Source organism: Tympanuchus pallidicinctus, unplaced genomic scaffold (assembly GCF_026119805.1).
Source record: "Tympanuchus pallidicinctus isolate F22 unplaced genomic scaffold, pur_lepc_1.0 scaffold15, whole genome shotgun sequence".
Taxonomy (NCBI): domain Eukaryota; kingdom Metazoa; phylum Chordata; class Aves; order Galliformes; family Phasianidae; genus Tympanuchus; species Tympanuchus pallidicinctus.
The window spans coordinates 19,002,837-19,147,015 of record NW_026294669.1 but is presented as its reverse complement, the minus strand read 5'-3'; the positions used below and the strand labels follow the sequence as shown (position 1 = coordinate 19,147,015).

Sequence of the window (144,179 nt, the reverse complement as noted above, 5' to 3'; positions counted from 1 at the left end):
TTATTATAAAGACATTCTGAAAACAATTACTTGGATGGGCAAAAGTTTACCTAGCATGTCTTGAACGTGTAGAATTAGTGTCACTATGACCCTGTTCTCAGTTTTATTGATATAACCAGGGCAAATGTTTGAGTGTATGTGAATTACCTGCGAGTGCATTTTAGTGTATGTGCCCTCCACCACTTTGAATACTGCACGATTACCATCTGCCCTTTTCTGTTCTTGTGTCTCTCATTCTTTATCTTGATCCAGGAGTACAATGTTTGCTTTTCAAAACTGATATCTGGTATTTTCATTATTTTTGTATAAAGAGTTGAAAAAGAGATGATTAAAAAGTAAACTATGTAACCATGTAACTCATGGAATCTTTCATTCTTAACCTACTATCATTTAGAACTTAGTTTGGGCTGGTGAGAAATGAAATAATCAGGCGTTTGTCAAGAAATAAAAGAATCCAAGAACATTTTCCATGAATGCCTCTCTGTTTAGAATTTGAATAGGTGAGCGTTTCTGATACAGTTCCTTCAGAAAGCTTCAGCTTCATTCTGTAAATGGAAGTACCTTTTTGCCTATTTGTGCTAACAATGAACTAGATGGAAGCTAATGAGCAGATTATTTTGGAGCCTTGGAAACTGCAGTAAGGGGAAAAAAAGATAGACTTCAACTATCTTGAAATCACTAAAATAGAATAGTTCTGGTGAGCCTTAGTAAAACAAGAGATGTTAAAATGAATGAACCCATGATCCTACTTTCAGGAATGTGATTGATGTATTAGCATGTTCTATTTCTTCTTAGATCTGATTGTCAGTGTACGAAAAATATGTCAGAATAGATTCTGTTTTGGAGAAATATCAAATGGGTTAAGAAAGAGACTTTTTGGATGTTGCTGTCTCAAAAGGTTATAACTTAATTCGTTCATAGATTTTACGTGCCTTGGAAAAAGTAGCAGTCAGGCTTCTTAAATATTCAAAAGGAGATAATGTGGAGGGAGCAACAACAAAAATAAGCCAGTGTGGTGACTGCCCTCTCTGCTTAATCTCTGAGATTAACAAAGCAAAGTAAATATTTCTCATCAATTTCATCAAGTCTATGATTTTAAATATTATCTTCTGTTGAATTCAGGAAAAAAAATAATTACTGGAGTTGAAATAATGGCAGATTCTGCAACATCTTTAAATGTTTCCTGAACATGTCCAGGGATGGTGACTCCATCACCTCTCTGGGCACCCCATTCCAGTGCCTGACCCCTCTCTTGGAGAAAAAGTATTTCTTAATGTCCAACCTGAATCTCCCCTGGTGCAAGTTGAAGCCATTCCCTCTAGTTGTATCACTAGTTATGTGGGAGGAGAGGCCAACCCCCCTGTATGGGAACTGCTGAGTCACAGCCTGAACCTCTGATTGATCACCTGAGGCGAGCCATGAGTCAGCCAGAGGAGCACAGGTGAAGGCAATTCAGCTGTGCTCCTAGACCTATTTAAGAGCTGGCTACCAGTGGGGAAGGATCTCTTTTGGAGATCCCCTCTTCTGGTGTTTTTTTGTAGGTGAGCCTAGCATACGGGTAAGCCTTCCATTTATTTTCTCTTATTATCTTAGTCTGCTTTGCCTAACTCTCTTGTTCTTTTTGTGATTATAACATCTTAATATCCATTGATTATACACCACCACCCCCCTCCCCCCCTTGCCACAACCTCCCTTCAGGTAATTGTAGAGGGCAATTAGGTCACTCCTGAGCCTTCTCTGCTCTAGACTAAACAATCCCAATTCCCTCAGCTGCTCCTCATAGGGCCTGTGGTCCAGACCCCACACCAGCTTCGTTACCCTTCTCTGAACATGCTCCAGGGTCTCCACATCTTTTTTTGTAGTGAGGGGCCCAAAACTGAACAGTGCAGCCTCACTAAGGCTGAATGCAGAGGGATAATCACTTTTCTGCTCCTGCTGGCAACACAATTTCCGATACAAGCCAGGATGCCATCAGCCCTCTTGGCCACCTGGGCACACTGCTGGCTCATGTTCATCCCAGTGTTGACCAACACCCCCAGGTCTGTTTCCTCTACACAGTCTTCTAGCTACTCTGCTGCAACCCTGTGATGTTGTGTAGAGTTGTTGTGGCCAAAGCACAGGACCCTGCACTTGCTGAACCTCATCCCTTTGGCCTCAGCACACCAATCCAGCCTGTCCAACTCACCTTGCTACCCCCTGACAGGGTGCACTCAGTGTTCTCATCCAGGTTATCAGTAGGGATATTGAACAGGTCCCAGTACCGACCCTTGGGGAACACCAGTCATGACCAATTGCCAGCTGGATTTAACCACCACTCTCTGGGCCCAGCCATACAGCCAGTTCTTTACCCAGAAAGGAGTGTATCTGTCCAAGCCACGGGCTGCCAGCTTCTTCAGGAGAATACTGTGGGAGACAGTATTGAAGGCTTTGCTGAAGTCTAGGCAGACTACACCAACAGCCCTTCCTTCATTCATCGGGCAGGTCACTTAATCAGAGAAGATCAGGTTGGTTAAGCAAGACCTCCTTTCATGAACCCATGCTCGCTAGGCTTGATCCCCCAGTAGTCCCTGGAGGTATTCAAGAAATGTTTAAATCATTTACTGAGGGAAGTTATTTAGTGGGAAATACTGGTGATAGGTAGATGGTTGGACTTAGGTTGATCCTAGAGGTCTTTTCCAACTTTGGTGATTTTGTGATTCTATGTCAGAAAAATTTATTAGTAGTAATACTATGTGTGGCTATTACTCAGTGGTGCAGGAGTGACCAGTGAAAGAATGGGAAGAGTTCTTGTACTTGAATCCATGTGGTATCAAACTAATACAGTTTGAAAGGCAAACTTTAGAAAGTACTTTCCTTCCATTTTGAAATCTGGAGCATTTCATGGGCATTTGAGTCCAAGGGTTCTGAAGAAACTTGCAGAATGATAATAAATATTAAAGAGTGGTAATGAGTTAAGAATCTTTGTAGTAGATGATTTGTTTTTATATCGGAGCTGAGCAATCTTCATGAATGTGTAACGTACATTATTGAAATCTGGTATATATGACCTCAATCAACTCGGCACTTGAGATTATAAAACACATCTGTATGGTTGCTGTACCCTTTAATAATACATTTAGATGTATTAAATGTTAAATTCTAAAAATTATTCCTATTTCTAGGACAAGGCATTCTGCCACCTCCTTGCCACTTCCCACTGCCTGTCTGTGCCTCTAGTGATAATTCTCAGCCTTGTTTATTTCTGAAAAGCTGTAGTGATCCAGGAAGTGGTACGTTAGGATTTAAATGAGAGTGGAAGAAATGCATCATCTATTTACTGTATGCATTTATATTAAAAGAATCAAGTGGTTGCTGTCAGTGAATGAGGAAGAAGTCAAAAAGGTAACATAATTCAACACATGCTTCATAAGAGGTATCAAGGGTAACAAGAAACAATTCAGTAAATGCTTTGGGAATAAGGGGAGAAACAGGATAAAGATTTGGTTTGGCATTTAGCAGGAAGGAAAAATCATCAACCAAAGAGGCATTGAAAGAGCTCCAATTGTTATCTTTTTATCAGCCTTCCTGTAGGGCTAGCTGCAGTTCAGTTGCTAGTACAGTTAGTGCTAGCCAGAAGATCGTGTTCTACCTCTGAGAAAGAACAGGTTACAAAGTATATCCATAGCCCACAAGGCAGACCAGAAAAGCAGAAAATAGAGTTGATTGGGGTTTTGTTTGCTTATTTACTTGTTTTATTAAGTGGAGGTAGAAAGAAAGACATGTCAGGAACTACTGTCTCAGTTTCTGGAAATAAAACTGGAAGAGATAATCTAGAGGTAGCATGCACAAGATTTGAAAGAACCAAGGAGATAACTGGCCAACAATATTTTTTTAAGACTAAAACATTTTAAAATCAAGCTAATTTCATTCTTGGAGAAGGTTATGAGTCCTGGAGATAAGGAAAAAACAGCAGATGTCGTATAATTTATCCTTAGTCAGGCTTTGGACTACACTGTGCTTGACATTTTCACCTGCCTAACTTGTTTGTGAAAGCTGATGAAACTTCTTTTGGGTGAATGAATGCTTAGAGTTCTTTTCAGATTGTAAGGCTGTGCTGGGCGCAGTATCATTTTGTTCTTTGTCTAGTACTGCTCAGTGATTTCATTAGTGACTTCAAGAATGGGGGACTTGAAGATGGTATTTAATGAAGAGGTCTTTCAAGTATGGTAAAGAATGGGATTAGGATTTAGAAATATCTTGACAAATTATAATTAAAAAAAGGATCTGGAAGATACAGTCACATTTTATAAAAATAAGTACAGAATATTTTGCTTAGGAGCAATCAGGGAGAGGGGGCAGATAAGTTCTGGAACAATTGGCAAGGTAGTCATTTTGCAGATCTGAGGGTTGTGGTGAGTCACCTGCTGAATCAGCAGTGTCGTGCTGTTGCAAAATGGCAAGCTGGGATTTATAAACAGGGTTACAGCTTGTAAGACTCATAAAATATTCCTTTTGCTTTGTGTTGTTAATGTCTTTAGCAGAATACAGCATCAAAAAGTAGATTAGTTGGAGAAGAAAAATCAAAATGATCAGAAGTTTAAAAATCTTTACTTCTATAGAGAAAAAAGGAGAGGTTTAAATAATCTAGGGAAGAGATTACTATGTATTATGTTTTTTAAAAAAAAAAAAAAGAAAAAAAGAAATCACATGAATGAAAGAGATGTTGAAGGAGTAGTGAGTAATCTTTTCTCTGTCTGCTTGAAGAGATTCAGAAAGCCTCTGTGTCCTTTACTAAGTGAGGTGAAATCTAATTAAAATGTCATGGAATATTTTTCAGCACAAATCAAGTTGAGACCCCAAATTCATGTATTTTTATTTAGATATATGCAATATGGGAAAGTACCCTTTTAACGGTAAATTGGAGATCCAGATTTCATGTTGCTTGATAGCATCTTGCAGCTAAGCTGATGGTCACCAAGTTCTTACTTTGTTTTAATTTCAGATAAATATGAGAGAGAAGCCAGTAAATACTGGAATGAATTTTACAAGACTCACAAAAATAACTTCTTCAAAGATCGCAATTGGTTGTTCTTGGAATTTCCAGAAATCCTTCCAGAAAAAATGAGAGAACAGTTGAAAATAGAGGAAAGACCTTCAGAACACACAAAAATAAATATTACCAACAGTTTTTCACATGAGAAAGAAATGTTTGAGGAAAGAGAAAAGTATTGGAAGAAAAATACTGCAGATGAATCCACTTCTGAAAAAGGATATGTGTGTAATAAAAAACAATCAAAATCGATTGCTGACAGCCCTCAGGGTAAAAACAACGAGGAAGAAGTTAATATGCAGGAATCCTTCCCTGGTGGCTGTGCCACTTACAGAATATTAGAGGTAATGCACTGCAAATGCTCTGTCCGTTGCATTCAGCTCCACCTACTTACTCAGAAGCCTGATAAAGATGCTTATCAACTATCAAGAAAGTAAACAGTTAGAATTGAACTACTATGTTCACTTAAGGCAGAAACTTTCAGAGCAACCCAGGACCTGAGCATTGCTTCCCGTTTAAAACTTCTTCCAAATCAGAATTGGGTGGTCAGATTCCATTTTCACTGGAAGTTGTTTCTTTTTCCTACTGAAAATTCTGTCTCAAAGTGCTTTGTTCTCCATACTTGGCAAATTCTTGCCAAATGGTAATGTTGGATAAAGCTATTGCATTTTCCTACGCAGTTTGGGTGCTGGAGTCTTTACTAACTTTGGAAAGAAATTGAGGAGAAATGTGATCATAGCAGAAGTGATTTGAGAACTGTGGTATGAGCTATTTATACCTTTTCTGCCTTCAAGTCTAATGAGTCCTACCTACTAACTAATTTATGACAAAAAGGAATATGTTTTATTTGCTCATTTAACTTTTTTTGTGTGTGTCTTCTGATCTTAGGTTGGTTGTGGTGCTGGCAATAGCGTATTTCCTATTTTGAAAGTTCTATGGTATGTAGTGCTGTATTTTCAAATATTAAAGTTCTGTTTTTCTCCATTTTCTTCAAGTGTTGGTGCTAGGCTAGAGTAGCAGGAAGTGCTGACTGCATTGCTTTACAGCCCTGAAATTCTTAATGCATGGAGATGACGGACAATGTTGCTAACATCAGTACAAGATACCCCGTGCACTGCTCAGCCCCCAGTGTCGAAGGTGTCATGTCTGTTGACAAGTTTTTCTCTTCAGGAGCATTCAGGCTGACTTACTGTAGTTAATCACAGACAAATTAAATACCTTCCTGTACTTTATCTTATATGTTACTTTAAAGCTGTCTGATATTGCTTTAAAGAGCCAAAACCAGACAGTAAATAATAATTTGGTCTTCTGGTGATAAGTTCTGTTATCTGTTTTTCATTTGGTTGACATACTTAATCAAATTGCTTCAGGTTTTAGTGGCAAGGAAGGCACAAGTCCTGTATTGGACTTAATTCTCTGAAATGTTTAAAGTGCTTAGCTTCTGGTTTTAGAAAGCACTATTATGACAGCATGTCCTCCCTTCCAGGTATGCAGGAAGGTTTTATTGAAAAGACTGGATATATATCATGGATTGAAATAGATTTCTTTTTATTCATACCTCCAGGAGGTCATGTACAGCATAGTTCATTATTCTGTAAATGATTTCTGATTGCTAGCATCACAACAGTGAAAAAATCCTGCATTTTGCAGATATGAAAACAGAGAGCAGGAGGAATCAAGTGATACACTGGGGTCATAAATGAAACCTATTAGTGTCAGCAATGCATTTTCATCCCAAAACAAACACTTTGCTTTAGAGAGCATAGTCTGAAAGGGAAGCCCTGTATCATATGAGTATCTGTATTAAAAAAGATGAGACAAACTTTTGTGTTTTTCTTGTGGGAGGCATTAGTCATAGGTTGGCATTTCTGATTGTTAATTAATCCTGAAGACCTCTATTTCATGCAAATCCTTCAGTCAGCCATATTGGTAAGCACATTGGACAACATACACATTTATCTTGTGCATTACCTGATGGAATCATCTTTTGCTTCTTATCAAGTTTGGCTTTAAAGCATAGTTGAATTTTTTTTAATTTAATAATATAAAAATTGTCTTTTGTATAAATTAAAAAAAGCTGGAGTATGTACCTTAGCTACAAAAATATTCCACTTAAGTTTGTAAAATAACTCTTATGCAGGTTTTTCATGCTCCCATAAAATTTAAGCTGCTTTTTAATACAAAGCAACATGAAATAGACATCCACGTTGACCTATGTCTTTGTTTTAAGTTGACTTTTCACAGAGCTACTATTCTGCTTTCTGAAAATATATGAAAGTAATATGAAAGTAATAACATTTTAGCAAGTCAATAAGTCAATTAGGTAATTAACTTGACCTTTGTCAAGGGACTGTCTGGGTCCAAAGCCTGGCTGCTTGTCCTCATCCATGATAAATACTTTAACTTACCAAATGTCATTGTGATTGCAGAGCTCATAAAAGTTCTGTTCTGCAACAGAGAATATATTTGGTCTGTAAGGTTTCTCCTGAAGGGGCTTCAAACAGAGATCACTAATTCCCTTTCTAAAGAAAGAGTCTGTTCAGAATCTCAAATAACTTTTAGGAGAGGTGAACTGGTTGTGAGTTGATGATGAAATAATCCTTCAATGCGTTTGGTGGGGAGGCTTTGCTGAGTTACTTCTAAATGAGTTTTTTGGAAGTGAAAGAAAAATCTCCCTCAAGTTACTAGTTGAATGTTGTCTATTGAATGGTACAAGGAAATTTGCAGCTGCCTTTGTTGTGTATGGGAAAGGAAGGCAAGACAATTCTACAGGAAATTCTTATTCATCTTTGCTTACAAAACAAATTGAATAATGGAAGGAAACAATCAATACAATTTAATTAAATCTGAACCACAGCAAGGTGGCATATGGGAACCCAAACATCTACAGAACTGTGGATGACTTTTGCAAACCTATCCCCCTCAACATCATATTACCAATTAGACTGCATATATGAGTTAATGATAAAGATTTAGTCCAATGCTTTTTGGAAGAAAATGTGACCTATGATGTGCCTTTTATGTAATATAACACCAGGATGTTGTCTTCACTCCTGGCAGCCCTCTGTGACCTTCTTTCTTTTCCTTTTCACTTCCTAGCCCTGACAAGGCTGTAATCCTCCTTTTTATACTTACTCTGTTGGTATTCTTATGAATTTATCTGCCCTATTGGCTCATTACAACCTGTACAGCTTTCTGTGTCCATCAAGGTGTGCTTAATTAAACCAATGGAAAGTCCCAAAGGGCCCTCTGTAGTTCCAAGAGCACTGATGTAGACTTTCATCTTTTACAATAATAATTTTTCAACTGATGGTGGTTTGTTTTTCTAGCAGTGCACCTGGAACCTTTCTGTACTGTTGTGATTTTGCTTCAGGAGCAGTGGAGCTTGTAAAGGTAATTCATGTGCTTGCTTTAGAGTACTTTTTAAGCCTGTAATTCAGGAGGATGCCAGGAAGCCGTCTTCATGAAAAAGAATGTGATAGCTTTGACAACTTTTAACTGAAGTTTTCAATATTCCAAAGAACAAAGTCTTACTCTGTACAAGAGGAATGAATACCATCAGTGAGCTTGCTTCTCAGCTTGAGTAAGATACCGGGCAGAATAGGCTTTTATGAGACATGTTTTACAATGCTGAATAATTGAAGAAAAAAGTTTCTTGAGTCATAGTAAACGTATTAACTACTACTGTTCTCTCTGTGCCTCTTTTCATCTTTTTCCCGACAGTCACATTCGTCCTACAATTCAGCCTGGTGTTCTGCCTTTGTTCATGATGTGTGTGATGATGCTTTACCCTATCCTTTTCCAGATGAGATCCTGGATGTCATTCTCCTTGTCTTTGTGCTCTCAACTATTCATCCTGACAGGTAAATGAGGATTAAAGGGCAAAGCAAATAGGTTAAATCTCTTTTATCCCTAGAGGTTTTCAAGAATATCAAAGGAGGATGATGAATCTTTAATTTATTATTCAGCAAGCTACAGTATTTACAAAAAAAACAAGGTATTTTAAATGATGTTTTCCAGAGAGAAAAGCTGGTCAGACTAATTCATTAGTGAACCTCCTGTCTCCATCAAATAAAAGGGGCATACTGTAACTAAATACATTCCTATTAACAATGGCAGTGCTTCAAGAAACAGACCTCTAGTCTTCCAGAAGAAAATTATTTCAGTGATCAAAGATGAGCGTTCACAACTTAACACCTTACAGTATGTTGATGGAGGTTTAGTTTGCTGACTTTCCACGCACAAATGAGTGCATACAGGTCTTTTAAACTGAAATACATTCAGAATTCTGTAACATGTTTGGATTTGAGGAAGTTAATCTAATTTTCATGCATAGTGTTATGTTGGGAGCTGTTAACCTTGTTATTAATAACTCTCAATGTCTAATGAACTGAATATTATAACCATTAAAGCTGGTTGATTTTTAAAATGTCTTTTTTTTTTTTTTTTAATGAGAAAAGTTCAAAAGAGTGCATGCAAGTTAAATGACTTGACTCTTCCTTTAACCAGATTATTTAAGAGGAAATACACGCTCTCTGTGTGATAATACACTTACTACTTTCAGAATGCCATTAAAATGGGCTTGGCAAGCAGGATAGTATTTGCCTAAGTCTCAACACTGTTTCCCTGTCTAAGTTACTAATGATTAGCTTTACAAAAAGTCTTTCCCATATAGGATATTGCTCCTTCCTGTTTGTTCAGAGATGAGCACATGAGTCATGCAAAGCCTGGATCCAGAATTCAGAAACAATTCAAGCAGTAGATTTCAGATCTCTGTAACTGCAGTGATGCTGCCAGCAAAAAATTGGACAATAGAGGCTCATTCATTCAATCACTTAGTCTGTAAAAGCAATAATAAGATGTTCTCTCAGAATTTCAGTGTTTTCCTGCTTATCATTTGAGTACGAATGTTTTAATTTTTTCTCCCCATGTCTGTATCCAAAGGCTGATATGGATGTTTTTGCATACATATGTACACATACTCAAATATATTTCCTGTCTGATAAGATCCACTTTCCAAAAATTTGTTAGGCATTGCTATCTCAAAGAGCTAAAGTGACTGCATGAAGATGAATATAATCTTTTTTGTTTAGTTCCCATTTTTCCTGAAAATGTTGAAAGTAAGAGAAGAAAAGGAAAGCCAAGAGAACAATGCTGCAGAACTTAGGTTTTTTGGAGACCTGAAAAATATACATGAAAAACACATTTGTGTTCAGCACAATTGTTACTTAGTGATTTCTCCACAGCTCACGTATTTAGTTTTTGCTGATTGCTGCTTTCGTACCTCGTAGGTAACACACTTCAATTCTGCTACAAATCACCACTAAAAGTTGCTCAAAGAATTTGAAAAAATGTGAATTTGAAAGAATGTGAATTAATGTGTTCCAGTCCCAGAAGATTGGATCTAGCCCTATCAGATCCAATTTCTGAAAGCGCTTTCACTTTTTACGTATGTGCATTTTTTTTGTGTGCACAGAACTTACACTTACATAGACAGACTGTTGTTCTGTGTGCAGTTACCTGTCTAGAGTCATTTTTTCTTAGATTGTGTTGCCTGTTCTGTCTGTTGCAGTATACATGACTGCCTGTGTTCAGCATTGGCGAAGAGGAGAACTATTAAGGCATTTGACTTCCTTTGAGGAAATTATATGCTCAGAAAGTGTATGCTTACTTTATTTATTTAGATGTGCTGCTGTTTTCTGCTGAATTACTTCCTAATCATGTCTCTTAAAAATCAAGGCAGGATATCTGCACTGCAGTTGCTAAGGACTGAACTGTGCTAATGGCTGCGTTTTGAAGGGGTAGGCCACCTGAGAGACAGGCATAGTATAAGGATTTTCTATTAGTAGGCAGTAATAGCATGCTGATTTTGCATAGTTAAGGATGACTAGCTCTTCTTTAGCTCTTTTAAGATATGAATAGAAAAGCATCCTGTCTTTCTTATTCATTCATTTACCATGGCTCCATGTCTTCTTTGTGATCTGTCTGTGTCCATGTGGAAACGAAGGGTTGAGTTAGGCTCGTGGACTTATCTGCCTTGCAGCCTGCAAAGCAAAAACTGCCTTTTTTGGTCTGTCATAAATGTGGAAAACATGATTTCCACATTCATGAAATGTTCTGAAAGAGTGAGGCAAGCTGAACGCGTTATTCATTAGTAAAATATTTTGCAAATACAAAGAAATGCCAATGAAAATGCCCTTGCCTAGTGAAAGAGCACTGTGTGTTACTTCTGTCATAGATACTGACACATAGATACTGGCTGATGTGGTCTTGGTAAGGAAGAGCTGATCATAGATATGATCAAGACACACAAACTTGTCAGCATTTTGGAGGATGCAGACTTTCTCCTCTGATTTGCAAGAACTCTGGATGGAATCCTACTGAATTCCTCTCCTGAGCTACTACTCATGTTTGTCTTTACATTCTCTATCATTAGGTATTCAGATACTGACTGTGTGCATGATCAATACCTCAATAAAGAAATCAATTTGTATCAGCCTTCCATGTTCCTGTTTTTACTTTGTACTGTAAAAAGGCTTAGTCTAGTTCACCAGTGCCCATAGCTAACTGCTTGTTGTTGTGTGTATATGCCTGACTCATATGGCATATATTTGGAAACTGTGTTTTAATCTATACCTGAGATTCTATTGAAGCAAAGGCCAGGGATTCATTTTTTCTTTTGAGTTTGTATTCTCTAATATTCTCATATAAATATATTTTTTTCTTGGTAGTTGGTGTATTTTTTTTGTTTTTGTAAAGATTTCTTCCTATTTGCTTATGTTTGGCCTTTTTGTAGTAAATATATAGGTACTCCTCAGTGTAGCCTCAGAAATCTGTGTATTTTCCAAGTATCTAGGAAAAAAAAACACCAACATTGACATTGGCAGATCTCTCTGATATCTCATCTATTTTCTAAGGATGCAACAGGTTGTAAATAGATTGGTTAAACTACTGAAACCTGGAGGGATGCTGTTATTTCGAGACTATGGAAGATATGATACAGCTCAGCTTCGTTTTAAAAAAGGTAATTCCTGAATGCTTTTGTAGCTTACTGTTTATTTTTAGTGGTTTTTTTGGGGAAAAAAAACAACAAACATCACTTTTTTTGTTCAAATTTCTTAGGTCATTGCTTGTCAGAAAATTTTTATGTACGAGGAGATGGAACCAGAGTATATTTCTTTACCAAAGGTATGAAATAGCTTATTTGTATAGAAAGTCTTGAGTGTCTCTCAAGATTATTTGGGTTATAAAACCTCATCTTTAAAAATAAATTTAAAGAAGGCTTTTATGAGCCTCTTTTCTAATCCTTTGCTTTTACAAACCCCAAAGCTAAGAGTTGTGAGGAAGTAATTCCTTTTAAATGTGTATGCTCGTTGCATCTGAGGTTCTACAAAATTTCTTTCAGACATCACTGAAATTTCTCTTGGAATAAGCATCTTGTGTCTAATGATATTCTCAAATTCTGTTATTGAAAGAATAAGAAATACATTTAATGATGTGTCAATGTATTTTAAATGTAATTTTAAAAGTTGAGAAACATGCTTAGAAGGATAGCTAGCTAGTAGCAGTGCTCAGATATCTTGTTCTGCTGTGTTGATCTGTCTGAATTCCTGGACTGCTCCTTCTGCAAGAAATGTGTTGTGATGAATACTACTGCTCATTGCCATTCCATTCATTCAGTTTTGTTGGCGACCAGCTTAGACTGGAGCACTATACCCCACCTGCTGACAACTAATTTTATTTTGTTTTTATTATTACAAAAATTCTTCGTTTGAGAAAACAGAAGAGGTACGGAACATGTTCAATTCGGCTGGATTAACTGAAGTACAAAATTTAGTTGATCGTCGATTACAAGTAAATAGGAAGAAAAAAGTGAAAATGCAGCGAGTTTGGGTACAAGGCAAATTCCAAAAACCATTGCTGCTATCTCTTAATAATCCTGAAGAAACCACCAGTAGGCATCCTTACGGATAACTGTACTGTTAACTTAAGAAAAAGAAACAGATCTGAGTAAGTATGTTTCATATAAATCTTGTGTTAGCCTCTGAAAAAGAGCAATACATTGAATTGAAAAGCTTTTCCTGATATTTTGTAAATGTGTGTATTTGAAAATGTTCTGAAAAACATGTGCATTTCTAACTCTTTTATGCATGCAATGAAAGGAGATGCATTCATCTAGTCATATCTGTGACCAGGCATTTTATTTCCTTTCATATGAATAGCAACTAAGTATAAGCATATGAAATTTCACAGTATGCAAGATGTTCTTAAGTTTTAATGAAGCAGAATTGTTTCTGAGATTTTCAGAATGTCTGCTCTCACTCTCACTACAAGCTGTGCTGTGTTAATTTCTTCTAACCACTGTGTGTCTTTCAACTGTATTTCCTCTTCTGGGGGAAATTCCTTGTTACATAAACAGCAAAGAAAAGATCTTTTTCTAATTTGCATGAAAGTTATTTCATACTAACTGTGTGTGATATGCATAGGTATCAGATTGTCATCCTCTACTGTGACTGACTTATTCCTCTGAAGCTTCCACTTTCCATCTACGTGCTTATCAGAAATAGGCCAAACAGCTAAGTGACGTGTTATATTTCTACCAGTACTATAGGTAGTAAGCTGAAAATCATGTAGAAAAGAATGACCACAATGCCAAAAATAGTGCTGAGCACACCTCTTTTCATGCAATTCAGGATATAGCTAGCCTCTGTGGCTGCAAGCATGCACTGCTGTGGGCATGATGGTGATGGGTTAGTGGTTGGACTTGATGAACTTAGAGGTCTTTTCCAACCTTAACAATTCTATGATTCTTTTGGCTCACATCTACCAGAACACTCATGTACTTCTCTACAGGGCTTCTCTCAGTTAGCTCTTCTCCTGGTCCACGTATATGGCCTAAGTGCCTTGGCCTCATTGAACCTCATTAGGTCCAAATGGACTCACCTTTTGAGCTTGTTCAGGTCCCTTTGGATGGCATTCCTTTCTTCTGTTGTATCAACTGCACCACTCAGCTTAGTGTTATCAACAGACTTAGTGAGGATGCGCTCAGTCTCGCTGTCACTGGTCAAGATGTTGAAATGCTTTTTATAGATCCTGTGGAGAAAGAGGACTACACTGGTATGTCAAGTGCTTTTAAGGTGAAAACCAAAATGCAGTCGTTGCTTTCAGAGGTACACAGTGGTGCTGAGGCAATTGAGCTACTACTAAAATATACTATTTCTGACGTTTAAATAAAATTTTATAGAAGGAGGAGAGGGTTAGGGTTAGGAGAGGATGAGAAACAGGTGAATGAATAAAATAATTGTATTACTTCAACAAGGATATAGAATTTATATAATCTGTAACATGCGTGCAGTTTTGAGTCCTGTTAATACAGTTACATTCTCAAAGTCTCTTGTCTTTTGTCTGAAGGGTAAACGTAACACCTAACAACCTGTTGTTTTGGAAGTTGCTAGATGCTGTACTAAGTAAAGCTGGTTGTCTTCTGGAAAGAAAGAAATTGTCTAAATTTACATGCTAGGTATTTTCATCCCTTTTGAAAAGATGAAGGACCTGCATAATTTCCAAAAACCCAGTTATATTTCAAGAATGAGGTGCAATAACAGGCTTCAAGGGTAGGATCTGATCCTACGTTTCTTGTGTATTCTAAACTCCCTCTAGAATAAGAAATTTGTTTATGAATTAAGTAATTTAGGAAGCTTGGGTTAGAAAGGTTTTTATTTAGCTTTCGCATCCTGTAATCTGGAAGAACTGCTTTGTGATGTAGATAATACGAAAGGTTAAAATACAGCTGTTTCTTCAAACTACCAGTCGTAGGCTTCTGCAGCATATAAATTAAAATCTGCTTATATTTTAAAGAAATTGCTACCCTGTTCAACTTGAATTTTTAATTGTGACTTTTGAGTGTCCATAGCTCTGAGTCTTCTATGAAGCATTTTCAGTTGCAGAATTTGCCAGGAGGTGATGGTGATGATAAGCTCCTGAGCATTGTACAGTCTTATTCATGTGTATGATTTAGATTTTCCATATGTAGAGGCTAATGAAATGTTTGCTTTGTCTCTTGCACTGATATGTTGATTCTGGCAAGATTTTAATATGCCATGTTGTTATTTTAACAAAAATATTACATCTGTAGAAACCAAACCCTAAATTCTTGTATGGCCTTGAGCAAAATTTAGTGTTTCTCTTCCAAGTCTTGCAGCTCAAGTATTGGCAATCAGTTTTAGAAGAATGGTGTAATGCTGTGTGTTCTAGAAGTAGTAAGATCAGCTACTATTTGTAAGAGTGTGTATAATATCTGCTGCAGAGAGAATTGTAACTAGGCTGAACTATTGTGAGACTGATGCAAGGGGAAATGTATCATTTCTGATAAGTCCTACCCCCAGCGCAAATGTTTTTCTGCATTTTGGTTTGTGAAATTTTGCTTTTCAAAAAGCTTAACCAGGGACAAATTTTTAAAATATTTTCAAAATATCTGTGTTATTTTTTTTAGCTGGGAGAACCAATACTATAATATCCCTATAATATAACAATAGAATTACTGAAATGAAGAAGAGAACTGCAGACAACTATGTAAAAAATAAGGTTATGGGAGAATGCAATGCCTTTATTTTTCTAATAGAAAGTGCCCAGTGTAGAATAAGGTTGTAAATTTCACTTTTGAAATCTGAAATTACTCCTTTAATCAGATATATGCCTGGACTCTCTAGTTACGTAAATTTATGTAAGTATGTTATAGGAATAGTAAACATTTTTATTGCAAATGATTGTGGATGGGCTTCTTTTGGTGGTTGGTTTGCTTTTTTCTTTTTTTTTTTTTTTTTTTTTTTTTTGTTTAGTAATGCTTCTTGCGCTTGTGGTGGTAAAGCACAGTTGTGATTATATGTAAATACAGAAAGATGATCTTGAGTTTTGGCTTTACTGACTTTGGCTTCCTTTATTAATACAGTGTCTCTTTTGCCCACCTTCACTGATAAGCATTACATTTATGTATGAGATTTATGAGAACTGCACTTTATTAGTTGTTCTTTTATATTACGTAGTTTGTAAGCAAGTACAAGACAGTTACATACTGTAAAAAAAAAAAAAAAAAAAAAAAAGGCCAACTTTCTTTCCTATATTATTTCTGAGGTATCTGGTCAGCAGCAGTTCATGTAATTTTTTTTTTTTTTCCCCCAGCAAAACCGAGGCAGGTGGTTGTGCAATATCTACAAATCCACCAAATCTGAAGAGGACAAAGAAAATGCAGGGCAGGCAAGGAAACAGCTGGAGCTCTAGACACAGGTTTCTTCTTGTACTGGAAACCGTTTTGTTTCTGTTCTGTGTTTGGGTTGCATGTTTGCTATCTGCAGATTCTATTGTTTTATGATGGAAAAAAAAACACCTGTAACAGATTATCCTGAAATTCATATTAAAACATATACCAAATACCAATGGAGTCAATTAACATAAATTTTTCTACTACACTTTGATTTGTGATGTGGTCTTCGTTCTCTTCTCTGGTGTGCTCTTTGTTATATTGACATATCCTTCATTTCCTCTTTTTCTTGTTTGTGGTAGGCAGTTGTTTCCACAGGAGAGTTTTATCTCCTGTACAGAACAGAGTGTTTTTTCTTTCTGTATGAATGCAATGAGTAGTGTAGATGCTCAGCTGGTGCAGCAGTACTGGTTGCTTTTTATTAGTTTAAACTAAAATATTACTTAGTCTATGGCAGCAATAACAGTAGATGTTCTTGCATCAACTATACTTCTGTCTAATGGGTAGCAGAACAGCCTTAAGAATAAACAATGTATATTATTAAAAATACTTAAAATTTCAATTGTCAATAATGTAGGTAACTTTGATTTTCAATACCTAAACTTTTTTACATGTTTGGAACAAAGGCATTATATGTGAGTTTTTTTGTTTTGTTTCATTTTGTTTTGTTTTTTTTACATCACGGATATGCCAGTTGCCCCCCTCTGCCAGAAACTGGACAAGTCTGTCTTCTAAACACAATTATCATTAGTATATGCTCAGTAAGAATTACTTGAGTTGTTATGGGCATCTCTAGCAGGTTCTTTGCTGTACCTCTCATTTGGGCATGCCTGGCCTTGGTACTTAAACTGAGAAGGGACCATTGTGCCCCCTTTGCTGATGGTGAGCAAAAAAAAAAGAAGAGCTTGACTTTCTGAAAAACAAGAGTCAGGCAGGAGGGTAGGAAGATGAGGATGGGGCTCAAAGGCAGACAAGAAAAGGAATCTTTCCTCTGAAAAGTGGCATAAGAAGTAAGCTTGGGTAAACTAACAAAACAAGAATAATGAGATGTAGAAATGAATGGGAAAAAGCAAGAGAATATAACATCATGGACAACACACAGGAAGTGTGTAACAAGGCATTGAGTAAGTTGGGCCTAGGAAGTAGTGAAATAAAATGAAGGATGTGAAGGGAAAAAAGGGACTGATCTGTCATATGAATAGTGAAACCTGAGTAAAAAAAGAAATTTGAATAAGGATGTTAGGTGGAAAGACCTATCTTCAAGATCTATGTCTTCCAAATGCTACTATATTTCTGTATCTTCATGGAATATTATGGGCTTTTTCTTTCATCCAAACACACACAGTGCATTCCAGTTTATTCTGGGCTCCATCAAAAGAGGGGTGGCCAGCAGGGACAGGGAGGTGATTGTCCCTCTCTACTCTGCTCTTATTATCTGGAATACCGTGTCCAGGTCTGGAGCCCCCAGTACAAAAAAGACAGGGAGCTGTTGGAGAGGGTCCAGAGGAGGGCCACAAAGATGATCAGAAGACTGGAGCACCTCCCCTATGAAGACAGGCTGAGGGAGCTGGGCTTGTTCAGCCTGGAGAAAAGAAGGCTGTGAGGGGGCCTCATTGCAGCCTTTCAGTACCTAAAGGGAGCCTAGAGGGGAGGGAAATCAACTCTTTGAAAGGGTTGATAACTGCAGGATGAGGGGAAATGGTTTTTAGTTGAGGGAGGGGAGATTTAGGTTGGATGTCAGGGGGAAATTCTTTACAGAGAGAGTGGTGAGGTGCTGGAACAGGCTGCCCAGAAAGGTTGTGGATGCCTCGTCCCTGGAGGTGTTCAAGTCCGGGTTGGATGGGGCCTTGGGCAGCCGGTCTGGTCTAATGTTGAATGGGGAGGTTGGTGGCCCTGCATGTGGCAGGGGGGTTGGAGATTCGTGATCCTTGATGTCCCTTCCAACCTGGGCCATTCTGTGATTCTGTGTGATTCTGTGTTTGCAGCAGCACAGGTAGGTTTATGATGCACCTGCTTTTGCTTTTTCCTTAGGGAACTATGTTTTTACCTTCTTTCATGTAGAACTCTAAAGTGACAGAAGATACAATCCTCACCTCCTGGGAAGTGAATACAAAAGAATAACACTAGTCTGCATACCCTGACTGTGCTCAATCAAGGTAGGACAATTAAATTTACTCCATATGTTCTAAAGTTGTCCCATTTAAATCAAGACCATATCTGCAGATTATCACCTTGAAGTGCCTCCCAATCTCAGTTTCTGTTATACCTGCATCTGTTCAACAGAACTTAATTGAATTTGTATGAACTAGAAATACAGTTTAAAAGAAAAACAGCAGAATAGTCTTTAGGCTTTATCTGAGATTGCAACAGTTTAGAGAACAAATCTGTTTGTTATTTTAGAACAATAGACACCAAAATCTCACAGTTATAGAGTAGCACTTATCCAAAGGGCTGGAAATGTAGGTAATTCTTTGAAGTATAATATACGCCATCAAGAATATTAGTGTGACAAAGCTTTGAATGCTCACTGTTTGCCGAAAGTATCTTATCAGTTGTTGCCGTGAAATGGGACTAAGCAACAAGACATTCACATTTTCAGAGTATGCTTACTTGGTTAGGTTACTGCAGTTTTGAAGGGAATGTGAAAAGTAAGAACACAAGTGAATTAGTTCAGTGTCTTGTAGAACAAATTGATGGCATACAATTTAATACATGCTCAAAGAATAATCTGAGTATTCACGTGTATTGATGCTAAACAAACCTTAAGTTCATTAAAAACACAAACTTGGTGTATGCTTCTAGTTATAAAAACAAGCAAAATATAAAGATAGCTAAATAGGACATAAAAATAGAATGCTATACAGCTACTAAGTAAAATCTCTGTAGCATATCCTGTTCAGATAGAAAAATGTTATGTAAATAGATGGTGAAAATTCCTAGAAACATGAAAAAATTCCAGATGAATGCAGGTTAGGGAAATGAATGATAAGTGATATGAGGATGGCATAGAATATGGTATTTTAGTAATTAGAAGGTACAGTTCACCCCTTTACACCACACAAAATCACAGTAAATTACTCAAATTAGCAGGTATCGAATCTACATTGATAGAATAAATATATGTAGTGTATCCTGCTATGTACACTACAAGTAGATAAGGAATCATAATGTTCATAGGGCTAAGTGGGTTATTAAAAGCCGCCTACATTAGATCTTCCATTTTTAGTTTTATATTGAGTGAGTGAAAGGGAAAATCTGCATTTACTATTTAAGACTTCAAAAAACGTTAAACAAGAAAACAAAATGAACTACCAAGCAGGCTAAAGTGTTTCTTTTTACCTTTTGTGAAATCCTAATATTGCTCAGCAACAGAACTGAAGAATAAACCTGAATACTAAATTGGTTGAGTAGGCACACTTTATTGAATCTAGAGAAGATAGAGGGAGAGAAATAAGTAGGAAAAGAACCAAAAAGGAACATACTAATTGGCATGACAACATGTAGTTCCGTAATAGCAGCTACTATTTTATATAGGATGACATGTTCAGTGCAGTGTCTGAGACATCACTCAACACACTTTACTTTCACTTACGACAGTTTCTCTTTAAATTGGTATTTAGGCTAGGCAAAAGCCAAGTAAACGTAACTGGTTTGCTAAAAGAACATATGATTGAATAATTATACTTGGATCCGACTGGCTGTAATGGAGGGCTTCAATGCCGAGCCAACATTCTTTTTTTTTTCTTTAGCATCAGGCACACTCTGTCCTCCATTTCCTCCCAAATAGCAACTGCTTCTCAAATGGAGGAACCCTAGTCCTTCATTCTACATTAAGGAAAGCTTTGCCATTTGAAATGACTCTGTTTGCTGCATATCCTATTAAGCACAGTAGTCAGATGTCATTCTGAAGAATCGGGCAGCTTAGTTTCCAATGACATTGATTACATTCAACAGTGAGAGGGTGAGAGAATGGTGGGTGGAGAAGCGAAAAGACAGTGCGAGGCATTTCGAGGAGGTTTGTACTCCAGCACTCACATGTGGGTGGCAGTCCCTGAGTTACAGTTTTTTCTATGAAGCAGAGCAGAGTTGAATTCTCTACACTCATTTCAGGTTTAATCTCCATCCTCACAAACGAGCAGTACAGCCTTTAGTCACACATGTGTTTATTTAAAATGAAGAGAAAATGACAGTAACAAGAAGCTGCATCTTTAGAATGGTTTTCACAGAGACCCTGGCATGTTAATCCCTGGCATAAATGACAATGCTAAGCTTGTTTGCACAGAGGCTGAGCTAAACCCAAGGATGATAAACAATGCTGTTTAAGATCAATCATTTAATCCTTTTAAAATTTTTGTCATCTAACAACCAAAGATGTTTGTGTTAATAAAAGATGGTGTGACAAAGCTATGATTGTCACTGAGCATGATTTGCTTTGTGATTAAAAAAAAAAACAACAGCAAAACACATACATTGATAATCTTATTCCAGATCAACGTTTCATCTTGTTATTCAAGAGCGAATATTAGTGAGTTGAATAAATAATTGGCAGTAGTTAGCAAACTGTGAAGTAAGGTCTGTTTTTTAAATTGGAAAAAGTGTGAGCTTGCTTGTACAAGGAGAGAACACTAAAATCACACTGGCAGTAAGTGTGAAAAGCAGATGAAAAAATGCAGCAGCATGGCAGTCTGAAAAGCATTTAAGTATTATAATATAATTTAAGATTTTTAATCAGCTACTAAACCACACTCTTTTCTTGCATCAACTAGCTTGAGGCAAAATATCAAAGACAGTAAATATTTATTTTATTTTGTGGCAATTAATATTTAGTAAAAGGCCTCAAGGTTATATCTGAAACTTTGACCCAGATTCCTAACGTCATTTATGTCAGTGTAAGACCAGAAGACTCTGAGTCTGTGGAGTTGCTTCAAGATGGAGATTAGTTGTTTTCAATTAGAATCCAGATTAACTGGTGCCTAGTATTCCTCATAAAAATAAAAATGCAAATACTGTAACACAAAAATGTTCCGTCAGTAAGAACATCTACGTTAATCATTAAAAATTCAAGATCGGTTCTGCAGAGACAATAGCTTTTGTTCAGTGCTCATTATTTTGCTCTGAGGGCTGAAATTTGTTTGCTCATGTTTGTGTTTATATTTCAGTGTAGGATATTCAGGTTTTTTTAATTCTAAAACATTTTCTAATAGACAGTAAATACTATGAAACCTGGCAACCAACTGAATAAATGTATTGCTTAAGATAAGTTACTTACAATGAAATTGTTTAGGGGATGTTCATTTCTGCTGTCTCTCAGATTCTTGAGAAAGTACCTGTGAGGAAACATGCCTATTCATAAACATAACATTACTTTCAAGACTAAAGCAACAAAATTTGTGAAGATATGGTTTTTAAAAATGAGAGGAAAAAAATGGCTTTTAAAATGCATTTTCAGAAACTGAAAATGTTTCCCCATCTTTTTAAATTTCACAGAAGTTTGTTATTCTGTGACCAGAAAACTCTGTGTATCGGTATTTCCTAAGGAAATACCAGTAAAGCATTTTAATTTAAATTTACACTATACATGGGATCTGATTTTTTTTCACAGTTCTTTATTCTCCTTTTCTGAAATCAGTCCACTGGATTAAAACAGAAAACAAAAACAATAACACTATTTGAAAGCCACAAATTCTTGATGGTAATAGAGACAAATATTGAATGTTGTTTCCGGTGGATTTTCCTGCCATCTGTAATATCAAAGTAGGGACAATTTTGTTTGATAAGTTCCCACCATTTTTCTTTTCTTTCAGTAGAGATACACCCGATATATGTTTGTGATACTTCATATCACTCATATTTTTGTTTCCAGCTACTAAACATTAATAAAATTTTTGGAGAGTACTACTATTTCTATTCATAAAGTGAGTAAACAGAAAGTTTACCATAAATCTCCAAAAATAGCTGCAAAAACAGTGACAGCTTCAGGCTTCTTGCTTTTCATCCCCAGCTTACTAGGCGAAATCAGCAATGAACTTTCCTCAGGGGAGCCTAAAGTGACCTTTTTTTATCTTAGGAGAGGCTGCTAAGTATTTCAATGCCTCCAAACTAAAAAAACAAAAACAAAGCCAAGTTTTTCTTATTGCCAAAGAGAAGCCTAAAGAGCTTAGATTATATAACTGCTTACACATATAAATGCATATATATCTATGTGTACATATTATGAAATGAGAGCGTAGGGAACATCAGCAGTCCAGGAGGTAGAGACCTGTAAACTGGCAGGTATCCAATTAAAGAGAAGCTCACACATGAGAAACAAACAAACAAAAAATACTTTAAAGAGGCATTTAACAAGAAAAAGAGAAGGCTTGCATGTGCACAAATTCTTCCTAAGACCAATGGTAGCCTGAAGTAGAAGAAGGATTGTTATTAATAGACTTCCAGTTTTTCATTTAAAAAGTATAAGCTGTAACTCTCACATCTGGACTTCCTAAGCAATTTTGTAAAGGGGCCTACTAGTGATCTGGGTTCTTCTGCAGTCAGCATTGGTGCTGCCTCATGAGGAAAGTTCATCATTTGGTTTTAGGTTTCTCAGTGGAGAATGAGAATGATGGAATCTTGTATGTAGCTTTGGCAACCTGCATGGTTTAGTTCTTACCAGTGCTCAAATCAGAGTCTCAGCTCTGCCTTCATTTTACATAGTCTTGAAAATTGTCACTGCCATGACAAACATTATTTAATTAAAATAAAAGATCAAGAAAGTGAAATGCAGAAGAACGGCAAGTTTTAGTCTCACAACAAGCACGAAAACTCTCTCAGAATAGCTCATACACTCTTTATACAGAGAAGGTGGAGCAAGTAGACATTGTGGGAGGTGACAGAAGGATAACCGAATGTAACAAAGATAGCTCCAGTGAAGCCTTAGGTTGGGTGAATTTCAATTGTGGAATTGGGCTGGTTGGTTTTTTAACCTCTGGTGAATTGCTATACTTGGTTGGAAATTTTGCTAAAATAGGACCATAGGACCTTAACTGACACTTAAAGTGCTGTCACAGAGGATCAGAGTTACAGAACAGCATTTTCACTTTCACTGTAGATAAATTTGAATAATCCAGCATCATGTAGGACAGTAAGATGAACTCCTTCCTGAAGAAGCAAGGCTTTACATAGGTGAGTCAGTGTTTTCTTATGACAACATTCCATGACTTCTGCACCAGTCTTAGCGGATGAAATGCTTTCTGTGCACGTTCCCGCTTGCACATGTGGGGTGGGGAGGGTAAGGAAGAGAGAAGTCCTGCCTGACAACAGTGATGTCTGGCAGGCTGAACGCTCACGGTGCAGTGGGCATCAGCTCTGGCTGGGCAGGCCTCCTGGCTCCTGCCTCCCTCCCAGCACTCAGGGCTAGGGCACAGCACATGCTGTGGAAGTGCCATCTCCACACCTACATGCTGAAGTCTTCCAGGAATGGAAGTCTTGAGCAAACTGAGGCTTGAGGGGGTATTGTTGTGGCAGGCCAGGGGGGGCCCAGGGATACACCAATGCCTGATGACATTGAGCAGATGCTTCATTATTTACGTTGATTACAGTCCAGGTACACAAAACACTCAGAGATTTTGAATTAAGGGAAGAATATCTAGCAAACCAAGGAAAGACTATTTTGAAGGAAGATATTACTTTCTGTAAACTTTAATCCTCGCTACCGCACAGTGCAAACAGAGCTAATGGGGTGCAAAACATCTGTAGCTGCATCAGGCTCTGAACGATTAGCCGTTGCATCTAGCATGCAGTGCTGTTGTGAACGGCAGTTCACATGCAGCTGATTGGTTAGTCAGAAAGAAAAATCATTACCCCTACTATAAAATGTGAGCTTCAAAATGAGGCTGTGTCCTCATTTACCATGAGAACTTAAAACATGCAAAGCGTGAGGTTCTAAGAGTTAGTCAGCCATGTATAGGTTACAAAACCACAATGCGTTAGAAACTTGTGTTAAACTTTGAAATGAATGTCGTTAATTTGCTTCCAACTCAACACCAGTTTGATCAGTTTCATTCTATCTGGTAAGAGTAAGAAAGATGGTTTTACAGTAGGAGAGGATTTCTTCATAATATCACAGCAGGATGTAAACACGAATTTCTGATTAAACCAAGGTGGGCGACTGCACTGGCACTTGTCTTAAAACGTACCATTATAGCTCTGCTGCTGTAGGCTGCTTGGCTGATGCTCTGTGACACCTGCTGAACCCTTATTTCAGTCTTCTCACTCTTCAGGCCCTGAGGTTTTGGTCATCCCTGCTAACTCTCGAGATGCTGCTACATGAGACAAAACTAAATTTACATAGTGCATGCAAATTCATTGCATAAGATATATTTGCAGAGTTCTTTATTGAACATTCCCAATGCTAAAAAGGGCCCACAACAGCTTCCTAGTCAGTGGCCACTATTATGCAGTGTTTTTGCACAAAAACACTGTGCAGTTCCAGTGGCTTTGCACAAATGCAGTCCCTCTTGTAGAGAGCATCTGTAATATGACACTTTTAATGTAACATTGCAGTTTTCTTTCCCATGATTCCTGACTCAAAACTGATACAGCAAATCCTGATTTGCCACCTGGGAAACACGGAAAAATTTTGCCACCGGCTTCACCCAAGACAAGAATTCATCATAAAGAAACTTCAGTCAGATCTGCAGCTATTGTGCATCCCCATCCAGGTAGATCTCTTCACACTTTGATCAGTTTAATATGGGAGTGTTGTTTTATGAACCTTATTGATATTTGTGGTATTACTCTTTGAGATAGGAGAATGTGGAATCTTTAGACAAAATGACAAGGAGAGAGAAAATCATGCAGCTTTAGTGTGTCTGTGTTGCTGCATTGTTGCACTTGCTTTTTAAAATTAGTTTTTCAGTTCTCCTCAAAAGTGCTTTAGTAAACGATGACTGTCAGTGTTCAGCAGTCACAGGACAAACACAGTCCAGAGCCTCTGCCTGCACCTTGCCGACAAGGCCTGTAATGGGAGCACCATGATGTCTTTGTACAAAGAATTTCACAGAAGGAAAGTAAGCTGTTCTCTGTTCTCATTTATAGATGGAGAGAGAGAACTGAAGAGTAACCTTTATGGAACTCACATGGCACCTGAATAATTTGCATTTAGAAAGGATGTTCCTTTCGTGTTCAATTGGTTTATTGAATCTATGTTAGACTCCTGTAAATGCTGCACAGCTTTTGCATCTCTAGTACTTTTCCTAAATGAAAGACCAACCTTTGGAGTCTGGCTTGGTATATTACATTTATGTTTAGTCTAAAAGAGGTAATGAAAGTCATTGAACTGAATGGCACAAATTCCCTTGGTCCTTTAGAAGCAGCTTTAACAACAGTCTCACTTGGATCTTCAGAGCGACGGGAATTAACATCATTACTATCCATAGGAACATACTTCTGCTTGAAACAACCCTCACAAATTCATATTTCAGTAATTCTGTGAGGGCAGACTATAGTGCCAAAGGAGGAAAAGCTGAGTATGTTTCTTATTCCCAAGAGAAATTAAAAAGGAGGCAAGTGCTTTGAGTGGTTAGCAAGTCTCTTCGTGCTGATTATAGTGACCTGCCATAAAGAATTTTGAAACAAAGCTCATGTTTCTGAACAAAAATATTTTGAAAATGAGTGTGTTAAGGAGCCCTGGGGTAGGCGTGACTGTGGTCTGAGCTTGATTTTTTCCCTATAGTGTATGGATTACATTTAAAATAAATTCTTGCAGCAGATAGTGGTCATGAGAAGTTTTGCCCTGCAGGTCAGACAGAAAGCTATACCAAACGTATAGGACCACCTTGTGTAGCTAGGTGGGAGGGACTTCTGTAACACATCTACCTCAGCCCCTTTCCATTTCAGTGGTGTTGTGTAGATCTCTCAATATCTTATATGACAATTTTATGGACGAGATAGTATTTAACAAGATATTTGAGATATGGAGTGTTTGAGGTTTGGTTTGAGATTTCTGTACAAAGGCAACATCTCTTAGAAATCAGACAGAAATCTATTTTGTGAATTACATGGGGGAAGTGCTTTGTGGAAAACGCCCATAGTCAAGTCACTAATAGGCATTATAGCTTTAATATTCTACTTAATTTTCCCAGCATCAGACACTCTCAGTAGCATTTCTGAGATTACCTGTAACAACTTGTTTGTACTAAGGCAGGGTGGCAGTTTAGCTGTGACTCTGCAAAGCGGAAAAAAGTTGATGTCTGTGAACTCTGCACCCACACTCTCTTTATTGCAACTTTGCAATATCTGTGCAATTGTTTTCTTGAGCCAGAGTCTGGAATCTCCTGAGTTACTCTGAACATACACTAACTTCGGTTATTGGTGTCCCAGCCATGCAGATCTCCTTGCCAAAGAATCTGGACAGTTTTTAAATGCTGTATTGACAGAAAGGTTATGGATGCAATCCTGTGTTCTGTGCAGCTGCTTAACTGTTTTGGATGTAGACTGAGAAATTGTCCCATCCCGCTGAATAATAATCTTATCTCAGTCAACGTCAACTCATGGTTGAGATGGGGCAAGAGTAATATAACAATGTGCACAGCAGTAACTTTAGCATTTAAGACTCACAAGTAGCATCAAACAGTGATGTGTACTCTCAGAGATAAAGGATTCTGTCTGTTTGCCTTCTGTTCCTTGTTGTGCCTTTCCAAAGAATAACAAATCATACCCAGTATCCTGCTCTATTTTCTGTAGGTGTTTCAAAAATGAGACTTGAGGTGTTTAAGGGATCTCATAAAGCTCAAAAATTAAACATGGATCATATAAAACAATGGGTCTTCCCATTGTTCCCATTTTTCTTCTGTTTCAAGCAACGTAAGAGGAGCTTTACTGTTTTGTGCTCCGCTATAAGGACCCATGTTTATATACATGCTTGTGTAAAGCAAAGTAAAAATTCCAAAGGAAAGTGAGCTGACTTCTTCCTTCCCAGCTCCACGCAGACAAAATGTTAGAAGGGCAAAAATAGCAATTGTGGTGCTTTATGCATTCCTGGGACATGGTCAGGAAACAATACGGAAACACATAAAAAATAGAATAGAATTAGAAACTAATGTGCAGAAATGTCTTGCTGCGATTTTGCTTCTCCCTAAATAATGCTATAAATAAATGAATTGGTGCAACTGACATTTCCCCCCAATGACCTAGAAACTTTATTTGGAACAAGGCTTACAGGATATTTTATAACTTCTTTGGGATTTCTCTTTACTTTTTAGTAACTTGGCATATGAATTTCCGAGTGTAATATGGCACTACCATCAAAAAGAAGATCAAAATAGTGACTAGAATAAGTGAAAAGGAGATAGAACTAGCACAAATCTGTATGGAACAAAGAAGTTACATTTATTATCCAAAGTACATCTCCCATTGGGAGCTTGGGTAGCTATCATACAAATTGTGATGGAAGATGTCATCTAATGAAGGGCCATTGTTATGGGAAGCAGGTAGTCTCCATTTCAAATAAAAATCTAGGCACAATGATATTAGATTTTAGCATGCAAGGAGCCAAAGGAGCCCCGTCTGTTATTAGGCACTTAATCTCACTACCTGATGTGAAATTGTCTAATAGGAAAATCAGGTATGAATTTCTGTGGAAAAAATGCAAATTGTATACAAAGTTGTCTCTGTGAGTCTTATGATTGGTGTTAGTGCTTAAAGGTTAAGTTCTGGTTTCAATGAAACAGATCTTGTGGCTGTTCTTGGAGTCTGTGAGCTTTATTAAGTATATGAATATCAAATAACACCATACACTTGATTTATCTGATAGCAAGATATGTTTTCTTTGCCTCCCTTGGATCCTCAGACCTTGACTGAATCCCATCACCTGAGACAGGCATTTCTTTCTCTGTTGCTTCTGTGACATCTGAATGTAAATGTGAATGGGGAATCTGTCTTTGGAAGACATGAATGAGATTTGTTGTCTTTTAGTGGTCAGCTCTGGTATATATGCTCTTTTATGTATCTGCATAGTCTATATAAGACAATGAATGAGAGTAGGTTTTACCTAGGGAGACAGATGAGAAATAAAGGATGAGTAGATCTCCTCATCCACATGTGAAATTCTAGCCCTAATTTATAACAATGAGAGTTTTGCTACTGACTTCAGTAGGATCAGTTTTACCCCTACAGTGCAGTTCTGCTTTCCTTGAAGAACTAATGTATAAAATACAGCTTCTGCCAGCACATTACCAATGTATTAGCATAGAAAGAGAGTAGCATTGAATAACATCCATAACCAGTAATAGCTGCTGTGAGCATCCTGTTGAGCAGTGTACTGATGTTAATCACCAGCTTCCTGGGTTTAGTATATAGTATACTATATATAGTGTAATACTATTTTCTTCATACCTGGATGAGGCAGACTTAGTATGAGTTGGGGTTCTTTGTGGAACTGTGGTTAGTTTTTGTTTTGTTTTGTTTTTTTCTTTTTTTTTAACTCATCAAAGTATGTCTGATGTGGTGTAGCTTCTTTGATTTTTTGTTAATAAATCACACCATTTATAACTAAACAAGTTTTTGAAACCCTTCGAGGCACAGTTTAATTTTTCAGCTCTTTTAGTCTGGTTCTGCCTAGCTCCTTGTTAGCTTCCCATCCTCAGGTCTTGCCTTTTGTAAAGCAGATATGATCATGCATGCATTTTTGTGAGGTGTCTCACACCTCATGGAGGAAGAAAAAAACCCTGTTGATTGTGATCACAGACTTCCCTGACCCTCTGCTCAGTAGGTAGTGTGCAGCAGACATTAGTAACATTATAGAGGCTCTTTGGCCAGTGTGTTGCCCATAAATCATGGATTGAAGACCATTGCTCAGTATCTTCCAGGTCAGATTAATATACTTTTTCTGACAGGACTGTTTAGATGTCAGCTAGGAGAATCACTCCTTTATGTGTTTGTGTGAGACCGAATCCTGTAGATAAAATTATATTGCATAATAATTTCCTGCAGTTCTACAGAAACTTGTTAGTGTAGTCCAAAGTTTAATTCAGCATCTCCCTATGAAATTGGATCTCTACTTTGTATTTCTGATTGCTTCTCTAAGGTCAGTTGATGACCTGGAAGCAATCGTTCTTTTTCTGAATAGTGCCTTGATGCTTCCTACTAAAGTAGTGGAGATCACCTTCTGCTGAACTTGTATGTATATGCAGCAATAGCAGCCACGATGGGTGTTTCAGTGCACTGCATAAGATCTTTCAAGTTAAGGGGGCTCTGACGGATCAGTTAGTTTTTGTGTGCCTGCATTTGACTGCACAGTTTAAATCATCTGGCTCAGATCAAGTGGTAACTTATAGTTTCAAACTCAGCAGTGTCTGCTGCAGGGGGAATTCTTCTGTTCCTGTAAATGAGAAAACAACACTCATGCTAACGCTGGCCCTGGAATTTCTTTGTAATAATCCTTCCTGAGAAACTTGAGCTTTCTTCATTGCAAATAGGAAAACGCTTGAAGGAGAATGTGCACATGACTGAGAACTTAAGAAGGAAAGAAAAGGAGTTTGTCTAATTACTTCCAAAATGTAGAAGTGAGAAAGAAGAATGTATATCAAAACAAAAAGAAGTGAAACAGAAAAGTGAGGTGACATAATGCTTTAAGATTCTGAAAGGAAACTGGAGATTTTACTCAAGGCTGGTCAAAGTTCTACATTGAGATAATAGAATACACCATCCTGAGATACTCAGCTTGGTAATTTGAGAGCACTTCATTAACTCTTTTCATCCTAGTGTGCTTCAGACTGAGCATCTCCAATTTTGGCTTTTTATACTACATGCAATAGATTCATTTTTCCTTTCTTATAAAGGAAGAATGGAACTGTCTTCAGCAGTATACTCTGAAAAGCCTTATGGATTCAAGCTGTCCCTTAATCAGTGTTGTGGAGGATGCAATTTTGATCTTTTTCTCTAATGTATGAACTATGATACATCCTGACATACACCTGTCAGACCAGACTGAAAGCATGGAGTTGTAGACACATATTACTAGAACTGGGCCAAGAAATTGGTTTCAATCTAAAAAGGGGGATAGAAATGTAACATAGATGGGAAACAGAGTACCTCAAAGTAAGGTCATAATGGAAGATTTAAACTGCACAATTGAACAGACAGTAACAAGAGATCCTTAAAATATGCTGCAGTATCTGCATACAGATACTGACTTTTACAAATGTGCAACAAATGTGGATTGTTTGTGAAAAGAAAAGCAATAGGTCAAGATGTAAAATAATGGAAAAAATCAACTCTGCAAAGATAAATATTTATTTCTGTGGACAGCAACGGCTTTCTACTAAAACTGACAAGAATGATGATTCCAACCCTCTTTAATATTTACTGAAGAATTAGGAAGCTATTGGGAGAGTGCAGCAAAAATCCCCTCTTCTGCATTCTAGAGAAATAAGCAAGCCTAGCATTGCCAGTCCATACTGAAGAATACTCCAGTGTACTGAAAGCTACAGGTCTGCAGATCCACCTACTAAAAAGCACCAGCACTTGCTACTGAACAAAGCAGAGGCAAATATAAAATGAAAAATCCCACATCAACTGAAGGATGCCAATGAATTCTTTCTCATCTGAGTTTTTATGATTTTTAGTACTTCGATGAAATGCTGCTGTATGGCAGATTACAAGCAAGAGGTGGATGCATCTGGTTTGTTTTAAAGCCTCTTCCATTAGGGACAGGTAAGCATCACTGTCATCTTTTCATACTGTAGCACATTTTAATATCTTCTCTTATTCTTTGGGTTGGTTTCCATTTCCAGTCCTTAACTTATGACCTCTTTTTGATTTAGACTTTGATTACACTCCAGAAGAGAGAATTCACTTGAACTACAAAATCCATTTGTTATGGTACTAATAAAAATTGTGCCTACTGAAAACTGCAGTGGAAGAGAAAGGGAGGAAGCCTAACAGGCTTGACACCACCTTTTGTCTGTATTGTAGCAAGGGAAGAGGGAAAGATATCCAGGAATTGTCTTATCATCATATCATATACATGAGCATTTTTGTTTTTCTAATCTCTTTGATTTTTCAATGCCTCTCTTAATCCTTTCTTCTTGAAGCAAGGAAGGAAAATGATATTACAAGTACTCAATTTTTTTCTTTCTCAAGAGCAGCTAGTGTCCCTTGTGTTGAGAAGGAATTGGGATCATGTGGAAAGCTAGATTTCAACTGAGGGCAGTTTGTGGGGTTTTGCCTATAACTAAGGTTTAGCTGAGTTGCAGCTGAAGTATAGTTTAGCAGAGTGCAGATTCTGCATTTTCCTACACTCATGTATTGCTTTCTTACCTCTCCTAATTTTCTGCTTTTCCTTTCCTTCTCTGAAGGCGCCAAATGGAAAGCTGTATAATCTTTTTGAATATATTCTATGATTCTTGCTGATGAATTAGATGAACAGCTGCTTGGAACAGCCTGGGAATACAATTTGGTGAAAAAAAAGAGATGAGATACAAACAGATTCCCTTATGATGCCATTCATTCCATATGCAATATTATCCTAGAGGGGTGGAAACATGGCAAGACCTAAAATTCAATTTGAATTTGAGCTGGTTTTTAAAGAAGCAATTCTACATACACTGCACCCACAAAACCATGTGCAAATTGGCACACACTTTCACTTTTTTTGTAAGAACAGCCTCGTTGGTTGTATGCATTTTTCTCTCTGTGCAGAAGAACTTTTACAGGGACAACTATTGTAATTTCTTTTCACTATTTCCCAAAGTTATGCTAATTCTTACATTATTTGATTCTCATCATTTCTGTGTGCTTTAAGCAAGGTGTGAAGGAAAAAAATGGCTCACATTTTGGCATGCAAGACAATCAAAAATCCATTCCAGTAAATGAAAAGGAACTCATTGATATGTGTCAGTGTTCCTGTAATATCCTCCTGATCACATTCTGCATTGTAATTTTGTGTTAAGACTGGAAATTAAAGCTGATCTACTTCTCAGTTGCCTTATGAATGTTGTACACCAACTGAGCAATGGGCATTTTGTTTTCTTGTCTTGCTGCTTCAGTAAACTCCTTCCCAAGTTCTCTTCAGCTAGCAGTCTCTTGGGAAACACACACGGTATTAAACATGCCTGTCTATAGAGATGGGAGAGCCAAAGAATTACACTGATCTTGGATAAATTATCATTTAGTTCTGATCATTCACACTACTTTAGAAAGGTTGATGAGATTTTTTCGATGGGAATCTTGCATCAGTACAGGCTGGGGCTGCCCTGCTGGAGAGGAGCTCTGCAGAAAAGAACCTAGGGGTCCTGGTGAACAACAGGTTGGCTGTGAGGCAGCAGTGTGCCGTTGTGGCCAAGAAGGCCAATGGTATCCTGGGGTGCATTAAAAAGAGCATGGCAGTAGGTCAAGGGATGTTATCTTCTCCCCCCCCTACTCTGCCCTGGTGAGGCCACATTTAGACTACTGTGTCCAATTCTGTGTTTGATGGTTCAAAAAAGAGAGGAATCTCCTAGGAGTCCAGCAGAGGGCCACAAAGATGATGAAGGGCCTGGAGCATCTCCCATATGAGGAAACATTGAGTACCCTGGATCTGTTTCAGTCTGGGGAAAAAAAAAGACTGAGAGTGAATGTGATAAATGTTTATAAATATCTGAAGGGAGATGGGAGGCAAATAGATGAGGCCAGGCTCTTCTCAGTGATGTGTAGCAATAGGACAAGGAGTAATGCCCTAAAACTTGAGCAGTGGAATTTCTGTAGTAATGTGCAGAAGAACTTCTGTGCAGTAAGGGTGATGGAGCACTGGAACAGGTTGCCCAGAGGGGTTGTGGAGTCTCCATCTGTGGAGATACTCAAGACCCAGCTGGACATCTACTGGTGTGGCCAATTGTACATGAGAGGCCTTCTTGGTAGTTACATAAAAGTGGAGAAAGTAAGTCTATATTTTTAAATTAACTCTTAGGAATCATCTCATAGCTTAATATTAGTCCTGAAGGCTGCAACACAGATAATGTTTCTGTTTCTTTAAAATGGATTGTGTTAGCTCTGGGGATGAAAACATCATCAGCTCAACTGTAACTATAGCTAGATACTTTGTGCTTCTGTGCACGTGCATAGCTTGATATTATCTGTGTACCGGTAACAGTGATACCTAAGGCTACCATGGATAAACACTGAAGGTTTCTGATGACAGCATCTTCAGCACAGGATAAAAGCTCTAGTGTGGTTTGTGATACCATCATAACCTGAGGTGCTGACAGAGCTCCATTCACAGTTTCCCTGTGAGTTGCTTTTCTCAATTTCATGTACCATTTTTGTTTCTTGTTGAAATTCATAGATATTTCTTTTCTCTTTAAATAAACCCAGACTAAAATTAAGAATTAAAGTCAAAGTACCTTTTATTACTCTTATTATTTCACAAGAATTCAAAATCTCCGTTGGACATCTTAAAGTTTATAAAATGAGTATTTTGGACAATAGAACTGTATTTTAAGAAGTACTGTAATTAATCAAGAATAATATTTACTTAGTTACATTCAACACAACACTGATATTCTGCCATGTATTTGATCATATCTCTCAACATGACAAATAAACCTATCAGCATTATTAAAAAAGTGTTATAAAAGAATATCAAGTAGTGAATTAAGCCTTTGTGATGGGATAGACATGGAGGCTGGCTGAAAAACATAAACAGTATTTGCCATTATAAGAAAGTGGATTGTGTTTTTCTGTTTATATTTGGTTTTGGGGTTGTTTTTTTGTTTCGTCATGTTTATGTTTTCAAGTTGCTAAAATGAACCGCCTTTATTTTTTTCATTATCCTAATAATTTCTTATTTTACTGAGAGGTTTTAGAGAGAGACTTTATTTTACAAAGGCCTTGGCTGCAGTTATACTGCCCAACATATTGCAGTCAAGATAAAGGAAACAGATTCTATACTACTGAAATCATTGCAGGAAAAAAAAAGAAAAAGAAAAAGAAAAAAAGAAAAAGAAAAAAAGAAAAAAGAAAAAAAGAAAAAAAGAAAAAAGAAAAAAAGAAAAAAGAAAAAAAGAAAAAAGAAAAAAAGAAAAAGAAAAAAAGAAAAAAGAAAAAAAGAAAAAAGAAAAAAAGAAAAAAGAAAAAAAGAAAAAAGAAAAAGTAGAGGGGCAGGAAAAGACCTTAAAAGGTCATCCAGTGCATCCCTGTTCTGAGGCAGGAAATGGGTAACTAGGTCATTCCTGACAGATGTTTGTATAGGCTACTGTTAAAAACCACAAATGAAGGGGATTCCACAGCCTATAAACCTATTCCATCTAATCTAGACTTCAGTTTGAAAGGGAAGGTAGTTGGCTTTTTTGTTTTCTTTTCATCTAGTATACTCTTCCTTGCTGCAAATAAAGCAATTATTTGTTGTATTTCAGGTAGGAACAAAGAAATGTTAATCATGACTTTCTGTACAATGCCTTTTAAAATATGCATTTTCCCTCCTGTCTTCTTTTCCTGAACTAACCAAGCCTCATTCCTTCAACCTTTCCTTGTAAGTCCTACTTTCAAAATAACTTATCATTCTTGTTGATTTCATTTCAACTCCATCCAAATTGTTTAAATTGTTCTTGGAGTGCATTGCCCAAAATTGTACAGAATGCTCCAGCTGAGGCCTCAGCAGCGCTGAAGATTGCAAAATAATTAGGTCCTGCATCTCACATACTGTGCACTTCCTAATACATCCTGGAATTAGAAATGCTTTTCTGCAGCATCATCATGTTATTGACTCATATTTATCTGGAAATCCACTCTAACCCTCCTATCATTTTCTGCAATCCTGCTGCCCTGTTAAAGAGTCATCATATTATACTGATATATTCTGTTTTATTTTTGTCATCAGTAGTACTTAGTACCTCTCTGTCTAATTTGAGCTTGTTTCCGTCAGAGTGTTGCCCAAGGTACCTAGATATTTTGAATTCTGTTCTGTTTTTCAGTGTGTTTGCAACCCTGTTCCAGATTTTCTGCAAATCTTACAAGTTTACTCTGTTCCAATATCCAAGATGTGAAATGAAAAATTGAACAGAATAGGTCCAATGAGGAATCCCTGAAGGATGTTACTGCAGGAAACTGTTGATAAATACTGTTAGGCAAAAATATTTAACTGCTTGTGTGTCAACTGTCAGTCTCTTACTGCATAATTATTTTCTCTCATGTGCTACCCTCATGCCTGTATACTAACTGTCAAATAACCTTCGATAGTATTCTTCAGTGATGGATAAAGTATTAATGAAAGTCAGGTCAGCTGAACTCGAATTCCTAAGAGAGGCACTATTTTAATCATTTCCAGTCTTCTAGAACCTCCATCACACTTCATCAGTTCTCAAAAGAAAAAGAATAATCAAGCAGGGGCTATTTTAGCTTTCTAAGTGCCGTAGGATATTTTAGCATATTTTCTGTGGAAATATTTATATGATCACTAGTCAGGCCATACCATAACTTCTGAACTTGTTACTCTCTTTCCAAGCAAATTAGACTGAACAGTAGTGGTGTCAGTGGTACTATACTTCTATAGGTTTTGTGAAAATGACCAGGTAAGTAGAGTCCCCCACATCAGCAAAGAATTCAGTGTAAATGAAACCATGATTTCAGGCATTGGAAAACTCGCACAAGAACATTGTTATGAGTATTACATCTGAAAATGTGAGTCTGAGCTTTTACTCCAGGCTGATCCGAACATGAGACACAAGACTACAGGGCTTATCCACAGCTTTCTTTACACTTAAGTTGGAAGGATGGAAAACTGGCTGTCTTAATATCACTTAACTAATTCCCCTTTTTTTTCTGATCTGTGCTTCTTGACTTTTATGAAAACTAATTGCTTTGAGAATCTGATGCTAAGATTATTTTTGTAGACACGTGAAGCACATTAGGCAAAAAAAGAACACTGAATATTTTTGTCTTTTTTTTCTGTGTTTTATCATTCACTATCTTTCTTGTTAGATACTAAAACTGAGCCTTCTTTTGTTTCCCTTCTTCTGTGTTTACCCTGTGATTGGCTTTCAGTTTGTTTCTTCGTTTAACACTTTTTGCCTCAGCCTTCCTGATTTGATTCCCCCATGACTTTTAGTCATTTGTTCTTGTCTCTGAATATCTGTGACAACCTCCTGGGTTGCTTTTTTTTTTTTTTTTTTTTTTTTTTGTTAATCATAGAATTCTTGATGAAGCTTTGCTGCTTTCTTTCCGTACTTTCTTTGCATCAACACAGCCTGCTGTTGTGTCTTCTTAATATGCCTTTCTCAGAAACTATCAGCTCTCCTATGTTCTAATTTCCTTCCTGAATCTCTTTCAAAAAATCTACCCACCCATTCATTCCTTAAGCCAATGAGACTGCTTTTGGAATCTCATTCTCTCTCTGTCATTACATGCTTTCTTTGCCATCATTAATTTTATTGTTCTGAGGTCAATATTATACAGTCTTCCACCTTTGTCTTACCAGTTAATAGTTCCCGATTAAGTAACACACAAGGCAGCCTCTTCCCTCTCATCTCATAACTCTTGGAAACCACACGTTGTTCTCAGTACCTTTCAGGAATCTGGTAGCTGGCTTATCTCCTGTACTGTTATTTTCCTGAACATTCTGTGTGTGCTGCTGAGGGCTGGTGAGGAAGAAGGTTGGCCCAGGTCTCCTATGGGGACAGTATCCTTCAGTATCCTTTTTTTTTTTTTTTTTTTTTTTTTGTTTGGAGGGAGGATGTGCATGAAACATGACTTTTCTGGACATAAGCAGGGAGAGGACAGTGGACTAGGTGGGTGTCAGATCTGATCAAGCAAAGCAGGTCCTCTGTTCCCAGCACAGTGTCATCACAGTGTGAAGCAGCAGTTCAACAGAGCTAAAGCTGAAAGGGGGAAAAGGCAAGAAATCTGTAAATTACAATATGTCTTTTGGATATCTAATATTTCATTATCTCTCAGGGTTGTAGTTGATGTTATATGGCCAAAATTTGAAGGCCTTATTCACAATTACATTAAAAAAAAACCACTGGTCTCAAATTGGTATGACTTGTCTGAACAAAGCATCAAGATGTGCCCCATTGCTATTAGAAACCATACACAGACATGACTGTCTGCAAACATTGTCCATCTCTAATGGCTTAAAATCAAAGGCAACAAAATAAGCTCCAAGCAAGGAGGGTACTTCATGAAAGAAGATATAAGGTGTAAACAGTGAAACGCAAGTATGAAAGATGTATGGAAAAGCACAAACTTAAAAAAAAAAAAAATGGAGAGGAAGCCTGACACATAAGAGGAGACTGTTTACCAGAGAACAATATTATAAAAGGAATAGTCTGAGTGTAGGAAAAAATTGCAGGGAGCAGCAGACAAGTAGATTGCAAGGGATACAGGAAGAAGAACAGTAGAAGAAAATGAAAATAGACAGGTGGGAGAGAAGAAAGTGAATGCAGCATCCATCAGGTTTGGGTTTTTCATTTCTTCACCAGTGAACATTTAAATCCCAGTTATTTTTGAAAAAAAATGACAAACAGGAAAGGATTGTAAAATTGTCCTTCATTCTGACTGGAATGTAGCTAATCATCTTAGTAGTTAGAAGAAGAGTCTGGAGCTGAGAGGAACATTTCTATCGTAAGAACACAGTTTAATTTTTGGTTGTGGTTTGAGAGGGGGGTTGTTTGCAGGCTTCTTAGAGATTTGAGTACAAGTAATCACAGCAGAGGTGGATCACCAGGTCTGACTGCTGGTGACGATAGCAAAGGTGTATGATAAACTCAATTTATGACAATTACATGGATGATAAAAATAGATCTGTGCTTACATGGTGTTTGTGTTCTCAAGTGTAGGCTTTATGTGATACCATTTTTTCATTTTGGCTTCTCTTCATCTTGATATGCTGGTATATTTAGGGAGGATATTTTTGCTTGTGTATTATTTATGTATGTTTTTGTTACCTTGCAACTCACAGTTGCTAGCAAGTGCTATATTAAAAAAATTATAAAGCATGTAGTGTGGTATGTGGCTTAGGGAGACAGCTCTAATTCAGTGAGCTTCAAAATTGATTTAATCAAGATCTGAGTAACATTTTCCTATAAAAACACCATTGCTTTAAATCAATTTTTTAAAAGTTTAACTACACTTGAAAATTAATATTGGTATAATTACAACATTCCTTTCTGCTCGTAAGTAGAAATGCTACATGAGAATCAGGTACAAAAGCTGTTAAATCTGCAGGCGTGTTGTACCACAGTAATGCACTTGCTGTCACAGTCACTTGGCATTTTACCTTGTACTCACGCCAAAGCTGCATTTTGAGTCTCTAGGATGCAGCCTGGAAGATTCTAGTCGGCACTGCAGCTCTGATGGTGGGAGAGCATCAGTGTGGCATGGGGAGGGTCTGCAGTGCATGCAGCTCTGTTAGGTGTGGGAAAGACTGTGTGTGAGCTGTGAACCTCTGCCATTCACTATGACAGAGAACAGTAGTTTGAGTTATATTTTTCTGGAATACTACATTCCATCTAACCTAGAAATATCATAAATACATCATTTTAATGATGAAGTAATTTAGGCATTTTCTATTTGAGCCCATGTGCCAGTGTCCATTTTAGTTAGGAGAATACTTTTTCTACCACATTGGCGGCTGGTGCTGGTTATAGGATGTGTGTGTGTCCTTCTACGTATGGGATAGGAGAGAGCATGTACGTTTGTGTAGGTAGATGGATTTATTAAATTGGTCTACTGGCAAACATACTGCTACATCAGCATAGAGCACTGCAACAGCTCATGTTTCTCTTTTAAGGAAATACATCTACAGCTATAAAAACACCTTCCTGGTGGCATAAAATGCTGTATCTGAAAAACTGTGTAAAGTGGAGAGAAGCAAATGAGGCCACCTGCCACATATCTGATACATCTGTGATCCAGAAGTGCCAGGATGACAGAAAACTAATAAAGAGTTTGTGATTTTCATAACAAACAGAACCAACCTTGCTTTTACTGGCATCATAAGTAATGGTGGCCCAAATGAAGGGACCTGAATGGTGGTTGGTGAAGAGAATTGCTTATTTGAGAAAGACAAAAAGAAGTCTGGGCTGCTCCGCTTTTCGTTGAGGAACTTGCGCACAGTCCAAGAAGATGGAAGAAGGCCATATATTGAATATTTCTGGTTAAAGATGTATATGAGAGGATAAAAAGATCTAGTGCAATTGTTGACCATATTACAGACCCTCGTGATCTCTGAATCCTGCCATTTCCCTGATCTCTGGCACATAGAGACTGATATAAGTTTGGAAGCATCTAGTTCAGTACTTCTCCAGGGATCTTATCCATACTCATAATTATGGAAACTCTTGCCTTTCAGTCCTAGGAGAAGCACAAACCTGCTAAATCAAGTTCCCCTTCTACCCCAATTTCTTCTGATTGTCCCATGAATGTAAGGTCTCCCTTCTAATTACTGACATAATTTAAGTATGGTCTTATTTACAACTCATATGTAAATATACATTGTTCACATAATTGGTCACATGACTTGGTCAGTCACTGCTCCCACATATCTCAGTATCTGTTAATTGCACGAAACTTCAGCCACTTGATTGAAAAATGATAGCAGATTGCTGGTGGAAAGAGAGATAGGAGACCCTGTTACTGGGAACATGTACTATTTGATTATAAGAGTGCCTGTTTCTCACGAGGACACCAAAAGGCATTTGGTGCCAGTGAACAGCAAAGGTGAAGGTCATGGAAAAATTAAAATCTCTGAAATTGTAGCACAATTGTAGCATTCTTCCCCTAGAATCCCTGGGTAAAGCTTTGGTTTTTATATGTAATGCCTGAAATCGTCTCTTTGTTCTGTAATAGTTTGTAAAAGTCTAGAAATTGACATTAGACCTGAGTACACAGCTATCTTTGTAGGTGCAATGCAAATGCCTATAGAAGGTCACTCCTGCTGCAGTCTTTCTTATTTTGCTATGCAGCTCATCAGTCCTTTTCTTTAGCTTCTTCCTTATCTCCTAGTTAACTTTTCTTACTGTTCTAAAGATTTTGGGGTAGAGTGTGAGTTTATCTGTGTAAGAAACTTTCATCGCAGTAATTCCATTGGCAAAGCTGAAAGCTCTCACCATTCTGTTGTTTCAGATTTTTGTTGCTTGGTGTTTCTTATCTTTGGAATAATGACATTTCAAAATGTTTTCCTGTTCTTCAAGTGTCCTTGATCTGAGGGTTGCTGCTGTGATAAACCTTTGCTAGCTAACATTTGACTTACTTTCATGGGAGAAATAGCACATAAGCATTTCACTCCCTTCTGTTCTGATCTGAATTTCAAGGTCCTTTCTTAGCATGTAGTGAAATCCAGTGAGCTTTCTCAGGACTAGGTGGGAATCAAGCCTTCCCTCGTATGCAGATACGCAACACCATCTCTGTTTCTATCCAGTGCAATCCTACTGAGTGGAACTTTCCTCCTTTATCCCACCTCGAGTCACGCCTGATATCATAGGTGCTGCGTACCCAGCAAACAGTAATTGCAGACTATTCCACTCCTGAAAAAGGCAAAGAAAAAGATCTAATATAAAAACATTTGTATTGTTTTTAACAAAATTAATAATAATAATGAGTAATAATTATTTGGTATTATTTGGGCTACATTTCGTTTTTTAATGTTTGGGGTGTGTGTAGAGCCCACTGCTCACTGCTGTGAGCCCACCAGGTGATGTTTGATTGTGACTGAAGAGCATTGTGCACATTTATGATGCTACAGAATTAGTCTTTTAGAATGTGTTTGGAGACTTCTAAAACGTACCTGCCTAAGCTATTCTGTGATTCTATGATTTAAATGTTAGCACCAAAGCAATGTGGCTTTACAAAAAAAAGGACACCTTAAAGTCACCACTAGCTCTGACACATTAAGAAATGTTTTTGATGAAAACCTACGTAACGAATGGCATCTCCCCTGTCATTAACTGTTTCCTGCATCATGAAAAGTAGTGCCCCATTGAACCGGGAATCCCACAGCAGCGCTGCAATGGCCTGTGGGCAGGAAGGACGTGTTTCTGTAGGTTTTTCTAAAGGTAGCAGGGCTCTGATTTGTCTGAAGTGGATACGCGTGGGCCACCAAGATTCTGAACATACTGTTTCTCCCTGGGATGGCAGCAACCCACCATCAGTCCACCAGCCATTGTTCCTCAGGCAACGAGGCATGCTTCTGCTCTGGTGTGGGTCATGGGCATGGCTTGGTTTTAACTTTGCAGGAAGGAGCTGTAGCAGCTCCTCAATAGCAATACCGCACTGCCTCACTTCATGTCAAAGTACTAGCCAATTGCTGTCATAATTTGCTTAGTAAAGCCTGAGTAGTCTTTTCTGTGATAAGTCCTTAAAGGCAAGGAGGTCCTGGTTAGAGATCATTTCTCCATGCCAAACACGTGTAGAGCTGTTCTGGGCCAGGTTTACTTAGGAAGTAAACCAACTGATTTTTTACTTCAGGTTAATGCTGAATTGCTAAGATGCATGCAGCGATGCTGTATTCTTGTGGGCGGTGAGGATCTCAGATAATTTGACAGATGTCGCTTGGAGAGAAAGAGGAGGGATCGGTGATGGCTGCTTCACGCAGTCTGCCACCGGCCTGAGCCGGAGGGGAGGGCAGTGAGCGCAGGGCCAGGGGTCTGCTCAGCGTACGGGAGTGCCGTGCCCAGCACGTGGGGACCCTTATTCCCGCATGCAACTCCAATCAATTCGTAAGCCACGGCTCTTCCAAATAAACGAAACCATTAAGTTACACTCGCAACTGGAAAGGCTTTGTTCCAGACCTGACTTTTCTCCGTCTTTCACGTTCTCAGCAGAGACCGCGTTGGCGGTAAAGAAGAGCAGCCGAGCTTTGGACGCGGCCATGCCGTGCTCCAGCCCGAGGGCGCGCGGTGCGCGGCGCGCAGGGGAGGAGGCGCCTGGCACATGGCACGCGGCTCAGCCCCGCCGCGCCTCGGCGCTCCCCGCAGCCCCGGCTCCCACCCTCGGCACCGTGACAGGCACGGGGCCCGCGGCGCGCTCCCACCGAGAGCATCGCATGGAGCGTTCGGCCGCGGCTCCGCCAGGGAGAGCGGGGTGGCGGCGGGGGCTGTGGGGAGGGGGCCGGGGCAGGTGCGTGCGCGGGGGGCGCAGCTCCCGCCCGCCGCCCCTGGGCGGCTCCGGTTCGGCGCTGCTCGGCTCGGCTGGGCGCCGGCAGAGCGCGGCGCTCGCTCGGCTCGCGATCGTGTTTGCGCATGACCCCTCCCCGCCTGCGCCCTCCCCTCCCCTCCCCGGCGGCGGCGGCGGCGGCGGCGGGGAAGGTTAGCCTCAGCCTCAGACACGGGCGGCTGCTCGGCGGCGGCGGCGACGCAGTGCAGAGGTGCGGGCGGGTCGCGCCGGCCCCGCGCCCCGTCCCTCCCGCGCCCCGCCTGCCTCCGGAGTCCTCCGCCCGCCGGCGGCCTCCCCGCGCCGGTGTCGGGCCGGCCCCCCGGCCATGAGCGCGGCGCTGGGTGTCCCCCCGCCGCGCCGCCTCCCCCGCCGCCCCCGGCGGCTGCCAGGCTCCAGGAAAGTAGCTTGATGAGTGTCCAAAGTAGCAGTGGAAGTTTGGAGGGGCCGCCATCTTGGTCCCGGCTCTCCACGTCCCCACCGAGCCTGCAGGGCTGCTCCGCGGCGGCCTCCCAGCTGCACGGCACGCCGCCCAGCAAGCCGCCCAAGGAAGGTAACCGGCGCGCTGCGGGGCTGCGCGGGGGGCCCGGCCCTCGGGGAGGGGCCCGGCCGCCGCCGCCGGAGGCCGGTCCCGGGCTGGCGGGGAGCGGTGGCGGAGAGAGGGGTGTCCCTCGCGGCGGCGGTGGCGGCGCGGGGTCGGGCGCCGGGCCCGGCGGCGGCGGCGCCGAGCGGAGCCTCCGGCGCCGGGCGAGGGGCTCGGCCCCGCCGCTCCTCGGCGCCTCCTCGTGCCCCCCTCCCGCCGGGCCGCGGCGGTCCGCTCCGGCCGTCCTTCCGCTCGCATCCTCCCCGGGAGCTGTGCCCTCCTCCGGCGGCGGAGTAACGGCGGTGTGCGGAGCGCGGGTGGACGCGGCCGTTGTTTCTGGATGGAAGGAGTCGGGCACTTTTTGCACCGTGGAGGTGGGGTAGGGACGGAGCGGAACCGCGGGGCTCGTCCCTGTCGGGGGGGCCCCCAGGGAGCGGCCGGCCGCGCGGCGGCGGTGACAGGGCGCCTCGCGGCCACCGCCGCGCTATGACTGCAACTTTCTGCTTTCCTCCATCACGCCTCGGATGATAATATTTTCCTCCTCCCTCCTCTGCTCCTCCCCTCTTGTGTTACACCGACAGGCAGAGCGGGGTGTTGTGGGTGTTTGCGGGGAATAGCTGTATGAAGGTTACGAGCAAACAAGTCCCTTCTCTGTTCCGTTCGGGTTATTGTCTGCTTTTCCTCCTTGCATTGAGATGCGCTGCCACAAGATGTAGCAGTTATACAGCTGGAGAGCGGCTCGCGGCTTTCTGCTGGGAGAACTACTTGTGGCGGGGGAGAACTTTTGTGCACGCACACCCGCGTGCTGAACAGTTGTGTAATTTCTCTCCATTTGCCCCACTTTGATCAATTCCGCGTAGCTTGCCTACGGATGTCTGCAAAATGTCGCTAGCCAGGCAGGAAACTTGAGAACTTGAAATAGAAATACCAGCGAGAAGAGCGGTCTTTGTTTTTCAAGTCTTCCTGTGGTTGTTTTTTTTTTTGTTGTTGTTGCCGCTGTTGATAAGCAGTTTGAGGGCTCAGTGACGGGGATTTGCTCTCCTAAAACACAGGAGATGCTTCTCCATTTTCCGTGCCTGCAGTTGTCAGACTTGTATTGCTCCCGTCACTCTGCACGAGCTTCTCCTGGCAGCCTGACACGAAATGCTCTAGAAAATACCTGGAGAGGGATTACAGTATATGTTAAAGATGCTGAGTAAAGTGGCAGGCATTTTGTGCTCCTGCGCTCCTGGAAGCCGACTGGCAGCAGAACGGCCGCCCCCAGCTGAACGTGCAGCTGATTTTAACTTTATTAGGAGTAGATTTCAGCAGTGTCGCAACACTTGTTATAGATGTGTGCATGTAATATTCATACGGAGTGCCTGTGTGGGGATATTTTGGGATGTATTTCAGATACCGAGTGCACAAGCCTGAAGTGATTGTTGCAGCACAACATACAGATAACGTAAATATATATATATTCTCTCTTTTTATATATTTATACATTTATTATTTAAAGAGAACTGGTGTTCCTTAAGCATGTCATCTAGGCATGGGAAAGCAGTTTTGTGATGTTAATTTTTAAAGCGGAGATGATGAGGATGGTGCTTTTTACATCCCTTCTCACGATTCCTGTGGTTGGATTGTTCCAAGTGCCGTAATTTACACTGTGCAGATACGGGGTTTCAGAGCTGTGAAAGCTCAGCTCTGTGTGTGGTGCTGTAACGGGCCTTATTTGTGTAGTGTTCCCACACTATGATGGCTGCATTGCCTCACTGGGCAGTTCTCTTTGGGAGTCAGTGTGAGATATTGGTGGTGCTTGAATCCCTATTTTTGGCGTAAGCTGGAAGGATGGTAGCAGCACGCTTTGCTTTGTAAGTGTGTATTTTGAAATGGAGCATTTTGTGTGAAAGCAGTAGGCTGTCCAACACTGATAGGTTGGTGTGCTCATAGGCATTGGCTTGTACGTGTGCAGGAACGATGGCAGGTCAAACTAACAAGTTCAAAATAACCTGAAACAAGGTGTATTTAAAGGAGCTTGTGTGCGTGCTGGTTCTTGACTGGCAAGCCCAGGCAGCGCTGCCAGACGGTCTGTGTTGGAAGCAGTATATGAGGGTGTGGGCCTTGGCGAGACCAGCACCGTGCTTGTACGCTAGCACCAGTGCTGTGTGTCCAGGTGTGAGCCTGCCATGCTTGTGCTGAGCCTTTGGCCTGGGCCTGCCATGTTTCGTTATGTGACACCTGTCCCCTCTCCTCAACTCCTGTTTTCAGCAGGCCGGCTTCCCTGCCAGATATGCAGGGCTTGCGTGGTGCCTTGCAGCGCAGCAGCTCACACAGCCTTACCTGCAATCTGCTGGGACAGCTTGGCAGTGGCCCACATGGTGCTCACTATGTGAAGGTTCCTGCTACTGGGAGCAGGAACCCCTGGCACCCTCTTTTTGCAAGTCCAAAAAATACTCTCTGAAGCCCTAATATGGAGAAATCAACCAAAATCAACCAGTCAAACCAACCTCTGACATATGTAGCTGTCAATCAGAGTTCTTTTGTTTCTCAAATTTTAAATGTAATACTCTGTCAGTATTGAAATAGGAAATACAGGGTGAAATTGAAGAAAATAATTTATCTATTTTGAAATGCGTTACAGGTTTGTAGCAGTGCTTCATGAGGTGTTGTCTTCTCTTACTATTTGACTTGTAGGGGCATCACTGCCCAGCTGAGTAGATGTGAATTTGTGCTTTAGAGCTTTAAAATGAAAATATTGGGCATGGACTTAAGTAAAATAGTATCTGTACACTTCTCTTGTATCAGAACTGTCTTGTGTTTCCAATTCCATGTAGTATTGAACTTTCCTTTAATCCTTTGTTTTATATGCCAGTAATTTATGTGTGGTATATTTGGTCAGTCATTTATTCAGGAACCACACAACTTAGGCTGTGAAGAATTTGGGAAAACTGTTAAGTAGTGTTACTGTAAATGCTGTATTTACTGAATCTTGTGCCATAACTCAAGTAACTGCAGTCATGCAGCTTGGCATTTGAAGTTTCTTTACTGTTCACTCGTGGCACTGAAGAGATCACATTGCACAGCTGCAGGGTGCTGGTTTGGAAATGGGAGGCAACCAGGCTATCGCAGAGAGGTTTTGGAACGCGAATGTGAGTGTCTTAAATATTTCCTCCTTTGAGGTTGGAGGCAGGTCACCAGTCCCTGGCAGTTCAGCATGGTGCTTTGCAGGTGGTTTTTTTGTGTGTGCTATTGGCTTTGCAAACTTTACTAGGTGCTAAACGAACTCTGAATCACCAAAATAGGAATGGGAAGGATCAGATCTGGAATTTGAACACAAGTTGAAAGGTGATGACATTGTGTTAAATAAATCCATGACATTTTTCCAATACAGTTTGAAGAGCTATTGTTGTAGTTGTGTATTGGTACATGCACATGAAAGCTACCTGGTTGTATTCAGACTTCTAGGTTCTTCTGTGGTTGTTTGCTTCCAGTGTAGCAACTCAACTGTTCTGTTTTCTTGACCAGTAAGTTCTCAGTAAGTTGTTTTACTGCAGTTTCTTACAATTTAGGTACAAAGCTTTTGAGAATTTAAAGGACATAACCAGTTTATGTGAGAGCAAAGAATGGGAACACTTTGTATTTGAGGGTGATGGTATATTTTTACTGAGAACAGCAATCATAAAAGATTGTTTAGGCTAACTGCAGCAGGTGTTGTGTAAAACTTGGTGTTGTGCCACTTGTGTGCACTGATTCCAGCTTGTGATGTTGCTATCTCTATTGCAGATGTTTCTCATAGTGAGCTAATACAGTGCCAAATTCTTATGTGAGATTTTTTTAGTGTGCCCAAGTCAGAAGTGGGGGAAGAATATCTTTCCCACATTAATGTGGACCCTTGTTTGAACCTGAATGTGTGAGAAGTAAGTGCTGTGGAGAACAGAGGAGATTAACGGTTGGGCGATTGTTTTGTTTTATTTCTGTTTTTCCTTGTCTAAAATGGAATTTCGCATTAACTTACTCAATTTTAAAAGGAGAGTGAATCAATATTCTTAAGGACAGGCTGTATTTATTTATTATTACCTCAATTCAAATGACAAGTATGTTCTTTTGTTTTTTTTCTCCTGTCAGCAAGTAAAGTTCTTCTTCAGCAAGCTGAAATAAGCTTATCTCTTTGTAATAACTTTGTTTTGTGGTAGGCATTGATATTACCTTGGATTTTCCTCTAAACGATTACAAAATGTCAGGAAAGACTAGTATATGCATATGTATCATGGTCAAAGTGAGGTCTGTGGAATTTTGCTACCTTGGAGAAAGGAGATTATGAAAATATGGCTGGCTTAAATAACTCTCTGTGCTTTCTGTGTTCTTCATATAAGGTGGTATGTTTTGTTTTTTTTTTTAATACTTGTTTCCAGCCCAGTTCACTCTAGTACTAAATATCTCACACACTGAAATCTTTACACATGCAGGAGTTCAAGCTGAACTTACTTTGTAAACATATACTATTTAGTAGAATATTTCCTGAACTGCAGCTCCACTAAAATCTAAAAGCATATGAGGGAAAAAGAAAACTTCTGTCTTTGTGAACTTTGTGAATTTCTTTTCGTTTGGCTTGGTTTGTTTTAGCTGTAAAAGAGGGAAAGGGAAATTTGGTTTGCTGGGTTGCTCTGAGTGGAAGTTAAAGTTGTAAAGGGGAAGAAAGAGCACCTTTCTATGTTCAGAACGTGAGTGTGGGAGGGCAGTCGCACAGAGCTCCCACTCGTGACTCAGTATAGCCTTAAACAGAAGCTGGCCTCTGAAATACTCCAGGTGGACTTGAAACTAGAAAATTTCTAATGAAGATGGCAAGGGAGAGGTACTGTGTGCAGTGTTTAAGAATTGAATTCTGCTGCAGCAGAGAAGAGCTAATGAGCATCGGAAATTGTTCTGGATCCTACAGTTCCCTACATCTTAATCCAGTCCTTATTGAGATGCTCAATTTGGGATAGGAACTCAGGATCTGCATCCTTCCTAAGCACCCTCTCTCTGCAGGTTTCATTCCTTCCATTCTTTCCTGAGCACAGCACCAGAAGGTGCCAGCAGGAAGATCCTGGTAACCAGCCTTTCCCAGGGTGGCCATGGTAAGGTGCTGGGAGTGCACGAACTTGTAGGCTTTGACAGAGTTTGCTCAGACTGGGCCCAGCAGAAGGGCTGCAGGACTGGGCTGTTGGACATGCTGGGGGCTGGCACTGAGAGCCATGGGGAAGGTCTGTGCTGGGAGGGGGACTGGAGGTGGCAATTATATCACTGATTTTAATCATGGCTTAAATCAGTGAGCAGGAAATCCTGATTAAATAATTGTTTTTAATTTTGTTTGCGATTGTGCTTAATTATTTTTCCTAAAGAAAAGTTGATTCTAATTGGTCTAATTTTATCGTGCTTCTTACTAGACAGGGGGGATGCATCTATATGCATTTATTTAAGTAATTACTTACAACTTCAATTCTTTGTGTTTAAGAAACGTAATTCCTGGTGCTTTAGATAATAAAGTTAGCTGGAAGCCAAATAAAATGAATCCTAATTGTGCTAGGTAAGAAGTAATAAATATATCCAAGTGTGTTTTTGCATTTAATCCAGCTCAAACAGAAGCGGAATGTCTGTAGTTTGAGAAATGCGTCAGTTATTTCTGGTCACAGAATGAATGGCCACTCTTTCTTGCCCCTCACTGAGGAGTGAAAGTGGCCCTTCCTGCCCCGAGCTGTCAGTTGCCACGCAGTGCTGGCTACCACTCGCTGTCCTGACCTGCTGGGCAGAAGGTCTGGGGTGCTTCCAGGCTGCGATCGGTTGAGCCCACAGCTCTGGTCCTGTCTGTGTCGTGCTGCTGCCTCACAGTGCCAAGGTTTGAATTGTCGGAGTGTGGTTGAGTCTGGTAGCTTAGGGATATGGAACTTCACCTCCAGATGTTTTTACTTGAATTTTTACATCATGGGAGGGAAGCAGTTCCCTGGTACCACCACCATTGCTGAGGGGTAACAGCGGGAGCATTAAGAAATGGGCCTCGCCTCACCATATCTGCACAGCTGTAAGTGGGTGAAAACTTAAAGGCCGCTGTGCTTTGCAATGTCCTTGTGAACAAAGCACCCCATCCTTCAGTGTTTGGGATGAGTCTAAGAAATTCCAGAACACCTTTTACAGGAAATGAAACCTAACCATAACTGCTTGAAAGTAAAGCTTGAAGTACAAGTACTGGATTCCTTTTCTTTGGATTTCTTATACAGCTATACCTTTAAGAGAAAAGGAAGGAAAATGTGTTTTTTGAGGAATAACAGGAAGTCTTGATGTGTGACATCACATATGCCTAACCTTTTAGGGAGATGGCCTGCAGCACAAGAAGGTCGTGGGGCTGTTAAAGCAGGCCAAAGGGAGGCGGTGAGGGTAGGGGATGCTTCATCCCTGGTGGTTGTCAAGGCCAGGCTGCGTGGGGCCCTGGGCAGCCTTCCAACCGAAGCCGTTCTGTGACACTTACTTAGCTTTATGTCAGTATGCTGAGATCAAAGCATATAGATGCTTAAAGCACAGTGTCCTGCTGCTGTGGCTTCTGGTGGTGTGAGGTTTGTTTTTTTTATTTATTTTATTTTTATAAGAAAAATTCTGAACAATATGTGTAAGAATAACAAACTGGAAAATGATAAATATAAATGTCTTTTCTGAAAGAATATATTTTAGATCATGGTCCTGAATGGTCAGTGAATTTGCCAAGGATGTTAGCTGGTTTTAACAGAGGCATTTCCCAATTCTTTCACCACTCAATGAGATCTTGGTTTTAGGGAAACCAACTCAGATGATGTTACAAGTAGAATTTCTATTGCATCTTTCTTTCCTTCTTTCTGAGACTTGTCAGGCAATGCAGTGCATAACTGTGTTTGTTAAATATAGGTGTTTTTTTTCTGGTTAATACTGCATTCTCATTGGTTCCATGCTTTTGTTCTACATTTTGCAGCTGTCTTTCAGCCAATATTGGTTTCTTGTTTGTTTGTTTTTTATAATTATTCCCTAATATCCTCTTTTTAGTTCCTTGGGTCCTCAGAGAGATCAGTCTTTATTTCTTAACTTATTTCTAGTAAGGATGGTGGGAGAGGGCATGTCCTTTAATAAGCCATTATTTTCATTATATAAAGAAGCATTTGAAAACAAAATCTCCATGTTATTAATAATACGCTCTTCATTAGTTAAAAAAAAAACACAAAAACAACAACAACAAAACTGATACCTACTATCGTTGGTTTGTAGAGAGAATTTTAAAAATGTTCATTTGTTTAGAAAGGACTGTGATTTTTGGTCTTTATTAGCAAATTCTCCTAGTCTACACAGTAGTGCTCAGTTGTATTAAAAGTTGTATTAAAAGATGTTCTACAAGTTCTGAAATTTCTCAAAGTAAAAAGCCTCTGTGTTATTTTTCATGATGTTCTTCTAACCTTTCTTTTGCCTTTGTTTTCTGTTTATCTGAAGAGGAATGGCAAGTAATCCTGTGTTTGCTATGCTTTGAACTACAATATATAGCTTGTTAGAAAATAATCTTGCTTCATCTTTGTTCACATATAGTATTTAGAAGATTCTGTGCTCAACTTTCTGTACTGTCCAATGAAGAAACATGTTTCAGGTAACTTTCTTTACATTCATTGTTGTGCATGTTGCATTATGATCTCCGTTCTTCAGGATAACTTTTTATTCAAAAAATCATGTCAAAATACTACATTAATATAACGAGATTCATTGCTTATGTATAACACCTTGTTTTCTGTAATGACTGATCTATTTAAGATCATCCTCAATGACTATAAACTCTTCTGATAATGCAGTCCCTTCTGTGCTTTGATCACTGAGAATTAATTGAATAAGAAAACTTAAAAATTCCAAGTTTATCTTCGATGTGTGAAAGAGTTCCGACTTACAAATGTGAGAATTCACTGGATACATAGTGGTGTAAAATGTGTTTAAATCAATTGGAAATCCGCTAATGCATTTGTCACACAACACTGTTGTTACTAGCTCACTCTTCTCATTCTTTAATTTAACTTTATAGCTGGTGCACACTGATCTTCTAGCCATATACTTTTCATTCTTTAATTTAACTTTATAGCTGGTGCACACTGATCTTCTAGCCATATACTTTTCATTCTTTAATTTAACTTTATAGCTGGTGCACACTGATCTTCTAGCCATATACTTTTTTTTTTTTTTTTATACCAGCTTGTTCTTAGACAAAGAATGTAAATTTTTCTGTCCTCAGTTTTACTCATTTGTATGGTTTTTTATTCTTTGTATTTTTTTTTTTTTTTTTTTTAAACAAGCTTCAAACTTCAGCCTTATGTAAAAAATAAACTCAGGAAAGAGTGGGAGAAGTTCAACATGATGAAATACCAACTCAGCTTTTTTCATGCGTGTAGTTTTAAAAAAAAAAAAGTCTACATAACAAAACATGTTGAGAGTGTCAAAGCAGTGCTCTTTAAGCTGAAATGGCTGCTTTTGATAGCTCAAAAACTCAGCAAAAAGTTAGTCTTCTAAGTATTATCACTAGGTGTTCTTGTCTACATGCTGTCACATCCCGAGTGTCCAAGTGGTTAATATTAACAAACAGTCAGTTTTATATATTATGTAAGGACACACTTGCTTTTTTGCATATACAAAGTGTGTGTGAAGTCTTGATGAGCTGTTTGGTCATTAGGAGTACAGCTGTTAGTAGGATTTGCCATTCCCCGTATCACTCTCTTAGACGTGAAGCTTACACAAAAAATGTGGTTGTGTTACAGTGAAACTGTTGTAAAGTCTTATTATGTCCTTCTTCAAAACCTGTTTCATAGTTTCAGATATATCCTGTTGATGAATATTGCAGATAATACAAAATATGGTTGCTAGGTTTGTAATGCTGATTTTCCCATACCTTGAGTTCCAGCTTTTTCTATTGCTCTTTGCTTTCAAACAGAGGAATGGAAACGCGTCAAGTTCACAAAAAGGCATAATTTGGTTGTGTATTGCATCAGTATTTTTTTTGTATTTTTCTCCCATTCAGTATCTTTGCAACATATAACTTAATTTGGATACGAAGTACTGAAGCCATGATGGCTAAACGGTTTCCAGTAAATGACCTTAATAGTGATTTTTAAAAAAATTTATTTATTTTTACTCTTCATGTGGTGTGATTGAAAGCTGACCTGATTTGTTCTCCTGGCTAAATCTCTCAGAGTGTTGTTTTCTGACCCTTGCCTTGTTCGGCTTTTCTAGAGGAGTGCAAACAACAGCCACTGGTCCCTGCCTGTGTCTGACACCACCGTACTGGCATTCTCCTTAAATCTTCCTTCTTCATTCTTTATTAAAAAAAAAGAAAAGAAGGTGTAAGCTTTGTTGTTGCTGTTGATCTCGCACCTTTGCATTCCTTGCTTTGTAAGGGACGTGGCTGTGGGGCAGCAGTGCCAGTTGCTGTGTGGGCTCCCCTTCTCGCTCCCGGGGCAGGCTGTGCACTTTCTCAGCCATGTGCCCAGGGCTGCCTTCCCACCACAGGTTCCCCTTCTGACTGGTGCCTGTCCACAGGCATGACCTCCCTTGCCATCCTGCTTCTCTGCTTCCTCTCTGCATCTCTTAACTTCATTTTTCCTCTTCCTGCTCACAGCCCCTCGCTCAGCCTTTGCCTGCCCCATTACTGGGTGGCTGAGGAGTGGCTGCTGCCCACAGTTGGTTTGCTGAGGGAATGCTGCCTTTGGAGTGGGGAAGGGGTGGCATTGCCATGCCCAGTGTTGGGCCATGACCTGCATGAGGGTACACTGCTGCGACGCTGTGCTGCCAGTTTCTCTGCACCCTGACAGCAAGCAAAAGATGGAATCCAGTGTTAGGATTATATAGAGGTCGAACTGAAGGTTTGTCAAAAACAGATTTTATTGGTATTTCAGTCTTTAGTAATGGGAATTCCTCAGTTTTTTTAGACTTCAGGTTAAGGCAGGTCATTGCAGTTGCTGTTTGTTACGTCCGCTGAGTCACTGAATCTGTTTTGTTGCGGCCAAAAATGCAATAAAATAGCTATCTGTCAAAAACAAAACATTTATGGTATGAGTTGTCTCATTTGATAAATAATCGTCAGCGTGATGAATAATGTTAGCTTTTAGTACTCAGGAAAATATTTTGTTACGTGAAAGTAAGGAATGAAAGCAGTGAATTAGTGACTCAGGTAACTACATGAATACATATTGTGACTAACTATTAAGAATTTAAGTTCATTTCACAGGAGATTTAAGTGGACTTTTTTGAAATTGTGCTGAAACCTACATAGTATGTAGTATATAGTCGTTTATGTCAGATGTGCCACCACATATGTAGAAATTTGCCTGCGTGTGGGTTTGTTGTGTGCATGCCCTGTGCGTAGGCAAGCAGCATTCCATGCCCAGCCCCACTGCTGGGACTGCCACTCACTTGTGTGCCTTTCTCCTTGTGAACTGCACCTGGCAGAATATTCTCATTCCTGATGTGTTTTGGTTGAGTTACTTTTGCTAGATCTTGCATTTCAGTTGTCTTTTTGCTCTGAGGTAGCTTGCTAAAGCAGCACACATAGGCGAGGGGCACCCCGGGTGCCTACCTGCACCTCTGCCCACTTGCACAGACTCTGGGCTTGCTTGGGATGGAGAGTGAACCTGGCAAGGCTCTGAGGCCCCTCTCCAAGCCCACTGCAGATTTAGGACTATGTATGGTTTGCTTTTTGAAAACATCCTCTGTGCATTTAACTTGGTGCTTAGCTATTCCCAAAGTCAGGATCGTGGAACCAATAAGGTTAGCCATATGCTGGGCAGAAGGCATCCAAATTTGCCATCAGGAGTAAATGGTTGACACTTAGTGGTTGATCACTATCAAGCCATTTGTAAGCATAAGGCTCTGTGAAACTCACTTCTGCCATACAAGGAGTTCCATGGTCCTCCCTTACTTGTTGCCTGAACTCTGGGCAGGAAAACTCTTCCTTTGTCTCTTGTTTGGGAATGAGAGCTTGGGTCACAGTTGTTACTGAAGTGATGGCAGTGGTTCACAGGAGCCACCGTGACAACATTATCCCTTAAAATAACTGTTATTAGTTCTGCGGTGCTCCAGATACCATGCAGCTGTGTTTCCAGGTCTTTCTACAATATAGGTATTAATTGCACATGTTTTTACTGATATATATTGAACATATCTATGTACACATATGTATACATTTGTATATCATTTGCAGTGCCTAAGATATTGGGCTGCTGTTTTCTTATTCCTGGTTGCTGTGAACTGTAATGATTTTACAAAACCTAATCCAGGTAATCGCAGGCTTTGTCCATTCTTTGTTCAGTGAGCAGGATGGACTGTCCTCAGGAAAGGAAAAGAATGAGAGTCTGTTTTATTCTAAAACTTAAATGAATGAAAGTGATAGTATAGCAGAAAGAAAGTTGGTTTAAAATTAGGCAGTGAGTACTGGATAGGAGAAACAGCTGTAATGCAGATTACTTTAATGATGATGCTGAGCAAGTCTAAAGCCAGATTTTTGGTGGATGATTACTTATGATATTTCTTTGTGAACTGGATGAGTGCTGAATAAAAAATTAAAATGTATTTTTTCCTTTTGATTTTTCACCTACTCATCTGTGATTTCATAGAAGTCTTACTTTTCTTCTGTATTTCTATCTGTAGAGAGGGAGAATGCTGCATAGGAAAATGTAAGTGTAGTCAGTGCTATATCAGGTGTGTGTGTGTAACTGATTTACTTGGAGCTGCGTTCTGAGGCAGTGCTTCCTAAAAGGAGCTCTGGGGAAGTGCCTCAGGCAGCAGAGCTTGTATTTTATCAGCTGGAGGCTGCTGGTTGGGTAGCCGCTCAGGAGGAGCAGATGTAGTTGCCTGATTCTTCGAGCACCACCTAGCCTCCAGACAGGGTGCCTACAAGAGACAAGCGATCAGTCACGCAATTAGCGTGGCCCTGCTCAGCACAGGGACGGGATCATGGCTGCACGCGCTGCCCGGTGTCGTGCTGTTCTCTCGGCGAGCTTCTGAAAACTCTAAGTGTAAATTTTGTTTCCGTTTCTGGTGTTTTACATGCTGTGTGCGCTGGGTGGCTATTTTGAGAAGGAAAAATAAATAGGCAGTGTTGATGATGTTTTGAGGTCAATACCTTTTTACTTAAAATGGTGTAGCTGGAAAGCCAAAATGGTTGATGAGCTTTGAGGTTACAGTCAGAGAGATGAGTTGACTGTCTCCCTTCAGTCTTAGAGGTGTGATTATGTATAAATATACATGTATTTTTTGTAGATGTGATGTGAAATTGTAGTCTCTTCTATTAGTATAAATGGATTGAAGTTGCAGCTGATCACCGTGTTAGGAAAGAAAGGAAAGGAATAGATTGCTAACAATGTGAAAGACTCAAGGCTTCCTTTTCATTTCTCCTGATCAGCATGTTGCTCGCCGTGCGGCACAGCAGGGCTGTAGCAGTGCAGGCTGGGCCTGTGTGCTGCAGGGGCACCTGGGTGCTGCGAGCTGCAGTTACCCCCACCCCACAGAGCTGGGCGTCTGCTCACGAGAGGCCTGGGAGATCAGACAGGCAGGGGTGGCGGTGGGAGCTGCGGAAGTAAGGCGATTAGGAAGTTGGGGGAATTAACAACTGCAGTGTGCTCCTACTGCTGCAGGTACGGCTTTCAGATACCAAATGACTGGCGTTGTCACTGAGGAAAATAAGCTGCATTTTTTCATGAAGTTGTTTTTTTTTTTTTTTTTACTCCATAGATAACTTCTGGACAAATCTATTTGGGGAAAAAAGCTATACAACTTGTTTGTTCCTTCATGGTTTACTTTTTCCAAGTGAGAGAAGCAGAAAAACCCAGTGGGTGGGGGGCACTGCTCTCCTTCCTGCTTCCTTGGTAGGTGACCTCTGCTTTTAACTTCCTATTCACTCTTTCCTTAGATAGCAGAAGCTGCTGTTTGTTTTTGATATGTACAAAAGGCCTGTGCCATTTTAAATTCTTGCAGAACAGCCATTTCGTGGGCTCAGGCGTATAGGGCTCCTGGTTTGTTTCCTTGTAACTGAGTGCAGCAAATGAAATTGGCCATACTTTCTGGTGTTTCTTTAGGTGGATGTTTCTTCTTTGTGATTGCTCTGGGCTCTTAGTGCTTTTCAGCACAGAAGTAGAGAGGGATGGAAAGGGGAGCTTTTGTAAGGGTGTGGTGCACTTTTTTAGAGTATCACAAAACTCGTGTTACCCTGTGACCTGTTAGTCAGTGTTGCCAAGAAGTGACCCATGAACTTCAGGCATGCTTCTCCCTACTTGCTGCCTGTTTCCCAGAGGGGACAGGGAGCATGTGTTCTTGCAGTGAATAAAGCTGAAAAGGGCAAATTCTGCTTCTCTCTTTCTGTCTGCATGCCTTTTATAGAGCTGTCTGGAAGCAGCAGTAATTGCTGCAGATTCCTCTGCAGAGATGAAAAGGGTAGAGATAGGCAGGCAGCGTGTCACCTGCATGTGTTTGGCCTAGGCATTGTTATTTTTTCTCTCGTCTGACATCATGTTGTGTTCAAGGCAGATGTGTGCTACCTAGGAATACAGTCTTCTAGTGTTTCTGTCACAGGTGTCTTACTGTAACTTTGGCCAAGACCTTTGTTGCTTTCTGTAAAATGCAAATAGGCTTTCCCTTTTTGAGGAACTGTGTGCATAAACTTAGTTTATATATCATATATTTGTTTACTGACATACTATACAATGCAATGCAGTAACACTGCTTTATTCTTCAGGGCACTAAGTGGACCTTTTTATTTCTACTTGATTCATTACACATGTCTAGAATACCTAAAAACAAGCAAATGAAAAAACAAAAGCACCACAAACTTCAAGTAGCACTGTCAGAGTCTTTCTATTAACTTGATAGAATACAGTCATAGATACAATGTATTTAATGCAGCGTGTCCTTAACCAAAATGTTGTTGTCAAGGAAAGTTACTGCTCTTGACCTTACAGTCATGATGTGTGTCTAAGTTTCAGGCAGCTTTCTCCTGAAAATGGAAGAAATGATGGTTTAAGGCTTAATAGACTTTAGATAGCATTACAGTCATGTAGTCACTGGTTATAGTGATCAGAGATGACAAGAAACATCAGGAGGATATATTGATTGGCTACCCAGTTGCTGCCAATCCTAGAAGTGGTCTTAAAGGAAACTTTATTAAAAATACTTTAAATGAGTACTTGGTTCTTCTGATTATTCTGTCACTAAAGGAGATGTTCAGATCAGATGGTGTAATTAAAAAGATTTTATTGAAGATATGTGTCTTTATTGGTATTTGACCATTGTTCTAAATGGACTAAATGCTTAAGTAGTGGTATAGTTAGCAAGAATAGATAGTCACTTATCATGCTCTACAAGTATGGCTTTCTTCAGATGTTTGCAATGGAGAGTTACCAGGGAAGAGTGTTAACAAACCTACTTGTTTCATTGATACACACAGGCTCTGCCAGTTCATCATTAAATGCTGTAAATTGATGGTGTTAGAAAGCCATGGAAATCTTTCTGCCAAATCAAAACCTACTCTTTGATCACTTTTGGTAATTGAGAATAATCCAAAGAACAATTGCAGATGAGTAATCTAGATTTAAAAAACGTGGCAAAATTTATTACTCATAATCAAATAATTAACAGGTTTCAAAGGAATGAATATCATTTCCTTTGAAGAATGTGCTCAGAATATCACCAGTCTAGTTTGCAAATGTACAGAGTTCTTTGTCAAACTCTTTCTGCATACAGCTTTGTAGTCCACAACTCAGGAAATCTGTTTTTAGCAAATGCTTTATTATTTAAGCTCTTAATTTTGTGAGTTCAGAGTTAAGTTTTTGTAAGTAGGATATGGTCAGAAGGGTTATTATTCACTGTTAATACTTCTCCTGCGGAGTATGTTCTGTTGTGGCTGTTTTGATTGATAGAAGAGAACCTTGGTGGGAAAAGACCCTGCAGTTCTAGATTTCAGCATGGGAAGTACGCTCAGCTCTTCCCTAGCTCAGTGTTGTTTTTGAGTTTACTGGGCATGGGGAGGGATCTTGGATGTGGGGGATTCTTTGTCCAAGTGAACTGTTCTGCAGTTTGGGCACGGCAGGTATTTCTGTTGCTATACCCTTGACCTGATCTGTTGAACTCGGTTTTTCTCTAGTTAAGGAGCGTGAAGGAAAGAAGATACAGTGGTACCAATTTTCAAAATGTAGCCTCGTTATTGCTGTTGCGGGGTGCCCATTCCAAGGTAAAGGATTTCAAGATTCTTGTAATATACTGTATAGTTTTTCAGTGGTCTTTTTTTCCTCCCTTTGTTCATTGAGCTAAACATTATTCAGAGGACTGAGGACCTTGTAGTGGTTGTTGCTCATAGTGCTACTTGCTATGCTCATGCTTCCTGTATGTGGTGCTTGTGGAATTTTGTTAGATGCTTGGTAAACAGGTAGGTAGGTACAGTATTCAATGTTGATGCTGTATCTTATCTTTACTAATTATTTTATACTTGACAATTGCTGTCGTTAAGATGGGGAGAAACACTGTGAATGTAAATGACAGTAATTTCAGAGGTGAAATGGGAAAAACCTATTCCGTTAAGAATTCCTGTAAGAAAAATTAGAAAGAAAAAGTGTGGCTAAAAACTTACTTGTTGTAAGGACTCATGCCAAATTAAATGTTGAATCTTATCTTCGAATAATGAACAGGACTGGAATGAGACATGGCATGTGATTGTTTCAGTGAATATTACAAAAAGATCTGGTAGCTTTCAAACCCATCAGCACCATCAATCATTAGGCAGACTCCAGTCTTGAAAGATGTCATAGATGTGCTCCATGTTTCATCTCAGGTCTGGAATGTGATTTTTGAAGATGCTCCATGAGTTGTTTTTCGTTTTTCAAGTATTTCTCTTGGCTGCATTTGTCCTTATCTTCTGTTGCTACTGTGCTGTACCTTGAGTAGATTATGATTACGAAAGTGCAGTAGATTCTTGCCTGTGTCGCTAAAGAGAAGCACAGTTATTCTATACAGTACGTAGGGAAGATGTTGTCACTTAGAAATAAGAACTCTTGGTTGCTTCAGGAGGCCAGTGTGTTGCTCATGAGGTCAATTCAGTAGGACCAGAGGGACTTGTCAGAAATGAGGAATCACTGACATGCCTTGGACATGGTTGCATGCCCAGTTCAGCCCCCACTGACAGTAGAATAGATCCTAGGGGAGCTATTGTCCTCTCAAGTGTATGAATCATTCCCTGAGATTTGCATGAGCCATGCTAAGTTTCCGTCCCTGTGGCACATACCCACGCACATGAGCATGTCTTATTGGTTTATGTCCAAAATGAAAGCTTTGGTAGGCAACTTATAAATCCATCTCTGCTTCAGCTGCCTACAGCCATCTGATGAGGCACATAATAGCCAAGAGATCTCTAGGATAGATTACCTATATGAGAGGTGGGAAGAATGACAGAATCTTAGATTGTTACCTGCATATGCTTCCTCGCTGAGTTGGAGTGGGATCAGGTGGCTTGTTCAAATTCCTTCTTTAAGACATTAGTGGAGGTTCACTCAGGAGCATGTTTCTCCACAATTCACTTTTCCTTTCCAAGTTGTTGGCCAGGTAATTGAAATCTAAAAACTGACAGTCTATAGATGGAGCCTGAAGATCATTAGATTTCTTTTCTAGCATTAAAAAATTGACTTCTGTTATTTTTCTGTAGAATAATTTGCAGAAAATAACTTATCAATCCACCAGGCGGCTCTTCTCTGTTTTGGATCATATTTCTGGACTGTTGAGCTGTTGAAAAAAGTGAAATGAATAATCTTTAGACAGCATTAAAAAAAAAAAAAATGATCTACAGGCATTTGAAAAAAAGACTGCGAGGGACTCCCGAAAATAAATGGACTGCATCTTATGGGGAGAGGGAGAAAGACACAGAAGATTTTCCCATTGTTTCAGCATGAGGAGAATTAGCATTGAATTTTAGAATGCAGGTAACCCAACAGCCTTACCAGCTCTTCCTCTTCAGGTCCTTATTTCGTGGGAAATCAGTCAGAAGTTTTGGCACATTTTTTTTTCTCCCCATCAGAAAAGCATTGTTTTCTTCACATTGTATTTTAATAAGGATGCATCAGCAATCACACAGCTGTAATCTTTTGTGAAAGTTCTCTGGAAATGAATTTTACAAATCACATTTTGTATGTTCTTTTAAGCCAAAATTTGCCCATTGTATTTTTTTTCCTACCTACATGTTTTACATAGACAGAGGTCTGATCTGTCTGCCTTCTAATTCTGCAGCATTTACCAAAGCAAAATGTTCTCCCTCTCTTTAGCACCCCCTCTCCAGTAGCAGCAGTAGTTGTCTTTCACTTACATTGCATTCTGATGTCCATTCTTTTGGACATTATCTAAGTTGTAAAATACCTGGGTAGTTCAAAAACCTTATGGCTAGGTGAAGGGCTAGGCTGTAAATAGAGTTCTGAAATTCGTTTTGAGTTTACTGTAAATACATAAAGGAATAAGAGGGGGGAAGAAATAACAACAAATGCGTCAATTTGAATTCTAGTCGCATTTCCAAGCAATGCCTCTAAGAATACTATTAAAAAATACAAAAATAATTCATAAGCAACGTTGTGGCCTTATCTTTTTGGATCAAAACACAGAATTCAGCAATATCTTCCAGTTGTTATTCTTTGTGGTTAGGTGTGTTTGTGGGAAACAGAACTGCCTAAATTTAGGAGCTAACTTAAGTAAAAAAAATACTGTTTTCCCTGCATTCCCTGTTGTGTCCTTTGATGTTACCAGCTCGGGGACTGAGAAATGCTGTGTTTTCACTATTCATTTAACATCACTCTTGATTAATGAAATGGAATCTGTTTTTTTTCCTGACCTTGGGCTTAAGATATGTCTCTCATTAGGAATTTCCTATCACTTGCAGTCTTTTCAAACAGCTAGTTTCACTTGAGCATTAGGATTTTCTAGTATTTTTTCCCTTTCCTACTTCATGTACTACTACCATTTGACTTCACCTGCGATAAAGGTTTTAAAGTCAAATGTAGTACTCCAGTTTTTCATGTCACTTGTGTGGAGGTTGTAGTAGTAGCTACCATAAAAGAAGCTAGTCCTCTTTATTGGAATTTCCAGGTTGTATATGTGGTCATGAGTAATCTGTAGCTGTTCTTAAGTGTTTTGGAAGAGCTGCAACCTTGGAGTCTTGGTAACTGTGGCTGTAGATTTTTGGATATATAGCTATATATATGTAATACATACGCATATTGTTTGGGTATATGTAGTTTGGTATATATAGTTTGGGATTGTTTTGTTTTAAATTTCAGCTTATTTTTTGCTGTTTGTCCTGTTAACTACTGGTTTAGCTTGGAAGGGAGCACTTCGACTCCTGCAGCCCCAGTACTGCGTCCTTGGTGGTGATGCACTTCAAAGCTCATCAAAGGGGTGGGCTGTGCTTTTGCTGGTATCTTGGAATTGAATTCTTCCTTCCCAGATTACTGCTGGTTGGCTTAATGCCATCATGCTAGCACTGCAACTTGTTTTCCAAGCATGTTAGAAGCTTTCAAGGCTGTTTCTGGTACTGTTTTCTGTGATTCCCTCAAAAAATGCTGCCAAAGAAAGGTTTAGCAATACAGGTCAGCTTTGTGGTTTTTTGGATTTGTTTCTCAATTACACAACCCAAATGTTATCTTTTAACCAGTACAGGTATTTTTCTAATATTAAAATGAAGAAATTTGCATTAATTCCGTACAATTTAATGCTTTTACTGTATTCTGATTTGCCTTTTTCACATGCTTAGACTTGTATTTTAAAGCCATGTTCCTTCACTGACTGTTGCGAGTAGCTTTGTTCCCCATTGGTTTAATAAGGTACTGAGACGTAAAGCATAAGCTGTAATAAATAGGAAGTTTTATTATTAAGAAGAAGAGAATTTGATCGATGTGATTATTAGCTTGCCTCTGTACCACATACTTTGTTATGTTGGAGACAGGAGCAGTAGCTTGCTTACCTTATTTACCTGCAGAATGAAAAAGTCTTCCTGGATGGTCATGAAGTAAGGAAGGCTTTCAGGAGAGAGAAGAAAAGCTGAGTTCATAATTTTATGTTTTTTATTTCCCAAATGATATGCAAGGGAAATACATGCAGATGCACACAGAAAGAGGATGTATCTTCTTGTTGGTGGATTTGCAAGAGAATTAGGCATATGACAATTTTTACAGGACTGCTTAAGGATTTTAAAATCTGTAGTATGTTTTGCATCTGATACATTGAAGTTTTAATTGTCTGCCAGTACACATGTTCAGTGAGCTCTCACACTTGATTGTTAAGAAGTTGAACTATCATAGCATCATCACAGTAGGTTAAATACATTTTTGGGATATTCCAAACTAAAATAGTTAACTTAAAGCCTTTCAGAATTGCAAGGCAGTTCTGTTAACTGATGCCTTCTGTACAGGAAGAATGTATGGAAGCTTGCTGTTCATAGCTTTAAGAGATTGTTTGATACATCTATAGGAATTTTTTTTTCTAAATCAAAAGTCTGCTTCCCAGACTATTATTCTCACCATTTGAAATTGAACCTTTCTTGTTTTCTACTCCCTTTTACATTGATATTATATAGATTTACTGATCAAAAGCATGCTTCTGTCAGTGAAGAGAATATGTGCTGGTAATATAATCAATATTAATGTGACGTGTTTAAAAAAAAAAGCGTAGTTCTCACACCACATGTATTCCCATAACACTTCAGTGTCTACTTGGAGCACATTAGGATATTCTGTTTACATTTCGGTTAATTGTTGAGCTCTGGTCTTCAATAGAATCATAGAATCACAAGGTTGGAAACGACCTACAAGATCATCTAGTCCAACCGTCTCCTCATCATCATTGCCACCACTAGCATTAAGTAGATAAGGCTTTGTGTTGAAGCATTTTGTTGTGCAGTTAAACTATAAAGCTATATGTGTAGAGGTCTGCTGAAGGAACCCAACCAAACCACTGTACCTTTCACCTAAGTGAAAGGCGGTCAGTGATGTCTCTGAATTCGGGGGAGCAGACCTCAGCCTGATCATGAGGGTTGCTCTCAGAAGAATCTGGCTTCTGCATAGTGAACTTTATCTTCATCATTGAGAACTGACAATGTGTGAAGCTGTTGATCTTTCTTCATCTGGAAACTGTAATTGACTGCCAGCTAACAAAACTCCACTCAGGGTAACAAGAGAGTTGAAAATAAAGATTGAAGCTTGGGGCTTGATTCCATACTTAGTAAAAAACATGTCTGATCTGTCAAGACCTTTGAGTGTGCAGCTCTGTAATCTAGCACTGTTCAAGGTGGAGATCACAGCATGCATGTGTCCCAAAAGGTTCTGTTTACAGGAGGCTAAGACAGCAGCCAGCGCTCTGCTACACGAGGGCTGGCTTACAAGTGTTGTTGCACTTCATTGTTTTCTGCTCACCAAACAATTCAAATGACTGTGGAGAATTCTCTCCACAGGTCCTTACACACCTGTTTTGATAAGGTAGAAATACAGTATGACTGAGGATACTGAATGCCCTGAGAAAAACCTTGTAAGTTATTTCTCTGAATTTAGAACTTTTTGTATAACCCCTTGTAAAACAAATTCTCAGAAGTTTCACTCCTGCATCCTTTGCAGGATAACGTGCTGGGACTTCTGTGTTAGAGACTGTGTGCAGTTCTGAAAGATAAACTCAGAAGGTTCTGCCACCCCCCCCCCCCCCCCCAAAATAAAAGAAAATACAGCAGCTACGTAGTGTTGGTTATTTTAATTTTTCAAAATGAAAAAAAGAGGCTTTGTAGAGTGGTTACAAGAAAAATAAGTTTTTAGAGCTCATAGTGAGGATCCGGTAATCTCAGAGACATTTTCTGTGAAAGGTAGTGGATGCCTAAATGGCAATGTTTGTAGCAGTGCCATTTCTTCATTTAGCATCATAAATGTGCCTCAGTGAAGCACTTCTATGATGTGATTGCATGTCCTTTGAATTGGTGAATTGAATTTCTGTAATAGGAATGAAACTAGCTCAGCTAGTCGGAGTGTATTTTTAAAACTGTAAATTTAGTTTATCTTGTGAACAGCAGTTGAATTTATAAAATCTGATGTTTATTTAAAAAAAAAAAAAAAAAAAAGTAGTCTGCACCATTAGCACTCTGAAGTTGCCTTTAAAAGCAGGAGCCTTGGTGTAGCAATTGGACAGATCAATATGATGGAAAAAGGTGTTTCACCAGAGGTGTAATGACAGAAGGAGCAGCATGATAGCAAGGTGCTATAAGGGAAGGGGAAAAGATTGCTTACCTGTATCAGAAGATTCTAGATTTGTAGGGGAAAGCTCTAACACAGAGGGACCTCCAGAAAGAAATCCTTTCCTAGTGGCAGTCAGCCCTTAAATGAGGTCTAAGAGAAGTGCAGCCAGGCTCCACCCCTTCTGGTCACACAGCTGAATTGCCTTCACTTGTGCTCCCTGGCCTGACCAGGTCCTTTCCCCAGGTGCTCAATCAGTGCTTCAGGCGGTGACTCAATGGTTCCCATACACTGGGGCTGTGAGCTGAAGAAATACAGAGAACATTATTTTCTTGAAAAAACAGCTGCATGTGGAAGTCTGTCTTAACTGAGGGAGGAAGTTTGGTAGACATCTAGGATTTGCTTTGTGTTGAGAGAAAGCTTGACTTCAGCTTTCCTGACTTGTCCTTCTTATCACATGGATGATGGAGTGTACGTGTTCATTGTGTGGTGCTCTGTGGTTCTGGACATTAAAATCGAAAAGAAAAGCGAAACTGCAGCAGTGATAATGAAGAGAATACAGTGCATTCATTAGCATGTGTGGACTTCAAAAATGGAACAGAAAAAAATGAAAAGTCGTACTTCATCTGTGTGGTGAAATACCCACCTGCCCGCTCAATTACTCTCCTAATGGGTAGAGTGGCCCAGGAGTGTTGATCTCTTCAGTGCAGTAGTATTTAGGCACATAATAAATAAACCGATACCAAAACCTGTGTACCAGTTGTACCCTGTACCATTTCCAGTGAGTCTTAACTATCCATAGGGATTCTTGCTTCCCCATGTTTCCTAAAATAAGCAATATTGGGTATTGTAGTATCTTTTTCTGCAGTATGCATGTGGTATGCTCGACTTACATTGGTAAATTTAGGTAAGCTCTGAACTGTTATGGGCAGTGATTAGCAAGTAGGAATATTGAGTATCGCTAGTCCTACTTCAGTAAGTGGGTTGCTTCATGCTAAAATTGATTGTTTCAGAATGGCCAACACTTGAACACTTCTACTGTTATGAAGTGAGACAATGGCCGCTTGAACTTGTTCAGTTTCTTACGCTCTTACTAAAGAGTACTTCCCCATTGAGGTATATATTATGTACGTGGTAGCAAGGATATGTTGTATAGATCTGCTTTAAGAAAGGCCTAATTGCCCAGTGTGTAAATTTGAGGAGTATTTTTGTGTAAACGAGGAACTGTGCACTTTGTTTCTGAAAACATTGGAAGCAATGCACAAGAAGATTATGGAAAGCAAGAATTTTAAAGAGTATTCCTGAATGTTTGGCACCGTGTGTGCACATAGTAAGGCAATCGTTTCCCCTGAGAGTTTAGTCTAAAACACATGGAAATTAGAGGAACTTCTGCTGGCCCATTTCAGGAGCAGTGTTATGACTGTAGATGATAAGCCAACTGCAATTTGAAACCAGTCCTGCATTCTTGCAGTGTTGGAAAAGGCCTCCAGCTCCCTATGGGGCTCCCCACTTCACAAACCAGAACCTGGCGTGCTGTGCCAGCCACTTGTGCCTTGGTTGTCAAAGGAAGATTCTACCAGCATGTTTTCCACGTCTCCTTTCTGACTGTTCTTTGCCTGGTGTGAAGGTACTGCCTGGTACTCTCATTCCTGCCACTGGCCTTCCCACTGGAGCAAGGCATACACTGCTGCTAAGACTCAAGCAGCTTGAATTAACAGAGTGACTGAGGCAGAACTTTCCATGCCAGGAGGCTGAGCTGCATGGCTTGCGGTAGCCAGTGTGTAGAGGGTGGTAGGTCTATCTGGTTTTTGAATGCCAAAGGTTGCTGAGATAGCCAGGAGTCGTAATAATCTGCCTCTTGTGTTCTGCTAACAGTGAGTAGAGCTCTGCTGATGCCTTGCTTGTCAGGATACTTGGCGAAAGAGACTTGGTGAAAGTCCATACGGACACTCAAATGTTGCAAACTAGTTTTCATGAAAAGAAAATTCGAACCTGTTTATTTTAATAGTATCACTGGAATATACATCAATATTACTTCCTGTCCTTACAGAACTACTTTTCTGACAATGTATGTTGTCCTGTGTGACTGAAAAGTACAAGCTTGATAAGCTGTATCTTAGTTGAAAAAATGAGGCTGTATCATTTTGCATGGTGCTTGAGGGATATGTCTTTTAAATAGTGCATAAGGACTTTGGTATTAAATAACTTATTTAAGATAAAGCAACTGAACTGTTTCCAATTTGGAGATAAATTGAATGTTCGAGTAGTTGAAGAGATAAAAACAAAGAACACAGTTTGTTTAAATACAGAAGGGTGTTTGTCTAGATGATCTTTGAGACTGATTAAAGAGTCGTAAGTGATTTAAATACAAATAAGAAGGCTACACATCAGACTGCAGTCTGCTATTGTAGCTGAACTGCTGAGTTCATCTGGGTGCATCAGAAACTCCTTTTGTTCATCCATTCCCCTCCACCTTCTCTCTTCTGCTGATGCCAGGGGGGTTGCTTTACCCCCTGTCTGTAGGAGGCACCACCTGTGGGAAGGACTCTGCTACTCCTGGCTCCTTTCATATAGCTGATCCTGTTTCTTGATTCCTTGCCCTTCCAGTAACACTGTATTCCCTTTTACATGATGGTTACTATAGCCCATGACCTCATTTTCATTTTTCCTATGATTTTTACTAGTCTAGCATATCAATATGTTGATATCCTAAATAATTGAAATAATACTGAGAACAAGAGCCTTGCTGAATTGAAGGTTTTATGCTGAAGAGTGTTTTGCTCCCATTACTTGTTTTTTCATCTATTAATAATCAACTGGTTCGTGTAGGCTCCATGACTCTTACGTACCTCTAATAGATTTTAGTTTTCTCTAGAACTGACAGGGGTATTCTGATACAGGGAAGTTTCCTCAAAATTTCTAGAATTAGTGTTAATTTGTTATTAAATAACAGATGGTGAAATATTGACAGTTTGAGAGTACAGATTTTTCTTTTTTGTGTGTGTGTGTAGATCAGTGGCATATTTGGTTTACTTATAAAATATTCTACTGTAATTTAGAGAATATAATGAATTTATTTATTTGTTTGTTTAGGAGCAATGGATGAGCTTCATAGCCTGGACCCAAGAAGACAAGAATTGTTAGAGGCAAGATTTACAGGAGTAGTAAGTGGCAGCACTGGGAGTACTGGAAGTTGCAGTGTTGGAGCTAAAGTAAGTGCTAAGAACAGTTATCCAGATCTTCCATTTTTGAAACAGTATTTTGTATTGTCTCTTTTACATTGCCTGTGCTATTTACTGGTAAAGGATTGGAATGGGAGAGAGTCTCAAGAAAATTATTGTTAGTCACTTATTTTGATTTGAGATAGACTTCTTTATCCTGAACCATTCACATGTTTAATTGTTCTTAAAAACCCTGAAGTATAGTATTATACAGGCTCTTTTGTGGTTTTGTTCTCGTGTTCATGTGATCAGCACTGAAAGTTATTCCCAGTATTTAAAAGGAGCTATTCCTTCTGTAGATAGCCAACTACTTAACTAATGCTTGAGATAGACACACGGACCTCTGTTTTCAAAATTAATTGTTTTCTTGTTTGAAGATTTTTTATCTGTATTAGCAAAACCCAATTATTTCAACTTTTCAAGACACCTACATCAATTCTATGTATTTTGATTGTAGAATTTGTGCAATCTGTCCTCTAGTATCAAAACCAAGATGCAGCAGTTCAGGGAAGACCTTATGAACATCAACTACTATGGCTTAATTACCTTATATATATTGTATATTAACCTTTAGTTAATATATTTACCAAATAAGTTTGCTTTTATTACAAATCCCATTCAAGTTTATTTCAGTTTCCAAGACTAATTTCTGCAGTACTACTGCCTAGATGATACTGCATTTTGGTTTTGAGTATTTGGAAGTACTTCACCAAATAAATTTAGTTATTTTTTAACATCTTTACTAATTCTTAATCTAATTTCACTCATTGCTAAAATCTTTGGGAATTCTGTTTCCAAGCTCTATGTAATGCTCTTTTATTTTAAAATTTCTGTGCAAGCTTTATTAGCACTTTCCCTTTAATGTTTGATGTTTTTATTACCAGTCTGTATTACACAGCAGAATACTACCTGATAGCAGAGGTTGATGAAAGAAATCAGATTGAATTGGTACAATGTAACTGATGCACTGCTGTCTTCTCTTATTTAATTGTCTTTGAAGTGTGCCTACAAAAGATGTATGCTTTACTCTTGTAATTAGAAGAAGATTGAGGGAAAAGTCAGTAATTCTGGTTCATTTTTGTTACTTTCCTGTAACAACTTACTTCCTAATTTATTAACTCATTATAATTGCTCAAGTAATTACTTAAAATTCAGATGACTTTTTGTCCTTTTTAATGACTAGCTCTCCCTTCTTCTGAGTTCATGTAATTTTTCTTCTATTATTTTTTATACAGCTTTTTTGGTTCGTTGTAGTATTGTCAGTCTTTCTTCCTCAGAATCTGTCTACTACTGTGTTTAATGCGTTTTATTTGAAATCAGTTATCAAGTTTCTTGGGGTTCTCTTTCTTTAAACTTAACTCCCTGTGAGTTGCTTCTCATCAATCCAATAAATCTTTCCAAGACTTTTTTTAGTTGCTTGTTGTTCAACTGATTTCATTTTTACCTAAATTACGTTCCACTTTCTGAGGTCGTCAGCTAGGGAAAAGCAACAACAGCAAAAAAAAGCCAAAACCAACAAGAACAAAAAAAAGCCAGCTAATTGTCTTTTTCTCTCTACTACATGAAACACAAATTTCTAGTCCTTGGCACAGTCCTAGAACTGTCTGAAAAGATAGATGAATCTCATCCAATTGTTTTGCAAATGGATAGCTAGATAAAGTTTCTTAATAGTACTAAATGCTTTGATAGTTGCTTGTAAAAGATACCACTATCACTGTAGTTTTTAGATGGATACAAATCTTCACCTAGCAGATTTTGTTCTTAACTTTGACCAGATATACTCTACAAATGATCTGCAATGCACCTTGCAATATATGTTTCTTTCCCTGCTTATGGGAATATGGAGGGGAATACCAATATCAACTGCAGTTTATCCCACCATTAGTGAAGTGGCAATTCTGTCAGTTTTGTTGGTTTTTCTTTTATATCTTGAACTCATTTCTTACCACTCAGTGTATCTGGGCTGCTTGGAATTTTAATTTTTTTTTTAATTTATTTTTTTAAATAGTCTGTAGTCTTGTTGGTGGACATTATGAGAAGCTTATCTGATTTTTATTTAAAAAATAACACAATCTTTTTGATCTGATGCCCAGAGGTAACTGGAAGAAGGAGATGTGCTTGGAAGGCAAAAATGAGAACACCTCCTCTTCACATACATACCTGATTAAACTCACTGAATTCTCATTTTCATAATCTAGCAAGACAGTGCAGAGGCACACAGATGCATGCAGATTATTTTTCGAAAACATGCTAGGACTTTATTCTTCTAGTAATTAAATTGAGATGGAGTCTTCTTTATTGAGATTATTATTTGGAAGGCCTATATGCTGAATTGTTCTTCAGCTGTGGAGGAGGTAAAGTCCAGCATCTTCAAGCTTTTTCAGTAAGCAGTAGTGAATACATGAGTGTAGATTACTGAGATTATTGTTCTGACCCCAGTGACGACCTACTGAAGAATCACAAGGCACAAGGCATTTTTAAACCAGAAACTATTTTGGGGGAAAACACACGTTGAAATTTTGTGGGTTTAATTGCATTTCTCTAGAAATCTTAATTCAGACGTTATCTAGTTATTCCAGGAGATGTCACAGATCTATATTGTAAGCTGATGCAATGCTGGAATTGAATGCTTTGAAGCAAGTATTTGCCTTAAGTTGTTGCTTTACTTCAGAGTGTTTGTTCTGCCTTTCTATTGGAGAAGAGAATAATTCAGCAGTACAACATTTTTCTTTTAAAACAAAAAAACAAAAAACAAACCTCATGTTAGCACTTCTTGTGTGAATGGAGCAGACTCTTTCAATAAAATGTCCTTGTTGCCACTCTGTTCAAAAGATCTCTGAAAAAATCAGCTGTGGAACATTTCTATAGAAATACTATAATTTGAAACTATTAGAGTTTCCTTTTTTTTCTTCTTTTTTTTTTTTTTCCTCTCCAGTAGTCTGAATTTGTTGTTCTGGGAGATGTGATTTGTTGTAAGAATATACAGTAATATTGTCAATAAGTCATTCTTTTCTTTTGTTGAATGAATTTTAAAAGCAATTGCAATAGCCCAGTGTCTGACTTAAGAGAAAATTAGAGCCTCTTTTGAAAATTGTTAAGTCTCTAACACTTTGAGCAATATAGAATGTATAAGTCCATTCTGTAGAATCACCTTACAAGGCTCTTCCTTGGATCTTTTGCTATTCGCAAATAAGATTTTGAATGTTCCAAGGCTTTACTTGTCTCAGAAGAAATTAAAATACAGAATTGATTGCACTACATCAAAACACATAACTGTCAAATTTCTTATCCCCATTGCATAGTTCATCGTTTTATAGTAGTAAGGGACTCCATAGTTCATCGGCATAAAATTTGATCCCTGTTAATAGTTACAACTGTGATAGTAATGCCCTGCTATTTATATGTAATACTTAACAACAGTGAGGTTCTTAACAAATCTGTTTGTAATACATAACTATTGTATTTGTCTTGCTAGGCCTCAACAAATAATGAAAGTTCGAACCACAGTTTTGGAAGCTTGGGATCTTTAAGTGATAAAGAATCAGAGGTAAGTATGCTAGGCAGATTCAGTAATACCTCAAAGCTTTAATGCTAGCATGTCATAATTTATTTTCTACTCTGCTTTGCTTTATGTAGGAGCTTTTAAAGCAAAATACAGAAAAGCTAAATAACAGAAAGCATACATTACTATGTCCCATTCTTTGGGGTTTTTCTGGTCATGAGACTAGCTTTTATTTACTGTCTTTCTTCATATTCTTCCGGACTATAGATATTACCTATGTAGTCATGCCATGAGGAAAAACAGTTGAAAATGTTTAAATAATTTCCTAACTTTTTTCTGATAAACAGTAAGGCTTTCATCAACACAAATGTTGATTAATGTTTAACTGTGTCTTTGAAAATATGCCTGCAATATTTGGTGTAGATATTGTCTACACCAAATGTCGTGTTACACTTGGACACATGAGATGCAGAAGCAGGATGGTTTTTCTAAGGCATGTAAATCTGATAGTTCGCTTCACTTCTTCAGTCTCTGCACATGTTTTAACCTCAAGCCATGTTTCTGGATGGGAATAATATATATATATTCTACTACTTGGATTCTAAAATAGAAATGCTTCCATTTTTTAAATTGTCCCTACACAGAGCAATTCAGTGTTCCAGGTTTCTTCTGTTTTCTGAAAGTTCAATCTTAATGACACTGAATAATGAAATATGGTTGCTTGACCCATTTTCAGAAGTTGGCAGTTGTATTCGCCTGAAATTAAATTATAATTGTAATGCCAAGTATGTTAATAAGTTTTTAGAGTTTAGTTCTTAAAATATTATCTGGTTTCTTATATGCTGTAATCTTACAGGAAGAACACTTTAAATCATAGTACTAGAAACAAGATCTTTCTCTCTTTCTCTCTCTTTTTTTTTTTTTAATAGTTTGACATTTAAATTTTCATAATAGAGAAATTCTGTAGTAAAATGTAGAATAGAAGTGCAAAGACTTATTTATAAGGAAAGCAGCAGCATATTTTGATGTTGTGAGAAAAAGCTGCTGTTTGGTAAGCAGGTATCAAAAGAAAAAAAGAGTAGGAATGCAGTTCTCAAAATCACTGAAATGGATTTGTAGCAACAATCTCAGTTTCTTAGCACATTGTAGTGGTGCATTAATCATACTGGGTTTTTCATTGCTAAATTAGGAAGAAAAAAATGTCATTCTCACTTAGTTTTCAAAACAGGGCAAGCTTCCCCCAAAACCATTTTTGTTTTTTATTTTATATTTCATTTTTGCTTTCACAGTGCATCTCAGCAAATACAACTATAAGAATTGTGGTCTTTTTTTTTCTCTGCCAGATGCACCAAGAAAAGGGCAGCATAATTGAATAATAGTTTGAAGAGATACTTTACAAATTAAACTTGGATCTGCAGAATAACTTGAAACAAGCATTGCAAGCAATAAATGTTAACTGGCAATTTGAACTTAATATCTAGACCTGTGTTTCAGCTTCTTTTTAAGCTTATATGTTGTTACTATTTTATGAAATGTTTTATTGCTGTGGAGCATAATTTGAGTACATATTAGCTACTTGTAGTTAAGCTAAATTGGCTACCTCAGTCTGTGAATAGGTGCTTCTGATAGGTTTTCAGTATTTTGGCCTTCTTCCACCATCCCTTGTTCAAGTGGATTACTCCTCCTTGTTTTGGTTACAAATATATTCTTTTAATTACAACTAGTATTTTCTATTCTCTGAGGATAATGAATTATTTAAAGGAGAAAAGCTTTGTCTGTGCTTGATTTGTCCAGTTTGATTAGCTACTTAAATGTTTTGCTCTGCTTGCTTGTAGCTGTTGAGTTGCTTCAGTTCCCATTAATACAGAACCCTCATTATAAATGTAATTTCAGAAGTAACTGAAGGTTTGATCTAATTGGAATTTATAATGCGCTGCTGATGAAAACAGCGTCGCTGTATTTGTTTGCTGTAGCTGTAAAGCTTTGGAAGGGATAGGATTTAGAGAAAAGCACTTATGCAAAACTATCAACTCATTCATTGTGCAAATGAAAAACATTAACAGCCAAGAAAGCATACTGGAGGTTTAAGTGTTGAGACAAAACAAAATTCATTTTATTACTTTTTTTTTTTCCCTACAAAAATTACTTCCTGAGTTCTATTGTTAACAGTTCTGCAATAATGGTAGAAAATGTTTAGCTGCACATAAAGTATATAGAAATATTTATCTGAGCATCTTTAAAAGGAGATTAATTAGTTGAGAGTTGGTACTTACAAATGTTTATTTCATTAAAGAGTATGTTAAAATCCAGGAATTAAAACTATGAGTATGAGGAGAAGGCTCAGAGGAACCTCATTAAAATTAAAAAGTAAACTGGGATCAAGGTTGTGATGTGCAGAGTTCTGCTGATATGCCAAGCTCTAGGTGACTTTAACATAGTTTTAAAAGTTAACTTTGGATAACTTCAGAACTGTTTCATGTTGCTTATGAAATAACGGGATTTTAATCTAAATCTTGGCTGTAGGTACATCCTTCTGAAGTGTCTCAGAGCAGCTTCAGTCTTTACTAGGAGGCTACTCCTCAACCCCATTAGTCTTCAGCTTCTTTTAATTCCTGTGGTTTCATTCATTAGAAAGGATTTTGGAGAACATTTGCTAGTGTCTGAATATTGTACACTGCCATGTGAATATTGTTCTTAGAAAAGGTGAGTGTGACCTTGCTGGGTAACATCATTAGTGTTTTCGGCTCAGAAAGTTAAATCAGATAGTAGAAGAAATCAGAAAAGCTTGATGAAATAGGTGTTTACTTTTGGATTATTTTAGTTTTAGTTTTAAAACTATAAACCTCTTTAAATGTCTTCGAGTGGAATGCATGAGTCACTGCAGTTGGAAACTAAGTTTCTTGGGTGAGAATTTTAAACGGTTAAGCATGAATTAGCTTGCAGACAAGGTTTGGGGAGTTTTTGGCTTGATAAGGTAGGTAAAACTACATTAGAAGGATATTTGCAAAATTAAAAGTAGGTAAGTAAGGAATAGGATGAAAGTGATTGGCTAAATAGATTCAGTTCAGTTATGTGGAGAGATAGCTTAATGTTAACAATTTATGTGATTTATATTTACATAATTTATACAATTGCAATTTATATTGCAAATGATAAAAATAGTGTATCTAAGCCACATGTTCTGCCCTGAGAATTATGTAGTTTTTAGCTAACCTTGTTTTCAGGAGTCTATGCTGTACAGTCAGTTAGTGTACAGTAGGATTGTAAAGCATACGCATTGTAGTTGGAAGAATTAATTTAAAATAATATTTAGTAAATATATGTAAATTTAACTGCATTTGTAGCCTGTTAGTAAAACAGTTACAGTTGTAACAGTATGTTGTATAAATATTTGTAATATAAATAAGTAGCATAAATTAAGGAAGTTTGAGCTTTATTGTCCTGGCTTTCCCCTTCTGATTTTCTGTAGATCACAAGTAGCCTCTTTGCCAAAATAAATATTCTCAGATTTTTGTAAAAAATTTATGTTTGAAGGTATCCATGTGAAGTTTTTGGAACTAAGATGTATTTAAAGTTCTTTCAATGATCAGTTGAAATTTGAATTATCATTACATTTACTGTATTGAAAAAAAGAATCCTTTGAAGACAAACTGACAAACTTGGTCAAATGATTAAGGCACTGGTATCATAAAAGAATGAAGCATCTTCTTACCTGTGTCATATTTAGTCCAAGATATTAGGGACCACTCATTCTTTGACTGTAAAATAGAGTTCATGTAATTACTTCTGTGATTTCTCTTGTAACTGGCATGAGGTCCCTTGCAGACTAAGTGCACAGAAGCAGTATGTTTGCCTTGAACCAAGGTAGCTTGTACAATGTAGCTTACATTAAGGGCACTATCTGTTTTGAATGCTCAGTTCAGAGGAGAACAAATAAAACTTAAAGGAGCTTCTGATCAAAACTCTTTCTTGTTATCAATGTTGCCCAGAAATGACAATCAGAGAGTGCAGTGATTTATAATATTCCTGAAAAAAAATTGATTAAGTCCATACTTTTTCACCTATGATTAATGTTTTTATTTTACTTCATTTGAGATACGGAGAAACGGAGGGTGGAATGGGTAGATGTTCACATTTTGAGCTTTTAAAAAATTTTCTAAATCTAGAAATCTATAAATTACATTAGCTTAGAGATGACTTCTATACTTAGATATTAGGAACATTATTGTCATCATACTGAAGCACTAAAATTCTGTATTTATTCCGGGGCAGTGTGTAGTAAGCTCAATCAAAAGTCAGATTATTTCGTTAATGATAAAAGAGGTTGTGAAATACCAGATCTATAACCTGAAGATTTCTTGAGTGAAATGCAGCCTGGGCCAAATAAATTTGGATGTTCATAAACCCCAAAGCAGATGAAAAGGTATAATGGCTTTACAATTAATACACATAATTGCCTTTTGGACAGATATTTAAGAATTATTTCTTACTTCCTTCAGTATCTATTCTAGTTCATATTTGTTTGATTGACCAAGAGTCGTTATCTGCTTCAACTAAGATCTGAAATAACAGCCTTCCTGTTGATTTGTGAAGTCATAGTTTATGAATGAAAATTCCACCTTATTTCACAGTACTGTAGCTGTGATAGAAGTGAAATAGAGCTGTTGCTGGATCACGTTCTTTCTGTTCTTCATAGACTCCAGAGAAGAAACAGTCAGAACCTTCCAGAGGAAGAAAAAGAAAAGCAGATACTCAGAGTGAAAGCAGCCAAGGTAAACTGTAAATGAATTATATGGTTATTATACACATTTGATTAAATGATAATGCACAAATTTTTGATGTTTGACAGGCTTAAAAATTCTGTAGTATTGCTTGTAAGACAGGTCTTGGGTTTGGGATGACAAACATAAATCTTTTCACCCTACCTCAAATTTATCCATCAGTCAAAGGGATGGGCAATTAAACCTGGGCTGTGTTGGTACTTGACCATAAGAGTTGAGCATTGCTCTCCGCATAACTTGCAGCAGTTATTGGCATTCTGTGTACTGTTTAAAAACTAGCAGTACTTTTGTGTTTTGTATTTCTTTTCAGTAAGTAAGGGGAAAAGTGGATTACTGGTTATGATATCCGAGTGCTTGTTTTTTACATGTATATTTAAAAATAATTGAATTTCATACTTTCTTACTGTGGATACAGTGTAGTGCTCTAGAGCTGTGGGAGGCTCGGGGTGAGACAGACTTTCAATTGAATGTTTACAAAGCTTGTTTTGTTTTTGTTTTTGTTTTTTTGTTTCTCTCTTTAGTGTGACTTTTTGAGGGAGGAAATAGAAATTTCAAGGCAAAAATTCATCAAAAGGGAAGAGAAACCAGTTTTATTGACATCTCCTTTAGATTCTTTTTGTTTCTAAGCTAAAATGCCACTTCAGATGCTGTCAGTAGGCTCCATATCCAGAGGTCTTTGTGATACAACATACTACTACTTGAAGTTCTATATGGTTTCACTAGAATGGCTTTCTTTGTCTTACTCAAGAGACCTGGTTTGTTCAGAGAGCTTCAGTGAAGTTTCCTATTTTCATTGGTCTGGTAGCTTTTCCTTCCTACTACAAGACAGAGTTGCAGTTAGGGAAAATAAAGATTAGTTAAGATAAAGATTAGTTAAGATAAAGATAGTTAAGAACTTTTTGGCATACACAACATGATTATAATGTCTAATAATTAATGTTTTACTGTCAGTAGCAGTAAACTGAATAGTCTGCACTGCAATATTCTGTAGGAACAAGTGTAGAAAACAGGAGTGTAGTGGAGTTGTATAGTTGAAGCACATCAAATACTGCTATTGGAAAATGAGGAGCAATGGATGCAGCTGTTGTATACAACATACCTAGGATTTTGTCTACCATAGCAAAATCATCCAGAAAGGTTGGACTGAAATATTTTTAGGACGTGGAGCTAATTAATTAGAAAGTGGGATCAAAACAGTGTGAATCTACTTCTAATTGACTGCCAAAATAAGTTGATGTTGTCAGTCCATCTGTGCAGAGTACATAACATGATGTGGAATAGAAATTTCTATTTAAAAGAAAAGCCTTTCTAATTTACCTGGACGAAAACTGATTTAATTTGATAAAGTGAGATGTGGGAATCAAGCATAAAAAAGACAAATCTAACAGAATCACATGGTATGTAAAGACCTGGCTGGAGGGCAGTAGTAGTGATGTACAAATGGGGTAAGTACTGGAGGAATTATCTGTGTGCTATTCTAGGTCTTTCAGTTATCTGAATATTTCTTTTAAAAGTCTTTGACACACAGAGGACTGCCATATGTCTCTTTCTTCATGAGAGTGTTGGTGACAGAATACTATGCAGCAATCCCAGTATAGAGACATGCTTGACTACAAAGAGTTCTTGAGAGTTGAAGCAATAGGAAAGCTTGAAAGGTTTTGCTGAAAATGACAGAAAGATTAGTGGGAATAATCTCCTAACTTATTACAAAAATTTATTCCTGTGAAGAGGTTTTGAAGTTTAGAGCAGTGGTCCACGTTGTCTTAAAGGTGAATAGAATATGTATGTCATTTGATAAGGCATTGGTGAAATTTTTGGAATGCTGCATATGGATTGTCAAAGAAAGGTGAATTCAAGTTGGTGCTCTTGTCTTGTTACTGGTTAAAATAAAAGAAATTCTGTTGTCTTGTTCTGATCTATTTATCTCTGTAGTGGAGGCTGTGACTTGAAATCTGATTATTACGCTGGGAGGAATGGAAGTACTCATCATCTTCCACATCCACAGTGTTAACTGGCATTTAGAGAAGTCCTTAGGCTGAACATCTGGGCAGAATAATTCACTTGGAGCATATAATATTAATGGGTTAATTTGGTATTTCAGATGTGGGTGAATTTGGAGATAACGCTTGTAAAAGGGAGATGCTGCTAAAGGTTTCATCTACAGGATGAAGGATGTGCTTCCTGTTATCTAGAAGAGGTCTTTCTTACTGCTAAGTGTGAACTAAATCTGATTTAGAAGTATGGGTTGATTTCTGATTTCTGAATGGAAGGAACATGCAGATTTTGTTGTTGTAACCAATCCCTTAATAATCTAATGGTGGGAGGTCATGTATTATCACATCAAAGAAAACCAACTAACAAGTGTTAAGATTTTGCAATAATTATTGTACAGGTAAAAATGTAACACATCTATAAGTAATCTTTTTAATCTATTATAATGTATTTATTTCAGGAAAGAGTATCGGGGGACGTGGCCACAAGATTAGTGACTATTTTGAGGTAAGGGTTTTGTCTTCAAATTTACCTTTTTTTTTTTTTTTTTTTTTTTTTTTTTTTTTTTTTTTTACAAGCAATTTTAGGTGTACTTGTGAACTCCTTAGTTGTCAAATTCTGCAGTGACAACATAGCGTTGCTTTGTTTTTAGTAGGCTGCCCTTCTTACAGTTGTGTATGAAAATACTAATTAGAATAAAGTACAGCCTTTCTTCATATGATATACTTTTTTAAAATTTTCAATGTAAGTTTAGGTGCTAAACCTTGAAGTAGAGATTCAGTTTCTTGGTGCAGCCTGATCTGAAAGACAGAAAATAGTTTCTTCTGCACTTTTCTTCAAGTGACACAGGGCTTCAGTAATCCAAATAATACAATCTAGATTATGTATTCATTGTACAGATGAGCTGTGTCATTCAGTGTTTGTATGATGTATTTTAATTAAAGAGGTTGAATAATTTGAGGGTCATATCTTCTCTTCAGTACCAAGGTGGCAACGGCTCTAGTCCAGTTCGAGGTGTACCTCCTGCAATCCGATCTCCTCAGAATTCACATTCCGCCCCTTCTTCTGTAAGTTTGTGAACTTCATGGCTGCTGGAGTTTCCTTCTCTAAAAGTAGCATGGTTTAAAAATATCTTTATGCAGCTATTTTTCTACTTTTTCAAAGGAAGGAATGATAGGAAGGAATTCATTTTTAAACAGCATGGGGGAAAAAAAAGGATCAAGTTGAATGTTTAAAACTAAAATTTTCTACAAGTAAATTCTTAACACTGTTGCGTTGGGTTTATTTATAAAATGATTTTTGAGCACAAAGCAATGTGAAATGACCTATACATGTTAAAATGTTCTTTTGGTGTTTATTCGAAACCTTTGCACAAAATAAGTGGGTATTTTATTACTTTCAGGGAAGGAGAACCCCTTATGCAGGACTTGAAAGCTAAGCTTTTGATAAATCTTAAGTTTTTAAACAATAATTTGCCTGTTATTAAATGTTTTTCTTAGTCACAAATTCATTTTTTTCCCCTCGTGCTTATTTTTGCGTTAGGTATACACATGTGATTCTTAATGGCCACACAGATTCTGCCAGTTGCAGAAATTATTTATTTTTTGTGATGGTGGACATTAATTTCACTCTGTGTACTTTCAAACATATTGCTAACTATATGGAGGGTAATAAAGATTGTGGAAGTTGGCTTGAATATACTGTCTCATAGAATTGTTAAGATTGGAAAAGACCTCTAAGTCCAACCATCTTGAAGTCCAGTCATCAACATATCACCCCCATGCCCGCTATAACATCACAATGTCCACCAAACCCATCATCCTTTGGATGAAGCCCAGTCTGGAGAAGCTTAGCCCCATTTTTTGGGACTCTTCTGTCCCAGGTTCACCCAGCTGAGCCCCCTTCATTTACTGTTTGGGTTTTTATTAGGAGAAAATCAAGCCTTTCACAAGTCAGCACTAAAGCCAAGCATTTTCTGGCCCTCACATAAGGGCTTGAATGAAATTTATGGACTGCAATGCCTAACACACAAATCAGTGTTTCTGGGAAGTTTCAGTAACACAATTTGTGTTCTGATCAGCACTAGCTTCCCCTTTCAAGTTATCCCATGGGAAATAAACTCTCCAAAAATAACTCACATTATTTTTTGAGTTGCAAAATCTTAGAATCAGAAAAATAAGTCTTTATAAGACAGGCATTGCCTTGTGTCAGTCTTGTATTGTCTTAAATCTTTCCATCTGTTTCCCAGGAGTGACAGTCCTAGTTTTCTTAGAGTATATATTGCATCTTTTCTAGAATACAAGTTATGTATGACAGCACAGTGATAATTCTCAATGCAGTGTACCATATAGTACCTTGTGTATTTAGGACGCTGTATTTCTATGTTCTGTATTGTTATCCTGCCAAGAGTTGTAAACAAGGTTATGTTCATAATTGAATATTACATTTACATCTAAAATTCTTTGTTTTCATGCATTCCAGGTTCGACAGAATAGTCCTTCTCCTACTTCATTAGCTTTTGGGGACCACCCTACCACGCAACCAAAGCAGTTATCTTTTAAAATTACTCAGGTAAGCGCTTTTCAGCATATAAATTCAAACTGTAGGAAAAACTGGTAGATGTGTTATTTCTTGGGTTTCCAACTATTAAACTCTTAAAGGATTTCAGAAGCTTTGCTTTTTAGTCTTCAAAAGAACTTTTGTTTTTAAGTTCAGCAGCTCATAATTGCAGTCTCTTGAATTAGTTTTGTGTTTTGCACTCTGCTTCCAATTTTGTGCTTTGTGAGCAGTTAGACAATGTGCTTGGTATGCTTCTGCAAAAGATTTTAACTGTTGTGTGAACTTAGAAGGAGAGACTTCTCTTTCAGATAATACTTGAGATGGCAGCTGCTGTTCTCATATAACTACTTAAACAAAACAGAAAAAAAAGTGAGATGATAGTCAAAATGCAGTATAGTTCCTGTCATGGCATTAAAAGCCAATAGCATGTTTCATCATCTCTGCCATTTCTAATGCAATTTGTTCTTCTTTTCACGAGTTACTTAGAACAAGATTACCTTGGCTGTTGACAGATGCACAGGATTTAAAGTAGTTGTGTATGTCACCGAGAAAGTAATGCCTCCTATTTATTTCCATGGAAATTACAACAGATACGAAGAGAAAAATAACACTCCATAGTAGAGTGAATTCTCAGCTACCAAACACTATTTGTCAACGTGGTCAGCACCGTTAGCTCTGCATTTTTGTCAGCTATGAACAACAGCTTGTATGTCACTCTCATAAAAATTTGCATGATAGTCTAGAACATGGCTTGTCTTTCCCATCGCTGTCAGAACTGATGAAATGTACCAGCCACTGCTTCACTGTGCTCGCATCTACTGTTGGTCTCCATAAATGTTCTGGAAGTGTCAGTGAATGTTAACAGATGTGATTTTTTTTCTGCACGATGAAATTCAGTGATACATTTTTATTTCATACACAGTTCCATGTCTTATGCCATTTTGCCAAAGTGTCCTTCTGCTACAGTCTGTCACATGGCAACAAAATGTGAAAGACTACTGTTGAGAAGGTTCAATCTCTACTGTACCACCATGTGTCTCTGATGTCATGGACCAGTATACTAAAACAGGAACATTACTTTTGGAGCAGCCCTCAGTGTTGCCATCTATGTTCTTGCCTTGCTTTATATTCTTACTTGTGAACTTGTCCATGAGTGATGAAGTCTTCTCATGTTGTTAGTGATTTGTTCCAGCTGTTCCTAGCTCTTCCTAATGAAGGGAAAGAACAGTTTTGAATATGAAACTTCCGTGTCACTACCAAAATACATGGAAGTAATATGTGCTGCTGGTACAAGCTCATTTCCCTTTGTAACAAACATGACAAAAATAATGCTGTAATTATTAAAGAAAAGTATTAAATACTTTAAAATGTTCTTTTCAGACTGATCTCACAATGCTGAAATTAGCTGCACTAGAAAGTAATAAAAATCAAGACTTGGAAAAGAAAGAAGGTCGTATAGATGACTTACTCAGGGTAAGTGTAAGATCTGCGGTAAAACTATTCAGAAAAAAAGGCAATGGATCCTCAGCAAATATTGTAAATGCTTGAATAATCAATGTTTTTCAATGTTACCCTGGAATTACATAAATAAAAAGTTGAAAAATGTTCTTTTTATTTTTTCCTGAAAATCTGAGAAGCCTGTAAAATAAATGCTTAAGGCTTTTTTCTTCTCCATATTACAACTTGTTAATAACTAAATACGTATTTCTATACTTCTTGAGTTTCCAAAATGCTGATGTTGTTTTTCAAACACTTGGTTAATTCCTTATGTTCTTAATATAATTTCACACAATGGATTTTTGTTTTGTTTTAATTGTGAATAACAGTCGTCACTGGGACAGCTGCAGTTTCAGAATGAAGGTGGTTGTGGCAAACTGTCATGGGCGATAACTACTTTTAATAAGAACCTACCCTATGCTATACTGTTGGTTTTTTTAATACTTATTTTCAGATAAAGGAGTCTTAGTTCTTATATCCCTGAGTGTAGGATTGGAAAGGTGGTATTTTGGAATGTGAAATAAACTGCATACTAAAGAAACAAAAAGCACTCCATTCACAATTCAGAGGCTGCTATATGTGTTTGTATGTGTGCAAGTATATATCCATGATACCATACATATAAAATTCTGCTTGCAGGCTTTGTGGGTACCTGGTTCAGCTCATGTCCAACAGTATGAGGTAGAAAGCTAACCTTAAAAAAAATCAATTAAACAGAATAATGTGTTTTTCTAAGTTGCTAAAGATAACTGCAACATAGGAAACTTGGTATACTTTCTACTCAGATAATTTAAATTTTTCACACTAGAAGTCCATAATGTAAGAGTTTCATTTTATATGAAAAGCATTAGAATTTTGCATTATTTTGGCAATCGAACACGAAGGATCCAGAGCTAAATTAACATCAGTTTAGCTCTGGAAGACTGGAAAAAAATATTAGTACAGTATCTTTATACATAGAAAATATACAAGCTGAATACTGTCTAATACAGAATGCAATTTGGTGTAAAGGAAGTGATGTTCTTGAATGCATTTTATTTCAAGTATATTCCTGATTTTAAAACAGAAAAACATCTTTTACACATCCATTCTAATCTGTAGGAATGGTATAAACGTTTTCTTACTATATGTGTATATTTATGTATGTTCCCTGCTTCAGCTGTGTGAAAGATGCATGTGTTGAAGGTAGATGCCTTTATTTTCACTGGCATCTGATTTAAAAAGAAAAAAAAGTGTTTCAGTATTTCTTCTAATATTTCTTGTATCTATTAGGCTAACTGTGATCTTAGAAGACAAATAGATGAACAACAAAAGCTACTTGAAAAATACAAGGAAAGATTGAACAAATGTATTTCAATGAGCAAGAAGCTTCTAATTGAAAAGGTAAGCTTACTTTTAAAATGTTTGTGATAAAAACTCTGGAGGGCTGTAGAACTCTATTATAGTTCCTTCATTTTAGGTTTTACTTCATGATTAGTCTCTACTGAAACTTTGTATTAATGGTCTCTATCTGGTTAATATCTATTGGACTTACGTCTATGTGCAGTCCAGTCCCACCTAGAGGTTCCTGAATCTGGTCACTTTGGTTCAAGTAGTAACAGTATCCAAGCTGACTGGAGCTGATGTGCTCCTAGTGCATCTAAGATTTGTTTATTATAATAGATGTGTACAAACATAATTTGCATAATATACTTCCAATGCTGATAGTTTATCGATTCTGCTATATTTACAAATGTTCTTTTAATTATGAACATAAATGAACTTTATAGGGAAACTGAGTCAAACTCATCAGCAGCACTGATTCTGACAAGCGCAGATATTTGTGTTCTGCAGAAGTTAGAATAAAAAGAGTAAGGTAATAAAAGGGTTTTTTTGGGTTTTTTTATTTTAGTACTAACACTTTAGTATTACTAAATATGAATATATTTTGTTTTCTTAGAGCACACAAGAAAAGCTGGCAAGCAGAGAGAAGAGCATGCAAGACAGATTACGCCTGGGGCATTTTACAACAGTTCGTCATGGTGCTTCATTTACTGAACAGTGGACAGATGGCTTTGCATTTCAGAATCTTGTAAAGTTAGTCGATGCAGCGTTCTTAAATTCTCACTTAGTTCCCTCTAGTGGATTTTTTTTTTATTTCCGTGATTCTAAGTTTGGAGCAGCTTTTCATACATTATATGTTGCTTTGCCTTTTGAATACTGAGAGTACAGCACAAGCCTCCCTTAATCAGCTGAGGGAACACTGAGGCTGGATGTCCTTGAAAAATGATTTGGTTTTATTTGATTTTAGCCATCCTTACAGACATATGTGAATATACTAAATGAGTAGCTTTTGATTATTCAGCTCAGCTTGTAGGAAGAGCTGTGAAATCATATCAGTGATGTTTTCAAGCAGCTAACCAAGTATCAGTGTTGATCATTGGGACAGATGAGTTCTGTGACTCTCTCACTGGTCATGTCGCGTAGGTGCTCTCTGCACATCCATGTTTGTAGCAGCTTTTTCAGGCATCCAGCTCCTTGTTGCCATGAAAGGTGAGAGACAAATCTGGCACACTCAGATAGTGTAACCCAAAGGGATGAGAGAAAGTGGCCAGCTGGAAAAGAGCTGCTGCTTCAACAGGTATTTCAGCACTCTGTAGAAGTGGGGCCAACAATGAGCAGTTTGGGAGACAGTCGGGGATGGTGGTAATTGTGGAGTGCATCTTTAAGATGTACTTTGTTAATGAGACTGAGTCAGTCTGTGGCTTTATATATGTAATTTACCAAGACATTGGTTTTTTAAGGGGATTGTGTTGTCTTAATATTTTGTGTGATTGCCTAGATGTTAAGATTGTCTAAAAAAAATCTATGTATGTGGTTTGTAATTGTTCGCCCCACAATCAAACCAATGATTTACTTAAGAAAGGTCAGATCAAGTTCAGCATTTGGCCTATGAAAATCAGATATTCCTTTATTGCTTTTGTTACATTTCTTTTGATGGTATAAAACAACATATATCCATCAGCTGAGATATGTATTATTTTTTTCAGTACAGAAATAATGTGAGTCCTTTGGAAAAGGGGGGAAAAAAAGAAAAAGAAAACACAAAAGGAAATTGTTCCAAAACTTTGAAGAATCATATTGTTATTTTTCGTAAGAAATGTTCTTATATGTACAGTATATTTGTTTAAGAAAATATAAACTTAATGCTTCACAGGCTTAAAACATAGTTATTTTAAAATGCAAAAGAATGAAACTAATAACACTTTTTTGGGGGGTTTACAGGCAGCAAGAATGGGTGAATCAACAAAGGGAAGACATTGAAAGGCAAAGAAAGCTCCTGGCCAAGCGAAAGCCACCAACTACAAATAATTCTCAGGCACCATCTGCCAATTCTGAACCCAAGCAGAGGAAAAATAAAGCTGTGAATGGGGCAGAAAACGATCCCTTTGTTAGACCCAATTTGCCACAGCTGTAAGTTTAACATTTCAATCAGTCTTTTACATAAATTCTCTGATATTGTCTATGTGAGTTCCATTCAAATAACAGCATAAAAAGACATTCAGTATATTCAGTAGCTGTGTTCTCACTGAGGACTTGCTGATGTTAAGGAAATTTTCACCACTGCCTATGAGATACTGTACAGTTGCCCAGGTTATTTTTGGTAGAGTCACCAGAGAAAGGTCTGTACTGTGTTTATGCAGTGTTCCTTCTGTTTCATAATGTAGAGGAGTTCTTATTCTGATTTCTTGTTCTTGAAATGTTACTGATTTCTGTTGAACTGTTACTCATCCTCTTTCGCTTGGAAACCTCTTCTTTAGTTATTTTTTTTTTTTAACAGTTGTTATCTGGCAAGAAGAGTGCTAGTATTTGGTGACATGTATTTAAAAAAAAAGAAATGGAAAAATTCTTTTTCCAAATGCGGGTCTCAAGAGCAACTGTCAGCAGTTACTGATCCCACTTCACATATTGACACTGGAAATTTTTCATAGTTTACACATAAAATTAAGGGCTATCAAAGAATTCTCAGTTTTTCAAGTGGCAGTATTTTCTTGTGGACAGAAATCCAGGGCACAGACAAGTATATTCTTGACATTTAATTGAGCATTTTAAGAAGTTTCTGCTTGCATATGGTAGTTACTGCCCTTGTTGTTGGGAGGCTGTAGCTGACGGTCTGTCTGTTCCTCATTTAAATGAAAAGTAAGTAAGTAGGTTTAGAAAGACTAGCAAGTTGATCCTTTTTCTTTGCAGAAGGAGGCTGAGTTTGTTGCACATTGTCACATGTCACCTCTCACTTGTGTAGGTCGTTTATACCCTGGGGGTAGGGAACTTCTAAATTCCTTCAGTTAAGTCTGCAAAATGATTTGTTTGGGGCATCATTTCAAAGAGTAGTGTATATGTTTTACATAGGGTGTCATTCTTAAAGACTGCATTGTGAAATTGTTTGGCTGTGACACAAGTACCATGAAAGTATACTAGTAAAGCTGACAGTGTAAGCAAGTCTTGATTAGTGTTACTCGTGTCCTTTGGCAGAGCTCAAGAATGATCACTCAAATTGATTCTTTGCAACACTTAGTGCCTCCGCTGCTTCTCTGAGAGCATAATTAATACTTCTGAATAGCAATAGCTTACTGTCACTTTAAAAATACCTTTTTGTTTCAATGTAATAAATGTTAGCAACATTTAAGGAAAGAAAAAGTCTGAAAAGTTACAGAACTTTTAATTCACCAGCATGTTACATTTGCAAATGTATAACCACCTTTTATAATGGCCACTTTTAATGGCAATGTCTATATTCCGTAGTAAAAAAAGACAAAGCCTTTTTTTCAGTTGACACTAAGAATTAATACAATAGGCATCCAAGCAATGTTTTCAGAGCATTTGAGTCCATATAACTCTAGCCAATCCTTAGCCTCTAATCAGTAATCAAGAAAAGAGGTATCTTTCTTTTAGATGTTTACCATGTCAGTGAGAGAGATTAGTATTTCTATAGTTGGTGGGCCAGTGTTAATGCTCCAGACTGTACTTGGGATATATTTCCTGCTATAGAAGCTACCATTAAGTTTCCACATTAACAGCAAAAGTTCATATAGTATTATTAACTTTTCAGGAGTTGAACATTTTTAAAATTTCAGGTATGCAAAGGAATTTTATTTTAGAATCCTTCCATGAATAATGGCTTTATTTTTCTGTATGTCATTTAACAGTCCATTGCATTGTATTAACTATGAAATAGAAATAAACATAAATAATGAAATTGTGGCAGTAGGAAGTTTGTATTTCTAGTTTGTTTTCTTTATTCAGGGAATTCTGTGCTGCTTTTTCTGCTTCTCGTTATATAGATAATATTTAAATAATGACATGATTATATAGATTGGATGATTAAATGATTATCTAGATACATTTTTAAATGGATTTTGATAACCCAGCAAGTACTGCTTGCTGTTTATTGGTATATCTGACAGCTGCATTTGATCCTGTTTTCCTTCATGTTAAATTTTCTTAATTGTGTTGTTATTTTAGCAGGTGATTAAAATGTACAGTCTGGGGAAAAAAAATACAGAAGGTAGGGTCTAGTTCATAATAAGACCAAGGCAAATTACTAAACAAAGAATCAGTTTTTCATTGAATTCAGCTTAACCAATGTGTTAAATGGCACAAGAAAATGCCTGCTGTAACAGAATTGCCCAGAGAACAATCAGAATTGCCCTTCTGTGTCTAGTAAACTGTTACCAAATTGAAACTACTTTTGCTTAATTTGATCACATTATCATCTTCATGTAAGATTTCTTGTTTTTATGACAAACTTATTAATGTTATTTCAAATCTCTGAGGTTTCTAGTATGTCCTGAGATTACAGAAGCATTAAGCTGTGTCATGCTCTTACGCCTTTACTTGAAGGGCATTAAAAATGTTTACATTAAGGATTTGTTACAATGTTACACAGCAGTGCTGTGTGTTGACTCCTCTTTGCTTCTGAGATCTGAACCTGGCTGAAACAATTACTAACTGTGCTCTCCCATTTTTGTGTAAATTTGTCATCTGCGTGTGATCTCCTCCTATTACATTGTGCTTATCACCGTTCCTGTGTTATGTCAAAAGTAATGATCTTAATTAGTACAGTCAAATGGAAGATGTTCTATTTCTATTAGGCCAGGGAAAATGCAGAGCTGCTGAGATTAATGAACTATAACAGTAATAAATCAACACAACGTACATGCAAGTGATTAGGCAAATCTTTTTTAAGCAAACCAACAACTTGCTACTGCATATTAGTAACAAGTGTCCCTACGTTGCTAACATTATTTGCTTTAGAAGTTATCTCTAGTTCAGCTATTGACAAGAGAAAATGATCTATAGCTTTGTGTAACAAGCAGTGTTATTGAAGCTATTTTTGAAAACAGTGGTTAACAGTTTTGAAATCAATTTAAGGTGTTGTCCGAGGCATTCTTTAGTAAGAGCATTGCTGTGTTTTAGCAGGACATGTTCTCTGATATCGATTTAAAAGCAAAGTCTTGGCACTGGAGTTACCAATAGAGAAGTGGCTATCTGACATTGCTCAATGAGTGAAAGGTGATTTTGGATGTTTAGGCTCATCCTGCATCTTATTTTTTAAATGCTGTCCTGATTTCCAGCATGCATTCAGGTTGGGTTTTTTTTTTTTGTCCCCAACCAAAAATTTTGAGTTTTGAGAGATCCCTCTTTACTGAATGAAATAAAGTAGTATATTGAAATATCTTTGAAGAAGAAACATTATTTAAAATACAGTTAACTTTCATAGCCCTGGGAAAATGTGTTTCCATTTCCAAATTCCAGATTCTTGATGACTTTAGAGAGCTTTGAAAGTGTTTTGGTTTTTTTAAACAGACTATTATTTCTGGAGGCAAAACTTGATGTAATTTGGGTGGTATAGTCCTTCCCGTCCACTTTCAGGTGTATTGGTTGTATTTAACACTCAATGATTTCTCTGCTTGCCCAGTTACTCCATGAGAGTCTGCATGCATTCTCATCCCTGTACATAATTTGAAATAGGAGAGCATAAAGAGCTGGCAGAGTTTGTTAATGTAGCTGAACAAATGCATCGTTTAGAGAGAGCATTCTGTTCTGCATGGAACAAACAAAAATATTTTCAGAAACTTTTTCAGATTGAAGTGCCAACAATGTGTCTTGGGCTTTACAGAATGAGTGACAACAGCTCTTTTCCTGAGGCTGTCTCTTTTTGAGGCAGACATGGAAACAATGGAAGAAATGGGACATGGTGAAAAGACTTCAGGGAAATCTTGAATTGGTCAGCTTTGCTGCCCATCTTTGTAGAAATTCTAGGAACTTGAATAAGTTTGACCCCCCCCCCCTCCAAAAAAAGCACTTCACAAATTGTACCCAAGTGCTTCTATTGGATGTGCAAATTGCTGTTTTGGGGCATAGCAGCATTCTGCTGTATGTATGTACCCATGATGATTTTTCATCTGGGAAACAGTGGGAAAAGAGATTGTTGTTCATGTGCTGGGTTTAATTGCCATGACAACAAAGGAGTGTGTGGCCATTTGGACTTTTTTTGTCTTGTCAGTGGCCACTAGTAGGTATGTTTTTATCACAGATGAAGGTTTTGTTCTAACCTGTGAGGAAGAAGTGCAGAGGTTGGTAAGGTTACCTATGCATACTGTGTCAAAGCCTTAGAAATTCAGCTATGAACATTGTTAAACTATTGGAAGGCTCTTTTTTTTTTTTTTTCTTTTTTTTTTCTTTTTTTTTTTTTTTCCCCCCTAATAAAATAAAGGTATGGTAGTTTTGAGTGGAAGAGGTCATGGTCAGGACCCAAATGTTACCGGATTCATTCACACTGCCTACCCCCAGCTGGTCTCTTTCTCCAGCACTCCTTCTGTCAAGCAGAAGCTCAACTTTCCAACTGCAGTGCCCTTCCTGGATGGTGGCAACCTGTCACCAACCACTGTCCCTCCCATGTGTGCTCATTGGTCTCTCCTCCTCCACATCTGATGAGACCTGCCTTGGTCTTGGGTGACTTGGTCTTGGGCAGCCTCTTCTGCAGAAGGTAGTGGTGTCTTGTAGGTCACCTGTTGTCAGGTATGATGACCACAGGAGGTAGGTGGTGGAAGCACTCTAGTCTTAGATGTTTTGGGCCTTTGCAATGGGGCGGTGGCATGTAGCTAGAAAACAGGCAGTATGCATATTGTCCTTCTTTTGCTATTTGTTATATACTGTTTCAAGAGCATTAATATAAAGTGTATTAATAGATTAAAAAAAACCCCAACAAACCAGCACTTCACCTCTGTGCTTTTTAAACGAGTACGTATGTTTCTGAATGTAAGAGGGAAAAAAAAGCTGTTTTTCAAAACTAAGCTAACAAAATCCAAAGCAGCTATCTCTGCTTACAGTTCAGAATTTTACATGCTTTCTTCTGAAACATAGTGGTCAGTAACAACAGATTTAAATCATTGTTAATTGTGCTGTGTCTCTAATAGAATTAGATTTGTAAGGAAATAGAAAAATGAAAATAGTGATTTATTGGGTTGTAATGTAGACATATGGAAAGAGTGACTTCAAATCTTAATGTTTTCAATACGACCTTGAACTTGTGCTTTGCACTGAAGAGAGCTATTTAAGTACTTCTTGGAAGGCAATACTTATTAGAACCATCTAAGCACTTTGTTGTAACTGCGTAGATAGCTGAGATTTAATTAAAATTTAAAAAGACCATGTATGGTCCTACTATTACTGCGTTATCATCTTAATATCATGCATCTTTGGTTTTAGGGCTTTTAGTGTTCAAAGAAATTTCTGGCATATCTTATGTTACAGACTTTATATTTTCAGCGTGTTTTACTTGTGATTCAGCTTTTCTAATCCACCTAAAATACTTCTGTTTGAAAATTTCACATAATCTGCATTTCTGGAAATAGATACACAAACCTGGTATTTATACTGGAGACAAGAACCTGGAAGGAAATAATACTTAACCTTATTCACCTTGGTTTCCTTTGCTTTTTTTTTTTTTTTTTGTGAGAGCCTAATCCATATTAGAGCGGTTAGCTGTTCAAGGAATACTGAGAAAAGCATCAGAGATGCTGCTGTGAGTTGTCGAACTTGGCCTTAGTGCTGTCTTTGATGGATCTTTGATTAGAGCAGGAATTAGAGCACTGTTTCAGGTTTCTTGCTGTCATTTGGGAAATGCAATGCCAGTGTTCTTAGCCTATTGAGATATCCCATTTCACATTTGCTTTAATGCCTCTCCTTCCTTCCCAGAGGAGATTCTGTCAGGAAAAAAAATGTAAAAGTTTAGTGCCAAAATGTGTCTCTAAGGGAACCTTCTCTTCTTGAAGAGAGAGGTGAATTTCCTCGCTTTTTGCCTTCAGAATGCTTGTGGATTTCTCATGGCTGCTATTCATTACAGTAGAAAAAAAAATGTAGGGTAAGTTTGTGTAATGCTTCTTTTAAAAAAAAAAAAAAAAGAGAAATTGCTTCCTTGTAAAATTGATAGGGACATAACATAGTCATGAGTGTTGTTTGTTTGCTTCTTTTTCACTTGAATTGGAGTGTTTTCTGAACATTGTATTGCTTACCTTCTCAGGACTATTGATGATTGAACTCAGTAAATTATGGACTTCTTAAAAATATGTCATGCTCTTAGCTTTGGATAATGCAAATAACAAATCTAAGCAAGACAGTAAAATGTGTATGCCATCCAGCATTAGTTTTTTCATCATTTAGTGTGTGTTTTTAGCATTTCTTGTGGAGGCCATTATCTTTTTTTTCCCCTGTTACATACATTTGCTCCTCTGGAAAGCATATTTTTACCCTGATATTACAGAAGTGAAGATTCGAAGGGTTCAAAAAGACAGCTTTGATATTGTGATTTTAAATAATTAACAAAACGTGTGTTGTAGCATTTAAATACGAATACTAAATAAGATTATTTTTTTTTTAACAGTTTGACTCTAGCAGAGTATCATGAACAGGAAGAAATTTTCAAACTTCGATTAGGACATCTCAAGAAGGTATGTGTATGCCCTGTAGTTCTAACACTGTTGGATTGTGCCCCTAACAGTCACAACTAATATTGTCAGAATAAGGAGAGGGTTTGCTTACTATAGACATCGAGAGTAGAAGGGAGCAGTAAAGAATCATTGTAACAGTGATGTAACCACAACTACCAGTCTTGCTTTAGAGCTGAGAACATGGATTCAAATTTGATGTGACTTCTTACATTGGTATTGGACCTTTAAAAAGGTCCAGTATGGGACATTGAATGAACACTATGTTTGGGTAATCTGCCGTATCCACTTTAGTTGTATACTATTTATAGCAAGAGAGGAAAGAGTATTTCCTAGCTCTCTGGTCTCTTAAATTGTGTGCATTATTCCTGTTTTTGACTTTTGAAAAAATCTAGCAGTGCTTTTTTCTTGAAGCCAGCTAGGCCCTGTGAGAACACTGGTGCTGTTTTTGGACAGTATGCCTAGAGAACACTTGAACCTACAGTAGAAAATTTGAATAGAAACTTGCTGGCTCTGTGAGGTAGACTCTGTCCACTTCATTTGTGCTTCGTTGCAGTAGAAATAGCAACAGCTTCATTTAAAATTGTGTTACGAAATTCTGTAGATTGCATTATCTATTTTTTTTATATCTATTGGGAATTGCAAGTGATATCTGGAGGAAGTTGTTAGAAACTTGTTTAATACCCAGATTTGGTTTAGACCTTGAATATCATTGCTAAGGTTCTCTGTGCAAGAACAAACTTGACTAAATGTCACAGGGAAAAAAATACTATTTCTTGGCAAATCATGTTTGAATAAATACAAAAGTAATAATAAGTATACATTCTTGCATTTTAATTCCCATGTATGATGGAGATTTTGTTGGTAACTAAGAAAAATAATTTTGCTACTTTTTACATTACTGTGTTTCTTTTGTAGTGCATCACTGCTGATTACATTTATTATTCTTTCCTTCTGCATATGCTGTTTTGCTGTCTGTTCCTTTTCGCTGTCCAGATGCTTTCCTGGAGCTCTTTTTTTTTTCTTTAAATGCCCTGTACGTTCTGCCACCACCAGTTCTCTTCTTCCTTCTGCTCCCCAGGAAATTCTTTTCCAACTAGCTGCTTTAGTCCTGGAGAGAGGCTCTTGTTTTCTCACTTCCTTTTATACAGCAGTGACCTGAGGGAGCAAAGCTGGTTCACTCTTGCTTAAAGGTATTCACAATCTGAGTGTCCTAAATAACAGCTGGAAGCAATGCAACCAGCCAGTTCTCTTCGGACTAACACTGACCTGTGAACCACATTTTGAGAACAACTGAATTGCATAATATATGAATAAAAAAGTCCAAAAGAGGTATAACTGATGTGTTGGTTATTTTTGTCAGCCTTTAGGAAGAGCACAAACATGTATAAGTGTGTGGCCTTTTTGAGGAAGATACAAGGATTGGAATTCTTCTTAGAGGACCTGTGGGATATGAGGAACTGCATATAATTTCAGAGTATTTAATGGAGATCTACAAGTATTAATCTAAATATGAAAAAATTCCAAATTCTGTAAACAGGAAAAAAAAACAATGCAAAAGAACCTCTTAACCACTTAAAAACAAATTATGTATCATTTGATTTTATGATAGTTTGGTCTGGTTTCCTAAACTTATTTGATAGGTTTCTAGATTATATAAATATGGGTGTTGTTTCAGAATGGGGTTTTATGATGTACAGTGTTAAGAAACACTGACTTTAAAGCATTTTTTTCTCCCCCATGATGATATCAACCTCCACACCTTGTACCATGACTTGTTGCCTTTAGATTGTGCAGTTACAGTACAAATTGGATCAGAAAACTGATCTTTTATCAAAAAACAAATACACACATGTTGGCAAGGCTTGCTTTTTTTTTTTTTTTTTTTTTCCCCAAGAAAAGGTTGATCAGTTTTCAAGTCTGGTTCACCATGTAGCTGTACAAACAGTTTGTGCCAAAATAACAAGAAGATGTGGGGCACTGGTGGGGAGGAAAAAAATCCACACACAAAAAAAACAAACACAAAAAATCACGTATCAGATGCCAGGCTTTCTTTCTTCTTTTCAGCTAGAGTACTTTTGTAATTATTAGATTTTGTCTATGGACTAATTTTGGCTCCCATTCTTTCAAAGTTTCAAGTTTTAGAGGTGCTTACTCTGAAATACATGCAGCTCTTCTGACAGAGTCTTTCAATGAGCGTACCACATGGATAGATGTGCTGGTGTCCATAAATTAGGTTTTGTGCTTTCTTTCCCTTTTTTTGTTGAGATTCTGAACAGATAACTACTTAAATGTTTTCTTATATGCAGCATAGAGATGACATAGTTCTAAGTGACAAAATTAGTTAGAGAATATCCTCATAGCTAACATAGTATTTTTTTGAAATTGCATTTGAGGTTTTAGGTAATACGTATTCTATGTTTATAAGTTTAGTAAGATAGAAATGGATAAATCTTTTGAAATTAGCTTTGTTTTGGTGTTCTGTATCAGTACTTTAAGAGCACTTTTACTGTAACGATTTATTCTGTTATGTTTTTTGTTGTTTTTTGTTTACCCTCCAACCTCTAAATACTTCAGACATGTTTTCCTAATCTGCCAGTTTGTACAAAATCTGTAACTGTGCATATCTCCATTTTTTTCTTCATCATACATCTATTTTAGCCTGCTTCCCAGATAATTTCTCTCCTTGGCTGAAGTACAAAACCCAGCTGCCTCTCATTTTGAATAGCATCCCTACAGAGCAGAACAGCACTGTGAACATCCTATTCCCTGGGGATTCATGAACAGGAAGTTCCTTGAAAATATTTTTTGCCTTATCTCTCTGAGATTTTCAGGCTTTAGAAGAAAAGCAGTGCTTTCTTCTAGATCAGTATGGTTTTGTAATGTAATGTTCCTCCATCACCACTAGTATTGATGCAGAGGTAAAAATATCCTTTTCAAGTGAGGAGTAAATGAGCTTTTATACTTAATTCTTTTCATTTCCAGGAGGAAGCTGAAATACAAGCAGAACTTGAACGTTTGGAAAGAGTTAGGAATCTTCACATCAGAGAGCTGAAAAGAATTAATAATGAAGATAATTCACAGTAAGATTTACTGTCTTGATTTTTGCATGTCTACTTTAAAAATACGGCTCTAAAATCAAATTGTTTAGTAGGATATAAGCAGGTTCATTATTTGTTCTTCAGTTCATTGTTTGTTTGTGTGCATTTTAAAAAACAGCATATTTAAGCTTTACCAAACAAGCAGTGATTTTTTTAAAGCTTAATAGTTCACTGAATATGCAGGAAATAATACACATACACAGATTGTAATGCAGGAATGCTAAAATTTGCAATATCACCTCACTAGGAAAAAAAATCTTGGAACCACGAAGAAATCTTGGAACCATAAGCTGACAGTAATGCAAGAAAATGGTGGGGAGGTTTGGTGCGTGAAGAACTATTTGGTAAAGCAGTTAAGTCAGTTAGTTTTATTACACCATAATTTACATTACAGGTGCCTGATAGGAGAAAGACAAAGATAGAATCTTCTGTGTTATGTTAAATTTAGCTATACTTCAGCTCACGTGGCAGTATATCCTAATGTTAAATTGGCATTTAAGGTTTACTTTAACTTTGTAGATTCCAACTAATAAAGTTAGTGTGTTTTCCATGGTGAGGAATACAAGCTCTAACACATAGTTGCCCTTTTTCTTTTCTCTTGCCAGCAGTGGCATTTCTCTAGTGAACAGCAGCTGAAAGTTGATCCAAGTTAAATTTCCAGCTTCCATGGTTTCTTTCTCTGGATTAATTTTAACTCCAGCTCAGTCTTCTGGTCTAATTTTTCCTAAAACTAGCCCTAAACCCTTAAAGTTTGCCATGGAGTATAGTTAGCAACTGGCCTTAGATTCATGAGTATAAGCATCTCATCATTCTTCCGAAGATAGGTTGAGTATTCACTACCCTCCCCCAATCTCCTCTCCTTGATAGGCAGACAAATGTAAGAAGTAACATCTTACACAGCAAACATTAATTAGATGCATCTCTGAGCTTAGATGTTTTGATGTAGCTTCAGAATACTGTTTAATTTTTATTTTTTTTTTTAAGACTATTTCACATTTCAGAAATCACGAACAAACTTTCTAATTTTCTTGTTATTGCCAATTTTAGTAGTATTTTATCTTTGGTTCTAAAGTGATACAGTAGCACCGTATGAGGTCACCTATCACTCTGAGTGACAAAACTTGCAAATTTTTGTATTGTGTGTGTCATTTACTGTCTGTTTGCCTAAATATTTACCCAAGTTTTCCTTCCTACCCAAGCTTTTCTAGAAACCTGTTTTTCAAAAAGTGTAAACTGAAATCCAATTTCTTGTTGGAAGGACAATCAGTTCACCATCTTGGTTTAACAGGAGTTTGGCAGCTGATAAGAAGCATATTTCCATCTATTCCATCCATTTCCAAAGCCTGAAAGGGCTACAGTAGCTATCATGTTTCACTGAATCCTTTTTGCTCTTTTCCTTCACTGTCACTAACATAAGCAGTCAGACTCTGGCTACTGGTTTGATTGAAGGACGTGTTTTATCTTCTGCGTATGTCAGGAGAGAGTGTGGTGTTTATCCTGCAACATCATTTTGCATTTGGGAAGAGTTTTTCCTCCTTGCTTTTCATGAGAGTGTGAGCAGATACATAGTCATTTGACATGCTTTCCACGTTACTATTTGTTATTTTATAACTTCTTAGTCTTATATATAAGTCATTTTGTTGGAAGATGAATATGTACAACAGGTCTGGTCAAGTTTTGTGTGAAATTGGAAGTGTATCTTCCTCATTGGTTCCAGAAATCAGAAGCTGACTTCTTGCAAATTGGGATCAGTGAGCAGAGTACTGCTGTATCTCATTTCTTAAACCTTTTATGCAAAGGAAGGGTTTGGGATTTTGGCAGGATACCTCTGGAGGATGTATGGAGGAGAACCACAGCCCTCTAGTGATACAGATTGCAAAGCAGTATTCACCAACATTTAGAGTATTAGCATTGCATGGTTCCTGGGCATGTTTATTAACAGGGGTAAAGTGAACAGATTGGAGAGATGAAAAATGTGTTGAAATTCTATTCTTATTTCTGGTTATTCAGACAGTATAGAAGCAGAGCTCATGCTATGGAGCAGATGCAGGTCCTACTGATTCTACTGTTGATGATATTGATGATGATTACTGTTGTTGATAGTGGTTTTTTTTTCAAAACAAAGTGAATGTAACACAGAATAGTGTTTTCCCTATTGGCTCATTGTGAGCATAGTGTTTACAGAGAGTGAGTTAAGGGTGGTTTTTTTGTTATCCTCACAAAGAGAGAAAAATGGCAAACAGTTTGCCAGAATTAGGGGATTTGACAGTAATGTTGTGATAGGAGTTTTATGCTAAACAGTTGAAATTTACTGTTGTATAACTGCACCATAAAGTTGCACATGGTTAAATATTCTTCAGTATGTTATATATCACTGGTAGAAAGAAAAGTTCTGTTTAAGAAGGAATACCCATATATTTACATTTTAGGCTGTGTTTTTATACCTTAAACAGAAATGAATTAAATCTTTTTTTTTTTTTTTTTTTTTCCCCAAGGTTTAAAGATCACCCCACATTGAATGAACGGTATTTGTTACTCCATTTACTTGGCCGAGGTGGCTTCAGTGAAGTATACAAGGTAGAGTGTGTTGAGTTTACTAAATCTAGTGTTTGAAGCATATACTCTTGTCCATTTGATTTCTGGGACTGGAGTGAAAATAGGGATCTGAATAAGCAAGAGGATTTTAATGTGTATACTTGTTAAACAGTGATTGAGCAAAACCTTCTTGATTAATCTGTGGAAGAGAGGTAGCATTACATTAGGCATGTGAATTACATGCCAGTTTTGTTTCTTTCTGTTGGGTGTTATTTTTATCATCATCTTTGGCTATAACTTTCCTGTGTTTGTGGGTTTCTTTTTTAGGCTTTTGATCTTTATGAACAAAGATATGCTGCTGTGAAGATTCACCAGCTTAACAAAAGCTGGAGGGATGAAAAGAAAGAAAACTACCACAAGTAAGTATTAATGACTTACGCTTCATATGTTAAGTTGAATAGCATTTTATCAGTTGTGGAAGATTAATGTATCAATCTTCTTCTAGACATGCCTGCAGAGAGTATAGAATACACAAAGAACTGGATCACCCCCGGATAGTTAAATTATATGACTACTTCTCCTTGGATACAGATACGTAAGTACATGAGAATATATGTTTTCTAGAACGTGACAGGGGCTTTAGTGTTGTATGTTGGATAAGCAGAAATGAAGAATATTTGACTTTCAGCCAAAATACTTATAGTTTCATTAGGGATTTTTTTTATTTTTTTTATTTTTTTTATTTTTTTGAAAAAAAGAAGGGGAAAAAAACGGACAACGACAGCACAAAAACCCCAACCACTAGTTGCAGAAGTTTGTTGCAGATAGGTATATATAGGAGATCTTCTGTAAAGTGATGAAAACACTGTTTTGTAACACCTGTGTGCATAAGCTTTCTTTCTTGGTGAGTTGTTTGTGTTCTGATTGATATCAGGTTTCATAGTCTAATCATTATGCTACATGTTTTACTAACAATTTCGTTCATGTAATTTAGTATTCAGTAAGCTGTTGTTAAAGTTACTGGTATTAAACTATTTTGTCATAACTTTGATCTTGCAGTTGAATATGCCGTTTAATTTTGTCTGTAAATTCTGCCGTAGGTTTTGCACGGTGTTAGAATACTGTGAAGGCAATGACTTGGATTTCTATCTCAAGCAACATAAATTGATGTCAGAGAAGGAAGCTAGGTCCATTGTAATGCAAATAGTAAATGCACTACGGTATCTCAATGAGATCAAGCCCCCTATTATACACTATGATCTTAAACCAGGTAAATGAAAAATGGCAAAATTGAAAACGTCATCACATTTATCAGTTTTTTTATAATTCATGCCTCAAAATACCAAAATTATCTTTGACTTGTCAAGTTTATTTTAATCTGAGAGGTAGATACTTTTCTTTCCAGTTTAACGTTAAAATAATCTGTCTTTTCTTTATAAAAATACTTCTTACAACTTTTTTCCTTTGTGCTGTTTTGATTTGTATTTGTATGAAAGTGTCATATAGCCTGTAGATACATTAATATTTAGTAGTATAAGTATTTAATATCAGTATTTGACTCGATCGTATCTGATCATTATAAAATGTTGATTTGTAAATAATTTTTCCCTTTCATATTTCTTTCTTTTTTTTTTTTTAACTACCTCTTTATCTGAAGTAGTTTAGTTTTTTTCAAGAAGCCAGTGTAAACACTGTTGTCACTTGGATCTCTTCTCTAAATTCTGGTCAAGTTTTCTAGTAGTAATAATGAATATTGCCTTAAATGACGTATTCCATCTTTTATGTTTTTTGTGTATTTTAATCTGCTAAACTTCCAAGTCTAGGGTTTGTTGTGTAGCTATTAATGCCAGGCTGTTTGCTTGCTGAATTCTTCATATAGATTTCTATTAAGGAATAACAGATTTCGTATTATGAAGTTGTACAGGATGTAATCTTAGTCTCATTAGTTTTTGTTCTATTTTTAGAGGAAACTCATCAAATGATTTTTTAAAATCAAATTATTGCACAACTTTAACATGTGGAGCTAGATTTTTTTGAACTGCAGCATGTCTTGGCACTATTTTCTGGCATGTGCAAACCCTGAAATGTGTAGTTTAGAACGTTTTTTGGACAGAAAAATATTAAACTTCATTGTGACTACTATACTGTTTTATATTGCTGTCCAGTCAGCTCCAAGTTGGGCAAGCCATCTAAGATGATAGTAGTGATAACCTAGAGAGTTCCTGAGATAGCACTAAAATGTCATAGTCTAGTTGCTCTAGACTTGAGATCATAAAGATGATATAAAGATATCATTCACCCTCATTAAGTTGAATGTTCCTGAAAATTGTGGCTGGTTTTGAAAACGAAGCATTCTGGTGGTGTTTTTTGAAGTTAAAAATGTATTTTTTCCCCTCTGTTTAGGTAATATTCTTCTTGTAGATGGAACAGCATGTGGAGAAATAAAAATTACTGATTTTGGATTGTCCAAAATAATGGATGATGATAGCTATGGTGTGGATGGAATGGATTTAACTTCACAAGGAGCAGGAACTTACTGGTAATGCCTGATTTGATTTTATTGTTTAGGTCATTTTTGAGGCTTCTGAAATGCTTTCATAAAGCTAATTCCTAGTGATAGCTAGGATTAAAAATACTAATGTGAATAACAAACAAAGATTTTTGTGCAGTACTGTGGATCTTGATATTCACAAAAATTCCAGAATAGTGCCATAACTGAAGTAAGTTAGGAATCTAGATGTAGATATACATACATTTAAAATGTGGAGCAAATCTCGGTGATTTATAAACATTGTTTCCCAGAAGAAGCAGGTGTTTAATCTTTGGCTGCAGGTGGTTAAAGATGTTTGACAGAGCTGTGATGATTAAGAGTGGGCGCTTAGTCCTTGGAAATCTTAGAGCAGGGATTGCCAGAAGGTAATGTCCTTAGGATAAAAGAGTACTTATTCTTCCATCCTAAAGGTTAATGACAGCTGAGCAGCTGTATCTTGTTTTCTGTGTGTATCCACATACTTGTCCAAAAACCTGAAATTGTAGATCTGTCTACAGAGCAAGAATGACAAAAAAAAAACCATTTTATTGCTAACAGAAAAGCTGTTTGTAGAATTTACTCTGTAAAGATGCAAGCTGACACAATAGATCTTTGAGCCTGTGTGCACAGTACCTGTGTCAGGGTGAGTGGAATAGAAAGCCTATATTGGCTAGATGATTATTTGTGAATTCATCTGTTTGTTTTTCTCCTCATTCTGTCTGTGGCAAGATAGGTTTCAGATTTCGGTTCTTAACTCTAAACAGAGAAGCCAGTGTCCTTCCTATTTCTTCTTAAACTTTTCCTCTATTTGAAAGTTGCATTTGACAGATTGTCTTTTCCTTGCAAATTTTTAGGATGCGCATCTCGTGAAAAGACAGTCATCAAAGTTGAAGCATTTTAGAAATGTTAGACTGTTGCTGCTTTCCTTAATGCTCCAATTTAAATATGAGTTTAAATATTTAATTGTAGGAACACTATTCAAAAAGTTTGGGTCTTTAGCTTTCATCTAAAGCACCACATGCACTAGTGGTGTTGTGAACTGGGAGATCTAAAATTGTCTGTGACCTTTACACAATGATGATAAATCTCTGTGTTTCTAACTTTTGCTTCCTCTGAGGGAAAGTTTTGAGTTAGTTTGAGATGGGGATAAGTCTGTGTAAGGCAAATAGCATGAATAGTAGTGGGAGGGATTTCTTCAGTCCCCGGGTGGAGTTACCTGTCCTTCCAAGCATTCTGGTCATGTAATCTGTTCTGTAGACTTAGAACCATCTGTATTAAATTCAGTGTTTTGTCCCCAGTCATCTCTGATTTGAAGTTTGTTCCATAACCTCAGTTCTGTGGTCATTAGAAACTTAATCTTCTAATTTATAGAACTGTTTGCATGTAGCCACTTTGTACTTGTTTGTTCCTGCACCAACACTGGCCTCCTTTGAATTAGGTTGTTTCCCTTCCTTATACTTGCTCCCTTGTGTTTTTAAAGTGTTTGGCTTCTCTCTGAATTGTGGCTTTCAGTTCTTCATGCCATCTTGGTAGTTTTTTTTGTGTGATTGCATTAGTCTGAGTACATCTTTCTTGCATGTTGTAATCAGGATTGTGCACAAGTATTCTAGAAGAATTTTTTTTTGTGTTGTATGAAATTCATAGTTGTATTGCATTCTTACTTCATTTTTTTTGCTTATTTCCATTTTCACAGGCATTTCTGTGAATTATTTTTAGAGCCTTACATGCTGTTGATGAAAGAATGTCTGATATGTCATGGCTCTGAAGGATTTTTTACCCTCATTTTTAGATTTTTATTGCAGTCAATAATAATTAACTGCCTTCATAGTGATATTTTTGGTTTTTGGTTTTATTTTTTTCGAAGGAGATTGCACTGCATAAATTCCTCTGTAATTCAGGGATGCCATAAGAACTTAATCAGCTTTCAGTTTTTCAAGTATGGCTTCCATGGAAATTATAGGCATAGAAATATGATCACATTTACCTACCTTATAATTCTCTTATTAATGTCAGCATTCTTACTGAAAACTTTAAAATCATATGTATGTTACATTTGATTCCTATTGAGACCTAGCTTTAAATGTCCTGTATGGTTTTCATCTTTCCATGTTCAAACAGAGACGGTGTATATTTAGAGAAGGTGTATATTTACCTTAATAGGATCCCAGTGCTTGAATAATTAATGATTATTAGTGGTTTAAGTAAAGAATAGGTTCCTTATTTGACTGCCTGACTGTACAAAAAATTGTATTGTCAGTTTTGATCAGTGTTGTAAGTGTTGGAATAAGTATCGTAAGATAACTGCACAGTTATTCAAATATCAACTTGCGCAGTTTTTTTTGTATACCATTTCTGATCTTTGAACAAGTTCTAGTGATTCATACATCTGCTTGCTGACACTGAGGCACACGTTTTCTTTTTCAGGTACTTGCCTCCAGAGTGTTTTGTAGTTGGCAAAGAGCCACCAAAGATTTCTAATAAGGTTGATGTATGGTCAGTTGGAGTAATCTTTTTCCAGTGTCTTTATGGTCGAAAGGTAAGGAAAATTTTGTTTACCTATCTTAAATTGTTAGTATAAGTGCTTGCCTGTTTTCAGTAGAATGTGAACAATAGTTGTAAATATGTGAATCCATATGGAAAAGACTTGTGTTAGCTTTTGCTAGTGTGCACTGATACTGTGAGAAAAGGCTTTGACTGAAACGTTTTTTTAATTGAAAAGTGGTTAGAAACATATATTAACACTGTAATCAATTTACTTTTGGATAAGTATTTATGAAATCAAAATGGTTGCATAACTGTCATGAAGAAAATCCCTTGCTTATTTTTCAGCCATTTGGCCACAATCAATCTCAGCAAGATATCTTACAAGAAAATACAATATTAAAAGCCACAGAAGTCCAGTTCCCTGTTAAGCCTGTTGTTAGCAATGAAGCCAAGGTAATGTTTTATATGAGCTCAGAGCAGTGGTTAAAACCTGTCTCATTTATTTTTAAGGATTGTGATGTTTTTTGGGGTTTTGATAATTTTATTTTGAAACTGTATCAAACACAGTTGCACAGACCAATGATTAAGAGAACAGATTCAACTGATTTTCTGGTGTTTTTTTTTGTTTGTTTGTTTTATTGCTGATGTGAGCATCTATGACAAATCCAATTTTGTGAATTTGGAAGAAAATATTCCCAGTTACTTGTTTGTAAAAGTAAAAGGCTGCTAAAAGTTTAAAGATTTTAAGACATTTGAACTTCTGATAAAAATGAAAGGCAACACAGTTTTAGAGGATGTAGCTTCCCAAGAAAACAGTTATGTCAGGGACATAAACAGTAGCGATGTGTTTGTGTTGGCTGTATTTTCTGGAACTAGTTTTAATGAATGAGTTGCAGTTAGAATTATGACTATTTGGTTGAATATTACAGTTTGTCCTGTTAGTTTGGAGGAGGTGGTGATGGTTGTTTTTTGTTGGTTTGTTGTTGTTGTTGATTGATTTCATTTTGGGGAGATTTGTCTCAGTTCAGAAAAATCATCTCCTTTGAGCGCATTTGACAAATATGCATCATAGAACTCATAGCTGGTAATGTTATGTGCTAGCAGTTTATATTTCTGTCTTTTAACTGCATTTCCTAGTGATAAGTAGTGTTTTTCTGAAGGGCATTGGAAGAGAGCGAATAATTCACTGTCGTTCTGATGCAGTTAGTTACTTACTTTATATTCTCTGTTCCTTGTTCTGTTTGAAAAAGCAGGAGTGGAGAATAATGAAAGATTATTAACAATGTCACGATAGCTGTAAAAGAGAGGGAGAAATTCTTCTGGTGGAAGCACTATAAAACAATTTCAGACTAACTTGTGAATTTGGATAGTTTATGATGACTGCGTAAATTTATAGGCCTAGTAGTTGGAAAAGAACAGCAATAAGCAATAAATAAAATCAAAACGAAGTTTTGATTTGGAAAACATAGGGAAATAAATACAAAATCTGAAATGACACTGCTAGTTTCCAGACTGCAATTATCCTTTGCTCCTTGCTACTTTTTCCTAATTTGTGCTGTGTCCTGTGCATTGTAGTACTATTTGCACTGCCACAGAACCACAAAGTATTCTACAAACATTTTAGAAACAATCTGTTACTCTGAGAACCTTGTAAACTACACTTACCAGCTCATTTCTTAGGGATTCATTATAAAGAATTCAATTAAATCCACAAATGTCCAAGAACATGTGAATTCATGTTAAGATGTGCATGTTTTTATTTTGTGACTAGTTCCTGCAAGATATGTGTATGTTAGAAGGGAATTTTAACAGGGTTCTTCAGGATTTACATCACAGATTAAAAACTGGAGATTAAAGGGAAGTTTAATTGGAGCAAAGGACAAACAATTGAAGGGATTTATCAAGAGAAGATATGTAATTTTTTAAAAATTCTAGATTAAGTAATGATGTGCTAATGAGTTCTGTAGCAGTAATAAGGATTTTCTGTCATTAAGTGTTGAAGCCGAAGTTCCCAGGAGACTGTGTTCTGTGTATATTAGACATGAGGCTTAACAGAAACTTGCATCATGCAATAATTGACAAATATCATGTGGACCTTGATGAATTCCCCTATATTCAGCACTAGTGAGGCCGCACCTCGAGTACTGTGTCCAGTTTTGGGCCCCTTACTGCAAGAAAGATATTGAGGCCCTGGAACGTGTTCAAAGGAGGGCAACAAAGCTGGTGGGGGGTCTGGAACACAGGCCATATGAGGAGAGGCTGAAGGAGCTGGGAATGTTCAGCCTGGAGAAGAGGAGGCTCAGGGGAGACCTCATTGCTCTCTATAACTTCCTGCAGGGAGGTTGTAGTGAGCTGGGGGTCGGCCTCTTCTCTCGTGTCATCAGTGATAGGACCAGGGGGAATGGCTTCAAGCTACGGCAGGGGAGATTCAGGCTGGACATGAGGAAGTATTACTTTTCAGAAAGGGTGGTCAGGCACTGGAGTGGACTGTCCAGGGAGGTGGTGGAGTCACCGACCCTGGGGGTGTTCAAGGAAAGGCTGGATGTTGTGTTGAGGGACATGATTTAGTGGGAGCTATTGGGAATAGGTGAACGGTTGGACTGGGTGATCTTTTAGGTCTTTTCCAACCTTGGTGATTCTGTGATTCTGTAAAGGGCAGTACAGTGTCTCAAAAGCAGCTCTGGAGATAAACAGAGATTTTTTTCCTGGTTTTTAAGATATTTTAAATCATTTGGAATTGACTCCTTTCTGAGAGAGAAATTCCAGCTAGGTGGTGATTTCTTAAATCATCTGTTTGTTAGTGCCTGTTGAAAGTGGCAACTGTCCCTACATCTTCTGCTATTCATGTGGTGCACTGCTGGATGATTTTAGAAGCTCCGTGGAGCTCCTTTCTACTTTCTCAGACATCTGCTTTTCGCTTTTACTATGCTGCTAGGGGATAGCACAAGCAGAATTGTCCCTGTGTGAAATGCTAATGTTTTGCTTGTAAATATAGTTCATACATCTTTTTGTCTGACGCATGTGTTTGAAGCATGATTACCTTAAGCCAATTAGGCTTGCTGATTTTTTTTCTGCTACAATGTTCTCTGTTTTTCATTGGAAACTGTAGTAGAATGTTAGGCTGTCTTTGAATGGAGTTGTGTAAGAACAAGAGTCTGTTTAGAAGCTGGTTTGTCTGGGAGGATGTGCTTATTGATTGTAAGCAGATGGAATTACTTGGGATGGTATTGTAACTTTTTGCATTCCTCTTCTAGGCCTTTATCAGACGCTGCTTAGCATACCGAAAAGAGGATAGATTTGATGTCCATCAACTGGCTAATGATCCTTACCTTCTCCCCCATATGAGGAGGTCAAATTCTTCAGGAAACTTACATATGACTGGGCTAGCAGCATCCCCTACACCACCTACTTCAAGCATTATTTCATACTGAAATTTCTCCAACTGAGGAATGGCATGATATCTTGGTGTAGTTTCCAAATGCATACTTGAGCTTGAGAACATATGGGTGTTTTTCTGCAGGACAAGTTTGATAACTGTGTTTTCAGGCTGAAGTCCTCCTACATAGTGTTGTTTGTATGATTGGAATGGGTCATGGACTGTGAATAAATATACCCTTCAGAGAACAGCCTTTAAATGTTGAAGGATGACATTGCCTGTTGCACACTAACAGGTATACTGTGTTTGAGACTGAAGAAAAGGTTTTTAGTTTTTTTCTGGGGAACATTGTAAATAATCTTTTTAATACTTAAAGTACATTTGGTTGATACTGGAAAGTTCTAACATGAAGGGTAGTTTTTCATTATTTAAAATTTTTTTAAAAAGTAGTCAGCAAATTTGAGAACAAGAAAAATCCCATGTCTGGTTAATAAACTAAATTGCCATGTTTCCAAGACATTGATCCTCTGAAACCAAAGTAAGAAATGCAAGACAGTCAAAGCTGTGTTCTACATCAGATTCCACAATGAAATTACAGTATTTTATTTGGCGCTCGGGCTTGTACCTCCAAACATGTGTTCTTTCACAGAATTTAGGTTGATAGGGAACTCCTGGTACTTACTTCTCGAATAGGTTGCTAATTTTGAAATAAGCTTAGTTTTCTAAATATACTGTACTTGCTGTGGTATTGAAACTTGTGAAAATTTCCAGGCCTCTTGATAAAAGCAGACAACAGTATGAAACCAAATGCAAACAGGTCATGTATAATATTCTATGCAGGAATAATGATAAATTCCCTTCTAGCTCTATTGTAAATTGTTGTACAGATGTCACATTTTCATTAAATTCAGCAACTTATTCCTGTACAAATGTTTAAAGTATGGCTTTTTCTAATTGGATATTGTATTTTTTTTAAGTCTCCCTCAAGGCGCTTTTAATTGCTGCTAAACAACATTGCTTTTACTTCAGCAGAAGAATCAGATGACCTCCTTAAGGTGCAAGTAAACTGTACGTTATAGAGAGACTGAGTAGGAAACTCATTAACAATCAAGGCATGTAAAACCGAGCTGTGTTGGCCGTATGCAGTACAGTTCTGTAAGTCAATTAATTGCACTCTCAACCTGTAGAGTGCATCAGTACTAGATGTAGAAGTTGCTCATGGCTATTCTCTATTTCTGGAAGTTCCTATCAACAAGGAAATGTTTCTTGTGGCTTGTACAGGTATTTTAAAATGTGAAACATTTTCTAATTGCCTTGTATGGTAGAAACTTATTTTTCAAAACAGCGTATCTCTCTGCAGTTTCACTATTCTTTTTATTGTCCCATTCTGGATGCTGAATACTATCTGTAATTTTGTCCATGTTTCAGAAAAAGGAGGCTGTTATTACCACAGGTTTTCATTTAGTATTGTACAGTTAAACTGTTGCTCTTGTTTCTGATGTTGCAAGCCATTTTGATTTCATTGTATATAAAGAAACATTAACTGTCTCTTTAAGATGCTGCTGAAATTGTAGAGAATGTAGCCAAAACAGTAATAAACAATGACAGTTGAAATTTCAAGGTTTTCGTCCTGTGTTTTTGCATTTTAACAAAGGACAAATCTGTTTTCCTTATTGCTGAGCTACATTCACTTATTAAGCAAGTTCACTTTGATGGCGAACAGAATAGAGTAATTTATTCAAGCAGTGTTAGGGCTGAAAGGGGAGACTTCCATAAAATTTGAAGCATCTGTCATAACTAAATAACCGTTATTTCAATGAGTAGGCCTCACAGAAACAGTTCCAATTATTTCAGTAAGTTTCTCTACAATTTGTTAGCCATAAAAATAGACTGATATTTTCTGCCTTTATGTTATGCCAGAGTACTGGGATTGCATCCTTTTCACCATCTGCCAGTGTGAAACTGAGGTGGTGGGGTTCAAGGATTTTGCCATGGCTGCACGCTCACATTAAATTTCATTATATCGTGTTCTGTGTCTTGGAAGTTACAGACTGTTTTGTCTAAGGAAAAGAGATAAGATTGTGTTAACAATTTTCATGTATCTGGAATGTGTTGTGGTAACCTCTAGTACTTTGAAGCTTAGCAATACGCTAGAGAACTGTTGAAGTAACCGAAAGCTGTAGAGCTACCTAAAGAAAAGGGGGGTTATGCATCGTACCAATTATGTGCACACTTGTTTTTCTTCTTGTTAGAATCTGGGAATATGGGTGGCTGTGGCTGAATACATGACAATTACTCCACCTTGACAGATGCTTACTTCTGAAATCTAAACACTTGTTTTTAATGCATTTTCATATAGATGCACATGAAGAATCACTGTGTCATCTTTCAAATCGAAGTTGCAAGATCTCAACGCGAGCATAACCTGTGTACTGGAGGTAAGCATCTTACGGTGCTGTCAGTAAAAATTTTGTATCCCCATGTGGATTTATTCTGTCTTCACAGCACGTCCAAGTTGGTGTCTGATGGCTGATGTTCAGCAATTTGTGCTTGGTATAGAAGTACCCTTGAGACTGAATCCAGAAGCCTGAATTACTGCGACTTGTCGAGAAATGCTGATCACTTCTAGGTAATTCATACATCCTTTGCTTCGACTGTATTTCATGCACATTTTACTGGATTCATCACACACCATCCATTGCTTTATTTCTCAAGTTTTTCTGCTGATTTAGTAGCGGATAGACTAAAGAAATGATGTTAAACTTCATCAATTCTTAATGAAACTTGTAAGTAAAAGTCTTACTTTACACATGTAAATATTTTTAAATTTCTGTGTGTACTGAAAGACGCTAGAATTCTACATTACTGTGTGATATAAACACCTATGTGTGAGTTATAGAAGCAATTGCAAGATGAATTCTTCATTTTTACTGTGATTACAGCGTCATTGCAGCCACAATTAACAGTGGTTGGCTTGTTTCTTTAAAACAGCTGTGTTTTCGCACTGTTTTATTTGTTTGTACTGAAGTTAAATCTGTGGAGCGTTTTTCACCCTTAACTTGGTTTGTGCTGGTTGATAGATGGGGATTTCGGAGAGACCAGTTATCACTAATTTTCTGAAGGGTGCTTTGAACGCTGGCAAGAAGTTGGGAAGAGCATTGTGTTGCTGGCCAGCTGCCCAAGTGCTGTTGACCGCACACACCACAGCTATGAGCAAACTGCTGCATAATTAGAGAAGCTTTCAAAAGCCCACAAAGCCACCAGCCCTCTTGGTATGCGAGTCACGGGTATGCGAGGCACAGCACCGCTGTCTGCACCCCTCAGCTTGCTGGGGTGCTGGGTGTCACTGCGACTCTTCACAGGAGCTGGGGACCTAGCTGGGTGACTGGATAGGGTGTGTGAAAACTGTGGAAGGGAAAATATGCCTTAAGTCTTAAGGCGTCCAGAAATTCCTGCTTCTGCTTCCCTGTCTTTCTGATCATGGAGAAACACAGACACAAGGCAGGTTTGTAACCAGCCCACAATGGTGGCTTCTAATCTCGTTTCTCCCTTCCACCAAAAAACACAAGCTGGGAAGTATGGTATGAATCACTGTTGTTCTGTGAGCTATTAGCTCCCTGGGCAGGGTGGTGAGGTCAGACCTGTGTGCACCCTCAGGCTGTGGGGCCACCAGGAAAGCAGAAGCTCTGGGATGGTGTCTCTGGGACATTTCAGAGGTGCTCTGGAACTTGCTGTGCTACTCCAAAAGAAGGAGATTTCAGTAGGAAGGTTGTGGGGAGGCCTGAGTGGGTGTCAGGGCAAAGGCAGACTTTGAGGGCAATGGCAAGCGAGCCTCCAGATTCCAGTGCCTGAAACACTTCAAGTGGAATGGCTGGTTTCACAAACCAGTCGTGTCTTGTGGCACTGTGCTGCAGTCCTGCTCTCTGTGTGCCTGCAAGACCAGCGTGTCTGCTGGTTGTAAATAGCCCTCCTGAGGACTTGAGTTGGCAGTGCAGTATTGGTAGGGAAGGCAGGACTGCAAACAGCCCACAGGCATTGCCTACTGACCAGCCCAGCTGTATCACCTCCCTGTGACCACAGTCTGGTGGAGGGGGCCCAACTCAGCAGCCGGGCTGGGTGCACCAGAAGTCTTTTTGTATTTGGTCTGTTACTTCCTGTCTTGTGTGCTGTGCTGTGAGGATCAGTTCCCTGCCATCCCACTGGTGTGTATGCATCTGAGCAGGTTTCTCTCTCTTGGTTTCCTTTCATCCTGGTTTGTATGTGAGGCTGCAAATTCAGTATTAGTTTGTTACTAAATTTGTCTCAGCATAAGCCACCCAGTGATGTGAGCTGCCATTGGAAGCTGCATATGCCTCGTTTGCTGCTATTCTACTGGAGTGAATGTTTTGGTAATACAAACAGAAAGAGAAGTGACTTTTGGTTGGTGCTGGGCAATGAGTGCACAGACAGGGCAAGGCCGGGCTCCTTGGTGGGGCAGGTCTGCCACCATGATGGTGCAGGTGGGGGAGGTGGGGGGTGACTGCAGGCCAGGCCACACGCCACAGGTTGGGCATGCTTAGCTCACAGGGTTCGAAGAAGTAAAATGTCCTCCCAGGGCTGCCACACCTCTGCCTCATCTGCCCTCAGGCTGAGAGTGACAGAGGCACGGGGCCTGCCAAGTAGTTGCGCATGTGTGACTGGCTTAGTGGGAAAGTGTGGCATCTTCTGTTCTCCTGGGTTAGGTTGTGCCCCTAAGCAGCTACATGATGAGTTACTGGGCAGCTTTGAATATTTGCATAATGGAAAACTTTCTCACTGACAAAAATAACCTAACTCACGTAGAAATGGTTCTTTTCAGGCTTACAGCTATGGCTCAGCAGCAGCTGGCAGAGTTCTCTCCAACGATTTCAGCACTGGAATACCTTCCCTGTGTGCCTTTCTATTGAAAAGCCAGGTAAGTTACACGTTAATTGGCAAACTACACCTGAGTGCTTGTTTGTAATGAATTTAGAGCATATTATTCCATTTCTTCAATAGCGATTCACACTCATTGATGTGATATCATTAAATTCTCATGTTGCTTGTAGGGTTACATGAGGCTATACCAAATGCTGAGGCTGATTTCATAGATTGCCTTCTTTGAGCTGTTACAAGTTGGGACAGTTTTATTACTGAGCCTTAAGACAGTTTTATTACTCAGCCTTTATGACTGAGCCTAAAGACATTCTAATCTAACAAATTAGCATATCATGAAGGTTATTGTCACATCATGCAATTAGCAGAACCCAACTACAGAGAACAGAGGAGTTATTCCTCTTTCATCCTTTATTTTCTGTCCCAATTCTTGTACTTTTAGTGAAATTCATCCTTTTTACTTTATTTTAATGTTTTCACTTACAGGCAAAATAAATATACGTATATATGATTAGCAAGTTAAACAAAACCTGTTCTTAACAGTGAAAAGTATGATGAAAGTTGTTTTCTTCTTAGCTCGGAGGCCACTCTGAGCACCAGGACCTCCTTCCATCTGCCAGGCAGAGGATCTACGTGTCATCAGCACCACTGTTATTAGACACTGGCACGCTGTATCAGTACTAGAATTTGACTAGACATGGCTATCTATTAATTCAACAGATACTAAGAGTGTGCTGTTTCTCTTTACAGCTTGTGTGAAGCAGGGAGGAATGTCTGGAGCAGAAGGTGGAGAAGAGTGTACTGGTTTATGTAATCCCTGTGACTGGAGCAGCAGTTTGTAAGTAAAGATTGGGACTTCGGGATGGATGTGTGGCTGCTGTGGGGGCTTTGCAGCAGCATTTAAAAGCAGTTTATACTTAGCTGCAACTGTTCTGAACTTTATATCTCCTCAGTTTTGATGTTAAATGATAGCCTATTATTTAAAAAAAAAAAAGGGGGGGGGGGGGGACGACTTGGGAATTCAGGTGTTCGGTTACCATAATGATGACTATAAAATTCATTGATGAATGCCAAATAGTTTCAAGCAAGATTCAGAGAATACATTTGCAATTGAAAATGGCTGGAGACGTACCTCAGCTCTTCTCTTGGTTCTCATCGCCAACTACCATCTCTGTCCTTCAAAACGATGCAGTCACAACTCAGAGGCCTTTGGAAGTATCACTTTTATCACCTTCGTGTCACATGTCCACATGTGATGGTCACTGCTTATGGTTTCCCAATGGTATTTGTAGAATATTGTGGATGTAAAGATTTACTAGCAACAGGAGATGGTGGTTGTAAGTTAATTTCTAGTAAGGTGAGGGACACAGTGATAGTTTGTACCTTATATGATATGCTGTTAATAGCATGTTGATTGTGTTTTAGGGCAATGAAATATCCTTTCACCTTTACGAAATGGGTTGAATTTTTGACCCAAGACAAATGCTTAATGATGTGAAAATTATCTGAGTGCTGCACGAAGGTCAGTTCCATGAGGTTCTGATGGCACAGCAGAGGCATCCATGTCTTCAGAATTAAAAGAGTACCATTTGACACTCATTTGTGCACCCGTAGGGAAACCACTGTTGTACAGCTACTGATCCAAGTGGCAAAGGGTGTGGGGGCCGCGACGCCCATGGTCTTTTTTGTGCTCTGTGGTAAGGTTACCTCAGCTGGAGCTGTATGGGTGTGTGTGCTGGTGGGCACGAGAAGCTGGGCGCTCTTCTGGCGCCAGGGCAGGCATTGCCCACATGGCGGCTGTAGGCAGCAGTCTCCAGTGTCTGTGCTGCACAGACGTCTTGGCAGTGAGTTTCTCCTGTGGTCGCTTGCTTCCCTCTGCAGTTGTGCAAATAACTTCCTCCTCCTGTTGCCATCCCCCAGCACTGTATCCAGTTGAAGTAGCGGGGGAAATTCAGACACAATGCAATGAAGCCACTGGAATTTCTTCGTTATAAACCCTGGGGGCATGTTCTCATTAGAACCACAAGTTGTACCCAGTGTTAGGCTCTTTCATGTTTGCATGGTTTCCTACTGAACTGCAGAGATTAGAGCCTGCTGTTAGCGCTGTCTGTCGGTCCCTGCTTGGTTTGACAGTGAGGAAACTCTTCAGCTGGAGCTGGGAACGAAGTGGCTTCTTCCCCACAGCAGCTGTGAGTGCTGCCTGAGTGAACAGCAGCTTTACACACTGACCCAAACTGGTGGTGCTGTGGGGAACGTGGGGAGTAGGAACAGTGCAGTGCTATGGCCCAGCAACAGCAAGGAGTGGTGTGCAGCAGCTGTAGGGGATGCAGGTGACTCACATGGCCGCCTTGTCAGGGTTCTGTGCAGCCCACAAGTACCTGACCACACATATGCACATGGGAGCCATCGCACAGCCCTTGCTGGTCTGTGCTGTCTGCTGAGGGATTGCAGAAGTCCAGAACTTATGGGAAGCCACCACAGTGATATAAACACTACCAGCATTTACACACCATTTCTGCACCTTTGTCTCTAGAGAATAAGAGCTGCAAAAACCCTCTCTCTATTTAAGTGTTTCCTAACTGCCCTAGTGCAGGAAGAAGCTGGTGTTCTGATTATCCCATATCTCATGGGCACAGAAGTGACGACTACTGTAGGTCCTGCATGAATTCAAGAATCCAATCATGTACCTGCATTCACTCTCCTTGCACATGCCAGGCTGGGTACACACTGAGTTTTGAGGGTTCTCACTCAATCAGTGGTTAGATGGGGTTAGACTAATGGTATTTATAAGTCGGAATGAAGCCACTGATATGGAATTAGCAAAGACTGATGCCACACTAGGCAGTGTGTTTGCACTCTCTGTGCTTTTAAAAATGCCAGTGATGTTTTGGAAATCTCTGTTTTTAGATGGGGCTGCTTGAAGCTGTGAATTTCTGACCAGATGTGGAAGATTGCTTCTCTCTCTCTGCTATCCTGCCCAGTTCTCTCCTTTCAATACTGGCTGTGCAGAAATGCTTTCTTCAGCTGGAACTGGAGGAGTTTCCTGTTTCTGTTTTGTACAGGTACGGTGTGTGTGGTCTAAGGGCTGCCTCAGGGTGAGAGGAGAGCTGACGTGGGGGGCATTTTCTGCAGAAAATGGAAATGGCTCTGCTGTCTTTTTCAGCTGTACCCATGTGGAAGACCCAAATGCAGGGGATGTATCAAGCACTGTGCAGAAATGTACCAGCAACTGAACTGAGGCAAATAGGTATGTTTCTTGCCATGTCTGTAATGATGAACTGGAGAATAAGTTGAAGTTAATCCCAAAAAGGGATGGATTGGGTCAAGTGCTCAACTAAGAGCAGGTAGAAATGACCTAAAGTCTTATAAGCTAAGGCCAAATATTATTGTCCCTCAGTACTTTGCGTTTAGACATCTAGATAGGTGGATATACACACATAAATGCCTGCACACATGCATAGTGAAAATGTCCTGCCTCTGCCTTGTTCAGAGCACCAGGTCCTGAGGCAGGACCCTGCCACAGAGCTACCACAGTGGGTTGAGAAGTCAGCCAAGTAATCTGGATGCTCACTGCTGTGCAAATACCAGAGATAAGGCACTGCTAAACAACGTTTCCTGTTTCTAAGAAAGTGGTGGAGGGTCAACATCTTTTTTATTTGTGACTCCAGCAGATAGGTCCTTAAAGTGTTGATCTTACAGGTGAGAGAAATTTAGATATGGAAGGGATTACAACAGTAGAATACTGTTGTGAATACTGTGAATACTTGCTCCTGTGAATACTTGCGATCTATGTTTAGAATTCAAATGCAAGCATAATTAAACAGTGCTAATGAGACAGAAGGACTTATCTTCATTTAGTGTATAATTGGTGTCACTGATTTCCTCATTCATTTTTTCCTAGTTTTAAAGCCATCTTCTTCCAGCAAGATCTGGTGGTAAAAGTTATCCCCAGCGAGGAAGTACCTGGCCCGGAGTGTAAATCCTTTTCAGGGGTGCAGAGTCAGCATCAGTAACTGAAAGCAAAGTTACAGCCAACAGCCATGCCAGGTGCTTCTTCTGCAGTGTAACCTTAAAAAATGCCATTTCGTATGGCATTACAAAGACCATACTGGAAAGGAAAAGGTAACATCTTACTTCTGCTGAGGCAAAGAAAGCCTGGGAAGAGTACATACCTACCACTATCAGCTGACGTTTAAATCTCTCAATATCCTCCTGCTCATCCATAAATTTGAAGCTTCCGCAGCAGCTTAAAAAGGGTAGGTGTGACACTGGGGCATGGTGGTGCCAGGTCGATGATTGGACTAGATGATCTTGGTGGTATTTTCCAGTCTTAACGATTTTATGAACTCCAGGTGTCACTTTATTTTTCACTGAAGACCCTTTCTGCTTCTCATCTGCATCTCTGATTTGCTTCAGGCTCCTTTTTAGCAAGTTTGAGGGTTTAGTCTCTGTTTTACAGCTGTGCTGCAAACTGCAGCAGTATCTGCTCTTTCCTGTGAGGTGGCACATTAATGACTACAGCTACGTATATTGCAGTGGCAATATGTGGTAGTGTGCTTGTGCCCACCTACCAACGGAGAGCACCGCTCTCCTCGGCCTCCTGAGCGCTGCAGCCAGCACCCTGCTCTCTCTGGCTGCTCACGGGATGATGCTCACTGCTCCTTCCAGCCTTCCTCCCTGTGCAGTCACTGATTGCCCATCACCTGCCGAGCCGAAGCAACTCGAAGAGGAGAGCTGCAGCGCTTGTGAGCGCTCTGCTGGAGGGGAGGAGGGGAGCGAGAGCATCCCACACAGCAGGAAATGTTTCTCGTCTTGCTCCAGGAATTCAGCACAGGCTTGTGCTTTGGATTGCTGAACCCAAGACTTTATTTCACTCTTTTTGAATGGAAATTTGAATGCTTGTCTGTAGAGAAAGTTACGCTGATTAATCTGAGACGTAGGAATTACTGTGTTTATTAACTGGAAAGCCATCTGGCTTTCCTGTCCTTTAACATACCTCTTTCAGCCTCTTGCTTCCTATATATATCACAAAAAACCACCTTACTTATTTTTAGCAAGCCTGTGCTAGCTTTTGAGAATGAATGGCAGTGCAAGGCACCATCCAGAAATGATGTGGGCTTCCTTTGGGTGAGTAAGGAAAGAAGAAAACAGGGGTGGGAGATGCAATAAACATCGAGAATCTGAGATGCCCTTAGGCTTTAGCCTGGAGTATTTCCTCTGCAGCACAGGATATGGCAGCAGCTGCTGCCGCAGCAGGTCCTTTCTGACAGGGCCTGTTCATATTCGTACTGAGACAGCACCCAAGGCAGAGGCCTGCAGGCTGAAGGTGAGCACAGCAAGGACGAGACCCAAGGCTGAAGCAATCAGTGCTGCCAGCTGGGGCGTCCTAGAGGCAGCCAGGTAAGGATGTGCTGCCAAGGCTCCCTGAGAGCTGTGTACAGCAGTTCCCAAGAAGCATTTCAAGAACATCTGGCTCTGTACCTCAAGGTTCTGGCCGCTTCACCCCAAATCCCTCAAAGCCTTCCTACTCCTTTATGACATGCAGTTTAAAAATAATCAGAAGTATAATGCAATGCAGAAAGATGTTATTTTTATTCTTTTTTTTTTCTTTTTTTGGCTGCTGGGAATGAAAACGCACGAAAAATGTGTTAGGAACAGTGCGTTCCTTTCCATTGTTACACAAGGCATGCCCAGAGAGCAAGCATGGTTTTTTCCTTTCTCTGACCAGGTGTTGCTTATAAGCTGCACAAGAAATACATTTCAAATAAGAAACATAACCCTTAAACAAAAGGTAATTGTTTTACAAATTCAGCCACTTCCAGTGCCCAGCATGCTCTTTGGCAATACAAAGGCTTCCAGTTGCTTCCTATTTTCTTAGCAGTTGCATTCCAGCAGGATTTTATCCAAACACTGTTTATATGTACAGGAACATCTCCTAATGTCTGAGGAGAGGGCTGAGCCTTTGGAAGCTGCTGCCACTGCCTGGGACCACATTTGTTCCATTCCCTGGTCTGTGAGATCTCCAGCCCACCTGAGGGCACAAACTGCATTGGGAAATGACTTCTCATACCTTTTCAATTCCAGCCTTACCATCATGAAGGATCAAACCTGACGGGTGCCTGCTGACTGCTACAATCGAGCCATGGTCTATAGCATTTTCAACATTTTCTTCCAAATTCTAATGTTGCGTAGATAAGTTGTGCTGTTTCTCCCTTAGCTTGATTTTTCCAGATCTTAAAGCCGTGCAACCAGTGCACATCTCCAAGCCCATACGGTGGGAGATCTGAGGTCTTCAGTTTGTTTTTAAGGAGGACTGTTTTGAAGATTCAGAAAAATGTATTTTCCGGGGAAATCAACTTGGAGGATAAGGCAGAGATGGCAGCAAGGTGGGCACTGCTGACTCTTAGCTAGTGACTGAGCTGTGTGATACAGCACACGCATACTGCAGTGAGAAGAAATCAAAGCTGTTTCTCTAACAGCAGGTGAGTTTGTTGAAGATGCTTGGTTGTTTGTGGCTAACATTCATGTAGGAGCAGGACCTCTGGAATTAGCTGTTTATTTCAGGCAGTGCTGTAACAACCTCACAGCACAACAGAAGGTCCAGAGGAACCAACCCTGGGACACCATTATGTTCAGCACCCCTTATCAAATGTACAGCTCATAGATTTGCGTTGCTTTTTATTAATGACTGTTAATGGAGAAAGGTCCTTTAATCAAGTGAAATCTTGATTTATCTGCCACCATCTTCTTACCTTACTAAGAAGCCTGTTTCAAGTACAGGCTTTGTGGCTTGTGTTCACCTCTAATTTTTTGTTTCTCAGTCTCTACTGGGCTTTCATAGCTCACCTAAACTGCAAATTCCATGAACCAAGCATGTAAATTTGCAGCCACTTGCCTCTGCAAAGAGTAAACAGCTCTCAGCCATGAGAACTGCTATTAAAGTGGGCTGTTTTGCTGGCAGAAGTGGCTTTTTCTGTTGCCATGGGTTGCCCAAGGTGATCCTGACCTCTGTGGTCTCTCTGAAGTTCTATTGTGGGTGAGCTGAGCAACAGCTTTTAGAAAGGATTAGCTGAGCCTAACAAATACAGGACACTGCACTAAGAAATTAGTACAACATTGCACAACTAAAGGAGGAGCCCTATCTTCTTATCCCATAGGATCAAAGGCTGAGAACTCGATTATTTGGTAGGGCTGTACTCTGCTTGCAGAGCACAATGCAACAGCACAGTTGCATTGGCAGTCTTAGGGGCAAAGTTCTGCCTTCGCAGGTGCACAAGTGTGCAACAGAGAGAGGTATGTGATTGATGGGCAGAGATGGGGCTGCACTCACCTGCTGGGACTCAGGAGAAGGAGCCTCACTGAGGGGGAGGTGACAAACTGGTGAACCCCTCTTAACACTTCTCAGCCAGAGCAGGTCTGTGCATGCCTGTCCTGGCTGGATCTGTGGCCTTTCACTGATGAGTCTTGCTGCAATCACTCATGCCAAGTATAACATGTCACAAAAACTGTGCCTTGGTACTAATGTGCAATTGAAATAATGTGCGAAGGATGTTCCTAAGAATGACTATTCAGTTTCCAGAGTGAAATTCTTATTTTTTTGGTTGCACACTGGCACCATAGTACATCTGTACACTATCCATAGTGGCACCTAACAATTAATACGGAGTTGAGGCTTCCCGAGAAGGGCACGTGTGTTCCTTGCTAAACTTGCTAAATCCTACAGAAATCTGATGTCTAACAAAATATCTCTGCTTTATCTTTCACAGAGCTTTAATTCTTCAGCTGGAGTAGGTGGGCTGGGCAGAACTGATGAAGAATCTCCTGAGCTGGATGCAGTTTTGTTTCACTTGGGGAGCTGTTTTATGAGACTGTTCTTGCACCTTAAATAATGAATTTTAAAAACCCCAGTGAGCAATGGTGAGTATTGGCTCCCCCTTATACGGCAGCTAAAACCCAGAGTTTCTACCATAGATGGTGTAGGAAAATCACATTAAGAATTTTTGCTTTTCTGTAGAATGCCCAGCACAGCTCTGCCCGGACATGTAACAAATCCTTGGCACTGTCCTGAAGAATGCACAGAAGGCGGCTACAAAGCGTGAGTTGCTTACACACTGTTTACAGGTGGAGAAATATTTTCAGTGTGATCTTTTTGCCTACATCCATTACAGGATTCAAACCTAAAATGAAAGAGATTCTGGGTGCCCAACCCCAACTGATGAGCCAAACCCTCAGCTTGATGCCAGCAAGGCCTTTGTGGCAGGGGAGGGATTGTGAGCACATTTGACTAGTACAGATCAAGTTTGGTGTGTAATTGAGGAAGTCATTGCAATTGAACATCATTGATCCTTATCCTGTCTCCTTCAGCTTGATTCCTTAATCAGCACTCACTTCTCTGAGAGGCTGGAAATATTACCCAGAGCTTTTCTTAAGCATTTTATGATCTAAAACAAGTCCCTGCCTGTAAAGAGCTATTTTCTTCAAAACAAACTTTGTCCCTGCTCCCATGGTTAGCTTGGAAAGCTGGCAGCAGAACTCTGCATCTTTGAAATAGCCTAAGCTCAGCCCATTGCTGCCTTCAATCAGTTGGTTTCACAGTTACCTCTCTGTGATTCTTCACGGTACTATCTAGCATACAGCAGCCAGCTGGCAACGAATACACCGTCTGCTGGAGAAAAAAAATAACAAGAGGAAATATCATCACTGCAAAGCCTGATCTTATGAATTCAGCCAAAAGGAACTATTGCATGCCATCTCGTGGCACCACACAGCTATTTCTCAGAAGTACACTGGAGCTCCAGCTGTGTCGATGAGGTTTAATGTTTGATGGGTTTGCTTAAAAAAATGGCTGCCAGGATTCTAGAAAAGAGCCTATTGTATGGCCAGGCTGAAGCTATGAAGCATTCATCACTGTTAACCCATGTTTGTGCTCTGATTTTTTGTAGCTTCAGCAGCCATCTCCTGGCACTGCAGCAGAGACTCAAGCTGCAGAATGCACCTCTTCTACATGTGCGTGTGATTACTCAAGCAGAGCTGTAGCTGTGCCCCTGCACTTGCAACAGATATCTCAACCACTGAACAGCACTGGCCCCAGAGCAGCTTCTTGTGGAATAGGATGCTTCACCTCACAGTAAGTGACGTGCACATTCTTCATTCTGATTTACATGCAGGGCTTAAGCTGCCCATAGTATGGTGGCTTTGTCTTCTGTCACACAGGAAGAATTCCGTATGTTGGTGTTTAAAATAAAGCTAATATGCCTATTCCTAATTGCTCATTAACAGATGAATACATAAATTCATGGAATGTGGTTAGGTTAGCTGTCAGTCCCTCAGTGTATCTTAAGTACCTCTGTAAAAGTCCCTCTGTTCTAAGGGGAGAAAAGTCATCGCAAAACTCTTGTCAAGAAGTGGTATAGGTACAATTTCAGTAAATCAAGCTAAGGAAATGTGAAAAGCCAGGACAGAGTACAATTGTATGACTGTAGGTCCTTGTTTAAGTGCCTGGTTTTTGACTTTTTTTTTTTTTTTTTTTTTTTTTTTAATGGCTTTTTAGCTGGGAAATTACAGCTGAACTTCTGCACCACTGAATCGCTTCCAGTTTGGAGCCGTGTTACCTTTAGCAGAACTGCTTCTGGCTACACTGAAACACTGCCTTCTTCCATTACTCTCATAATCATCACAACGTGGATATATAAAGCAGTCAAGAAAAGACCTTAATATAGCTAACAGAAATGCATGATTTCAGCCTAAGCATTCTATTCTATTTTTTGGCTACTAGAGACATCTACGCAACTACAGAAGTCCACAGCTTGCAGTAGGAAAGCGTAAAACGTGCCAGGTAACCTGAGGTATTACTGCAAAGAACATCATTCCACACTAACAGAGAAGGCATTAGGTTATGATCAGCATCCTGTTAACAATTGCTCTACATTGAGTATGTGACAAAACCTGTATTTCTACTGCTCTTGGATTAGAGAAGGAAAGCAACTTTGTCAAGGGCTCTGACTGGGACAGTGTGTAGAGAAGTTCCAGGAAAGGCTGTAAGGCCAGTGAGGCTTTATGAAGCTCAGGAATAGCAGACGTTCTTTACATACAGCAAAGAAAAGAGGGAACATCCTTATTACAAAGTTTAATTCTGATATATATGATACCGGAATTACAAAATAAATCAAAAGATACATTCTGAGAAGCTCTGAGCCATGTATTTACCAAGGCAGAGGGACTTCAAATTCCATGCAGTTGAGAAAATAAATTGCTAGCAATGTGAAAAAGGATTTGGGGTCTCTAACAGATCTCCAAATAGATAATAGGTGATGAGGGAACATGCAGTGGTGGGCCAGAGGAAAGACAAATTCTTAAGGGAATAAAGGTAAGACTGGACAACAAGTGTTAGATAAGGCTTCTACTTGAACTAATTTGAAACATTATGATCAGCAATCAAATGCAGCTACTGTTCTTAAGAGTGATCAGGCACACTGCATGGCCAAAAGGAGACAAGCTCCAGATAACTGATGACAGCTAGAAGTCAGACCATGGTTGAAGCATGGATAAGTGAAATTCCAGTAGTACAGAAGGACTGGAGTAGTGTGGAAGGAGCTGAGGCTGTCATTGGAGTACAGCACACGTACCAGGCTACACAGAGTGTTTCATCTGCTTTAATCCTGAACATCGGTTTCAAAAAAACATGAATCACTTGCAGGCAGACTTTGTGACTCACTGCTACAGCGGATCTAACCACTGCTGACCCTGCCTGCATGCTGAAGTCTGGCATTCCTTCTTGGATCCATTCCTCTGGAAAAGAGCCTTTTTACTGGTTTGTACTAGAGAGCTGAGCTTAAACCAGGAAAACTTACAGCATTAAGCAAATAAACGTGCTATTTTCTCACACAGGATGAAATTCCAGGTATTTATTGCTGTATGTCTGCTTAATCCATTAATTTGTCTTACAGTAGTCATGAAGTGCCAAATCGTGTGCTACATGTAACATATCCTGTATTCCCTTCCAAATGCCATTTTACAGTGGGGGTGTGAAGCAGCGTAGCAGCAGTCACAAAACATGGCTTGAGCTTCTCTCAAGAGCTTAAAAATAACATTTGTATACAAGCTGAATACCGACATGTTAGTTAACAGGTCACTCAGCAATTCTAATAGAAGTATCTTCAGGTGGAAGTTTGCACTGTTAAAATTTATGACTCAGACCAAACATCCTCATCCCCACTGCAGTAACAAGATACTTGCAAAGACAAGAACTATGGTACGTAAATGTCACACGCAAGAACTGCTTCATTTCTATGAGAAGCAAAAATTGCTACGTAGAAGCAAGGAGAGGCCTAGCTAAGGCTATCACCTTTATTAAAAACATACACGTCCAAGTTTGGCAGTGGAATTCTATTTACCACCTTGAATGTTTCTTTATTGTGGGTTTGGTTTTTTGTTTTTCTTTTTGGTTAAGTACAAGTACTCTTCTTCCCCTCCCACCAAGCTCACTTTATAAATCCCCTTTATTTTTATTATACCTCCATATTATTTACAGGACTGCTAAAGATTAAGTACAAACTAGTATGAAATTAATGATAGCTTGCTCTTCAAATATGTATCCCATGGCTAAATAAATACCGAGTGATCTGGAGTTACGATTCAGAAGCATGTGTATCTGTGATGCCAGATGCCTTCTCATTACCAGCAGGGGATTCACTCGATCTGTCAACAATAGCTGCCTTAGAAGTTGGGGTAGCACTATCCAAGGTGAGCAGAGAGGTCTGTTCTACGTTTACAGCAGTGCCAGGGTCAACAGAAAAGCTTCCAGCTTGAGTCATGGTGGGAAGCAAATCTGTAGGCACTGTAGATACCTCTGTGACCAAAGGAAGCAGAGGAACGCATTTTGGTGGCATTAATGGAGGTGTTATTCCCATTAGATTCAAAGGCGGCAAAGAAGGAAGGGTTGGCATACCTAAGAATAAAAAAAGAGCAGTCAGCTGCTATATACCACACACAGATCTAAACAGATTCTGTGTTAGCTTAACATTTTCCTTTTTTTTAATCCCCTGTATATCCTTGGAGAGAACTCAGCAAGTTTGTTTCAATGGCTGATGCATTTATTTCAGAATCAAAAAATCAGAACAAACTCCAGTTTGCTTCTAGTCCTCGAGAGAGATGGGACTAAAATACTAATACTGATTATTAGATTTTTCTGGCCAGCAACAAGAAGTTAGTGAGAACTTCTGTGCAAGCTTCTAACTTCTTTTTGCTTGCTCCACGTGCATCTTCAGCACTTTGATTCAAAACATACAGGTAATATTAGTTGAAACCTTTGGCTTCCAATCAAGGTTCTTTGATCTTTGCTAAACAAGGAAACACTCTTTTTTTCTACCTGTAAAACTATGTACTTTCTTCCTTGGCACAGGACAGTCCCTTCGAAGAACATAAATTGTGTAACACAAGATGAAACAACTAAACAGACAGCGGCTTAGCGCTCCTTTCTCTTCAATCTGGGCAGTAACGTCAGCTCCCATTTCCAGCAAATGCTCCATTTATCCTCTTCAGGACTCCACCAGGTGGTTCCAAATGAGCATCAAAGATCGTCATGGAGAGACCCGCTATTACAGCATTTCAGTTTGCAGGAGCACTTACCAGGCTGTACCATTTCCGGAACGATGTGCGGTGCCGGCAAATTAAGTTTGGACAGATCAGTCAGGTTGGGGAGCCCCGCTGGCAATGGCATCAGACCTGAGAGAAGAATGAAAAAATGACAGTTCACAACTTGTTGTTTCTTATCTCTGACTGCTTCTGAGATCTTACTGGTTTTAGTTAAATTTTACGATTCTGCTTTACATTTTACCATTCTTACATACAAAAATGCAGGTTCTCCTGAGTTTCAGCTATGAGGTTGTGAACGAACAGTTGCCTGCTGCAGGAACCCTGTACCAGTAAAATATATAAATCCCAATGCTTTTCTTATTTCAAGAAATTAATAGGTGTTTTTTCCAAAGTTTGGTTTTCAACAAAGATAGTTGTCTGAATGCAACACTGTACCAGAAGCCCTCTTTTCTTAATCTGAGCATAAAAGAATGAAATGAGAAAAGAATGAGCATAACAGAATGAAATTCAGAAGAAAACAGCATTAAAAGGTCAGAAATCTTAATATTAGTACTCGTTTTATAACTGAAGTTAAACACTAAAATTGATAGAAAAGGCAAAACAGCAACTTTCAAAGTTAGGAAGGGTTGAAAATACAACACAAACATGCACAAAACACAACAGATGCCCTTCCATGATTGTGTTTGCTGCAGACCATCTTTTTCCTTCTGATTTTCCTGTCCTAGCAGAGCTGCATTTCTGGCACAATGGCTTTCTTCCTACTTCATGGTTTGATTAGTTCAGGGACCTTTAGCTCTGACTTGAATTGTTGATACTACAGTAACAATGGGGAGAAGAGGGAGAACATCTAAAAGCAGACCACAGCACAAACATTTTGATTAAAAGCAGCCTTCCTGGCCTACCTGGAAAATTATTAGCCACAAAGGCTGACATCATATAAGTCAAAGACCTTTCAGTTCAGTTATAAGCAGTTTGTTTTGATTCTTTGCAATCCCTAATCTGAAATATATGGAACTTCACACAGATTCACTCAAACTTTAAACCTTGATATATTTAAGACTGACAGTTTCACTATTATGCACATGCAAATTGTAAGCAATATCCTGGTAATTTTCCAAAAGGCAACCACACTATTCAGAGGGCAAAGTGTATGAAAAATCTGTACTTTCAGGTTTGAGGAAAGGAGTTATATGCAACAGGAAACGAAAAGCCATTAACAGAAGCTAAACTTAGTGATCTGCCATTTTACCTACACAGTACAAGACTGAAGTTCCCTCCCTGTAAGCTGGCAGTCAGCTTTCCTACTTCCTGTAACCTTCTATGTTACAGAGCATACCTGCAAATATTACTTCAAATCTTAGTCTACTTGTCTCATAGCATGCACAACAAAACAGAGTTCCTTCAGCATTTTGGGACGCACAGCTGGGTCTGGTATTACTGCACCAACAATGTGGCAAAACCCCAGACAAACCTTATTTGCACTACAAGTATTTCTGGCATACCAGTGCTCAATACATTGGTCGTTATCAGAAATAATGCACAATAGTTCTTTAGACAGACATTGTTTTTGTGTTACTGGTTTAGGTTACTAAATAATTCAGAAACAGTAACTGCAAGGTGCAGCTGTATGCTCTTAGCCATCTAGTTATATGAAGAACAAGCTAAGCATTAAAAAGAAGGCCACTAAAATGGAGTCTTAAGAGGTGAAAGGAATGCAGCAACAGGCAAGAAATGCCTTCCCGCATTTTTTGCTACCCTGATGTCTGAGAGAAAAATACAAAGTGGCATGCAGCTTCACAGTTTCCAAAGTATTTTGCAGCATACATTGTATGAAGCGTAACAAGTAACAATGTACCACCTCCAGGACCACAGCAAATTGCATAGCTAACGCCTGGAGAAATCCCAATGGTCTGTCTATTGTGCAGGGGCCTGACGGGTCAATAATTATCAGCTCTCTTTCCAGCTCAGCCCTCTGTGCTACAGACATGCTGTGCACATGGCTCTTCAAAAACAATTAAACATTACAGAGGATGCATAAAAGCGTTTTGATATTAAATGCCTACGTTGTGTGAAGCTGTAGTCCAACCAGCCCCAAAAAAACAGTGGAAGAGACTGGCCTTTTCCTTTTTCTTTTTAAGTTTTTGTTTCAGGAAGGTCTCAAGCCATGTTACCTACTCACCAGGTAGTGTTGTTGCTGGGTTAACAGGTGGCACGGAGGTAAGGGACTGACTGACCTGTGGTGGTAACAACGGGACTGTCGGAACTCCTGCTGGAGCACACAGGAAAACAGACGTCAATTTTAAGAGTACTACACTTCAGTGACTGTAGTCCTCAAGAGAGTACAAATGAATAATTGCTCACAGGAGATTCTTATTTGCCTTAAATAACCATGAAACACAAAGAAAAATAGTATACGATAAAAATAGAATAACACACATTTTCTTTCTGACAAAAGTTATCAAATCTCTTCTGAACAAATAAAGAACACTCACAGTGTGAAATACATTATTACAGCACTCTAGCCTTTGTTGTTCAGAAAAGTTTGGGAAAGAGAAAGAGAGAAGTTTATTTTCCCTCCTGCCCTCTTTTAAACCAATGGAAACATAGTAAGTTTTTCAGTCAGTCTACCTGGGCATTTCAGGAGTAACTTCCATACTGACCTGTACTGAGAACATTACTGACAGCAGTCGAGGATGAGCTAATAGAAAGTCCTGACAGACTCTGCTCGAGTCCTGCTGGCCCAGGGGGTAATGCCGGTGAGGGGTTAACTGATGACAGCTGAACCTTTCCAGCAGGAAAAAAAGAAAGTTTCATAATCGGGGTTGGTTTTCGTAAGAACCAAAAAAAGCAGAAACCCATAATCCAAATTACAGAACCAAAGAGGTGACTGCAGCTTACCTCTGTAAAGCCATCTTTGAGAGGACTGAGAGATGCACTGGGCAGCTGTCCTGGGAGAGAGATTTTCTTTCCCTCTTCAAATGGGCGTGTAGGTATCCTATGCAAATAACCATAGCCAATGCCACACCCTAGGCTTTTAAAAATGAACGCAGACGTCAGTAAAATGACTTCATTATCAAGACTCCACAGGAAGCAATGAACAAATGACTCAAGGTGGCAGCAAGTTTCAAGATCAGCTCTGTACAATCAGTTGTGTTTACAGAAAAAAAGGCCAAGTATCTGCTATGGAGAAACAACACCATGAGACAACAGAACCAGGAATTCTGTAACTTTCAGCAATAAACATTTAGCACAGAAGTTTCATTGTTATTTAAACCAACCAGTTGTATTAGCTGTATCACTATAGAATTCAACTTGTACCTGTTGTTTGCAGCTGCCTGTTCAGGGTACTGTGCAACAATGCAGGAATATACTACAGCCTCTGTTGTATTCGAACTCTAATGCAGAAAGCATTACTAACTAAAACTGAATTTGAAGTAAATACGTAATTGACTACAGCAGAAACCCCTTGGATATAAGGCAAGTTTTTTTTTTGGGTATTGCAAAGAACTGAAGCAAGCAGCTTTTAGACTAGTACTGTAAAAAAGTTGTGCCACCCCTCTTTGCTCCCAGTAGTGTACTTTTTCCCTTACCTGCCTTCTCCACCCCAGGCAGAATTTGGAGTTATCACCACTTCCCGGCAGTTATCTGTGTCTGTGTTATATACATAAAGTTTTAATGGCTTTGCTTCATGTGTTTCAATAAGGGAGAAGAGATCTTCAGTCTGCAAAAGGATAATAACGACCTTATTTATCATGTTGTCATTATAATTTGACATGACACCAGCTTCCTAGTCCTAATTTTCCACAACAATCATAGTAACTGCTACACAGTGCAGTCGTGGTGCTGCTGTTTTATCCCACTGTCAGCTGTGCTTCGCCAGCACAACTCAGAAGGCATGTGCGACGACCTCAGATGTGAAATCTGCTGTTTGAATTACTTAACATTAGCATTTTGTAGTCTAATATATGCCTTCATAAAGATATTTAGGAGCAGTTCTTAATTTCCATAGTTGCATTTAAGCACAGTGAAGAAGCAGTGAGTCAGAACTTCTTCTTTTTTGTATTAAGTTACTTCACTTAGCAATGATAGAAACAGCCCTAGTGTATTTTCTATTAAGAATAAAAATAAATGAATGTGAAGAAACTTATGTACACATATACCTCATTCATGACAGTATCTGCTCCAATGATGTAATCACTATGAGGTCTGAGCCCAGCTAATGCAGCAGGAGAGTTTGGTTCCACTTCCTAGTTGTAAGAAGGAAAGTTACAAAACATTATAAAACAGCCAGGGTGTTGCAGAACAGCTTCCATACACACTTCACACAAGTTTGGGGTCAGACAGACAAACCTCTCCAACTCTGATCCAGTTTTCAACCCAGGGAGTAAAACAGACCCTAAGCCTATAGAACAACATCTGCCTGACAGACACAACAGTTACTGTTACAAGGAGTTCTGAATACTGTGCAGTAACACTAATAGAAATACAAGACTTCCTAATGCTCTCAGACACTGTTTTACTTCAAAAGCCTTTCAAAAAAAACCCACAGCCAATGAACAGAGAACCGAGCAATTTCATCTCACGCCTTGCACTCTCCCTTGCAAGTCACTTTCCAGTAAAGAGACTGAGAAGGTTTAACAGCAAACAACAAATTTTGGAGAAAGAAAACTAGTTGGAAGTTGTACGTACCAGTACGTGCCACACATTTTCATTGGCCCCATCGAAGCTGCAGAAACGGATGCTCACCCCCAGCAGGCCCTGCCCACCCCACATGTTGCTGGGGGTCACTGATGTTTCCCTCAGTTCCAGTGTCTTGCTGCTGTACACCAGCATTTTTACAGGTTTTTCAACATTTGCTTTCAACAGGTCCTTGAGAGTGTCATTGTCTTTATTCTGTGAGCATTCAAACAAAGTCTGATTTAGTATCGAACACAGCAAGCATCCCATTCCACAGCAACATTTCTGTATTTCAGAGGTCCAATGAATGCAGGCATTCTTAACTCTGCAATTAAATTCTTATTACAGAAATGCCAGAAGACCAATTCCAAACTGCAAGTCTGGAGAACTAACTACAGGGCCTACTTCTTATGCCTCCAAAGAACAAAATCCTTTCAAGTAGAGCAGATATGCCCAGAGAAGAGGTAAGGATAATTCACTGTAGGCTGAGCTCTTTCCACAAGCTCTCAGACATGACCTGCAGCTCTACAGAGGCTTTCATGAACACAGCCACACGGGAAGAGCTTACCCACAGCTTCTTACTACTGCTCTGATGATTTGCTCTGCTTGGAAACTTCCTCACATGATAATAGCTTCCCGGCTAATAGCTTTGACTACAGTTCTTTCTATCAACTTGTTTCGAATGAAACTAGTTCACAGGTTCTCACGCAGGCAGTGTTAGGACGTATGGTGGGCACTAGCACAGGCAGTGGGAGGTACAGCAGCAGGCAGCAGTCTCTCCTGCCAGTGCAGATGTTTGCAGAGCACTGCATCCCCACCCCTCAGCTTCATTTCTGATAGAATTCTAACTGTAAGCTGAAAGAAATTGATCTCTGAAGCAGTCAGGCTTTCCTGTCTTAAGCCAAGGATATATTATGCACATTTCAATAAAAGAAACAGAATTATATAGCAGTTAAGATTCCCAGCACACTGCTTGTTTCACAGTCAGTATTACACAACAGCAACATACTTACCAATCTCGAACCATTAATAGATACAATAAAATCAAAGAACGGCTCCAATCCAGCCCTGTGACCTGGGGAGTTTTCTTGTACCTAAGAAAATTAAACAAGAGTTCAGCAGAAGTGTACCAATGCTGAATTACAGAATAGAGTTGTATTTCCAGTTGAACAAACCGTAGTTTTAGAAGGTGTTGATATTGTACGTATTTTTAATTTGTTCAAATTTAAAAGAAATCTCTCAAAAATAAATAAGTAAATAAATAAATAAAGGGAAAGGCATAAATATTATTTTAATTGAGGAGCAACAACAGTAACCACTCGCCCAGTCAAACAACAATTCTGAAAATGTTGGTTAAAAAGCAGCATTTTTCCCCAGAAGCAACAACAGCAGGACCTGCTTTTAACCTTACACTTACTAGAGGCAAAGGAGAGCTGCAGCTGTGTAAGCACAGGTACCAGCCCATGCTCACATGTCACCTACTGACATTCTTGACCCCACTCTCTGAGAGCACCCACACAACCTGTGATGTGCTGCCATACCAGCACAAGCAAAGGGACGTGTGCCGTCCTGCAGCTGCCGCCACTCAAATCATTTGTCTGCTGCACTCACATGGGGCACAACTACTGGCCACACCGCTTGGAATGTGAAAGTCTGCTTCTCATTCCAAATGGAGCAGCTGACAGATGTATTTTTGTGTGTTGTTTATTCATGATGACATGCATTGCCAAAAGGCAAAAGAAACCCCAATACAGCTATCAGATTTCTCCTGCAGCCTTTGGGGCAAAGTGTACCTGTCTTCATTTGTAAGCTGATTCCTCGTTAGCTTTTCTTTTACATGCTACATTCATCTTCTAAAAGTTCTGTGAAGTGTCAGCCTTCACCGTGTGGTTTGTCACCTGTTAATCCACCTGATAGACCTGGTACAGATCCGGACACTCGTTCAGTGCCCGTCTGCTTCCGCAGGAATTGAGCTTTCTTAACATGACTCATCTAGAAAAAAAATACTGTAATATGAGGAAAAAAAACACATTTGCTAGCTACTAAAATTGGCCTGTTTGAATCTGTTTACCTCCTCCTGACACATTTACAATGTCAGAGGTTGGAAAAAGCTCAGATGACTCACAGGGAGCCTGTTGTAACAGATGCCAGAAGCCTAGGACATTAGTGCCCCATAGTCTCAACATTCATTAAAGAAAAAATAATCCGGAATCAGTAGTTCCACTAATTGCTTTCAAAATTTGGTTAAGCAGCCAAGTACAAATTCAACATTATCCCAGTCAAAGCAATAAAAACAACTGAGTACAAATCCACAATTCCAAGCTGAAGTGTCTCTGCAAGGTGCCTGCCTGCACCTCGGACACACTGCTCTGCACTGGGGTGCTGGCTGTCAGCTCAGCAGCCATGTGGCAGCTGTGGGAGCACAGCTCTGTGCCAGGCAAACAGCCCACAGCTCTGCCAGCCACACTTGTGGAGACGCTTCTATAGGAGCACCTACGATAGATGAGGACTGTACATGCTCAGCATCCATCAGCATCAGGCTCACCAGCACCTGAAATTGACAGATTCTGTGTTCCAAGTACATTACTTACAGTCTGCCCAAATGGATGGAGGGACTGTGAGTTCCCAAGTTCTAACAGATCTGATTGCAGCAATTATCTCCACATGTTGCACACCTCCTCCCAAACCCATCAGAACACTGAACACTTCACACGGACAGTTTCTAAGAGTGCATGCAGAGGCTGCCAGGAAGCTGTGTCTGAAGGAAATCAGGGCCTTATAGCTGCATAAATCACACAGAAGTACACAGCTGGACATCCCCTTTCTGCCACCCTGCCGCCTGTGATGTACAGGTTCAGGAACAGTTCTGTATTTCCCAGCCTTGTTTGGGCCCAGTGACGCTGACGGAAAAGTATTTTTACTCCTGACAGCCCCAGATAAAAACCCAGAAGTGCTGAGCTCAATCCACAAGAGAACTTCCCTCTCTAAGGAGGTGACAACTTCAGCACCCCACAGCACCACCATGGCCCTCAGCTTTCAGTTGCATCCCACTTCCAGCCACCAGCAGCCAGCACCCAGTGCACTGCAAGGCTCGCTGCAGGGAGCTCTGAGGTCAGGGTGCTTCTGGGAAGTGCAGCAGTAAGAGACTGAGCTCTGGTGAGGCCACACCTCGAGTACTGTGTCTAGTTTTGGGCCCCTCACTGCAAGAAAGATACTGAGGCCTGGAGCAGGTTCAAAGAAGGGCAACAAAGCTGGTACTGGGTCTGGAGCACAGGGCTTATGAGGAGTGGCTGAAGTAGAGGGAATGGCTTCATGCTGCACCAGGGGAGATTTAGGCTGGACATTAGGAAATACTACTTTTCTGAAAGAGTGGTCAGGCACTGGAATGGGCTGCCCAGGGAGGTGGTGGAGTCACCGACCCTGGAGGTGTTCAAGGAATGTTTGGATTTTGTGTTGAGGGACATGGTTTAGTGAGTACTACTGGTAATGGGTGGATGGTTGGACTGGATGATCTCGTGGGTCTTTTCCAACCTTGGCATTTCTGTGATTTCTGCGGTTTCTGATAAGCAGTGTTCTGGGAAACATGAAGGCACACAAACCTTGCTATGACTGACAGAAATAATAAAGATCCCATTTATCTGTGTGTAAGTTCTCAGCCCCTGGTGCATCTTTGTACTTTGCAAGTATTGAGTCACTTATCTTTGTAACTGAGTAAAGATCGAGGAGAAAAAAACATAATCAAGTGATACCACTCACAGTTGGTAGAGTAGGCAAGATTCTACCTGTGGCAGCTTGGGAAACCTCGTTCTCTAAAAGCCAGCTGTTATTTCAGACATATAAGTTACAGACACTGTGGGTAAATGCCATGACTGTCTATCAGTGAACAAAAGCAGAGGCATAGACTATAGGCAGAAGCTATGGAACTGCCACTCCAAGAGGCTTTTAAGAGCAAGTGAAGAAAATCCATGGAATGCTGAACGCCAGGAGACAGAGGAAGGCCTTGTGACCCATTCAGCCCCATCTAACTGTGCAGGACTCCAGTTGCTCACTGAGATGGCTGCACTTTGCTGTCAGGGAACAAGTTTCAAGGTCAAGGCACTCATAGTCAACTGTATCACCATGAAAACTTTTTCAGTAAACACAAAGTTTCTTTTTGCTGAAAACACTTTCCTTTCAAACACTGTAACTCTATGCCTACATGGCAGATGTTACATTTTACACATTATAATAAGGCTGTGGTCACAATTTTAGGCCCTGAGCTACAGGAACTGTGGAACTGTGTGGAAACCATGATTTCTGAAAGCAGACGAGGGCTCTCATCACCTGTGAAAGTAGCATATCTTCTACAAGAGCCACTTAAACCTCACAGAAGCCTAGCTTCAGTATGTAGTTTTAGTATGTATTTTAGGGAGCAGAAGCTCCAAAGCTTCCCCCCTCCAAAATAAGAAATCCTTACTAAGTATTTACTTTATTAGAAATAAAGTGCTGCAGAAATAGGTTGGTTTGGTACTTCTTTTACACGCTCCACAATGGGTAATAAAAGTTCATGATGTAGTCTATAAGTCATTCTTGTTATGTCTCACAGAATCACTTTTACTTCCCTCAGATATTTCAAACACACGACACAGTATAACTGCATTGAATTTCTTTACAAAACAATCTGGTTTTGAGACAAAAAGCTCCACAAGCTTTTTGTAAGAAATAAATTCCCTCCACATGGCATCAGATTTTACTGTTAGTACAGAGCACTTACATCAGGTGTTCAAAAGCAGCCTCCTTTAGAAGAGAAAAATCCTCTTCATGGCTGCATGCTTGTAACTTCACCACAGTGAATGGAGGCACTCCACTTAAGTTAGAAATCTCAACTTTGGGCACTGTTGGTGAGAACAGCACACAATACAACATAATCTCCAGCATTTTAGATCATTTATTTCAGAAGGAACTGACAGATTGCCCCAGATGTGTGCAAATTGCAGCAGTTATCCATTTGCTCTGCTGAACAAGTAAGTTTTCAAAATTCTGTTTCTATCTAGTTTGAAGAGCGTACACAAATGTGTATTGAACATGCACAGAGGCAGACTGTTGCCCTACTCCGCCACATCACTTATGTTAAAGGACACACGTTTGCTTCCACCAGAAGAACAACCAGCAGTGACACCTCCTAGCAGGAGCTCAGGACACGTGCTGTCAGGCTGGGAGGCACCAATGACAAACTTAGCAGCTCATTGCATGAATCACTAAAGGAAAGTCTACAGCAAAAGCATATATGACAAAGATGTGCCCTAAAAATTGTTCCGAACATGTGACAGATTATTAGGTCTGCCTATGAAGAGACTATGGTAACAAAACACTTCGTAACTTTTGCCCCCTCTTAAAGAAAAACCAGTTGTATTTCAGGGCCTAGGAAGCTCAGCAGGGCAATCCCCAGCAACTCTTTCCATCACATATGCCTGTGATGAAATTGCTTTCCTTCTACAGTGGATTCATGCTTCCTGTTATATGTCCATGATAAAAAAAAAAAACTCACAACAAGAGCAATACTGCTAAAATGCAGTGCAGAAGTGCCAAAAAGTCTCAAGCAAACTGCAGAAAAGATGAGATAGATTAACAATTAAAACCTTCATATTATTCACCCACTCCGTGTTTCTGGTCCTGTTTCAAGTGACCAGCACAGCACCTCCCACCAGCTCAGCAGGGAGGCAGTTTGTGCTGTCTCAAAGTCTCGATGTAGGCAACCCGGGCCTCCCAGCTCTCGCTTGGTTTATCTTTGCTGACAACTTCTTGCAGTGCTCCAGGGTCCTTCTGAACCACATACCCCACTTGTTTCATGGCTTCCTGACACGCAGCTCTCATTTACCCACCCCACCCAAAGAAATACTTCTAAAAACCGGAAACAGTTCTTCTGAGGTTTTCCAACATTGATGAGATCTTCAAGCCCTACCACTATATTCATTTATAAAAGTTTGGCTTCTCCAAAGACATCTAACCCTATCTGAAATGGATCCATAACACAGGTATACACAGATACAGATATATATATGATTTGCCCAATTAAAACACTGAGCTCACAAGTAAAGCCGCTCGGGTTCAGAATGGAAGTCAGAACAGCACTGCCCAGCACTGCTCATCAGGGTCAGGTGCAGAGCAGAGCTCCTCTAACAGGGAAGTTGAATGTTCTGCCATTGAAGAACTGCTTGCAGAGCACCAACTGCAGAGTCACACTTGGAAAAATTAAGGAGGAAAGCTCTTGCCAATATATGTCACGTATATTTCAATATAAGCAGTGCACACCACAGTTGTTGAACTTCGGAGTTTTTCTCTAATTTGGGCCTGAGATCCCAACAACATCCAGTACTGATTGAGCTCCTTCCTGACCAGGATCATGATGCAACTTCAACGTCTAACAACAGAAAAAAACAGTTGTTCACAGTTGTGGCATCTGAAGACATCAGCAGGAGGGCAGGGCAGTGACAAAGACCCACAGAAGTGCCTGTGGGTCCTTCCCTGTGCTTGATGGGGAAATGCTGTCTTTGCACAAATGCACTCTGTCACCATGCACCTAGCAATTGCATTTACAAAGACTGTTAATTAAACACTGCCACCTCAAGCCACAGCAAAACCACTGCAATCAAAAGGTGCACAAATGACTATAAAATTGTCAGATTCTAGGATTACAACAAAAGACACGAGGATTAGTAAGTTGTGATGCATCTCTTACAAAGCACAGTGCACTCTAATCAAACGGCACGAGCTGATGAGTCTGACAGAACTAACTGCAGACTGCTTATTCTACAGCCACCAACAGTAAAAAGCAGCCAATATTATCACCATCTCATGCTGAATGAACAAGTCTCTTTCAGAACGCACCTTTCACCTGTCAAACTACAAACACATATTTTGAGGTGGAAGAAAAAACCCAAAATGGATTATTATATGTTAGTTAAATAAGAAGAAATAAACAAGGACCAACATGACTTTAGCTTATGTGGCAGTTTCAGCACATGACTGTTTGGATCTGCTCAGAATGTCACTGCCTGCTTCCCAAAGGCATCATACAAGATCTTAACTCCTGGAAGACTCTCCATTCATTCTCCACACACAGAAACCAGACAAAGCAGCAGTAATTATCTGGACAGGCTGGAGAGCTGGGCTGAAGCCAATGGAATGAGTTTCAACAAGGCCAAATGCTGGGTCCTGCACTTCGGCTACAACAACCCCAGGCGATGCTACAGGCTTGGGGCGGAGGACTGCGTAGAGGAAATGGACCTGGGGGTATTGATTGATGCTCGGCTGAACATGAGCCGACAGTGTGCCCAGGTGGCCAAGAAGGCCAATGGCATCCTGGCTTGCATCAGAAACAGTGTTGCAAGCAGGAGCAGAGAGGTGATTGTTCCCCTGTACTCGGCACTGGTGAGGCCGCACCTCGAGTGTGTCCAGTTTTGGGCCCCTCACTGCAAGAAAGACCCTTTCTTTCAGAGGCCCTGGAACGTGTTCAAAGGAGGGCAACAAAGCTGATGAGGGGTCTGGAACACAGGTCATATGAGGAAAGGCTGAAGGAGCTGGGAATGTTCAGCCTGGAGAAGAGGAGGCTCAGGGGAGACCTCATTGCTCTCTATAACTTCCTGCAGGGAGGTTGTAGTGAGCTGGGGGTCGGCCTCTTCTCTCGTGTCATTAGTGATAGGACCAGGGGGAATGGCTTCAAGCTATGGCAGGGGAGATTCAGGCTGGACATGAGGAAGTATTACTTTTCAGAAAGGGTGGTCAGGCACTGGAACGGACTGCCCAGGGAGGTGATGGAGTCACCGACCCTGGGGGTGTTCAAGGAAAGACTGGATGTTGTGTTGAGGGACATGATTTAGTGGGAGCTATTGGGAATAGGTGAACGGTTGGCCTGGATGATCTTTTCGGTCCTTTCCAACCTTGGTGATTCTGTGATTCTTATTCACAAGGGCAGTTCCTGTGCCCCTTCACGCTCCCAAAAGGTGGCACTGGCTGGAGGCAGAGAGCTGACACGAGAGGACTGGATAACAACAGCCCCCCAGAGCAGCACTCACCATAAGGGTGCTGCGTGAGGCAAACACGCAGCGATGTGCAGATGGCTGTCAGCTGCCGGCAAAGTTCCTGCACTGCCCCGCGCATCAGATCCCAGGGCAGAACCCACCCACCGTGCTACAGCAAGGACTCCCAAAAGGCCGCTCACAGAACAGCCTACCGAGATATCTGCCGCACGCGGAGCCGTAGCGAAGCAGAGCTGTGCAGTTACTCCCGACAGCAGCGAGGCCTTCCCGGATGTCGGGACCCGGCCGGTAGGCGCAGCGCTGCTCCGCAGCACCCGACGCGCCTCCCCGGCAGCGCCGACGCATACCGCTCCCGCCAGCCGCCGTGACGGAGCGCTTGACAGCAGCATGCGGCGCAGCCCGGCCCTACGAGCGCGTGGCCCGCGGGCAGCACGTCAGAAGTGATTCCTGAAGGGCGAAGAGGGAGAAGCGGCACCCCGCCCGCCGCCCCTCCGGCCCGGTAGCAGCCGATGCGCAGCCCTTCGCGGGCCGGGCCGGGGCCCCTAGGCGCGGCCGAGAGCTCGGGATGGACCCCGGGAGCCGCGGCGTGGCCCGATCCCGATGGCTGGGGCTCCCCGCCGTCTGGACGGGGACCGCGCCGCGCCGCCCTCAGCCCCGGCACGGGGTAACCGCCCGCCCGGGGGCCGCTCGGGGCGCGGAGCCGGGGCAGAGGCCCGTCGGCGGCCGCGGGCCTACCGGCCCCAGGGCCCGCGCCCGCCTCCCTCACCCGCAGGACGTGGTAGCCCTCGGTGCCCCCTCCGGGGATCTCCACACTCGGCGACGCGCCCATGGCGGCGGCGGCCGCACAAAGCCCGGCGGCACGGACGTGGCACTCGCTCCCGCCCGCCTCGGCAGGGGCGGGGCAGGCCGCGCGCGGGGCACTCTGGGACGCCGCGCTGCGGCGCCCCCTGCCGGACGCGGGCCAGAGCCGGGAGGAGGTCGTACGGCGGCCGGCAGAGGCCATTCAGCCGAGAGGAGCGGCCGCGAAGGCGGCGCGGCGACACCGTGAGTTCCGCCCATCCTGCTCGTCTCCGGCGCTGCGGCGCCCCCTGGCGGCCGGGAATTGATATGCCGACGGAAGGCGCCGGCTCTGCTCTGCCCGTCTTAGGAGAGCGCCGGCGGCAGAGCGACGACGGCGGGTGGCAGCAATGCTTCTGGGACTGCGTCCCTCCGCTCGGGAGCTGCATCCCCCAGGAGCTGTCATTTTTGTTGTCGGTTTGTTCTCACAGAACCAAAGAAGTTTTCCTCTTCCTAGGGAGATCTGTAAATGTCTCGTGCCAGCATGCGGCGATCCCAGCAATGGGCAAGCACTCTTCGTTCTTCAGCACCTTTCAAACCAGCCCCTTTTGGAGAATAACCCGGCTGCAGGCGTTACTGCAAGGCGCTCCTCCTTAGGGCAGCAGCCTTACCGCGGCGCCTCAGCTCGCCCTCAGTGCCACCGCTCGTCTCCGGCTCGTTCCGCACGTGTGGAGAAGGACGTTCACTGTGGATGTTCAGCGACTCCCATTAGAGGCTGGACTAAAACACCAGATTTATCTGATGAAATATCTGTGAACCCGGTCCAGTGTTCTGTAGGGAAGGCCAGTCTCTAACAACAAAGAAACATAGAAGACCCTTTTAAGTGAAAAGGACACAAAGCCTATGTAGGAAATATGGCAAAGAATTACCTGAAAGTGTAGCTTAAGAGCTGATGAGAACAAACTCCATTTGCAGAAATTAGCTAATGCTATAACCTACCTGTTCCTTTCTGTGTGTATCTTGGCAGCTGCATTTCAAAAGTAATTAAAGTTAATGAGCTGTGCTTTGTGGTAGGACCATGAAAACTTAATTGACATAATTAATTGTGAGATAGCAAGTGCATCTTCCTGGATAACAACATGTCATCATCTGATAAGAATAATAATGCACTTAACAAATACATCAAGGCCCTTCTAATACGTCAGTAAAATAACGAAGTGGAAGTGGCACATAAGTGCAAATGATGAATTATTAGTCTGGAGACTGCACACATCGTGTGAATAAGATGGATGTGGAAGTGGCCTTTCTGAAACTGTCAGCTATGGCTAAAATCCTGTTCTCAGCAGGTGAAATGGCCACAGCGCCCTTCAGAGAGGACATGCTCCAAACCCTTCCAATGCAGGCTGTCTGCAGAGCAGGAAATGCAGTGGCTGAAGAAAAGCAGCTTACTTCCCTCCTTAATCCCTCCGCATTATGGGCGCTAGGCAAGCAGGAATAAGATGGATGGAGAAACCAATGTGTGTGTGGCAGGAAGGGAGCTGCTGGATGCAATACTCAAACCTCTGTGTTTGATCAAAGCATTCAGAAGCTTAGACAGGCAGAAAATGATGATTTATTGCAGAAGTGGTCTGAAAGTCAAATATACACAAATGTGCCTGAACAAAAGATTATGAAGCATTGTTAAGAATCAGCACATAATTTTAATCAATGTGCACCTTTAAAATTAAGTGAACAATACCAGAATTACTGCATCTCTATAGGTAGGGTATTAAAATGCTCAGAAGGGAGTGTTTAAGGCAGAAACAGAGCAACAGTGCCCAATGACTGAGAAGAAGATAGGTCACACGGCAGCTGCTGGTCATAACAACTTTTATCCCTTAATCAATCTCATTCATTCCTGTTGTTAGTGTATTGCTCGGCACAAAGAATTGCAGGTCAGAACATCTGCTTGCTGAGTCCAGTCACAGCACAGCAGGACTGGGCTTGCAAGGAGCCGTAAACAGTCTGATGGACGTCTGCAAACAATTCATCTGTTAGCAGTACTCAAGGAGATTCTGTCTCCTTTGCAAGCACTCAGGGAACAAACTATGGCTACTTGGAAGGCATCCACCTGGCTGTGCACCCTTAGTACCTATTATATCACTTTCCTACAGGGCATAAAGCATAGGTCCTTCAGCTCTAGAAAAGAGTAGCTTCAACTTGCACAAATGGCCCCTAAAAGCCTACTGACACAAGAAAGACTTACACCTATTTATTAGGCTGCAGCAGCACTTAGACACTGCTTAATCTTAGTTCAGGAGCAGTAGGTGTTTTGAGACTGAGCTTGTCTAATAATAAGACAGAGGAGGTCAGCATGTGTGAAAATGCGAGAGGTATGAGGATGAAGGACCTGTGTTTGACCTGCTGCAGAAGACATCTTGCAAAAAGACCAGTCTGCGTGCAAAATGTAAAGACAAGCAGTAGTGAATCACTTCCGATGGAAGTCAAGCACCAGTGAGCCTCAGATCAAGCAATCCCTGAAACTAGGCAGGCTATGATTAAATACTATGGTCTGATGCTCTGAAAGTTAATTAAATACAGGAGTAATGTGGAGCTTTTAAGAGCTGTTTTTATGGTCATTAGTTGCTATGCAGCTGAAAAGGGAATGAAAAACAAGTTGGGAAGGCGCTAGCTGAGCTGGGAGCTCTCAGGCACAGTCTTCCAAATGACAGTGCTGCAGGTCTCATTCTCCCTTGTGCTCACCAGGACACAAGGAGACCACTCTGTCTTGACCTGCAAGTCTCAGCCTCCTGACATTTTTTTCTACTATAAAATATCCAACAATTCTCATTGCATTGATGTGGACTTACACCAATGCTCAAGAGAGGAAGCAGTTAGTTTGAGATAGTGAGGAGTGACTTGTCCCCACCAGAAGAGCTGGAGCTAGTAGGCCACCAGCTAAGAACTCTAACTTGCAAATACTGTGGTGTTCAGCATCTTCCTTTTGTCAGTGGGAGGAAGGGCCACAATATCAGCAGGATCAGACCTAGCCCACTGCATTCCTGTAGGGTGGCAGATAGCAGGCAGAACTGCTCTCTGCTTTCCCTCCGAGCTTCTGGCAGGAGGACACAATCAGAGATGTAGTCAGTATTGTCATGCTCTGGTTATTATCAGGAACAGTTCCTCTGGCTGCTGTAATTTGCACTGAGGACTGCAGATGCCATCAACAGATCTGAGGGAGAGGGATTGTAAAGGTACTCTACAGCCTTCTTCTTCAAGTAAGCTGAAACCAGAATTTAGGCTTTTATTTCAGAAATCAGAAACTCTGCAAAACTAATTTTGTAGAGATGCTATTAGTAGGACACAGGAAATGAATTGAAACTTTAATTACTTTGACTTGTATAAGTGACTGGCTGTAATATGGGCTACTTATGCCTATTTCCCAATGCCACTGAAGCCCTAGTAGTTTTCTTTGAATTAGAAAGTGGGAGATGGTTTTCAAACAAATTTGGCAACTGACTTGTGATGGTAGTAGGTTCCTGACAGAATAGCTTTTCATGGTCTGACAACCTCTACTTGCTTTTTGTGGCCACAGTGGTTTCATCTGAGACAAGAAGACTATAAATGAAACACCAAAATACACACCTTCTGCTTCTACAAAGCTTTGAAAATACTTGCCTGAATATTGCAGTGGGCTTAGCAAAATGGACGTCCTCAGTCCTCTGACTTCAGAAGTTCTTGTTCTACACTCGTTATCACAGAATTGTAGAATTATAAAGGTTGGAAAAGACCTCTGAGGTCATGTAGTATGAGCTGCCCACCTAAATCTAGTATTGCCCACTAAGCCATGTCCCTAAATATGATATCTATGCATTTCCAGAACACTTCCAGGGATGATTTCATATAGACAAGTTAGACCCTCATTTCTGGCCTGAAGGACAATACTAAATGTTTTTAAGGGGTGTATGACTAAGAGCAGGCATATCAGAGAAGAATAATCTTTAAGTATATGTACTCACAATAAAAGATGCATTGATTAATTGCTAGGAGAGGGCACAGAGTTAACGAAAAATGTCAGAATGTTTCAAAGATTTGCTTAATTATTAAGTAGGAAATAACACAATGTACATGAAATCATGGACAATGGGTTGGCTTCACTGTTAAAACAGAAAAGATGTCTCATATATACTGGGCTGAAAAGAGGGTTCATAATAGAAACATTGATAGAATCTTAATTATAGAAGTAAATTGCACAGACTAAGGCTCTGACCACCCAATTTAGGAATTAGAATGCAAGTATTTAAGAGGCTTAATAGGCCTGCTACTATTCAGCTGTAGATAGCAGCTGGCTTTGGGGGTACTTTAGCCAGAGATGTTGCATAAGAGGGGATTATAATGGAGGCTAAATTAAGTAATTTTCAACCACTTCATTACACAATGCTTACATGTATTGTCAATCATTTTCAACCCAAGAGGTTAGCCAAAGATTTGGAGTTTTAAAAATTGCTTACAAAATGATTCCTGAGTGATAGTCAGGGATTTGCTGCTACAATTCTTTTTTATCAAGAACACGTTAAATTCTGGGTTTGTTTTTTTTTTTAAACATTGTCAGTTCAACAAAAGAGTGTGTCTGGGTGCATGTACAGTGATATCTATTATCTCTGTTATGGCTCTATAAGGGGCTCTAAGATCTTGTATCTTAAATAGAGGTCAGATATATTTCGCTTCTAGCAGCCATTTTTGAGAGTTGACATTGAAACAGAAATGACACATTTCAGTACATGCAAAAAATATCCAAAGCCCTCCTCTAAGTTTTCCAATTCAAGTTTTGTGCTTCAAGATAAAACAGTAATAGAACAGGAAAGCAAATGTATATCTTGACCTTATCAGTGGACAGTTTCTGCTGAGAGATGTTAAGAACATGCACAGATGAAGATTCTACTGGATGAGAGGAGCAAAGGGAAAGGCTTATGCTAAAGAGGCCCGAATTTTAAAATTAGTCATGGGTTAAATCTTTTTGTGTCCCATGCTGAACGATGCTCCATTTGTGACACTTGCCACAAAGGCTGAAAATATGGACCTTCCTGGCAGAAAGTCAGAGTTATTGCAAACATGCTAAACATTAAGGAAATAAATTGCACTTGGCTTGACAGACTTGACCAGGAGTGTCAAATATAATTCTTGAGTATCAGGGACAAAAGACATCCTTGGGATGATTTTATCCCCAGTATTCAATTCTTCAGATTTGGCTCTTTGACCACAAGGGCAGCTCTATAAGCTATAACAAGCAGGAACTGCACAGGTACCAAGGTGCGATTACTGGAGATTGTCAGCTCTTTGGGAAACCGTGGCATTTGCTTCTGTTTCCCTGAAAGCCCCCACAACTGTGTATTTCTTAAGCTATTTTTAACCCCCATTTAGAAAAAAAAAATATTAACTCCCTCTCCTTTATCTTTTCTTGCTCTAAGAAGTCTTTTGTGATTTATATTCTTCTGCCACTGTGGCTTACAACTTCTTTTCCTTCAGGCCTCGAGGAAAAGGACTCTTTTATCTTCCACAACAAGTAAGTGCGTATATATATATTCTTTTCAAGCAAGACTAGGATCTCCTGGGTATTCACTGTTATTTATCACGTCACTAAGATGTGATCACTAAGACACCAGGATACCTCTGCTAGAATCATGTGAACATACTTTATTTGGTGATTAGATCTAGAAGTTTGAATGTGGTCGAACAAACCAGTGAAGTAACACAATATATGCCCTGGAAGTGACAATTTATTCTAACAATCCTCAAATAATTACCTTGAAATTCTAGTAAGAATGCCACTTTGTAGCACCATGCTCTATGTAGAGTTCATTAAAGTCAGAAGATCTTTCTCTTTAAGAGATGTCTCTGTAGGAAAGAGGAAAAAAAAATGGTTAGGAAGGGAGACTAACTTAGGGGTATAATTAGATCCTATGAGCATACCTGTAAAGCAGTGTCATTCTAATGCAGTACCCTACCTTTCTCCTCAGAAATGAGACTGCGTTCTCCCACACGTACTAATGAGAGTGGCTGGAGGCTGAAGTTGAGGTTAATTCTTCCTTCACTGGCTTTCTGAATGTTCCTGGCACTGTTTCAAAAGAGGAAATGCTACAGGACTTAGCAAACATTAGCAAAAATATTTTGTTTTGGAAAAAGCAAACATGCCAGAAGTTATTTCCACAGCCATCCAGATATGTTACACTAAGTTAAAATATAACTCATGGCAAGATTCAATATCCCTGTATAGGCATTTACTCCACAGAGTTTTCCAGTTCACTGCAGGCAGAAGGAGCTCAGTTTACTTTCTACAGTGCCCCAATGGCAGCAGCAGAGGGTGTCACCCCTGTGTTGAACTTAATCATCAGATGTACAGTTTGTCATCTAAAATCACCACAATGAAAACCAGATGACACAGAGCAATAGTGCTTTTCCATGCTGCTGACAGATGATTCAATAGTCCTCACTAATGCTATCTGCTCAAATAGTTATCTCAGCAAACACCAAGTTTGGAAACGGGAGCTGGTGAGCCCAGCTGGGTCCCACTGGGATGTGTTGGAATATGTTTATTTTGAGATGAGATTTGCAGGTTTCAACTTAATCCACAGAACTAATTATTTAGTGCAATGTGCCAGCTGGAAAGATTGGTGCTGCTCTTTTACTAAACCTGCTGTCTTTGGCTCTCCTCTTGTTGTTTGAGACAGATCACTGTTAGAGCCAAGATGTCTGAGTCCTGCAGGGAGCAGAGTACCTCTGTGAATGCAGTTACCAACTTTTAAGCTACAGCACACTGTGGAGATAATTCAATAAAGATTGAATCTTAACCATTAGAAGGCTTCCTCCTTCCTACTTCTAGCAGTAGCTTTTTGTCATGTTCAAACTGCTGAACAAGGAAAGCAATGACAAGGACTTTCAAAGATGTTTCTGGAAAATCTTACATCTATTTCCAGGAACAGAGACATCATCTATGAAATGGATTTACTGAGAGTCTTTCCTTGCTTTGACTTCAGACTCAGTGACCTAGGAGATGTTCCACATGGCTTAGAATCCCATCACAAATCAAGAAATTATCCAAAGCCCAGGCACTGCTGGAGCAAGAATTTGGGCTGAGAAGCTTCTAAGAAAGACATAGCAAAGCAACACAAAGAATACAAAGAGTTACACAGCCGAAGAAAAATTAAAGACATAATCATTTGAGATTTTTCCTACTTAAGTTAGCATGATGGGGACAATTGGAGTCACCATAAAAAGCCCAACAAACTGTGCAGAGGAAATTACTGTGGCCAAGAAACGAGAAGAATGGCAGTTTACCCACTGGTTGCAATGGAAGCCACAGAAATGCTTAGAAAAGGAACAAGGAGTGATGTAAGAGTCAGAAACTGTAGGCTGAGGCTCTGACCCAGCAGGAGCTGAAGGAGTCACAGGCTGACAGCCACATCCTACCT

The 144,179-nt window shown here is 39.3% G+C and overlaps 3 protein-coding genes and 1 long non-coding RNA gene across 17 annotated transcripts in view; 3 read left to right on the top strand and 1 right to left on the bottom strand.

Annotated features, from left to right (window-relative positions):
• METTL8 (methyltransferase 8, methylcytidine) overlaps positions 1-16,462 on the top strand; it is a 23,856-nt gene extending 7,394 nt beyond the window's left edge. Inside the window, 8 exon segments of the mRNA XM_052674672.1 lie at positions 4,982-5,373; positions 5,918-5,967; positions 8,359-8,422; positions 8,753-8,892; positions 11,947-12,053; positions 12,152-12,217; positions 12,813-13,039; positions 16,208-16,462. Of these exon segments, the coding sequence (XP_052530632.1) occupies positions 4,982-5,373; positions 5,918-5,967; positions 8,359-8,422; positions 8,753-8,892; positions 11,947-12,053; positions 12,152-12,217; positions 12,813-13,003 (1,010 nt within the window). The 3' untranslated portion in view covers positions 13,004-13,039; positions 16,208-16,462.
• An 8,531-nt stretch (positions 16,463-24,993) lies between these two features.
• LOC128076702 (uncharacterized) lies at positions 24,994-40,846 on the top strand. The gene is made up of 2 exons (XR_008204625.1): positions 24,994-33,529; positions 35,213-40,846. It is a non-coding gene; the product is annotated as an uncharacterized LOC128076702 (long non-coding RNA).
• Positions 40,847-42,700: 1,854 nt separating this feature from the next.
• TLK1 (tousled like kinase 1) lies at positions 42,701-122,150 on the top strand. 13 transcript variants are annotated; one of them, XM_052674646.1, is made up of 30 exons: positions 42,922-42,939; positions 50,530-50,587; positions 67,299-67,417; positions 70,902-70,973; positions 75,625-75,700; positions 78,162-78,208; positions 78,682-78,768; positions 80,183-80,272; positions 81,641-81,733; positions 83,030-83,140; positions 83,697-83,833; positions 85,022-85,210; positions 91,683-91,749; positions 94,732-94,829; positions 97,343-97,424; positions 97,710-97,801; positions 97,888-97,977; positions 98,483-98,652; positions 99,786-99,921; positions 102,337-102,448; positions 102,742-102,849; positions 105,651-106,067; positions 107,693-108,401; positions 110,610-110,705; positions 111,416-111,503; positions 113,573-113,727; positions 113,829-113,912; positions 114,567-118,760; positions 119,608-119,792; positions 120,216-122,150. In XM_052674646.1, the coding sequence occupies exons 2-22, from the start codon at positions 50,569-50,571 to the stop codon at positions 105,825-105,827; spliced, it is 2,172 nt and encodes a 723-aa protein (XP_052530606.1). In that variant the 5' UTR covers positions 42,922-42,939; positions 50,530-50,568; the 3' UTR covers positions 105,828-106,067; positions 107,693-108,401; positions 110,610-110,705; positions 111,416-111,503; positions 113,573-113,727; positions 113,829-113,912; positions 114,567-118,760; positions 119,608-119,792; positions 120,216-122,150. The 13 variants fall into 13 exon arrangements, with proteins under 13 accessions (XP_052530604.1, XP_052530606.1, XP_052530605.1 ...); XM_052674645.1 differs by lacking the exon at positions 42,922-42,939 and adding an exon at positions 47,980-48,068; XM_052674641.1 differs by lacking the exons at positions 42,922-42,939; positions 50,530-50,587 and adding an exon at positions 58,131-58,195 and having other exon boundaries at positions 107,693-108,210; positions 108,278-108,401.
• GORASP2 (golgi reassembly stacking protein 2) lies at positions 121,555-136,869 on the bottom strand. Of its 2 annotated transcripts, none has more exons than XM_052674658.1 (10): positions 136,721-136,869; positions 128,950-129,030; positions 127,949-128,152; positions 127,420-127,506; positions 126,850-126,980; positions 126,158-126,290; positions 125,920-126,043; positions 125,439-125,528; positions 123,293-123,388; positions 121,555-122,612 (listed from the first exon to the last, which is right to left on the bottom strand). In XM_052674658.1, exons 1-10 carry the CDS (start codon positions 136,781-136,783, stop codon positions 122,293-122,295), a joined length of 1,329 nt encoding a protein of 442 aa, XP_052530618.1. In that variant the 5' UTR covers positions 136,784-136,869; the 3' UTR covers positions 121,555-122,292. The 2 variants fall into 2 exon arrangements, with proteins under 2 accessions (XP_052530618.1, XP_052530619.1); XM_052674659.1 differs by having other exon boundaries at positions 125,439-125,525; positions 136,721-136,868.
• Positions 136,870-144,179: the final 7,310 nt, after the last annotated feature.

Bases quoted from the DNA above. Each gene is read 5' to 3' on its own strand.
- TLK1 (XM_052674644.1), top strand. From the start codon at position 42,798: ATGAGTGTCCAAAGTAGCAGTGGAAGTTTGGAGGGGCCGCCATCTTGG. The intron at 75,701-78,161 runs GTAAACTGTAAA...TATTTATTTCAG, and splicing joins TCAGAGTGAAAGCAGCCAAG to GAAAGAGTATCGGGGGACGT. The intron at 97,802-97,887 runs GTAAGTATTAAT...ATCTTCTTCTAG, and splicing joins AAGAAAGAAAACTACCACAA to ACATGCCTGCAGAGAGTATA.
- GORASP2 (XM_052674658.1), bottom strand. From the start codon at position 136,783: ATGGGCGCGTCGCCGAGTGTGGAGATCCCCGGAGGGGGCACCGAGGGC. The intron at 127,507-127,948 runs GTACGTACAACT...TCTTACAACTAG, and splicing joins AAAATGTGTGGCACGTACTG to GAAGTGGAACCAAACTCTCC. The intron at 123,389-125,438 runs GTGAGTAGGTAA...TTCTTCTCTCAG, and splicing joins CCCAGCAACAACACTACCTG to GTCTGATGCCATTGCCAGCG.